This window comes from Carcharhinus amblyrhynchos, unplaced genomic scaffold, assembly GCF_965287045.1.
Source record: "Carcharhinus amblyrhynchos unplaced genomic scaffold, sCarAmb.v2.hapA scaffold_42, whole genome shotgun sequence".
Lineage (NCBI taxonomy): Eukaryota > Metazoa > Chordata > Chondrichthyes > Carcharhiniformes > Carcharhinidae > Carcharhinus > Carcharhinus amblyrhynchos.
This window is the reverse complement of record NW_027649783.1, coordinates 66,906-197,963: the sequence shown is the minus strand read 5'-3', so window position 1 is coordinate 197,963 and position 131,058 is coordinate 66,906. Positions and strand designations below refer to the sequence as shown.

At 44.9% G+C, this 131,058-nt stretch overlaps 39 non-coding genes across 39 annotated transcripts; 20 read left to right on the top strand and 19 right to left on the bottom strand.

Moving 5' to 3' along the window:
* Positions 1-2,905: 2,905 nt before the first annotated feature.
* Positions 2,906-2,991, bottom strand: trnap-ugg (transfer RNA proline (anticodon UGG)). Its single transcript is given in 2 exon segments — positions 2,906-2,941; positions 2,956-2,991. It is a non-coding gene; the product is annotated as a tRNA-Pro (tRNA).
* A 3,158-nt stretch (positions 2,992-6,149) lies between these two features.
* trnaw-cca (transfer RNA tryptophan (anticodon CCA)) lies at positions 6,150-6,221 on the bottom strand. The gene has a single exon. It is a non-coding gene; the product is annotated as a tRNA-Trp (tRNA).
* Positions 6,222-15,145: 8,924 nt separating this feature from the next.
* trnar-ucu (transfer RNA arginine (anticodon UCU)) lies at positions 15,146-15,236 on the top strand. The gene is given in 2 exon segments: positions 15,146-15,182; positions 15,201-15,236. It is a non-coding gene; the product is annotated as a tRNA-Arg (tRNA).
* Positions 15,237-16,423: 1,187 nt separating this feature from the next.
* Positions 16,424-16,505, bottom strand: trnas-uga (transfer RNA serine (anticodon UGA)). Its single transcript has one exon. It is a non-coding gene; the product is annotated as a tRNA-Ser (tRNA).
* A 599-nt stretch (positions 16,506-17,104) lies between these two features.
* On the bottom strand, positions 17,105-17,176 carry trnaw-cca (transfer RNA tryptophan (anticodon CCA)). Its single transcript has one exon. It is a non-coding gene; the product is annotated as a tRNA-Trp (tRNA).
* Positions 17,177-17,521: 345 nt separating this feature from the next.
* trnas-gcu (transfer RNA serine (anticodon GCU)) lies at positions 17,522-17,603 on the top strand. Its single transcript has one exon. It is a non-coding gene; the product is annotated as a tRNA-Ser (tRNA).
* A 986-nt stretch (positions 17,604-18,589) lies between these two features.
* On the top strand, positions 18,590-18,678 carry trnar-ucu (transfer RNA arginine (anticodon UCU)). Its single transcript is given in 2 exon segments — positions 18,590-18,626; positions 18,643-18,678. It is a non-coding gene; the product is annotated as a tRNA-Arg (tRNA).
* A 2,738-nt stretch (positions 18,679-21,416) lies between these two features.
* On the top strand, positions 21,417-21,498 carry trnas-cga (transfer RNA serine (anticodon CGA)). Its single transcript has one exon. It is a non-coding gene; the product is annotated as a tRNA-Ser (tRNA).
* Positions 21,499-27,098: 5,600 nt separating this feature from the next.
* On the top strand, positions 27,099-27,172 carry trnaw-cca (transfer RNA tryptophan (anticodon CCA)). Its single transcript has one exon. It is a non-coding gene; the product is annotated as a tRNA-Trp (tRNA).
* A 2,753-nt stretch (positions 27,173-29,925) lies between these two features.
* Positions 29,926-30,010, top strand: trnap-ugg (transfer RNA proline (anticodon UGG)). Its single transcript is given in 2 exon segments — positions 29,926-29,961; positions 29,975-30,010. It is a non-coding gene; the product is annotated as a tRNA-Pro (tRNA).
* Positions 30,011-31,189: 1,179 nt separating this feature from the next.
* trnas-cga (transfer RNA serine (anticodon CGA)) lies at positions 31,190-31,271 on the top strand. Its single transcript has one exon. It is a non-coding gene; the product is annotated as a tRNA-Ser (tRNA).
* Positions 31,272-39,206: 7,935 nt separating this feature from the next.
* trnar-ucg (transfer RNA arginine (anticodon UCG)) lies at positions 39,207-39,298 on the top strand. Its single transcript is given in 2 exon segments — positions 39,207-39,243; positions 39,263-39,298. It is a non-coding gene; the product is annotated as a tRNA-Arg (tRNA).
* Positions 39,299-43,522: 4,224 nt separating this feature from the next.
* Positions 43,523-43,594, top strand: trnag-ucc (transfer RNA glycine (anticodon UCC)). Its single transcript has one exon. It is a non-coding gene; the product is annotated as a tRNA-Gly (tRNA).
* A 3,589-nt stretch (positions 43,595-47,183) lies between these two features.
* On the top strand, positions 47,184-47,255 carry trnag-ccc (transfer RNA glycine (anticodon CCC)). The gene has a single exon. It is a non-coding gene; the product is annotated as a tRNA-Gly (tRNA).
* A 5,016-nt stretch (positions 47,256-52,271) lies between these two features.
* On the top strand, positions 52,272-52,363 carry trnar-ucg (transfer RNA arginine (anticodon UCG)). The gene is given in 2 exon segments: positions 52,272-52,308; positions 52,328-52,363. It is a non-coding gene; the product is annotated as a tRNA-Arg (tRNA).
* Positions 52,364-52,921: 558 nt separating this feature from the next.
* trnap-ugg (transfer RNA proline (anticodon UGG)) lies at positions 52,922-53,006 on the bottom strand. Its single transcript is given in 2 exon segments — positions 52,922-52,957; positions 52,971-53,006. It is a non-coding gene; the product is annotated as a tRNA-Pro (tRNA).
* Positions 53,007-55,727: 2,721 nt separating this feature from the next.
* trnad-guc (transfer RNA aspartic acid (anticodon GUC)) lies at positions 55,728-55,799 on the bottom strand. The gene has a single exon. It is a non-coding gene; the product is annotated as a tRNA-Asp (tRNA).
* Positions 55,800-61,895: 6,096 nt separating this feature from the next.
* trnad-guc (transfer RNA aspartic acid (anticodon GUC)) lies at positions 61,896-61,967 on the top strand. The gene has a single exon. It is a non-coding gene; the product is annotated as a tRNA-Asp (tRNA).
* A 2,454-nt stretch (positions 61,968-64,421) lies between these two features.
* Positions 64,422-64,495, bottom strand: trnai-aau (transfer RNA isoleucine (anticodon AAU)). Its single transcript has one exon. It is a non-coding gene; the product is annotated as a tRNA-Ile (tRNA).
* A 2,770-nt stretch (positions 64,496-67,265) lies between these two features.
* Positions 67,266-67,355, top strand: trnap-cgg (transfer RNA proline (anticodon CGG)). The gene is given in 2 exon segments: positions 67,266-67,301; positions 67,320-67,355. It is a non-coding gene; the product is annotated as a tRNA-Pro (tRNA).
* A 3,267-nt stretch (positions 67,356-70,622) lies between these two features.
* Positions 70,623-70,705, top strand: trnal-uaa (transfer RNA leucine (anticodon UAA)). Its single transcript has one exon. It is a non-coding gene; the product is annotated as a tRNA-Leu (tRNA).
* A 2,297-nt stretch (positions 70,706-73,002) lies between these two features.
* trnat-agu (transfer RNA threonine (anticodon AGU)) lies at positions 73,003-73,076 on the top strand. Its single transcript has one exon. It is a non-coding gene; the product is annotated as a tRNA-Thr (tRNA).
* A 2,609-nt stretch (positions 73,077-75,685) lies between these two features.
* Positions 75,686-75,768, bottom strand: trnap-agg (transfer RNA proline (anticodon AGG)). Its single transcript has one exon. It is a non-coding gene; the product is annotated as a tRNA-Pro (tRNA).
* Positions 75,769-77,705: 1,937 nt separating this feature from the next.
* On the bottom strand, positions 77,706-77,777 carry trnag-ucc (transfer RNA glycine (anticodon UCC)). The gene has a single exon. It is a non-coding gene; the product is annotated as a tRNA-Gly (tRNA).
* Positions 77,778-78,135: 358 nt separating this feature from the next.
* Positions 78,136-78,219, bottom strand: trnar-ucg (transfer RNA arginine (anticodon UCG)). Its single transcript is given in 2 exon segments — positions 78,136-78,171; positions 78,183-78,219. It is a non-coding gene; the product is annotated as a tRNA-Arg (tRNA).
* Positions 78,220-81,149: 2,930 nt separating this feature from the next.
* On the top strand, positions 81,150-81,223 carry trnat-agu (transfer RNA threonine (anticodon AGU)). Its single transcript has one exon. It is a non-coding gene; the product is annotated as a tRNA-Thr (tRNA).
* Positions 81,224-81,990: 767 nt separating this feature from the next.
* Positions 81,991-82,064, bottom strand: trnat-agu (transfer RNA threonine (anticodon AGU)). The gene has a single exon. It is a non-coding gene; the product is annotated as a tRNA-Thr (tRNA).
* A 1,803-nt stretch (positions 82,065-83,867) lies between these two features.
* On the bottom strand, positions 83,868-83,939 carry trnam-cau (transfer RNA methionine (anticodon CAU)). Its single transcript has one exon. It is a non-coding gene; the product is annotated as a tRNA-Met (tRNA).
* Positions 83,940-89,705: 5,766 nt separating this feature from the next.
* On the bottom strand, positions 89,706-89,777 carry trnad-guc (transfer RNA aspartic acid (anticodon GUC)). The gene has a single exon. It is a non-coding gene; the product is annotated as a tRNA-Asp (tRNA).
* Positions 89,778-90,698: 921 nt separating this feature from the next.
* trnas-acu (transfer RNA serine (anticodon ACU)) lies at positions 90,699-90,780 on the top strand. The gene has a single exon. It is a non-coding gene; the product is annotated as a tRNA-Ser (tRNA).
* Positions 90,781-92,720: 1,940 nt separating this feature from the next.
* Positions 92,721-92,792, top strand: trnam-cau (transfer RNA methionine (anticodon CAU)). Its single transcript has one exon. It is a non-coding gene; the product is annotated as a tRNA-Met (tRNA).
* An 8,616-nt stretch (positions 92,793-101,408) lies between these two features.
* On the bottom strand, positions 101,409-101,490 carry trnas-aga (transfer RNA serine (anticodon AGA)). Its single transcript has one exon. It is a non-coding gene; the product is annotated as a tRNA-Ser (tRNA).
* Positions 101,491-101,818: 328 nt separating this feature from the next.
* Positions 101,819-101,890, bottom strand: trnag-ucc (transfer RNA glycine (anticodon UCC)). Its single transcript has one exon. It is a non-coding gene; the product is annotated as a tRNA-Gly (tRNA).
* Positions 101,891-103,172: 1,282 nt separating this feature from the next.
* On the bottom strand, positions 103,173-103,254 carry trnas-gcu (transfer RNA serine (anticodon GCU)). Its single transcript has one exon. It is a non-coding gene; the product is annotated as a tRNA-Ser (tRNA).
* Positions 103,255-103,994: 740 nt separating this feature from the next.
* On the bottom strand, positions 103,995-104,066 carry trnai-gau (transfer RNA isoleucine (anticodon GAU)). Its single transcript has one exon. It is a non-coding gene; the product is annotated as a tRNA-Ile (tRNA).
* A 2,758-nt stretch (positions 104,067-106,824) lies between these two features.
* Positions 106,825-106,913, bottom strand: trnar-ucu (transfer RNA arginine (anticodon UCU)). The gene is given in 2 exon segments: positions 106,825-106,860; positions 106,877-106,913. It is a non-coding gene; the product is annotated as a tRNA-Arg (tRNA).
* Positions 106,914-107,888: 975 nt separating this feature from the next.
* trnas-gcu (transfer RNA serine (anticodon GCU)) lies at positions 107,889-107,970 on the bottom strand. Its single transcript has one exon. It is a non-coding gene; the product is annotated as a tRNA-Ser (tRNA).
* Positions 107,971-108,315: 345 nt separating this feature from the next.
* Positions 108,316-108,387, top strand: trnaw-cca (transfer RNA tryptophan (anticodon CCA)). The gene has a single exon. It is a non-coding gene; the product is annotated as a tRNA-Trp (tRNA).
* A 601-nt stretch (positions 108,388-108,988) lies between these two features.
* Positions 108,989-109,070, top strand: trnas-uga (transfer RNA serine (anticodon UGA)). Its single transcript has one exon. It is a non-coding gene; the product is annotated as a tRNA-Ser (tRNA).
* Positions 109,071-131,058: the final 21,988 nt, after the last annotated feature.

The following is a 131,058-nucleotide window of genomic DNA, read 5'->3' as shown; positions in this document are numbered from 1 at the left end:
CATGCCATTGATGGTTGGTGGTTTTCGCGCAATGATGTACATGTGACCAGTGTATCAGCGCATCCTAAGATTGTGAGGGAAATTCCATCAGTAACGCTTCCCCGACATCCTCCAGATTGAAGTGAGGCAGCATTCATGCTGAAGACTGAGAGGAGCTTGAAAATGGGCAAAACCTGTCCCCCAATCTGCAGCATACTTTTTTACCAGGCAAAATGGCGGCAGAGAATACAGTAACGGGGAAGAAAGCTCTGTGGGCCGAGAATGGGCCTGTTCACTCACATGAAGATCCATAGCAGAAACCCACGGCCCTGAATGGATGTCACCCTCGAATCGAAGGGCAGACAACGATAACAACTGCTTGTTGCAAAGTAAATATCATTTAAAAATTAATATTGTTCAATTTTCCCATTCCCCCATATAATTTGAACAATTCTTGTTTGTTTGCCCCTCTCTGGTCTGTGATCTTCGCTCTATCTGAGTGTGCTGACATCTACCGGCCGCAACCCAGAACTTCAACAGAGGGAAGACATTCACATCAGGAATGCAGGAATCGGTCAATATGAAGAATTAATGCTGGGCTGTGATAAAATAGACCTCGTAATTTAATCACAAATTCCACTAGACAAATTACTCTAAAATCATCATTGAGTTGGCAGCATTTGCAATTTGCTATTGGCTAAAGCGTTGGCAGTTGGCAGTTGTCTTGTTGGTCTTGGGGTTTGATTCTCACTTGGGGTAGAATTATCGTGCTCGAGGTCCCGGGTTCATAATCCCGGACAAGCCCAGCCACCGTTTATTAAATCGGGAGCAGGTTTGAGCTCTCGAGAATTCCCTGCAGTGAATATATCACTGCAGAATACAAGAAGAAACGATCACTAGATTTAAATTTCAGTTGACCATCCAAGAATACGAGACGGGAAATTTGCGAAGAAACGGGAAAGAATTTTGGGCGGCAGGGAGGCACAAAGGTTAGCACTCCTACCCCACAGCGCCAGAGTCCCAGGTTAAGTTCCTGCCTCGGTTCACTCTGTGCGGTTTGCACATTCTCCCCATGTCTGCGTGGGTTTCCTCCCGTAACCCAAAGATGTGCGGGCTAGGTTGATTGGCCATGTTACGTTGACCCTCGTGTCAGGGGGATCATCAAGGTAAATGCGGGTTACAGCACCACGGCCTGGGTGGGAATGTGGTCGGTACAGACTTGATGGGCCAAATGGCCTTCTTCTGCACGGTAGGGATTCTATGATTGGAGACGATTAGCACAGCTGTATTTAATGGAAAGCTGGGGAAGTGTTGGAGGGTGAATGGATTTCAGAGACAAAAAGATAATGTTACATGAAATAGTTTGGGTGGGCGATCGTGTCGATCAGTTTATTAATTAGAAAAAAAAGACCCGATTTCATTTAGGTAAATTATTTATTGAATTGTCCCAGATCTACAAAGTGGCTCAGAGACTGGGAGACAAACAATCAATCCGCAATCACAGTGTGAACAAAAGACAGAGTGATCCAGAATGAATCATTCACTCATATACACCCATAGAGACTGACAGGTAGACAATGAATTCCACACTCAATTCCTGCATCACACACCAAGTGATACAGAATGGTTTTCACATCCATACACACAGAATAGTTACAGCACAGGAAAAGATCATCGGGCACTTTGTGTCTGGGAGTTGTCATCTCTATAGAAGCTCAGCTATCGCAGTCCACAGCTGAAAACACGGCAGCAAAATTTGCAGAAGACACAATATATGTCGCAAAGTAAATTGTGGAGAGGACGTAAGGAGCTTGGAGATAGTTATAGAAAGGTTTTGTGCATGGGTAGAAACCTGGCAACTGGAATATAATGCGAACTTATTCATTTTGGCAGGAAGAGAGCAAAACCAGATTATTACTCAATTCTAGAAGGGCTGCAAACTTCCCCAGATGCAAAGGGATCTCGTTGTGTTCGAGTCACAAATATTTAGTATGCAGGTACAACAAGTATTAAAAAAGGTTAATGGAATGTCTGCTTTGTTACAGACATTTGACCATGTAAGAAAATAATGTTATGTTTCAGTTGTTTAGGTCATTAGTGAAGTATCTCGAATATTGTCTGAACTTTCGGTATCCATATTTAATGAAGGATGTAAATGCGCTGTAATCGGTCCATAAGAGATTGTCAGTTTGATAACTTGAATAGTTGGACAGTGCAGAGGAGATTTACCAGATTGAGAAGAGGAAAGGTTCCACAGACTGGCTGGGAATCTCTGCACCGGAGATACTCCGAGTGGGAGGTACCTTGTTCAAAGCACATCAGATCTTGAATGGTCTTCACAAGTTGCGCGTGGAAATGATGTCTCTTCTTGTGAGTGAATGCAGAACAACGGACACTTGAAGAAAACTGAGCTTCCTCTTTTGGGGTCGGTGAATTCTGTTCTCTCGGAGCATTGGAACTCTGCCTCAGAAGGCGGTGGAGGCGGGGATATTGAACACTTTTATTCCGGAGGTGGATAGATTCCTATTTGGCAACAGAATCAAAGGTTATCGGGAACAGATGGAAATGTGGAAATCGAAACACAAACAGATCAGCCAATGGCGGGGCAGACTTGTGGGGCCGAATGGCCTTCTTCTGCCCTTATTTCCTCTGTTCGGGTGTCCTTCTCCTGATTGTAAATTTCCCCTCAACAGGACTGCTGAAACTCACCGACACTCACGGTTCACTCGGAACACCGGAATTAAACTAAAACATGGAAAAATTAAAATCTGACTGGGATTCCCAGTCCTGTCAGCCTGTATGGTTGTTTTCCGACTTCTGCAAAGATATTTTCTCTGCAATGAGTTCCCGGGAGGTAAACACTGCTTCGGCTTTCACTCATTGTCGCCACCTTCATTGCAAAGAAGTATCTTTCTGAAAAAATGCAGGGCTCGTCCGGGATTTGAACCCGGGACCTCTCGCATTCTTCATATTACGCCCAAAGCGAGAATCATACCCCTAGACCAACGAGCCACCCATAGCAATCTGCCCCCTGAACATTTCAAAGTATTCCAAAGTTAGGCAATTTTTTTTGACAACTCAGATTTATTGAACAATGTTCCATTTCACTGTCTGTTTTGATGAAATCATGATGTGGAGATGCCGGCGTTGGATTGGGGTAAACACAGTAAGAATTCTCACAACACCAGGTTAACGTGCAATCAGTTTATTTGATAGTAAACCCACAAGCTTTCGGGGTTTGCCCATTCATCACCCGACGAAGGGGCAAATCCCGAAAGCATGTGAGTTTACGATCAAATAAATTGATTGGACTCTTACCTGGTGTTGTAAGACTTCTTACTCAGTCAAAGAAGACAGAGGATCACAGTGGAAGGATTTGTTTCTGAATAGAGGGCTGTGGCAAGTGGTGTCCCTCAGGGATCAGTGCTGGGACCTTTGCTATTTGTAACATATAAATTATTTGGAGGAAAATGTGACTGATTTGATTAGTAAGTTGTCAGACAACACAAACGATGGTGGATTTGTGGGTAGTGATGAGGGCCATCAGAGGATACAGCAGAATATAGATCAGTTGGAGACTTGGGCAGAGAGATGGCCGATGGAATTTAATCCGGACAAATGTGGGTTAATTCATTTTGGAAGGTCTAATACAGATAGGAAATATACAGTAAATGACAGAACCCATAAGAGTATTGATAGCCAAAGGGATCTGAGTGGACAGGTCCACAGATCTTTGAAATTGGCAATGCTGGTGCAGAAGGTAGTCAAGGAGGCATATAGCATTCTTGCATTCATCGGCTGAGACATTGAGTTTAAAAATTGGCAAGTCATGTTGCTGCTTTATAGAACCTTACTGAGGCTGCACTTGGAATTTAGTGTTCAGTTCCGACCGCCAAACTACCAGAAGAATCTGGAGGCTTTGGAGAGGGTGCAGAAAAGATTTACTAGGATGTTGCCTGCTAAGGATGGCATTAGCTATGAGGAGAGGTTCGAGAAACTTGGTTTGTCCTCACTAGAACGAAGGAGGTTGAGGGCCGACTTACTAGAAGTCCACAAGATTACGAGAGACATGGACAGAGTGGATAGTCAGGAGCTTTTTGTTCTCCCTGGGTGAAAGAATCAGTCTCTAGGAGGCAAAGGTTTAAGGTGTGAGGGACAAGGTTTAAACGAGATGTATGAGGCAAAGGGCGGTGGGTGCCTGGAGCTCTTTGCCACGGATGTAGTGGAAATGGATACGGTAGTGACTTCTTAGAGGTGTATTGACAAATTCATGAATAAGATGGAAATAGAGGGATCTGGTCCCCGGAATGGAAGGAGGGTTTAGATAAGTCGGGTAGCATGATCGATGCAGGCTTGGAAGGCCGAACGGCCTGCTTAATGTGCTGTAATTTTCTTTGTTCTTTGTTCACCCAGAGAACATCCACGTAAACATGGGGAAACATGGAGACTCCACACAGACAGTGACCCAAGCTGGGAATCAAGCCCGGGTGCCTGGTGCTGTGAGGCAGCAGCAGCTTCCTATCCACCCTGTCCGTTTCTTATACACCTCAATCAGGTCTCCTCTCAGCCTTCACTGCTCGAAGTAAAAAAGTAAAACGAGGGGGCATGGCTTTAAATTAAGGTGGGGTAGCTACAGGACGGATGTCAGGGGTAGGTTCTTTACCCAGCGGGTGGTGAGGGATTGGAATGCCCTGCCTGCTGCAGTTGTAAATGCGTCTAGTTTGGGGGCGTTTAAGAGATCTCTGGATAGGTTTATGGACGAAAAGGGATTGGTATAGGCTAGTGGGTCATTGTTTTTGTAACTGGTCGGCGCAACATCGTGGGCCGAAGGGCCTGTTCTGCGCTGTAATGTTCTATGTTCTATGTTCTATGTAATCCAATCTCTCTTCATAGCTCAAATTCTCCATCCCAGTCTACGATCTGGTCCCTGGTAAATGGACACTGCACCCTCCCCAGTGCAATCAAATCCTTACTGTAGTGATTTGACCGGAAATGCACACTGTCCTCCAGCGGTGGCCTCACCAAAATGTTGTCCAGCTCGAACTGAACCTTCCTGCTCTTACAATCATGCATTAATATTCCATTCCTCACGCTGCATGAATCTCCACAACTCACAAACTCAAAGGGATTTCCAATATTGGAAAACAGTGGAGCTTTCCTTTGTATTTTCAGGGATTTGGAATCAGTGGATCATCCAAAAATAGAACTGAAAAATATGAAATCGCAGCATTTATTGACATTGTGCTAATGTCAGGGTAATATTCAACGTGTTGACTACGTGGCGTCGCCACGTCAAAGGTGAGCCAAAATGCTGTTGAATTGAACGAACGTTGATCTCAGGTCACGAAAAGTGTCGGTACAAATGTAAAGATTTCCATTTTCGAAAGTTTCAATTCTTGACAGCCTTTTATTTTTGCCGTTTTCAGTTAAAGAACGGCACAAGTACAATTTTACATAATAAAATTGCGTCAAGCTCCCCGTCGGGGAATTGAATCCCGCTCTCCCGCGTGACAGGCGAGGATACTAACCACTATACTAACGAGGAACTGCCCCTGTAGCTAATGAAACGCATTGTACACTTGCCAGTTACACTTCCGGAACGACAACTCGGTTCTGACGAGATCAGTTATTTTCCCCAATACGGAGAACCATTTAATGCAGCAAATGGCGGCTTTAACTAATTAATTAAGACTTTTGGATTAGCAGGAAAGAGAATGAGATGGATGCATGAAGCAAAAACACAAATCAGGTGGAGACAGAACGGTGCGTTTGCCGTTCATATCAAACCGCATGTTCTTTTTAATTTTGGAGGAAAGACGGGGTGTGTTGAAGTCTGAACATGCTGGACAATCTCAGCTGGTCTCTCTCCACACGATGTCCGACCTGCTGAGTTTTTCCAGTATTTTGATTTGTTGTTTCAGATTCCAGCATCGGCAGTATTTTGCTTTTATCTTGTCTCGAAATGTGTTTCTTTTTCCAAACGGCTGGAAGTTTCAAAGTGCTTTACAGCTGAGATACATTTCTTTCATTATATTGTCTTTTTATTGCCCGAGGTACAGGCGCAGATTGAGCAAATACATAAAGTACTGTATCTCTCATCGTTTTGAAATTCGTCATTTCAGGAACAATAAACTTTATCCAGATCCAAGGACGGATGAATAATTGTTCCTTGAGCCTGACGTGATTTGAACACACAACCTTCTGATCTGGAGTCAAACGCGCTACCGTTGCGCCACAAGCTCACACACCTTACTATCCTTTTACATCTGTTATGTTTGGTGAATTCAAAACTCAAACAGGGAATTGTCTCCCTCTTTACTTTCTCGGGATTTAAATAGAATGGAAGGGTAACAACGAAGCAAAATTAACGAGAAAGTAGAAACACAACATTATCCTACAGGAGAAATGTGTTCTTTGTTCAAGAGGTGATTAGAAAGGGCATTTTTGTATGACGAGGTGGCAGAATGGTGAAGGCAATGGACTGCTACTTCATTGCATTCTACACGTGTGGGTTTGCATCCCATCCTCGTCGGAAATACGTCTTTACTGCCCCTGAATCTTTGGAATTCTCTGCCCGTTGAAGTGGTGGAGGCTGCCTCGCTAAATATTTTTAAGACGCGGGTTGATAGGTTTTTGATAAGCGAGGGGATTAAGGGTTATGGGGAGAGGGCGGGAATGTGGAACTGAGCCATGACAGATCAGCCATGATCTTATTGAATGGCGGGGCAGGCTCGAGGGGCTAGATGGACTACTCCTGCTCCTATTTCTTATGTTCTTATGTTCTTTATTGGGGGTAAACTCAGTGTGTGGGGATGCGGCCTGGGTCGGATTGCTGTTGGTGTAGTCTCGATGGGCCGAATGCCCTTCTTCTGCACCGTGGGGATTGTTTGGTTTTCGGGGCGGCAGTTTCACTTCTCTGAAAGCATTGATCCACCAGTTCCTTATCTAAAAAGCCGACTCCAATGAGTTACTGACCACAATCTTTAAATATCTCACCAGATAACGATGAAAACTCCAACATGTCATTCTTTGCGCCGCAGCTGCAGCATTTATTCCCCATTCCCATAGAACATTGCAGCACAGAAACAGGCCTTTTGGCCTTCCCTGGCTGTGCCGAACCATTTTTCTACCTGGTCCCACTTACCTTACCATTGTTCGCTGGAGCAGAGGAGTGAAGGAGCAGGGAGAGAGAGATAAGAATTTACCTGTTAAAAACCTGTTTAAATTTAAGTTTAAAGCACTTTGTTCCTTGTAGAACTGTTTAAATCATTTAAAAGCATTTTTGCGGGCTTTTTGTATTTACCTCTTGAAGAATTCTGAGGGAGTGGTTAAAAGGGAGTTGTGGGGGAGCAAGCTTTAAATCAGCACCAGGTTTAAAAAGAGGCCTGGTGTAGACAGCGGGCAGCGTCGGAGCGGGCAGCGGAGTGAGGGGGAAGCAGAGTGAGCTATTAGGACTTAGGAGCAAAGGGCTGGGGAGAAAGAGGGCCAGGTAAGTTAGTGTTGAAATTTTCAATACTACTACAGTGAGTAATGGAGGGGCATGTGATGTGTGGTTTCTGTATGATGTGGGAGCTGGTGGACCCCAGGGTCCTTCCCAGTGACCATGTCTGCAGTAAGTGCAGGTTGCTGGAGGAGCTCCAGCTCAAGGTGGATGAGCTGGCCTCTGAGCTACAGACACTGAGGCTCATCAGGGGGAGAGAGGGTGCCATTGTCAATGGGGTGCAAGTGACATCCACCCCCCCCCCCCCCCAGACTGGCTAATCCTAAGGGTCAGGAACAAGAGGAGGGTGGGGAGAGGAGGAAGGAGGTTGGGGAGAGGAGGAAGGAGGGTGGGGAGAGGAGGAAGGAGGGTGGGGAGAGGAGGAAGGAGGGTGGGGAGAGGAGGAAGGAGGGTGGGGAGAGGAAGCCTCAGCCTCTCAACCTGCATAACAGGATTGAGGCTTTTGCTTCCAGTCTGGACGAGGACGAGGGAGGTGAGGTTGGTGAGCAAACTGCACACGGTACAGTGATGCAGCAGGACATAGGCAAAGAGAAGGTGAAAAGGAACGTAGTAGTAATTGGGGATAGTGGGGTGAAGGGTATTGACACTGTCCTTTGTCACAATGACAAAGTGCACAGAAGGGTGTGTTGTCTGCCTGGTGCTCGGGTCCGGGATGTCGCATCTGGGCTGCAGAGGAACCTGGAGTGGGAGGGTGAGAATCCGGTCGTTGTGGTTCATGTGGGTGCCAACGATGTAGGCAAAATGCGAACTGAGGATCTGGGGAGGGAGTATGAGAAACTGGAATGGAATTAAAGAGTAGAACCGACAAGGTGGTCATCTCTGGGCTACTGCCTGAACCGAGTGCAGATGGGCGTAGGGTTGATAGGATTAAGGAAGTGAATGGGTGGCTCAGGGATTGGTGTGGGAGGAATGGGTTTGAATTTATGGGGCATTGGCATCAGTATTGGGGTAGGTGGGACCTGTTTGGGCAGGATGGGGTGGGTCTGAACCGTGCTGGGACCAGAGTGCTGGCGAATAGAGTAAAGAGGACTGTAGACAGGGCTTTAAACTAATTGGGGGGGGGGGGGGGGGGGGGGGGGGGGGGAGGGTGCGAGGGTAGGTGACGTTATGGGGGCTAAAATTGAGGAGACGGTACAGGTAAGGGTAGAGGCCGAGGATGTCCCAATAATAGAGGGAGTAGGGGGCGTGAGTATGGTTGGTGGCATTACAGCAAATAGGGTCCAGGTGAAGGCTGGGATGAAGGCACTTTACCTGAATGCTCGAAGCATTCAGGTAGTGGTTAAAAGGGATTTGTGGGGGAGCAAGCTTTAAATCAGCACCAGGTTTAAAAAGAGGCCTGGTGTAGACAGCGGGCAGTGTCGGAGCGGGCAGCGGAGTGAGGGGGAAGCAGAGTGAGCTATTAGGGCTTAGGAGCAAAGGGCTGGGGAGAAAGAGGGCCAGGTAAGTTAGTGTTGAAAAGGACGTGAATAACTTGCCGGGTGTTAGAGATGGAAAGGTGGTAGGACTGGAGGGTCTTAATGACGTAACTGTTACTAGAGAGGAGGTGCTCGACAGACTGGAGGGACTGATTGTGGATAAGTCCAGTAAAAAGTCTGACAACACCAGGTTTTAGTCCAACCGATTTATTTGATAATACTCACAAGCTTTCGAGGTTTCCCTCTTCGTCAGGTGAATGGAGAGTTCTGGCCTCAGACAGAGCATATAAAGCACAGACAGTTTAGAGATTACTGATTAGAATGCGAATCCTTACACCTAACCTGCTGTTCAAGACCTGAAGTGGCTGACAATGTGAGTGGAAGGAGCACTGATCACCGGTTACAGAGATGTGTATTGTCTCCAGACAGTACAGTAAGTGAGGTTTTGCAAACCCAGGCAAGTCACAGGGGTTACAGATAGTGCAACATGAACCCAAGATCCCTGTTGAGACCGTCCTCATGTGTGCGGAACTTGGCTATCAGTCTCTGCTCAGCGACTCTGCGCTGTCGTGTGTCGTGAAGGCCACCTTGGAGAATGCTTACCCAAAGGTCAGAGGCTGAACGCCCGTGACCACTGGACCGGATGGAATGCATCCGAGGGTTCTGAAAGAAATGGCGGAGGTGATAGTGGATGCCTTGGTGGTTATTTTCCAGACGTCGCTGGATTCCGGGGAAGTGCCGGAAGATTGGAAAGCGGCTAATGTTACGCTGTTGTTTAAGAAGGGTAAACACAGTAAAAAGTCTGACAACACCAGGTTTTAGTCCAACCTATTTATTTGATAATATACTCACAAGCTTTCGGGGTTAGTCCCTTCGTCAGGTGAATGGAGAGTTCTGGCCTCAGACAGAGCATATAAAGCACAGGCAGTTTAGAGATTACTGATTAGAATGCGAATCCTTACACCTAACCTGCTGTTCAAGACCTGAAGTGGCTGATAATGTTAAGAAGGGTGCCAGGCAAAAGGCAGGGAATTATAGGCCTGTTAGTTTAACATCTGTTGTAGGTAAAATGTTAGAATCCATCATCAAGGAGGAAATAGCGAGGCAGCTTGAGAGGAATTGCTTGATAGAGCAGACGCAGCACGGTTTCGTTAAAGGGAAGTCGTGTCTGACAAATTTACTGGAGTTCTATGGGGAAGTGTCTAGGGCGGTGGATAGAGGAGAGCCGGTGGATGTGGTCTTTCTGGATTTTCAGAAGGCGTTTGACAAGGTACCTCACAAGAGGTTATTGCAGAAGGTCAGGGGACAGGGAGTTGGGGGTAGGGTGTTAGCGTGGATAGAGGATTGGTTGTCAAATAGGAGGCAGAGAGTGGGGGTCAATGGGTGCTATTCAGATTGGCGGATGGTGACTAGTGGAGTGCCTCAGGGGTCGGTGCTGGGGCCTCAGCTATTTACCATTTTTATACATGATCTGGAGAAGGGAACCGAGTGTAGGGTGTCGAAATTTGCTGATGACACCAAGATTGGAGGAAAGGCAAATTGTGCGGAGGGTGTGGAGAGTCTACTGAAGGATCTAGATAGGCTGGGCGAATGGGCCAGGAAATAGCAAATGGAATTTAATGTTGGCAAGTGCGAGGTGGTCCACTTTGGTAGGAATAATGGTAGGAAGGATTATCACTTACGTGGCGAAAAACTGCAGCAGGTGACGGTGCAGAGGGACCTCGGGGTCCTTGTGCATGAGTCGCAAAAACCCAGCCTGCAGGTGCAGCAGGTGGTCAGGAAGGTGAATGGGATGCTGGCCTTCATAGCGAGGGGGATTGAATATAAAAGTAGGGAGGTCTTGCTGCGGCTGTATAGGGCATTGGTGAGGCCGCAGCTGGAGTACTGTGTGCAGTTTTGGGTGCCGTACTTACGCAAGGATATTTTGACCTTGGAGGGAGTGCAGAGGAGGTTTACTAGGCTGATGCCGGAGTTGAGGGGGTTGAGCTATGAGGAGAGGCTGAATAAACTAGGCTTGTACTCGTTAGAGTTTAGAAGAATGAGGGGAGATCTCATTGAGACGTATAAGATGATGAATGGGATGGATAGGATAGAGGTGGAGAGGCTCTTCCCGCTCAGAAAGGATAATAGGACTAGGGGGCACAGCCTCAAGATAAAGGGGGGGCGGTTTAGAACGGAGTTGAGGAGGAACTTCTTCACTCAAAGGGTGGTGAATCTCTGGAATTCTCTGCCCGTTGAAGTGGTGGAGGCTGCCTCGCTAAATATTTTTAAGATGCGGGTTGATGGGTTTTTGATAAGAGAGGGGATTAAGGGTTATGGGGAGAGGGCGGGAATGTGGAACTGAGCCACGACAGATCAGCCATGATCTTATTGAATGGTGGGGCAGGCTCGAAGGGCTGGATGGCCTACTCCTGCTCCAATTTCTTATGTTCTTATGTTAACCAGTGGGAGAGATGGAGTCAGTGACTGGGAACAGAATTTGTGGTGGGAACATTGGTCTTCTAAATATTTAATTGGGGGAATTCTCTGCTGAACCCGTGTTAGAAGTTGGAGAAGGAGTTTAATAATTTAATGACAGGGGATTGGTTGTGAGAGGTGGGGTTGAGCTGGGTGTTATCAGCATACATGTGAAAACTAACACTGTGCTTTCAGATAATGTCACTGAGGGGTAAGGTGTAGATGAAAAATAGGAGGGAGCCAAAGATAGATCCCAGGGTGATTTGGGTGGGAACAGATCAGGACTGGGAAGAGAAACCATTGCAGGTGATATTCTGTATATGATCAGAAAGATAAGAATGGAACCAGGTGAGTGCAGTCTTACCCAGCTGAATGTCCACACCTTTGACATGGTTGACTGCACCATCCTGCTCCAATACCTTCCCACTGTCAGGTCAGTGTGCACAGCAGATGAAGATGTTAATGTACCTGACATCCGGGGAAAACTGATGATGAATAAAGGGCTGGGCCTCAGTAAATGAGTGTGGAGGAGGCTGGAATTCTCAATCATCTTCATCTCGAGCAGCAGCTCCTCCATCTCAATGTGTGTGGTGAGATCAGGCCATTCTGCTCAGTCAGGAACACCCAGACTGACTGTAAGAGAGAGAGAGGCTGTAATTAGAACCAAACCATAAGGGAGATCCACTTAGAGTAACCAAGGCCCACCCCCAAAAGACAGGAAGATCACAGCATCTAACCACGGCCTCTGCAAAGTGAGGTGCTGTAAAACCCGGTGTGACACTGAGCCCCACCCAAAGCACAGGAAGATCCCAGTTTCTGTGCTGATTTGGTCTGATTCCACCAGGTTTGCAGCATGAAGACTGGGGAACTGCAGCAATACATGTTTACACAGGAAGCTGCCATTGGAAAGACTAAGCTGCGGATTTATAGAATCCACAGGGCAGAAGGCGATCATTCGGCCCATCGAGTCTGCACCAACCACAATCCCACCCAAGCCCTATCTCCATAATCCCATGCATTTACCCTGGCTGGTGCCCCTGGAAACGACAAGGGGCAATTTAGCCTGGCCAATCCACCCAACCCGCACATCTTTGGGCTGTGGGACGATCCCGGAGGAAACCCACGGGGAGACCGTGCAAACTCCCCACAGTCAGTGACCCAAACCGGGAATCGAACCCGGCTCCCTGGCGCTGTGAGGCAGCGGTGAGAACCACTCTGCCACCGGGCCGCCCCATTTCCAGCCGGGCGGGACGGGATTCCCGCTCCCAAAACCCTTCCCCCATCCGGAGCCCCGCCGCGGGCTCAGGATCCGGGCCCGGGGACTGAAGCCACTGGCGGGACATTCGCTGCCGCTCCGCGCGGTGTCTGATTGGCCCAGGGGAAATCCCCGCCCACGGCCTGTGACCGGCAGCTGGGAAACCAATCGGGAATCGCCGCATCACCGTTATCCAATGGACGCTCGGCGCAGGTTGACTGATAGCTACTTGATCCAATCCGAGAGCTCCATAGTCTGAAGGGCGAGACCATTGAAAATGATGCTGCCAATTGTAACCAATCGCAGACCGCGTTGCTACACACGCCCTCTATGTGATTGACATCTTCTTTAGCCAATCGGAACGCACTGACCATTCGGAATGCGCCGCGTCTGCGCGACTCGCGCAGCGTCACTCCCAGCCCAGCGTCACTCCCAGCCCAGCGTCATTGCGTCATTCAATTCGATCCCGAGCTGAAACCAATGAGAAATCAAAGCGTTGGAGACGGGGGAATCCTTAAAGTGGAACCGCACAGATAATTATAATTGTACAATTATAATTCGTTGATGGCAGTTAAAGCGGACAAAGGACTGCCGAAAGTCACAGAATCCAAAATGTGAAACCCGCGGGATAGGAATTAGGAATTAAATTAAGCGGACAGGCGACAGAAGTGAACGAGAGGAAAGTAAACTGGAATCAGGGGAGATTAGAGAGGGAATTCCAGAGCTGACACCCAGAGAGCTGAAAGAACTATAATCACTGCTGGAGTGAACCAAATCAGAGATGCTCACGAAGGCAGAATCAGAGGAGCTCAGATATCTCAGAGAATTGTTAGGATGGAGATGACGAAAGGCAGGAAGAGCTGAGGACATGGAGGGATTTGGAAACATGTATGAGAATCTTAAAATTGAGACATTAATTAACCACGAGTCAGTGTTTGTCACTGAGCACAGGGTTGATGTATTAAGGGTATTTGGAGTGAGCTCTGATTTAATGATTCGAAATCAATTAGCAGCTTCCTGGACCCAGCAGCACAATAAATCGGATCAGAAGTGAACTGCATGCCCCCTCAAGCCTGCTGTTCCATTCAATGGCATCATGCTTTCGATTCCCAAACCACAGAATCGTTACAATGCAGTAACAGTCCATTCGGCCCATCAGGTTTGCACTGCATTATTGAAGCTGCACGCCATCTAATCCCACTCTCCCGCCTCATCACCCCAGAAACCCGGGTTTGGTCCTGGCCTTTTGCTGACTGCAGATTTTGCACATTCTCCCCCAGAGATTCCTCTAGTTGCTTTGGTTTGTTTCCATGGTTCAAAGATGTGAAGGTTAGATGGATTGGCCATGTTAAATGTTCCTTTAGTTTCCAAAGATGTGTACAATCGGCACTGAATCGGTTTAATATCGGTTCAATTCACTGAATCGGTGGCGACTAGAATAACAATGCAGATTATCAATTTGAATTATTCAAAATCATAGAATGGAGCATCCATTGTGAATGAAAGGAAACTTTAAACTGTGCAGCTGTGCTGTGCTTCAGGATCTGGTTTTACAGAAATCTCCATTCTTCAAAAATGTTGCCTCACCTGCTGAGCATTTCCAGCATTTTCTGTTTGTGTTTCAGGTTTGCAGCTTCCAGCTTTGTGTTGTGTTCTGTGCAAATGTTTTACAGGGAACAGGTTCTGATCAGCCCTGTGACAGATGGAGTACATAAGAACATAAGAAATAGGAGCAGGAGTAGGCCATCTAGCCCTTCGAGCCTGCCCCGCCATTCAATAAGATCATGGCTGATCTGTCGCTGCTCGGTTCCACTTTCCCGCCCTCTCCCCATAACCCTCAATCCCCTCTCTTATCAAAAACCCATCAACCCGCGTCTTAAAAATATTTAGCGAGGCAGCCTCCACCACTTCAACGGGCAGAGAATTCCAGAGATTCACCACCCTTTGAGTGAAGAAGTTCCTCCTCAACTCCGTTCTAAACCGCCCCCCTTTTATCTTGAGGCTGTGCCCCCTAGTCCTACTGTCTTTTTTGAGTGGGAAGAGTCTCCACCTCTATCCTATCCATCCCATTCATCATCTTATACGTCTCAATGAGATCTCCCCTCATTCTTCTAAACTCTAACGAGTACAAGCCCAGCTTATTCAGCCTCTCCTCATAGCTCAACCCCCTCAACTCCGGTATCAGCCTAGTAAACCTCCTCTGCACTCCCTCCGAGGCCAAAATATCTTTGCGCAGGTGCGGCTCCCAAAGAATGTGTCTCCCGGCTTATCAAGCCTTTGAGATTTGACTCCAAGCGATACAGGAGAATGAGGAAGAGAGAGAGGGAGGATCATTCTGTGATGGACACATTTCCTGGATAAAGGTGTGTATTTCCACAGCTCTCTCAACAGAAATAAGATGTCCCAACACGAGTTGCAATCAGTGAAGTTCTTCTTAACAGTTCTTGACGTTTAAACTATGAGATTGTTGAATTGACCAATAGTTTCTACATTGTCAAAAATCCATATATGGACAAGTAAAGGAAGGACCTCGCGCGTGGCTCTGTGGCGCAATGGAAAGCGCGTTGGTCTTCTAAATAATGGCAAATTAGCTATTCAAAGGTTGTGGGTTCGTGTCCCACCAGAGTCGGATTTTTGATCAGATTCGTAGCAAATAGTTTGCTGCTTCATTGATGTGATTCACCTTCGGCACTGACATTTCCTGCTCTGCCATCTCTCCATGCTGTTTCTGTTAACCCGGCTCCCAGGGAAACCACTGACTCGAGAATAAATCACAAACACCGGGTGCTTTCTTAAAGTTTGATACAACATTCACTGTTTGTGTTAGAAATAGTAACATCTTTCTCAATTCGATATTTCACTTCTTTTGGAAGATAAAAAAGGTTGAGGAACATGCAACAGCAATTTATAAATCAATAAATAAATATCTGTGCCCTGAAATGTAGGGGTGTTATCCTGACGTGTCTGCTGCGCTTGTCCTTCCAGGCTGTCGTAGTCATGGGTTTGGAAGCTGCTGGAAAAGTAGCCTTGCTGAGTTGCTGCATCGTGTAGATGATGCACACTGCTGTCATTGTGTGTCGGGAGGGGAGGGAGTGAATTTTTATGCGTGGGACGCGAATGAAGTGGGATGCTTTGTCCTGGATGGTGCTAACCTTCTGTCGCTCTGTGTGTGTCCTGATCGTCTCTTACTACTTTTCTGTGTGTTTTTCTCTGCCTATTACATTCGGGTTGATGTTAAGTGTTACTTTCCAGCCAGGGTGAGCTTCCCAACACGTGGGTTTGGTTTGAAATAAAAATACAATGAATAGTTTCTTCTCTCCCGCGCAACAGGGATAGGCAGGAAGTGGTAACGTTCGGGGCAGAGTGGCGCAGCAGAAGCTGGACCCATAACCCAGAGGTCGATTGATCAAAACCATCATCTGTTATCATGTTCTCATAGAAATCCTATAGTACAGAAAGAGGCCATTCGGCCCATCGAGTCTGCACCGACCACAATCCCACCCAGGCCCTACCCCCATATCCCTACATATTTTACCCACTAATCCCTCCAACCTACTCATCTCAGGACAATTTTTAGCACAGCCAATCAACCGAACCCGCGCATCTTTGGACTGTGGGAGGAAACCCACGCAGACATGAGGAGAATGTGCAAACTCCACACTGACAGTCACCCAAGCTGGGAATCAAGCCCAGGTCCCTGGAGCTGTGAAGCAGCAGTAATAACCACTGCGCTACCCCAAAATTAGCAGTTACAATTTTTGTTTAGTGGTTCCCCCACTAAACAAGTTACAATCTCTAAACAGTGCACATCAGACTCGCTGCGAGCAGGGCTCGAACCGACGCGGGGAAACCCCATTGGATTTCAAATCCAACGCCTTAACCACTCGGCCATCGCAGCTGCTTGGGGTGGTCTCACTAACATCAAATAGTAACATTCGGCTGCTGCCCAAAGGCAAGTCTGAGTTTTCTCGACAGTAAATTTGTTTCATCATCTTGATTTTCATTAACGGGGAACACAGCACATTTATCCCAGGTTCACAGTAAGTAATCTCACTAAAACAGGTTAAAGCCCAGCAGGTTTATTTGGCAGCATGAACTTTCGGAGAGTTCCCCTTTTATCAAATAAGTGTTTAGCTCAGTTGGCTGGGCAGTTTATTCAGCCAGAAGCTCGGGATTAACTCCTGTATCGGTTGAGATTGTTTTTAGCCTTGCTCCTCTCCTGAGGTATGAATTATCCTGTTAAATCACCACCAGTCAGCTCTCTCTCCTTTGATGACCCACAGAAACATCTGAGATTGTGGACCTTGCTTTAACTTTGCAAGAAATGAACACCTCACAATTCTGACATATTGTTTCAGATATAAAACTGCAAAAAATAATCTGAGCATGCGAACCGGAAGCATCCCTAAAATATCATTTCTACCATCGTTTTGAAATTTGTCATTTCGGGGACAATTAACTTTACCCAGATACAAAAGTCGACCCAGAAAAGTTTCATGAGCCTGACGTGATTTGAACACGCAACCTTCTGATCTGGAGTCAGACGCGCTACCGTTGCGCCACAGGCTCCCACTGCTTCCAGCTTTTTACATCCGGGTTACGTTCGGCCAATTCAAAACCAGACAGGGCCCAGGGAATGGAACTGTCTCCCTCTTTACTTTCTGTGGTTAGACATGGAATGGAAGAGTAACAGCGAACCGAGATTAAGGAGTAAACAGCAACACAACATTATCCTGCGGGAGAAACATGTTGTTTGTTACGGGTGTTAAAACACAAGAGCTGGTTTGGTGAGAAGTCAAAAGAGAAAACGCTGGAAAATCTCAGCGGGTCTGGCAGCATCCGCAAGGAGAGAAAAGAGCTGACATTTCGAGTCCAGATGACCCTTTGTCAAAGTTTGGTGCCCAATTATTCCATGACGCGGTGGCCGAGTGGTTAAGGCGATGGACTGCTAATCCATTGTGCTCTGCACGCGTGGGTTCAAATCCCATCCTCGTCGGTGATGTATTTACTCTGACCCTAAAACTGATGGCTTGTTTAAGTGTTTTAAGGTTCGCAGAACCGAAATAAAGTTTGGACACACAGGCTTGAGGGGTGAATGTTCCAGAACAATTCCACATTCCCAGAATTCTCATCCTCGGAGAAACTTGAATCAAGTTAGGTTACCAGCTTTGGACAGGAGTTCACCACCCGGCAAAAATATGGTGTCGGAATCTCCAAAGCAGACGCCAGTGGCAAGATTTTATCTTTCCAGAATCGGCAGGTCAGCCCTGAAAATTAGTGCTGTATTAGCGGGATTGGCCATGCTAAATAGCCCCTTAGTGTCAGGGGGATTAGCATGGTAAACATGTGGGGTCACGGGGATACAGCCTGGATGGGATTGTTGTCGGTGCAGGTTTGATGGGCCGAATGTCGTCCTTTTACACTGAGGGCCCTCTCTGAAGTTCCAGGCGGCAGTTTTATTTCTCTGAGAAGATTGACACACCAGTTCCTAATTTCTTCACATTTTATTCCAAAAGCGGCTCAGATGAGATTCGGACCCACAACCTTTGACCATCTCACAAGACAATGACTTGCTGTCTAACATGCCAGTACCAACTGCCACAAAAGGTCCACAGCAGACACCATTTCCCTGGCCCTGCACTGAATCCTGGAACACCTAGATAACAAGGACACCTAAGTCAGACTCCTATTTATTGACTAGAGCTCAGCCTTCAACACTACTATTCCCACAAAACTCCTCTCCAAACTCTGTGGCCTGGGCCTCGGCACCTCCCTCTGTGACTGGATCCTGAACATCTGAATTCACAGACTTACCTTGAATGGATTATCTTATGTTGATCTTTCTCTACGCCCTAGTTATGTCTGTTACACCATATTCTTAACAGTTCTTGATGTTTAAACTATGAGATTGTTCAACTTACGAATAGTTTCTACATTGTCAAAAATCCATAGATGGACAAGGAAAGTAAACTCCCAGCACGTGGCTCTGTGGCGCAACGGAAAGCGCGTTGGACTTCTAAATAATTATTTTAGCCATTCAAAGGTTGTGGGTTCGAATCCCACCAGAGTCGGATTTTGGATCAGATTCGTAGTAAACAGTTTGCTGCCTCATTGATGTGATTCACCTTCGGCACCGACATTTCCTGCTCTGCCATCTCTCCATGCTGTTTCTGTTAACCCGGCTCCCAGGGAAACCACTGACTCGAGAATAAATCACAAACCCCGGTTTAATACAACATTGACTGTTTGGGTTGGAAATAGTAACATCATTTTCAATTTGAGATTTCACTCCTTTTGGAAGATAAAAAGGTTAAAGAACACACACACAACAACAGCAATTTATAAATCAAGAAATAAATATCAATGCCCAGCAATGTAGGGGTGTTATTCTGATGTGTCTGCTGCGCTTGTCCTTCCAGGCTGTCGTAGTCATGGGTTTGGAAGGGGCTGGAAAGTAGCCTTGCTGAGTTGCTGCATCGTGTAGATGGTGCACACTGCTGTCATTGTGTGGAGGGAGTGATTTTTTATGTGTGGGAAGCGAATGAAGTGGGATGCTTTGTCCTGGATGGTGCTAACCTTCTGCAGTTCTGTTCAATCTATATTGATCCAGGCAAATTAACTCAGGAAACCAAGTGATCTGGTTTACTCCCACAGTCCAAAGATGAGCAAGTTGGGTGGATTGGCCATACAGGATTGTCCCTTGGTTCCCCAAGGTGTTTGTATAGGGAGATTACCGGGGTGGATGTGTGGCACCGCGGGGATAGGTCCAGTGTGCGATTCTCTGTTGGAGAGTCGTTACAAGCTCGATGGGCAGAATGGTTTCCTTCAGCACTGTTGGGGTTGCGTGACTCTAAGGCCATTTTGAACTGCTGAAGTATATGTGATGTAGGATCACACCTGTTAACCAGATTCTGTGGCAATTGGACAGTGAGCCACAGATGCAGCATCCAGGTGCTGTTGGTCAGATTCCGTGGCAAGACCCAATCATGTCTGTCCACCACCGCATCCACCCCCCCCCCGCTTCCCCCCAACCGCCCTCCAATTATTATAGTGATTGCAAATATCATTGTGTTTCTTTAGGGTCAATATACAAATTATTTGTTCTCAGAATCTCTAAATTCTCCAAAACCAACATGCTTAGCAAATCAAAAACATAAAGGAACTTGGGAGTCCTTGTTCAAGATTCTCTTAAGGTTAACGAGCAGATTCAGTCGGCAGTTAGGAAGGCAAATGCAATGTTAGCATTCATGTCGAGAGGGCTCGAATACAAGAGCGGGGATATACTTCTGAGGCTGGATAAGGGTCTGGTCAGACCCCACCTGTAGTTTGTTTGAAGTTTTTGGCCACATATCTAAGGAAGGATCTGCTGGCATTGAAAAGGATGCAGAGGAGGTTCACGAGAATGATCCCTGGAATAAAGAAACTGTCGTATGAGGAACGGTTGAGAACTCTGTGTCTGCACTAGTTGGAGTTTAGAAGCATGGGGAGGGGGGTGGGTTGGAGTGGGGGATCTTATTGAAACGTACAGGATACTGCGAGGCCTGGATAGATAGACACGGAGAGGATGTTTCCACTAGTAGGAGATATCAGAATTAGAGAGGGCACAACCTCAGGCTAAAGGGACGATACTTTCAAACAGGGATGAGGAGGAATTTTTTCAGCCAGAGAGTTGTTCATCTGTGGAACTGTTTGCCACTGAAGGCTGTGGAGGCCAGGTCACTGAGTGTCATTAAGACAGAGACAGATCAGTTTTTGATTAATAAAGAGATCAGGGTTAATGAGAAAAGGAGAATGGGGATGAGAAAACTATCAGCATGATTGAATGGCGGAGCAGTCTCAATGGACCGAGTGGGATAATTCTGATCCTGCGTCTTATGGTCTTATGGTGATTCACTCAACTTTTCCAAATCACTCTGTCGGATATGGTGTAAGGTGGCACTGAGAGAATGGGATGGAGAGAGAATGCGGTGACTGCAGTCTGACTCTGATTCTTCAAACCAGTTAGTGCCCCCTTGTAGAAAGTGAATGTGTCTGAGAACAGGAGAAAAGCAGGTCGTGAGACAGGGATTTATTTTCCATAAAAACTAAAACAAACTTCGAACCAGTCAGTGTCTGTCTGAGAACTGGAGGGGAGGGGAGGGGGTCTGCTCAAATAAAATTCACATCAATATTCTCATCATCCATGTGTGTCTGACGGAAAATCTAGTTTAAAGTGGAAACGTTGTTGAGATTTTTTTAAAGCCCTGGAAACTAATCAATGAATTCTCAGTCAGAAACAGTGGTAAAGAGGAAGCTGAACCTGTCCAGACAAGCCAAGTTCAGTTTACAAACTGCGTTATGGACACATCTCGTGTCTGATGAAATCAGCAACTCAGTTAGTTCCGTAATTATAACGAATGAAAATAACGACTCTTTCAACCAAGCGAGTGTTGGTGATATCGCGGTGGGCAGAACTGCCTTTCAAGCAGCTGGCTCGGGTTCAATTCCCGGCGTCGCAATGGGAATTTATTTAGAAACTTGTCCTCTTGTGTCTCCAAACAAATGGACATAAATTTCAAACGCAACATTTGATGGGAATGAAATAAAAATAAATCTTTTATTTTTTTCTCTAAATTTCGGAATCTATTTGCTTTTAATGAACATTTTTTCGAAACATAGAAACAAGCCTCTGAACTAATAAATGAGTTCTCATTCAGAGAGAAACATACAAAATAAAAGATGAACAAATTCAGCTCGCACACTGCTCTCTGCATCATTGTTATGTCTGATAAAGTTAGTAGAAATGTTACCGAGCTGGGGTAAATAAGTTGCTGCGATGGCCGAGTGGTTAAGGCGTTGGACTCGACATCTAATGGGGTTTCCCCGCCGAGGTTCGAATCCTGCTCGCAGCGAATCTGGTACAAAATGTTTAAAAGTCACGATTTGTCTTGAGGGGCAGCCGCTAAAATAAAATGTAACTTTCGGTGTTTCTCTTTTCAAGAAGTGGATTTGTGCTGTGGGCCGGGATGTACTCAGCTGGCGAACTGGGCTGAGTGTGCTGGAAATTCCATGAGAGAGATCATGACGAGAGAAGAAAGAGAAATAAAGCAGCATCAGGGGAACAAGGACAAAACGAGGTCTCATATCAGAGGAAGATTCTTATGTAATTACTCACAGAACATAAAGATCATATTTCACCAGAATACAGTGAATGAATGAGAACTTCAAAATGCTGTTTAGATGATATGAAATGGTGTTCATTCAAACACATTGCAAAAGCTGCTCATTACTGGGCGTAAGACATTCCTGGTTATAACAGCTTGAGAAAGGAGATTTCAGGTGGGAAAATAGGGAGGGATAATCGTTTTGGGAAACGAGATTTATTTGTAATCATAAGGAAGCAGGAAAAATTCCTGTTTAGAACCGCGTTAACATTCTTGTTGCTTTGAAGTAGGAGTGGGGACGGGATCCAGTTGTTGTGATCCATATTGTGATAAACAACCTTATCTCTGTGAAATCGATTCTAAACATGAAACGTTCACTGATTTCTCAAGATTATTTAGGGTCCTTTTTGAGTAACGGTGGAAGACCGGGTAAAAGGACCTGTTTGGGGTTCATCAGCAACGAGGAAATACATTAAAGAACAGGTCCTCAGGGGTTACAATCTCTGGATTATTACCCGAGCCACATACAAATTGGCATTGGGGTGATTGACATAATGTAAAGTTCACTAGACTGAAGTCTGGAGCTGGGAGTGAAGTTACGAGGAGTGATTAGAAAAATGAGGGCCTTTTTCTCTGGGGTTTAATTACATTTTTCAGGATGTGATGGTGGGGGTAAAGAGAGCCGAATGATTCCTGCTGGTGGAGGCTGGGGGAACCCTGAGACCTGGTTTCGGGGGAGGATGGGTAGAGAGAAAGAGGGACAGAGTTTAACTCCCAGGAGAGAAGCTGAGTAACAATTGAGGCCCCTCCTAGTTTTGGAATCTTGCCCTCACCCAAAAGGGAATCAGTGAATTGTTAACCCGGGATCGATATCTTCTTGTTAACAGTGGTTATTAAGGGTGACGGGGTAAAGGGGTGAAGGTGGAGATTGGAAACAAAGCCGCCTTCACCTTCCCGAATAACAGAGCAGGCTCGAGGGACTGAATGGACTCGTCCTACTCCCACCCCCTGTGAGCAGATATCTCAGAGCATTTTAGTGAGTGCAGAAGGTTACAGAGATAGGGAGGGTTGTAGTGGCTGGTGGTGGTAGGAGAGGGAAAAATAGTTGTAATTGCTGGAGGAGGTTACAGGGAGAGGGAGGGGTGTAGGAGCCGGATGTAATTATAGAGATAGGGAGGGTTGTAGTGAGTGGAGGGCTTTACAGAGATAGGGAGGTCCGTAGATGCTGGAGGAGGCTACATAGATAGGGAGGGGCATAGGAACCGGGGGTGGTTACAGATACAGGGTGGGATGTTGGGGACTGAAGGAAATTACCGTAATAGGAAGGGTGTAGGAGCTGGAGGAGGTTCCCCAGATAGGGAGGGTGAAGAATGTGGAGGAGGTTACACAGATCGTGAGAGCTGTCGGCAGCTGGAGGAACTAAAAAAAGTGAATTGCTCTCACCCGGTGTGGCACTGAGCCCCACACACACAGCACAGGATGATTCCAATTTCTGTGCTGATTGGCCTGACTCCAGAGAGTTTGCAACACCACCATTGCTGAGACTGGGGAACTGCTGCTTGACAGGAAGGTGGCCATTCGGCCCATTGAGTGTGCACTGATCCTCTGATTTACCCACACAACCTCACATATTTACCCTGTTAATCCTCCTAATCTAAACATACTGGGGGACATTCGGGGAAATTTAGCATGGTAAGTCCATTTCCCCTATCAATGGAGTGTGGGGGGAACCAGAGCACCCGGAGGAAAGCCAAGTGGGCACAGAGAAAATGTGGAAAATACACACAGTCACTGAAGGCCAGAATTGAACCCGGCCCTTTTACTTTTCATTGCCTCTCTATAATCTTCCGACCAGAATGAAACACTTCACAATTCTCAGCTTTGAATTTCAGCTGTAACTTGTCCATTCATTCCGTCAACTTGTCTCTGTCCTTTTTGCAGATTTACACTATCCTCCTCAGAGTTCACAATGCTTCCAACTTTCACATCATCCACAAATTCTGAAATTGTGCCCTGCACACCATGACCTCGGTCACTAATATATTCTGGTGCATGTTCACAGTATCTACAGCTTGTGTGCAGATCAATGTGATTTACTGCAGTTTGAGGGTGAAAACAGAAAAGCGGAGCCAATGCAAATGTTTGCATATTCCATGGAAATGTTGCAGAATTGTTATCAAGTAGTTTTGTTATCATCGTTATCTTCCACATTGTTGTTTAACTCCAGCACGAGTGTGAGGGAGCTTCAGTCTGGCCACACAATTCCACTGCAAAACACCAAGAATGCAATGGACGGAAAAGACACGCTCAAAAGCAGCAAAAGAGACTGTTTGTAAATGAGTGACGACAGACAAAGGTTCCGAGAAACCGGCAGGACCCGGAATTGATCATTCACATGTTAAATTAGTTTCCTGTTGTAAATATATTCTTGTAAGCATATTTCCTGCTGTACAGCTGTCCTGCTTTGAACTATTGCTCAAAGATGTTCACTGTTGTTGTGTAAAGTGTTTCACTGTTTGTAAATATATTTCCTGCTGTGCTTTATGATATACAGCATGGAAACAGGCCCTTCGGCCCAAAGTGTTCATGCTGCCCATTGTCTTTTTCCCTCGGAGTTATTTCCAATTATCCGTGTTTTGCCAATATCTCTCCAGACCAATCTTACCCAGGGAACTGTCTCAAATGTTGCTGAGTGTTTTTTTTTCTTTCTGCTGTTGTGAAATATGCTGCCTTGTTGTTGTGTTTCCGGCTGTGTAAATATTTTTTCTTCTTTTCTGTTCACATATCGCCTTCCCTTGCAAACGTGTTCCCTGTTGTGTAAAAAAGATTCTCCGTGAGGACTTTTCTTGTCTGTAAATTGTTGCATGTTGTGTTAAGATGTTCCCTCTTCTTGTGTAAGGCTCTGGTTGCAGAAAAAGCCATTTACTCCAGATCGAGGTTTTTCGGGGAAAAAGGAAGCCAAATAACAGTTGGTGTACTCCACGGAAAAGTCACGACTGCTTCACAGTTACCATTAAGGTGTTTTATTATCACTGTGAACAGGAATAGCAGAGGATGGTTTCGATGCATCGACTTCTGGGTTATGGGCCCAGCACGCTTCCGCTGCGCCACTCTGCTACGACGAATGTGCCACTCTGCTGCCCATCAATGTCGTCAGACAAATGGTCACTCCTCTGTCGTTGAATAGGAACACCAGTGTGAGGAGGCATCACTGCATCACACCGAGAATACAATAGACAGAGAAAAAGACACAATAGCAGCATGAGAGACTGCTTGGACACATGGAACGACGGACAGAGTGTTGGGAAACCGGCAAGACACGGAACTGGAAAATCCATCACTATTTTAAAAGGAATTTTCTGTTGCATTACATGTTTGTAAATATATTTCCTGCTGTGTAACTGTGCTCTCTGTTGTTGAGAAATGTTTTCTGCTGTTGTGTAAAATGCCTCCCTGATGCTGTGAATGTGTTTCCGGCTGTGTAAATATGATCCATCTTGTATCAATATTTTTATAATATTCTGTTAATAAATGCCCTGCTCTGTAAACGTGTTCCCTGTTGTGTCAAAATATTCTCCGTGAAGATGTTTTCTGTTCAGCTAATGACTCGTGGTGTGCCACAGGGGTCAGTGCTGGGTCCATTGTTATTTGTCATCTAGATCAATGATCTGGATGATAATGAGGTAAATTGGATCAATAAATTTCCTGATGATACAAAGATTGGAGGAGCAGTGGACAATGAGGAACATTTTCAAAGCTTGCAGAGGGATTTTGACCAGCCAGAAAAATGGGCTGAAAAATGGCAGATGGAGTTTAATGCAGACAGGTGTGAGGTACTGCACTTTGGAAGGGCAAACCAAGGTAGAACGTACAAGGTTAATGGCAGGACACTGAAGAGTGTAAATAGAACAGAAGGACCTGGGAATACAGATACATAATTCCCTAAAAGTGGCGTCACAGGTCGATAGCGTCGTAAAGAGTACTTTTGAACATTGGCCTTTATAAATCAAAGTATTGAGTCCAAGAGTTGGAATGTTATGGTGAAGTTGTACAAGGCATTGCTGAGGCCGAATTTAGAGAATTGTGTGCAGTTTTAGAAAATAGAACAGCGCAGTACAGGCCCTTCGGCTTTCGATGTTGCGCCAACCAGTGGAACCAATCTAATGACCCTCTAACCTAAACTATTCCAATGTTATCCATATGCCTATCCACTGACCATCTGAACGCCCTTTTGGTCACCTAATTACAGGAAGGATATTAATAAGGTTGAGAGAGTGCAGAGAAGGTTTACAAGGTTGTTGCCGGGACTTGAGAAACAGAATACAGAGAAAGGTTGAATAGGTTCGGACTTGATTCCCTGGAAGGGAGAAAAATGAGGGGAGATTTGATAGAGGTGTATAAAATTATGATGGGTATAGATAGAGTGAATGCAAGCACACTTTTCCAACTGAGGCTCGGGGAGAAACAAAAATAGAGGACATGGGTTAAGGGTGAAGGAGGAAAAGTTGAAAGGAAATAATAGGTGGGGCTTCTTCACACAGAGAGTGGTGGGAGTGTGGAATGAGCTGCCGGATGAAGTGGTAAATGCGGGCTCATTTTTAACATTGAAGAAAAGCTTGGACAGGTACATGGATGAGAGGGGTGCGGAAGGATATGGTTCAGGTACAGGTAAGTGGGACTCGGTAGAAAAATGGTTCGGCACAGCCAGGGAAGGCCAAAAGGCCTGTTTCTGTGCTGCAATGTTCTATGGGAATGGGGAATGAATGCTGTAGCTGCGGCGCAAAGAATGACATGTTGGACTTTTCATCGTTGTCTGGTGAGATATTCAAAGATTGTGGTCAGGAACTCATCAGAGTCGGCTTTTTAGGTCAGGAACTGGTGTATCGATGCTTTTAGAGAAGTGAAACGGCCGCCGCGAAATTCATAGAATCCCCACAGTGCAGAAGAAGAACATTCGGCCCATCGAGCCTGCACTAACAGCAGTCCGACCCAGGCCGCATCCCCAGAACCTCATGTATTGAGTCCACCCTCAATAACGAGGCAGAAAAGACGCATTCCCGACGAGGATAGGATTCGAACCCACATGTCCAAAGCAGAATGGACTAACAGCCCATCGCCTTAACCACTCGGCCACCTCGTCATACAATGGCGGCCTTTCTAATCACCTCTTGAACAAAGAACACATTTCTCCAGCAGGATAATGTTGTGTTTCTACGTCCTCGTTAATTTTGTTTCGCTGTGACTCTTCCATTCGATTTAAATCCCGAGAAGGTAAAGAAGGAGACAATTCCCTGTTTGAGTTTTGAATTCACCAAACATGACACAGACGTAAAAACGAGCCAGCAGGGTGAGCTTGTGGCGCAACGGTAGCGCGTCTGACTCCAGCTCAGAAGGATGCGTGTTCAAATCACGTCCGGCTCAAAGAACAGTTGCCCCTCGGCGTTTGGATTTTGTATCTGGATAAAGTTGATTGTTCCCGAAACAACAAATCTCCAAACATTGATAGATGCAATATTTTAACATCCTGTATGTATTTGCTCAATCTACGCCTGTACCTCGGGCAAGTAAAAGACAATACAATGAAAGAAATGCATCTCAGCTGTAAAGCACTTTGAAACTTCCAGCCGTTTGAAAAAAAAACACATTGCGAGACAAGCTAAAAGCAAAATACTGCCGATGCCGGAATCTGGAACAACAAATGAAAATGCTGGAAAAACTCAGCAGGTCTGACATCATCTGTGGAGAGAGACCAGCTGAGATTGTCCAGAATGTTCAGACTTCAAGACACCCCGTCTTTCCTCCAAAATTAAAAAGAACATGCGGTTTGATATGAACGGCAAATGCACCTTTCTGTCTCCACCTGATTTGTGTTCTTTCTTCATGCATCCATCTCATTCTCTTTCCTGCTAATCCAAAAGTCTTAATGAGTCAGTTAAAGCCGCTGTTTGCTGCATTAAATGGTTCTCCGTATTGGGGAAAATAACTGATCTCGTCAGAACTGAGTTGTCGCTCCGGAAGTGTAAGTGGCAAGTGTACAATGCGTATTGTCGCTTCAAGTGCCCGTTCCTCGTTAGTATAGTGGTTAGTATCCCCGCCTGTCACGCGGGAGACACGGGTTTAATTCCCCGACGGGGAGTTCGTCGTATTCTTATTACTTCAAATTAAACTTGTGTTGTTCTCGAACTTTCAAAACAGAAACAAAGACTATCAAGGAATGAAACTTTCAAAAATGCAAATCTTTACATTTGTACCGACACTTTTCGTGACCTGAGATCAACGTTCGTTCAATTCATCAGCATTTTGGCTCACCTTTGATGTGGCGATGCCACGTAGTCAACACGTCGGATATTACCCTGATATTAGCACAATGTCAATAAATGCTGTGATTTCATATTTTTCAGTTCTATTTTTGGATGATCCACTGACTCCCAGATCCCCGAAAATACAAAGGAAAGCTCCACTGTTTTTCAATATTGGAAATCCCTTTGAGTCTGTGAGTTGTGAAGATTCATGCAGCGTGAGGAATGGAATATTAATGCATGATTGTAAGATCAGGAAGGTTCAGATTCGGATTGGACAAAAGTTTGGTGAAGCCACCGCTGGAGGACAGTGTGCAGTTCCAGTCAAATTACTACAGTAAGGATATGATTCCACTGGAGAGGGTGCAGTGTCCATTTACCAGTGACCAGATCGTAGACTGGGATGGAGAATTTGAGCTATGAAGCGACATTGGATTGGATCAGGTTGTTTTATTTAGAGCAGTGAAGGCTGAGAGGAGACCTGATTGAGGTGTAGGAGAAATGGACAGGGTGGATAGGAAGCTGCTGCTGCCTCACAGCACCAGGGACCCGGGTTTGATTTCCGGCTTGGGTCACTGTCTGTATGGAGTGTCCATGTTTCCCCCCATTTGCATGGATTTTCTCTGGGTGAACAAACAAAATTACAGCACAGAAACAGGCCCTTCGGCCCTCCAAGCCTGCATCGACCATGCTGCCCGACTGAACGAACATCCCGCCCACCGTTCCGGGCAACATATCCCTCTATTTCCATCTTATTCATGTATTTGTCAAGACGCCTCTGAGAAGTCAATGCCGTATCCCCGGCAAAGAGTTCCAGGCACCCACCACTCTCTGCCTCATACATCTCTTTTAAACCTTGCCCCTCACACCTTAAACCTTTGCCTCCGAGAAAAGACTCTTTCATCCAGGGAAAAAAAGCTTCTGACTATCCATTCTGTCCGTGCCTCTTGTAATCTTGTGGATGTCAGCAAGTCGCCCCTCAAACTCCGTCGTTCCAGTGAGAACAAATCAATTCCTCCAACTTCTCCTCATAGCTAATGCTCTCCTTACCAGGCAACATCCTGGTAAATCTTTCCTGTACCCTCTCCAAAGCCTCCACATCCTTCTGGTAGTTTGGCGGTCAGAATTGAACACTAAATTCCAAGTACAGCCGATGTAAGGTTTTATAAAACTGCAACATCACTTGCCAATTTTTAAACTCAATGCCCCAGCCGATAAAGGCAAGTACGCCGTGTGCCTTCTTAACTACCTTCTCCACCTGCATTGCCACTTTCAGTGACCTGTGTACTTGTCCACTCAGATCCCTTTGGCTATCAATACTCTTATGGGTTCTGTCACTTACTGTATATTTCCTATCTGTATTAGACCTTCCAAAATGAATTAACCCACATTTGTCCGGATTAAATTCCATCGGCCATCTCTCTGCCCAAGTCGCCAACTCATCGATATTCTGCTGTATCCCCTGATGGCCCTCATCGTTATCCGCAAATCCACCATCGTTTGTGTTGTCTGCTAACTTACTAATCAAATCAGTTACATTTTCCTCCAAGTAATTTATATATTACAAACAGCAAAGGTCCCAGCACTGATCCCTGAGGAACACCGCTTGCCACAGCCCTCTATTCATCACCCATCAAAGGGGCAAACACCGAAAGCCTGTGGGTGCTACTGTCAAATAAACTGGCTGTACTTTAACCTGGTGTTGTGAGACTTCTTACTGTGTTTACCCCAATCCAACGCCGGCATCTCCACATCATGACTTCATCAAAACAGACAGTGAAATGGAACATTGTTCAATAAATCGCTGATGAGTTGTCAAAAAAGTTGCCTAACTTTGAGATACTTTGAAAGGTTCAGGGGCGAGCGTATAGCAGGTGGCTCGTTGGTCTAGGGGTATGATTCTCGCTTTGGGCGTAGCGTTGAAATGCGAGAGGTCCCGGGTTCAAATCCCGGACGAGCCCTGCATCTTTTTTACTAAAGAAAATTCTTTGCAATGAAGGTGGCGACAATGAGTGAAAGCCGAAGCAGTGTTTACCTCCCGAGAACTCCCGAGACAGATAGGTTCTTGATTAATAAGGGGATCGGGGTGAATGAGAAAAGGCAGGAGAATGGGGATGAGAAAACTATCAGCATGATTGAATGACGGAGCAGTCTCGATGGACCGAGTGGGATAATTCTGATCCTGCGTCTTATGGTCTTATGGTGATTCACTCAACTTTTCCAAATCACTCTGTCGGATATGGTGTAAGGTGGCACTGAGAGAATGGGATGGAGAGAGAATGCGGTGACTACAGTCTGAGTCTGATTCTTCAAACCAGTTAGTGCCCCCTTGTAGAAAGTGAATGTGTCTGAGAACAGGAGAAAAGCAGGTCGTGAGACAGGGATTTATTTTCCATAAAAAGTAAAACAAACTTCGAACCAGTCAGTGTCTGTCTGAGAACTGGAGGGGAGGGGAGGGGGTCTGCTCAAATAAAATTCACATCAATATTCTCATCATCCATGTGTATCTGACGGAAAATCTAGTTTAAAATTGCTGTCCGTGGAAACTATGTTCATTTTTAAAAAATAACGCCCTCAAAACTAATCAATGAATTCTCAGTCAGAAACAGTGGTAAAGAGGAAGCTGAACCTGTCCAGACAAGCCAAGTTCAGTTTACAAACTGCGTTATGGACACATCTCGTGTCTGATGAAATCAGCAACTAAGTTAGTTCCGGAATTATAACGAATGAAAATAACGACCCTTTAAACCAAGCGAGTGTTGGTGATATCGCGGTGGGCAGAACTGCCTTTCAAGCAGCTGGCACGGGTTCAATTCCCGGCGTCGCAATGGGAATTTATTTAGAAACTTATCCTCTTGTGTCTCGAAACAAATGGACATAAAGTTCAAACGCAACATTTGATGGGAATGAAATAAAAATAAATGTTTCATATTTTTCCCTAAATTTCGGAATCTATTTGCTTTTAATGAACATTTTTTTCGAAACATAGAAACAAGCCTCTGAACTAATAAATGAGTTCTCATTCAGAGAGAAAGGTACAAAATAAAAGATGAACAAAATCAGCTCACACACTGCTCTCTGCATCATTCCTGTGTCTCATAAAGTTAGTGGAAATGTTACTGAGCTTTGGCTCATAAACAGCTGCGATGGCCGATTGGTTAAGGCGTTGGATTCGAAATCCAATGGGGTTTCCCCACGCAGGTTCGAACCCTGCTCGCAGCGATTCTGATATAAAATGTTTAAAAGTGACAATTTGTTTAGTGGAGCAACCGCGTAAAAAAAACTTCGGGTGTCCCTCTTTTCAAGAAGTGGATTTGTGCTGTGGGCCGGGATGTACTCAGCTGGCGAACTGGGCCGAGTGTGCTGGAAATTCCATGAGAAAGATCATGACGGGAAAAGAGAGAGAAATAAAGCAGCATCAGGGCAACAAGGACAAAACGGCGTCTCATATCAGAGGAAGATTCTTATATAATTACTCACAGAAGAGAAAGATCATATTTCACCAGAATACAGTGAATGAATGAGAACTTCAAAATGCTGCTTAGATGGTATGAAATTGTGTTCATTCAAACACATTGCAACAGCTGCTCATTACTGGGCGTAAGACATTCCTGGTTATTACAGCTTGAGAAAGGAGGTTTCAGGTGGGAAAACAGGGAGGGATAATCGTTTTGGAAAACTAGGAAAGGAGGTTTATATGTAATCATAAGAAATCAGTGAAAATTTCCAGTTTAGAATCGTGTTAACAATCTTGTTGCTACATTTCACTTCTTCCTGAAATCACACACAATTTTTGGCTTCAACTACTTCCTGTGGCAGTGAATTCCACACATTCTGGAGGACGTTTAGTTCTGGAGTCCCCCATCATCGGGAACATTCTTTCTGAATCTACGTTGTCTAATCCTGTCAGAATTTTATCAGTTTCCATGAGATCCCCTCTCACTCTTCTAAACTCCAATGAACACATTTCTAGTCGAGTGGCCGTTCTAGGAGATTCTATAATTAGGGGATTGATAACATCCTTTGTATCGAGAGTTCCACACAGTATGCTGCCTGCTCGATGCCATGGTGAGGGACATCTCTGATTGGCTTGAAAGGATATTGAAGTAGGAGTGGGGGCGGGATCCAGTTGCTGTGATCCATATTGTGATAAACAACCTTATCTCTGTGAAATGGATTCTAAACATGAAATGTTCACTGATTTCTCATGATTATTTAGAGTCCTTTTTGAGTAACGGTGGAAGACGGTGTAAAAGGACCTGTTTGGGGTTCATCAGCAACGAGGAAATATATTAAAGAACAGGCCCTCAGGGGTTACAATCTCTGGATTATTACCCGCCACATACAAATTGGCATTGGGGGGATTGACATAATATAAAGTTCACTAGACTGAAGTCTGGAGCTGGGAGTGAAGTTACGAGGAGTGATTAGAAAAATGAGGGCCTTTTTCTCTGGGGTTTAATTACATTTTTCAGGATGTGATGGTGGGGGTAAAGAGAGCCGAATGATTCCTGCTGGCGGAGGCTGGGTGAACCCTGAGACCTGGTTTCGGGGGAGGATGGGTAGAGAGAAAGAGGGACAGAGTTTAACTCCCAGGAGAGAAGCTGAGTAACACTTGAGGCCACTCCAAGTTTTGGAATCTTGCCCTCACCCAAAAGGGAATCAGTGAATTGTTAACCCGGGATCGATATCTTCTTGTTAACAGTGGTTATTAAGGGTGACGGGGTAAAGGGGTGAAGGTGGAGATTGGAAACAAAGCCGCCTTCACCTTCCCGAATAACAGAGCAGGCTCGAGGGACTGAATGGACTCGTCCTACTCCCACCCCCTGTGAGCAGATATCTCAGAGCATTTTAGTGAGTGCAGAAGGTTACAGAGATAGGGAGGGTTGTAGTGGCTGGTGGTGGTAGGAGAGGGAAAATAGTTGTAATTGCTGGAGGAGGTTACAGGGAGAGGGAGGGGTGTAGGAGCTGGAGGTAATTATAGAGATAAGTAGGGTTGTAGTGAGTGGAAGGCTTTACAGAGATAGGGAGGTCCGTAGATGCTGGAGGGGGCTACTGACCTATATCTGGGTGGACAGGTTTCAATCTCAAAATTTGCCAAAGGTGCAAAACTTGAAAATATTCTGAACTTTAATAAGAAGGATATTGATAATCTTCAAGAAGATGTAGACAGGCGGGTGGAATGGACAGACACGTGACAGATACAACTTAATTAACGTAAGGAAGTGTGAAGTGAGACATTTTGGTCCGAAGATCAAGGAAGACGATATAAAATAAAGCGTACACCTTTACCCTTCCTAATCCCCATTGCACCTTTACTACGCTGAGATGCCACAGTCTCTTCACCCATCTCAGAACTCATGAATATCCAACCTGAAGTCTGCATTTCACCGTCTACGTGTACAGTGATCATTAAACATTTGGCACTCCAACTTTCGTTGGCATCTTCTGAAACGATTCCCTGCTCCGTCTGACAACTCAGTCAATGTCGAATCTTCACCTAGTGCCCTGCCCAAGGTAGGATTATCCTGTCCAGTCCCCATAGTGTTTCACCTTGCTCAGTTGTATTGCCCAGATTGCATCGTTCCAACTTTTCGATTCTCCATGAATAAAAAATGAATAATGGGACTCACCGTTGCAGAGTGGCGCAGCGGAAGCGTGCTGGGCCCATAACCCAGAAGTCGACAGCTCGAAACCATTCTCTGCTATTTCTCTTTTTGCAACAGCAAAAATAATTCCATGGCGGCTCCTTCAAAATGATTTGACATTTCCGTCCAGGGTGCAGTCACTTTCTTCCGCTTCTCGTTACTAGTTAACATTTGAATGAGTAACAGATCGCTGAAATGTCATTTACTCACAGACACAAGCTGTAAATGTTGCAAAGATACACAAGCCGAGGTTTTTTTTCCCTTGGAGCATAACTATAAGGTTCATGGTGGGAGATACGGGAGGGATGTCCGAGGTAGATTCTTCACTCAGAGAGTGGTTGGGGTGTGGAATACACTGCTGCTGTGATAGTGGAGTCGGACACTTTAGGAACTTTCAAGCGGTTATTGGATAGGCACATGGAGCACACCAGAATGATAGGGAGTGGGATCGCTTGATCTTGGGTTTGAACATAACTCGGCACAACATTGAGGGCCGAAGGGCCTGTACTGTTCTATGTTCTATGTTCAAGAATCATCCCTTGAATAAACACTGCCACCTTTCAATGTTTAGCGGGTGAGTTTCATGAAGAGCAGATTGTGATTCCCGCCTTTCTGCTTCTGTACAAATTTAGTCAAAGGAAAATTACACAAATATATCTTCAATTCTCCTTGTCTTTCACAAAGAACTGAGCGTGTGTTGGATACAGTTTCAACAGTAGCTTTAAAAAGATAGAGAATGGATTTACAAATTTAAAATCCAAGGGTGACATCAATGCCTGAAGTGAATTCAGGCATTGATGTCACCCTTGGCATCAATGCCTCAATTTGAATTGTTCAAAATCATAGAATGGAGCATCCATTGTGGATGAAAGGAAACTTTAAACTGTGCCGCTGTGCTGTGCTTCAGGAGCTGGTTTTACACAAATCTCCGTTAATGAGATTTTACCTCTCCTGTTGAGCATTTCTGGAATTTTTTTTTGTCAGATTTCCAGCTTCCAGCTTTGTGTTGTGTTCTGTGCAGGTGTTTAACTGGAACAGGGAACAGGTTCTGATCAGCCCCGTGACATATAGAGTAGAATGTATCTCCCAACTATCAGGCCTGCGAGATGAGACTTCAAGCTGTACAGGAGAGTGAGGAAGAGAGATAAGGGAGCATCATTCTGTGAGGGACAGATTTCCTGTATAGAGGAGGAACAGGTCTATATTTCCACCACTGTTTCAACAGACATCAGATGTCCCAACATGACTTGCGATCAATGAAATCCCTCTTAACCTTTTAACTATGAGATTATTGAACTTATCAATAGTTTCCACATTGTCAAAAATCCATGTAAGGACAAGTAAAGTAAAATTTCAGCATGTGTCTCTGTGTCGCGTTGGACTTCCAAATGATGGTAATTCAGTCACTTAAAGGTTGTGAGTTTGAGTCCCACCACAATCGGATCATGGATCAGGTTAGTAACAAACCAGTTGCTGCTTCATTGATGTGATTCAACTTCGGCACCGACATTTCCTGCTCTGCCATCTCTCCATGCTGTTTCTGTTAACCCGGCTCCCAGGGAAACCACTGACTCGAGAATAAATCACAAACCTTTCTTAAAGTTTGACACAACGTTCGCTGGTTGGGTGAGAAATAGTAACATCTTTTTCAATTAGATATTTCATTTATTTTGGAAGATAAATAAGATTAAGGAACGCAAACACGCAACAACAACTTATAAATAACTACAATCAATAAATAAATATCAGTGTCCTGCAACCTGGCAGTATCTCCTTTTTCACAAATACCACCAGATCTGGAACGTATTTCCAGCATTCCGCTGAACTCCCCCACCACAGTCGGAGGCTTTGTGGCTTAGTTGGTTAAAGCACCTGCTTAGTAAGTAGGATTAATCCTGAATTCAAATCCCAGCGGAACCTTGGTTCTATTTCAATGTTATTTTGATGTTTCTGCTGCGCTTGTCCTTCTTGATCCCAATGGTCGTGGGTTTGGAAAGTGCTGACAAAGGAGCTTTACTGAGTTGCTGTAGTGCATCGTGTGGATGGTGCACACTGCTGTCATTGTGTGTCGGTAGTGGAGGGAGTGAGGTTCTTATACATGGGAAGCGAATGAAGAGGGATGGTCTGTCCTGGATGGTGCCAAACTTCTGTCGTTCTGTTCAAGTTGAATTCACCCAGACAAATGATCTTAGGAAACAGGGTGATTCCGATTTCCTCCCACATTCCAAAGATGAGCAGGTTGAATGGATTTGGCCATGTTAGATTGTCCCTTCATCGCCAAGGTATTTGTATCAGTAGATTAGCGGAGTGGGTGTGTGGCACTGCGGGGATAGATCCTAAGTGCAATTCTCTGTCGGAGGGTCGGTACAGACTCGATGGGCAGAATGGTCTCCTTCAGCACTGGAGGGTTTGTGTGTTTCTCAGGCCATTTGACTGTGTTCGGAATTCCCTGGGAAAATAATGAAAACCTGTGTTGGGAGAACATTGAGTATATTTAGATTTTTTTTACTGCAAGATGATGAAAATACCTGGATCATCTCAAACAAATAGTCGAGATATTTGTGGGGAGTCTCGAAATTTGTCCATCGTTGGAGATTATCCACTGTGAAGGGAAAGACAAAACTGAACTTTGACTGGCACAACTGCAAACATCAGTGGAAAAGAACCAAGGCTCCGCTGGGATTTGAACCGAGGCACACCTGCTTACTACGCAGGCGCTTTAACCAACTAAGCCACACAGCCTGTCTCACCTGCGGGTGGGTTCAGTGGAATGCTGGAAATACGTTCCAGATCTGGTGGTAATTGTGAAAAACCGAGAAACTGCCAGAATTGGAAGGTACCTGTGAACTATCCGACTAAATATTGAACGGTTTAACGTGAGCTGGGTCCACTTACTGTTTTCAGACACACATTTGGTGTAAAATTAGAGATGTGCTTCACACACACAGTTTTCTGCCCTGAAGGCAGCTGTGCTCCTTCTGCGCACGAATTGATTTAAAAAAGAAAATACTTTATTCATACGGGGTATGTGTGTCACTAGCCCGGGAAGCATTTATTGTCCAAATTAATTTTCTTTGAGTAATTGGCGATGAATTCATTCTGGAGACACTGCAGTCCATGTGGTGTATGTACACATAGGCTGCTGTTAGGGAGGGAGTTCCGGGATTGTGAGCCAGCCATGGGAACGGTGATATGTTTCCATGTCCGGATGATGTGTGTCTCAGAGTAGAACTAACCGGTGGTCATTGTCCCTCTGCATCTGCTGTCCTTGTGCTGAGAGATTTCCTGGGTTTGGAAGGTGCCTTGCGAAGGAAAAAAAAAGTGTCTGAAGTGGGATTTGAGCCCAGGCCCCTAAAGAAAATTGCGACCTGAACACAGCACCTTAAGCAGATCGGTTATCCTGACCACATCCGCCAAGGTTCAAAATCTGTGCACAAATCGAATTGAATTCCATCTTTGCAGCATTTGCGTTTCAAACTCGATACGTTTTTTTCCTCCACTTTTTGAACCCCAGCCAGAGGCCTGTGGTGAGGGCTTGGAATGCCCTGCCTGCTGCAGTTGTGGATGCGCCTAGTTTGGGGGCGTTTAAGAGATGTGTGGATAGGTTTATGGATGGAAAGGGTTTGGTTTAGGTTAGAGGGTCATTGTTTTTTAACTGGTCGGCGCAACATCGTGGGCCGAAGGGCCTGTTCTGCGCTGTAATGTTCTATGTTCTATGTGAGTCCCATCCTCCCCCAAGCCGCCGGGGGGGTGAGGAGCTTCTCATTGCTGCATTGCTCTGTTTGCTCAAATCAACAAAGACCCAATTTCCGCCCTTCCTGTTCCTTACAGGAAGGTGTTGAGAGTGTCAGATCTGAGCAATGTGAAGTATCCAATTGGAGAGTTACATCCTGCCGACAGGAATATCTCTCCACAGCTGCTTCCGGAGCTGCTGAATATTTCCAGCATTTCCTCTTTCTGATTTTGTGTCTTCATTACAAGAGTTCATTTACTGACAACCCAAAACTTGTCTCTCTGGCCCAGCTCCAGACACAGCTTTTCTGTGATCTTCAAACGGACAAGTTCACTCTTCACTTTCCTACACACATGCTTTAAAATCGGCTGGTCTCACACTCAGCACCCTGCGGCATCGCCTTCAAACCTCACCCCACCCTTCAACCGCCCACCAGGGTCTCAGAGGTGCAAGTACTTCTTAGGAATTGACAAAAGCAAGAAGATTACAGTGTTTGTGAGGGCATATAAAAGGTTAATCCATACTCACAAAGAGACTGTGAGAACCTCTCTCCCTTTCTATTTGATCAAAAGAAGATACAGATTGTCTGCAGTCAGTCATTATCCAACAATATTCCCCCTTCCTATACAGTTACTGAGTCGGGGTGGAGGGATAGACACCGATAGAGTGAGTGAGGGCGGTGATAATTTATCAGATAATATATCAGTTACAGAAATCCTTGTAAATTCCGGCTTTATCCAGAAAGATTCTCTTGGAGAAACAGAAGCTGCAGTCTCAGCTCTCACTGATATTGTAGTAGAGACATATTATTAATCCCACACTCAGGAACAGTGCTGCATTTGGACAGAAGAGATGGGGAGAGGCAACAGAAACTGAATGGTCCAGTTCTAAACAGTGTGCAGGCTCAGAGGGAGCTGAGGTTCAGAGAGATCTTTAAAGGAGAGAGGCGATTTTAAGAGAGTCGTCAGTAAGGCGGATTGGATGCTTGGCTTCAGAACTGGAGATACTGAGGATAAAAACTGGGAAGTTCTGCTCAATCTTTATAAAGCTCTGATTATCTGCGGCTGTTTTAGGATTGTACCCAGACCCAGTAATCACACTTTAGAAAGTGTGGGACAGTTCTGACGTGGGTGAAGATGAGATTTACTGCTTTGGATCGGTCGATGATGGATTTTAGCTCAAAGGTTTGACTGGATAATTCGGATTTTAACTCTTTACAGCTAACGGGATTGAGTGGTGATGTAAGAGACGTGTAAAATAAAATAACATATTGAACCAAGGTACACAGGGGGAAGTTGCTGCATTAGCTGCTGGCAGAAGGATTCAGGGACAGGCATTGAAGATTGAAGACAGGATGTGTAGGAGGCAGAGGATCCCCACAGTGCGGAATGAGGCCGCACCGACCATTCTGCACCAACTCTCCGATAGAGAATCCCTCTCTGTAACCCCACCTAATTACCCTACTAATCCCCCTCACAATAAGGGGGAATTTAGCCTGGCCAATCCGCCTAATCTGCACTTCGTTAGAGGTGGGAGGAAACCGGAACACCCGAAGTAAACACACACACACGGGGGACCGTGCAAACTCCACACAGACAGGCAGCCAAGAATGTTGGAAATGAACTTCAGTTTTCTGCCGGTTACAAACACTGGGGATTCCCCTTCAGTTTGTGGCATCTGGGAATCAGAGAAACATCCAAAAAGAGAACTGAGAATAAATATAACCTCGGTAGGTATTCACATGGTACTGACATTCGGACGGCGTATTCATGTGTCGACCGCGTGGCCTAATGGATAAGGCGTCTGACTTCGGTTACTGTAATAGTGAAGGTATCAGAAGATTGCAGGTTCGAGTCCTGTCGCGGTCGTTTTATGCAGAAATCTGGTCGAAGTTCCCAAAAGAAAAGAGATGTTCTTCTTCAGCTGAAAGCTCTGCATTTTCTTGCAAACATTGCAGGGCTCTTTCTCAGAATGTATTTCCTTGTTGTTTTGTTCATTCAATTTTTGAATCTCATTATTTTATCCTCCGCCCCAGAAATCAATCTTATCTTTGAGATCTTAATAAATTGTTGATGCTCCCGAATGGAGCAACAGGCTTTGATGCAATCTGTTCAATAGAATTCTGTGGAGGGAATTCTAATCTCCTCAGGAAGGGGTTTAATAATGAGCTGAATGAACTGTTTCTGTTTTCAGGGATGAAAGGTGATGTCACTGGGCTGGTAATCCGGAGACCCGCACTAGTATTTGGGAACACGGAGTAAATCCCTCTGCGGCAGCTGGTGGAATTTCAATTCATTGATGAAGTAAATCTGGAATTGAAAGCTCGTCTCAGTAATGGTGGCCTTGGAACTACTGTCAATTGGAGTAAAATATGATCTGGTTCATCGGTGCACATTAGATGAAGCCGTTTGCCCTCCTTACCTGGTCTGGCTGACATCTGACTCCAGACCCAGAGCAATGAGGGTGACTCTTAACTGCCCTCTGAAATGGCCGAACAAGGCACTTTCATTTGAAGGGCAATTAGAGGAGGGCAACAAATGCTGGTCCTGCAGGCGACACCCACAGCCCATAAAAAAAGAAGAACCATTAAGGAGAAAGAGAATGCTCTGCCGGTAACAAATGCTGACATTCGGTACCGTGTTTTATCGTTTGACCGCCTGGCCTCATGTCTAAGGCGTCCGGCTACTCTAATAGTCGTGGAAATAGTATCAGAAGATTTTCAGGTCCGAGTCCGATTGTTTTTCTGCAGAAATCTGGTCGAAGTTCCAGAAAAACGAGATGGCCTAGTGACGGATTTTGAATCTCGATCCTTTTCTCCAAAAACATCAAGGCTGAGGGTGGCCTGATGTTGGGCTTTAAATTAATGAAAGATTTTGTAAAAATCATTTCGATAAAATGGACCAAAGAGCAGATAGGAATGTATCTCACTCTCTCATACATGCCATTGATAGTTGATGGTTTTAGCACAATGATGTACATGTGACCAGTGTATCAGCGAATCCTCAGAGTGTGAGAGACATCCCATCAGTAATGTTTCCCCAACACCCTCCAGATTGAAGGGAGGCAGCATTCATGCTGATGACTGGGAGAGTTTGTTACAAATCGTTGAAGATGGGCAAAACCTGTCCCCCAATCGGCAGTAGGCTTTTATGAGGCAGAATGGAGGCAGAGAAGACAGTAACAGGGAAGAAAGCTCTGTGGGCTGAGAATGGGACTGTTCACTCACATGAAGACCCATAGCAGAAACTCATGGCCCTGAATGGATGTCATCCTCGAATCGAGGGACCGACAACAAAAAACAAAGAACAACACAGCACAGGAAACAGGCCCTTCGGCCCTACAAGCCCGCGCCGCCCATTTTAACACTCAGTGAGTGCCTCATTCCAATCCTTCTTCTACCTCCGAGTTTTATCGACATCTCCTGGACTCCACAATAAAGGGGTGCAGATTTAGGGAATTATATGTGCGCCAGATTAAGGGAGATTCAATTTACATAAGAACATAAGAAATAGGAGCAGGAGTAGGCCATCTAGCCCTTTGAGCCTGCCCCGCCATTCAATAAGATCATGGCTGATCTGTCGTGGCTCAGTTCCACATTCCCGCTCTCTCCCCATAACCCTTAATCCCCTCTCTTATCAAAAACCTTATCAACCCGCGTCTTAAAAATATTTAGCGAGGCAGCCTCCACCACTTCAACGGGCAGAGAATTCCAGAGATTCACCACCCTTTGAGTGAAGAAGTTCTTCCTCAACTCCGTTCTAAACCGTCCCCCCTTTATCTTGAGGCTGTGCCCCCTAGTCCTACTGTCCTTTCTGAGCGGGAAGAGTCTCTCCACCTCTATCCTATCCATCCCATTCATCATCTTATATGTCTCAATGAGATCTCCCCTCATTCTTCTAAACTCTAACGAGTACAAGCCTAGTTTATTCAGCCTCTCCTCATAGCTCAACCCCCTCAACTCCGGCATCAGCCTAGTAAACCTCCTCTGCACTCCCTCCAAGGCCAAAATATCCTTGCGTCAGTACGGCACCCAAAACTGCACACAGTACTCCAGCTGCGGCCTCACCAATGCCCTATACAGCCGCAGCAAGACCTCTCTAATTTTATATTCAATCCCCCTCGCTATGAAGGCCAGCATCCCATTCGCCTTCCTGATCACCTGCTGCACCTGCAGGCTGGGTTTTTGCGACTCATGCACAAGGACCCCGAGGTCCCTCTGCACCGTCGCCTGCTGCAGTTTTTCACCAAGTAAGTAATAATCCTTCCGACCATTATTCCTATCAAAGGGGCGATTTATTAACACCAATCAGCCGAAAAGCACGTTTTTGGGGTGTGGGAGGAAACCGGAACACCCAGAGAAAACCCACGCAAGCACGGGGATAATGTGCAAACTCCCACAGACATTGACCCAAGCCGCCCTGATAACTGTCCCTGGCCGAACTGGCACCCCGTGGGTGATGAGCTCAGCTGGTTAGGGCATGGCATTCATCACACCAAGATCGCGGGTTCGATCCCTGTATGGGCTAGTTTGTTTTTTTATCCCCCTCAAACTGGTATATTTTGGACAGCACGGTAGCACTGCTGCTTCACATCTCCAGGGACATTGGTTCGATTCCCGGCTTAGGTCAATATCTGTGTGGCGTTTGCACATTCTCCTCGTATCTGCGTGGGTTTCCTCCGGGTACTCCAGTTTCCTCTCATAGTCCAAAGATGTGCGGGTTAGGTTGATTGGCCCTGAAGACGTTCTCATAAAGTTCGAGGCGGCAGTTTCACTTCTCTGAGAGCATTGATACACCAGTTCATAGTTTCTTCAAACTTTACTCAAAAACCCGACTTCGATGAGATTCTGACCCACAAAGTTTGAATATCTCACCAGACAATCTCCTCTTCCATGTTCTTCCATCGGGAAAAAGATACAACAGTCTGGGGCCACCGACTCAAGAATAGTTTCTGTCCTGCTGCCATCAGACCTCTGAATAAACCTTCCTTGCATTAAGTTGATTTTTCTCTCTACCCGAGCTATGATTGTGACACTACATTCTGCAATCTCTCCTTTCCTTCTCTATGAACGGTATGCTTTGTCTCTATAGCGCACAAGAAAAAAACTACCTTTCACTGTATACTAATAACATATGTGACAATAATAAATCTAATCAAATGAAATAAGACAATGATGAGAACTCCTACATGCCATTCTTTGTGCCACAGATCCCCAGCTGCAGCGCTCGCACTGCAACAAAGAGTGTTCAGACTAGAAATTTTGGTGAAATAATAGGTCAATTCCAAATCGTTTCAGTTCAACATTTAAGCAAACGAACAAATAAAAATGACACATCGCGATAGGGAAAGAGTATCGTGGGGGGAAATACACGAATTAAAGTGTATCAGACGTGACAGCCGTCAAACTGAACAGAACCAGATATCCATTATGCAAATACTCCCAGTGCCTCAAGAGAAGCCCTTTCCCCAACTAAGTGTTTGTATAGTTTTATTTGTTTCCCCGGCACTGACAGGTAACAGTAAATCACAACCTCACCAACCAGTGACAGCCAGTTAAATAACCATCCCACACTCGCTGATAATGGAGTTTCTGACAGTGACAGTTTCTGACCATCCTCCGATTGGACCTGGAGGGAACCAGGTTCACTGTCAGAGCTGGACTTTCTTACAGAGTGGGTGACAGAGCCAGGTGAGCGATGGTGATGGAGTGGTGACTGTGAGAGCATTTGACCAAGGGTCAGTTCCTGACTATCACTGTTCTGATTTATTTAATTAGTTATCGCAGGTCATAAGAGTAGGGGGACACTCTTAAAATGAAATTCACTAAAAAATCCTCCCAATCACGATCTTTCTAATGGAAAATTCAGCTTCAATTTGCTTTGGGTGGAAACTTTGTGAAATGAAAGAACAGGCCTCAGAATTGATCAGTGAGTTCCCAGTAAGGAACAATTGTAAAAAGGTGGCTTCAACCAGACAGGCCAAGTTCAGTTTCCAAACTGCGCTCCGGGCTCTCCTGGTGCCTGATAAAATCAGCAGCTGAGGAAGCTCCGTAATTAAAACTAACACAAATATCAGAGTCGTGTGCAGCGTGAGCGGTGGTGGTATAGTGGTGAGCATAGCTGCCTTCCAAGCAGTTGACCCGGGTTTGATTCCCGGCCATCGCATTGATAATTTATTTAGAATCTTATCCGCGGCCTCTTGGACTTTAAACAGAGTGAACAAACACAGGGTGAACACAATATTCGACAATAATGGAGGTTTTTATTTTCATTTTCTCTTCCGACGTAATTAGATTTCAATGGAAAAATATTTAAATAGAAAAACAAGTCTCCGACCTAATAAATGAATTCAGAGACAGAGATACAAAATATAAGTTGAGGAACAAATTTCAGCTCACACTCTGTGCTCTGCACAATCCTGGTTCCTGATGAAGTTAATATCTGCACATTACTGAGGTGGTTACATTATTCTGGTAAATAAGCAGCTGCGACGGCTGAGTGGTTGAGGCGCTGGATTTGAAATCCAATGGGGTTTCCCCGCGCAGATTCCAACACGCTCATAGCGCTTATGGTTGGAAATCTTTGCTTCAGGCAGCCATCCCGGGGAGTTTTTGCTATGAAGTATTTGGATCTCCATCATGCATTCAGCTGCATGGTTCTGGGCCAAGTGCAGGCAGCTGAGTTTCGAAAGGACACCTGGGTATCCTCGGGTTGGTATGGACAAGATGGGCCGAATGGCTTCCTTCGGTGCTGTCACTTTGGTTCTTTCGATGGTTCCATCAGCAAAATCATAACGTGAGCAGAAGGAAAAAATCAGCATCGGGATCACAAGGACAAAACAAGGTCTGATGTCAGAGGAAGATTCTTATGTGATGACACACAGAGCATAAGAAATATATTTCATCAGAATACATTGAATGAATGAGAATTTCAAAATGCTGCTTAGATGAGATGTCATCGTGTTCATTCAAACACATTGCTACAAGCTGGTCATTACTGGGCGTTAGGTGTTCCTGGCAATAACGGATTGGGAATGAAAGGAACAGGTTCACATCTGCACATTGTCAGGTCAAACTGTGTCTCAGATTGACAGCTCCCAAGAGAGGTTTTCCTCTCCTCTCGCTCTGTGCTCTGGAATCTCGGGGATTAGTTGGAGTTTCCCAGCTCAGTAACTGTTAAAGCCTCTGAGGCTGGAGATTCTGTAAAAAGTCTGACAACACCAGGTTTTAGTCCAACCTATTTATTTGATAATATACTCACAAGCTTTCGGGGTTAGCCCCTTCGTCAGGTGTCTTTCACCTGACGAAGGGGCTTTTACTGTGTTTACGCCAGTCCAACGCCGGCATACCCACATCATGGCCGGAGATTCTCACAGTGTCTGTTCCCAGATCGTTCACAATAGAGAGTGTGAGTGTGAGTGAGTGAGGATCAGTCTTTCAATTCGACGTCTGACAGCTGCACAGTGAACCCATATTCACTCGCTGCAAATTAACAGATACAGTGAAAGAAACACAGAAACAGAACATAGGAGCAGTGATCCTTCCAGCCTGCTCCGCCATTCATTCTGATCGTGGCTGATCCTCCAACTCAATATCCTGGTCCCACCTTTTACCTCCATATCCTTTGATTCACTTTGTCTCAAGTGCTATTTCTAACTCCTTCTTCAAAACATTCAATGTTTTGGCCTCAACTACTTTCTGTGGCCGGGAATTTCACATCCTGCCCACTCTCTGAGTGAAGAAACTTCTCCTCATGTCTGTCCCAAACTGTCTATCCTGTAACCTCAGACTGTGACCCTGGATCTGGACACTCCCAAACATCCTTCTTTCATCTACCCGGCCTAATCCTGTTAGAATTTTCTAGCTTTCTAAGGAGGACCTCATTCTCCTGAACTCCAGCGAATATAAAAGTAACCAACTCAATCTCTCCTCATACCTCAGTCCTGCCATCACAAGGATCAGTCTGGTAAACCGCTGCTTTCGCTCTCAAACAAGAACATCCTTCCTCAGATAAGAAGACAAAACTGCAGCTGTGGCCTCACCAAGACCCTGCATAATTGCATCAAGACATCCCTGCTCCTGTACTCGAAGCCTCTCGCTATGAAGGCCACCATGCCATTTGCATTTTTTACTGCCTGCTACAGCGGCATGTTTCCCTTCAGTGACTGGTGCATGAGGACACTCTGTTCTGGTTGCACATTCTCTTCTCCTAATTTATGACCATTCAGAACATAATCTGTCTTCCCGTGTTTGCGAACAAATTGGATCACTTCACATTTATTCAAAATATACTGCATCTGCCAATCATTGAGCCATTCGCTCAACTTGGCCAAATCAGGCTGCAGGATATGGTGTAAGGTGACTCTGAGATAAAGGGATGGAGAGAGAAACGAGGTGACTGCAGTCTGACTCTGACTCTCCAAACCAGTTATTGCGGCCTTGTTGAAAGTGAATGTGCCTGAGAACAGGAGAAAAGCAGATCATGGGCCAGGGATTTATTTTCTGTAAAAAGTAAAATAAACTCTTCATCAGTCAGTGTCTGGCTGAGAACTGGCGGGGGGTGGGGGAGAGGGGGAAGAGGGGAGGGGGCGGGGAGGGAGACTGCATAATTAAAATTCACATAAATATTTTCATCATTCATCTGTGTCTAATGGAAAATCTAGTTTAAAATTGTTGCCAGTGGAAAATTTGTCAAAATGAAAAAAAGGGCCTCAAAACTAGTGAATGAATTCTCAGTCAGAAACAATAGTTAAAAAAACAAAGAACAAAGAACAACACGGCACAGGAAACAGGCCCTTCGGCCCATCGAGCCCGCGTCGCCATTTTAACATTGTGTTTTTCCTCTTCCACCCTTGACCAATGTCTCTGCTTATGGCACCTCCATTGGAAACCAGACTGAGGGGAGAATGCTTTCGGGACAATTTGTTACACCAATCAGCCTAATAGCAAATCTTTGGGATGTGGGAGGAAACCGGAGCACCGGGAGAAAACCCACGCAAGCACGGGGAGAATGCGCAAACTCCCACAGATACGGGCCCAAATCCATGTATCTGAACAGCAAACAGTGATAGTCACTGAGCTGCAGTGTTGCGCAGCGTCTGGTCCAGTTTAAGCGTACACAAACGACGCGGAGTACTAGGCTATTCTCGAAACATCCAAGAGCAGCCCACGCACGACCCACCACGTGTATGCCCCTCGTTAGACAACAAGGTGGACCGACACACTTATGCAGTAAAAGAGAAAAACATCAACACATGTAACAGTTGATTTCCAGGAACGTCACGAGGCTCTGATCCTTATTTAAAACAGCCTCCTATATCCCTCATCCCTATTTCGCTCATGTGTCTGTCTAAGTACACCTTAAACAACTCCAGCGTGCCTGTCTCCACCACCTGACTTGGCAGTGCATTCCATACCCTCACAACCCTCTGTGTGAAAAACCTCCCTCTATCATCCAAATTATACTTCTCCCCCCTCACGCTAAGCCCGTGCCCCCTGGTGATATTTGTCTCCAATCTAGGAAAAAGCCTGCCACTGTTTACTCCATCTATACCTTTCAGAATCTTATACACCTCTATTAGACCCACCCTCAATCTCCGTCTTTCTAAGGTGGCTTCAAACAGTCCAGGGAAACGAGACAAGCCAAGTTCAGTTTCCAAACTGTCTGATGGACACACTTCGTGTCTGATGAAATCAGCAACGCAGGTAGTTCCGTAATTATAACTGATTAAAATAACCGTAATGGGCCAACGTGAGCGATGGTGGTATAGTGGTGAGTATAGCTGCTTCCCAAGCAGTTGACCCGCGTTCGATTCCCGGCCATCGCATTGATTGCTTACTTATGATTTTATCCACTTCCTCCTGTGTTTTCAACCGAGTGGACAAAAATAGGGAGCGAATACAACATTTGACGATAATGAAATACAATAGAGATTTCTCTTTTTCTTTTTCTTTTTATTCGGGCCTAATTTGTTTGTAATGAAAAATTACCGAGATACAAAAACAAGTCTCTGACCTAGTCAGTGAGTTGTCCGTCAGAGACAAAGATACGAAAGTAGAGGAACAAATTTCAGCTCACACACTGTGCTTTGTACAATAACGGTGCCTGATGCAGTTAGTATGAACGCTACTGAGGTGGTTATATTAGCTGGGTAAATTGCAGAGTTGTGATGGCCGAGTGGTTAAGGCGTTGGGTTAAAAATCCGCTGGGGTTTCCCTGCTCAGGTTCGTGTCCTGCTCGCAGCGATTATCATTGGAAGTGTTTGCTTCCGGCCGCCACAGAGCCGGATCTTTACCGGTATTTTAGTGCCAAGTATGTGGATCACCATCATGCTTTCAGCTCCATGGCTCCGGGCCGAGTGCAGGAAGGTGAGCTTGAAGAGGACACCTGGGTGCCCTCGGGCTGACATGGACAAGATAAGCCGAATGATTCAGTGCTGTTCCCTTTCTCTGGTTCCATGAGGGAAATCAGAATGTGAGCAGACTGAAAAACAACAGCATCAGGAGCACAAGGACAAAACAAGGTCTCATTTCAGAGGAAGATTCTTATGGAATGACACACAGAACATAAGAAATAAATTTCATCAGAATACACTGAATGATCATTTCAAAATGCTGCTTGGATGATATGACATCGTGTTCATTCAAACACATTGCTGCAAGCTGGTCATTATTGGGCGTTAGGAACTCCTGGTTATAGCAGATTAGGAATGGAAGGAGCAGCTTCACATCTGCACATTGACAGGTCAAACTGTGTCTCAGATTGACAGCTCCCAGGACAGGTTTTCCTCTCCTCTCGCTCTGTGCTGTGGATTCTCGGGGATTAGTTGGAGTTTCCCAGCTCAGTAACTGTGAAAGCCTCTGAGGCCGGCGATGCTCACAGTGTCTGCTCCCCAGATTCAGGGGGCTGCAGCCAATCAGAGCTGTGCCTGGGTTAACCCAGGGCTGGTTCAAATGGTGATATTGTTCACAAGCTGAATTCTATTTGATCAGATGTAGATACAGATTGTGTGCACTCAGTCACTAAACAACAAGATCCCACCTTCATATAGAGTGGATGAGAGGGGATGGAGGGATAGAGTGAGTTGGAGCAGTGAAACACAGACCGCCAGACAATGCCTCAGTGACAGAAATCCTTGTAAATTCCGGCTTTATCCAGAGAGATTCTCTTGGAGAAACAGAAGCTGCAGTCTCAGTTCTCAGAAAAACATCAGGTAAGGCGATAAAGGAGCAGCGCTCCGAAAGCTACTGGTTTTGCTAACAAATATATCTGTTGGACTTTAACCTGGTGTTGTGAGACTTCTTATCACGAGGGCAGAATCAGTGGAGTTCAGATATCTCAGAGGATTGTTGGGTTGGAGATGACGAAAGGCAGGAAGAGCTGAGGACATGGAGGGATTTGGAAACACGGATAAGAATATTAAAACTGAGACATTGCTTAACCACAAGTCAGTGTTTGTCACTGAGCACAGGGTTGCTGCATTTATATATTTGGAGTAAATTCTAATTTAATGATGAGAAATCAATTAGCAGCTTCCTGGACACAGCAGCACAATAAATCGGATCAGAAGTGGATCACATGGTCCCTCAAGCCTGCTGCTCCATTCAATGGGATTATATTATAGATTCCCAAACCACAGAAACTTTACAACGCAGTAACAACTCATTTGGTGTTATTGAAACAACATTCTATCTAATCCCACTCCCCCGCCTCACAGACCCGAGACCTGACTTTGGTTCTGACCTTTGCTGATTTTGCACATTCTCCCCCGTGGGTTTCCTCTGGGTTGTCTGGTTTGCTCCCTGGTTGAAAGATGTACAGGTGAGGTGGATTGGCCATGTTAAATGATGCTTTAGTTTCCAAAGATATGTACATTAGGCACTGAATCGCTGCAGTTTTGATACTTATCTTGGATATTTTCCCCTGGTTCTTGATGAACTCTTGACTGGAATATGAAAACCTCTATCATTGAACCCCAACAGTGCAGAATGTGGCCATTCGGCCCATTGCGTGTGCACTGATTCTCTGACCTATCCACTCAACCTCACATATTTACCCTGTTAATCCGCCTCATCTAAACATACTGGGAGACATTCGGGGAAATTTAGCATGGTAAGTCCATTTCCCCTATCAATGGAGTGTGGGGGCAACCAGAGCACCCGGAGGAAAGCCAAGTGGGCACAGAGAAAATGTGGAAAATACACACAGTCACTGAAGGCCAGAATTGAACCCGGCCCTTTTACTTTTCATTGTCTCTCTATAATCTTCCTACCAGAATGAATCACTTCACAATTCTCAGCTTTGAATTTCATCTGTAACTTGTCCACTCATTCCGTTAACTTGTCTGTGTCCTTTTTACAGTTTTACACTATCCTCCTCAGAGTTCACAATGCTCCCAACTTTCACATCATCCACAAATTCTGAAATTGTGCCCTGCACACCATGACCTCGGTCACTAATATATCCTGGTGCATGTTCACAGTATCTACAGCTTGTGTGTAGATCAATGTGATTGACTGCAGTTTGAGGGTGAAAACAGAAAAGCGGAGCCAATGCAAATACTTGCATATTCCACGGAACTGTTGCAGAATTGTTGTTAAGTGGTTTTGTTATCATCGTTAACAGAAAATAGCAGAGAATGGTTTCGATGCATCAACCTCTGAATGATCAGTCCAGCACACTTCCACTGCGTCACTTTGCTCTGGTAAATCCAGCTCCCCCTGCTGCCTATCAATGTAGCCATTCAGATATTCACTTCCACATTGTTGTTTAACTCCAGCACGAGTGTGAGGGAGCTTCAGTCTGGCCACACAATTCCACTGCAGAACACCAAGAATGCAATGGACGGAAAAGACACGCACAAAAGCAGCAAAAGAGACTGTTTGTAAATGAGTGACGACAGACAAAGGTTCCGGGAAACCGGCAGGACCCGGAATTGATCACTCACATGTTAAATTAGTTTCCTGTTGCAAATATATTCTTGTAAGCATATTTCCTGCTGTACATCTGTCCTGCTTTGAACTATTGCTCAAAGATGGCGAGGTAGCCTCCGCCACTTCAGTGGGCAGTGAATTCCAGAGATTCACTACCCTTTGAGTGAAGAAGTTCCTCCTCAAATCTGATCTAAACTGCCCCCCACCCCTTAGCTTGAGGCTGGGCCCTCTAGTCTTGCTATCCTTTCTGAGCGGGAAGAATCTCTCTATCTCTATCCTATCTATCACCTTCATTATCTTATATGTCTCTATAAGATCCCCCCGTCATCCTTCTAAACTCCGACGAGTACAGACCCAGTCTATCCAGTCTCTCTTCATAGGCTAACCTCCTCATCTCAGGTCTCAGCCTAGTGAACCTCCTCTGCACTGCTCTGTTGTGTCAAAATATTCTCCGTGAAGATGTTTTCCGTTTTGCTAATGTTAATTATCTGATCTCATGATGTTCCATGTTGGGTTAAAATGTTGTCTGTTGTGTTAAGATCTTCTCTGTTCTTGTATAAAACTCTGGTTAGACTGCAAGTGGATAACGATCGCCCAATTTCGACTGCCTTTTACCCTCTGTTCGGGAATGTGACTGAGTGATTCATATTGTATCCAACACATGCATGTGAGTGAGATTTGTTCTGTGTCTCTCCGTCTCCGGTTGGAGTTGCGAGTTTTTATTTGTTTTATTCATTTCGAGAGGTGGGTACCACTGACTAGGCCAACGTTCATTGCCAATCCCTAACCGGCCTTAAGTAGGTGGTGGTTTGCTGCTTTCTTAAACTGCTGCAGTCCCTGAGGTGAGGGAACAACCACGGTGCTGTCAGCCTAACAGTGGAGAAACAGAAGCTGCAGTCTCAACTCTCACTGATTCTGGAGCAGAGACAAATTAATAATCCCACACTCAGGAACAGTGCTGCATTTTGACAGAAGAGATGGGGAAAGGCAATAGAAACTGAATGGTCCAGTTCTGAGCAGTGTGCAGGCTCAGGGGGACCTGAGGGTCAGATAGATCTTTGAAGGAGAGAGACGATTTTAAGAGAGTTGTCAGGCAGGCGGATTGGATGTTTGGCTTCATAACTGGAGATACTGAGTATAAAAACTGGGAAGTTCTGCTCAATCTTTATGAAGCTCTGATTAACTGTAGCTGTTTTAGGATTGCCCCCAGACCCGGTAACCAGATTTTACAAAGTGTGTGAGAGTCCTTATGAAGGGGGAAAGGGGATTTACTGTTTTGGATCCAGCGGTGAGGGATTTTAGCTCCAAGGTATGGCTGGATAACTCGGAGTTTCTCTCTGTGCAGCAAAAGGGATTGAGTGGCGCTGGAAGAGAGGTGTAAAAGAGGAGAACATATTGAACTAAGGTTCACAGGGGGAAGTTCCTGCATTAGCTGCTAGCAGAAGGATTCGGGGACAGGCATTGAAGATTGAAGACAGGAAGTACAGGAGGCAAAGCATCCCGACAGTGCGGAAGGAGGCCATTCGGCCCAGATATTCTGCACCGTCTCTCCGACGGTGAATCCCTCCCTGTCACCCCACGTAATTACTCTGCTTATCCGCCTAACAATAAGGGTCAATTTAGCCTGGCCAATCCACCTAATTTGCTCGTCGTTGGAGATGGGAGGAAACCGGAGCATCCGAAGGAAACCCACGCAGACACGGGGAGATCGTGCAATCTCCACACAGACAGGCACCAAAAGAATGTTAGAAGTGGACGTTAGATTTCTGCTGTTGACAAACTCTGGGGATTCCACTTAATTTTTTTGGCATCTGGGAATCAGAGAAGTAACTAAAAACAAAACTGAAAATAAATATGATCACGGCAGTTATTCACATGGCGCTAACATTTGGGGATGACTTGCATCTGTTGACCGCGTGGCCTAATGGATAAGGCGTCTGACTTCGGTAATTCTGGTGATGATGGTATCAGAAGATTACAGGTTCGAGTCCTGTCGCGGTCGTTTTACGCAGAAATCTGGTAAAACTTCCGGCAAACTGAGATTTCCTTCTTCAGCTGAAAGCTCTGCATTTTCTTGCAAACATTGCAGGGCGCTTTCTCAGAATGTATTTCCTTGTTGTTTTGGCCATTACATTTTCTCACCTCATTATTTTAGCCTCCTCCGAAGAAATCTATCTTTTTTGCGTGATCTTAATAAATTATTGATGCCCCCGAATGGAGCAACAGGCTTTGTAGCAAATAGTTTAATAAAATTCTGTGGAGGAAGAGGTTTAATAACGAGCTGAGTGAAGTGTTTCTGATTACAGGGATGAAAGGTGATGTCACTGGGCTGGTAATCCAGAGGCCCGCGCTAATCTTTGGGGACACCGGAATTAAAGGAAAACATGGAAAAATTAAAATCTGACTGGGATTCCCAGTCCTGTCAGACTGTATGGTTGCTTTCCGAGTTCTGCAGAGATATTTTCTCTGCAATGAGTTCCCGGGAGGTAAACACTGCTTCGTCTTTCATTCGTTGTCGCCACCTTCATTGCAAAGAATTATCTTTAGAAAAAAAATTTCAGGGCTCGTCCGGGATTTGAACCCGGGACCTCTCGCATTCTAATACTGTGCCCAAAGCGAGAATCATACCCCTAGACCAACGAGCCACCCACGACAACCTATCCCCTGAACTTTTCAAAGTGTCCCAAAGTTAGGCAATTTTTTTTGACCACTGAGAGATTTATTGAACAATGTTCCATTTCACTGTCTGTTTTGATGAAGTCATGATGTAGAGATGCCGGCGTTGGTTTGGGGTAAACACAGTAAGAAGTCTCAAAACACCAGGTTAATGTCCAATCGGTTTATTTGATCGTAAACCCACAAGCTTTCTGGGTTTGCCCATTCATAAGAACATAAGAACATACGAAATCGGAGCAGGAGTAGGCCACCTAGCCCCTTGAGCCTGCCCCGCCATTCAATAAGATCATGGCTGACCTGTCGTGTCTCAGTTCCACATTCCCGCCCTCTCCACATAACCCTTAATCCCCTTGCCTATCAAAAACCTATCCACCCGCGTCTTAAATATATCTAGCGAGGCAGCCTCCACCACTTCAACGGGCAGAGAATTCCAGAGATTCACCACCCTTTGAGTGAAGAAGTTCCTCTTCAACTCCGTTCTAAACCGCCCCACTTTATCTTGAGGCTGTGGCCTTTAGTCTTACTGTCCTTTCTGAGCGGGAAGAGCCTCTCCACCTCTATCCTATCCATCCCATTCATCATCTTATATGTCTCAATGAGATCTCTCCTCATTCTTCTAAACTCTAACGAGTACAAGCCTAGTTTATTCAGCCTCTCCTCATAGCTCAACCCCCTCAACTCCGGCATCAGCCGAGTAAACCTCCTCTGCACTCCCTCCAAGGCCAAAATATCCTTGCGTCATCACCCGACAAAGGGGCAAACCCCGGAAGCATGTGAGTTTACGATCAAATAAATTGATTGGACTCTTACCTGGTGTTGTGAGACTTCTTACCCAGTCAAAGAAGGCAGAGGATCACACTGGAAGGATTTGTTTCTGAATAGAGGGCTGTGGCAAGTGGTTCCTCAGGGATCAGTGCTGGGACCTTTGCTGTTTGTAACATATAAATTATTTGGCGGAAAATGTAACTGATTTGATTAGTAAGTTTGCAGACAACACAAACGATGGTGGATTTGTGGGTAGTAATGAGGGCCATCAGAGGATACAGCAGAATATAGATCAGTTGGAGACTTGGGCAGAGAGATGGCCGATGGAATTTAATCCGGACAAATGTGGGTTAATTCATTTTGGAAGGTCTAATACAGATAGGGAATATACAGTAAATGACAGAACCCATAAGAGTATTGATAGCCAAAGGGATCTGAGTGGACAGGTCCACAGGTCTTTGAAATTGGCAATGCTGGTGGAGAAGGTAGTCAAGGAGGCACATAGCATTCTTGCATTCATCGGCTGAGACATTGAGTTTAAAAATTGGCAAGTCATGTTGCTGCTTTATAGAACCTTACTGAGGCTGCACTTGGAATTTAGTGTTCAGTTCCGACCGCCAAACTACCAGAAGAATGTGGAGGCTTTGGAGAGGGTGCAGAAAAGATTTACTAGGATGTTGCCTGCTAAGGATGGCATTAGCTATGAGGAGAGTTTCGAGAAACTTGGTTTGTCCTCACGAGAACGAAAGAGTTTGAGGGGCGACTTGCGAGAAGTCCACAAGATTACGAGAGGCATGGACACAGTGGATAGTCAGAAGCTTTTTTTTCCCCCTGGGTGAAAGAATCAGTCTCTAGGAGGCAAAGGTTTAAGGTGTGAGGGACAAAGTTTAAAAGAGATGTATGAGGGAAGGAGTGGTGGGTGCCTGGAACTCTTTGCCACGGATGTAGTGGAAATGGATACGGTAGTGACTTCTCAGAGGTGTATTGACAAATTCATGAATAAGATGGAAATAGAGGGATCTGGTCCCCGGAATGGAAGGAGGGTTTAGATAAGTCGGGTAGCATGATCGATGCAGGCTTGGAAGGCCGAAGGGCCTGTTTCTGTGCTGTAATTTTCTTTGATCTTTGCTCACCCAGAGAAAATCTACGCAAACACGGGGAAACATGGAGACTCCACACAGACACTGAGTCAAACCGGGAATCAAACCCGGGTCCCTGGTGCTGTGAGTCAGCAGCAGCTTCCTATCCACCCTGTCCGTTTCTTATACACCTCAATCAGGTCTCCTCTCAGCCTTCACTGCTCTAAGTAAAATAATCTGATCCAATCCAATCTCTCTTCATAGCTCAAATTCTCCATCCCAGTCTACGATCTGGTCCCTGGTAAATGGACACTGCACCCTCCCCAGTGCAATCAAATCCTTACTGTAGTGATTTGACCGGAACTGCACACTGTCCTCCAGCGGTGGCCTCACCAAAATGTTGTCCAGCTCGAAGTGAACCTTCCTGCTCTTACAATCATGCATTAATATTCCATTCCTCACGCTGCATGAATCTTCACAACTCACAGACTCAAAGGGATTTCCAATATTGGAAAACATTGGAGGTTTCCTTTGTATTTTCAGGGATTTGGAATCAGTGGATCATCCAAAAATAGAACTGAAAAATATGAAATCACAGCATTTATTGACATTGTGCTAATGTCAGGGTAATATTCAACGTGTTGACGACGTGGCGTCGCCACATCAAAGGTGAGCCAAAATGCTGATGAATTGAACGAACGTTGATCTCGGGTCACGAAAAGTGTTGGTACAAATGTAAAGATTTCCATTTTCGAAAGTTTCAATTCTTGACAGTCTTTTATTTTTGCCGTTTTCAAAATTAGAGAACAACACAAATACAATTTTACATAATAAAATTGCGGTGAACTCCCCGTCGGGGAATTGAACCCCAGTCTCCCGCGTGACAGGCGGGGATACTAACCACTATATTAACGAGGAACTGACCCTGTTATTGGCGAAACGCATTGTACACTTGCCATTTACACTTCCGGAACGACAACTCAGTTCTGACAAGATCAGTTATTTTCCCCAATACGGAGAACCATTTAATGCAGCAAACAGCGGCTTCAACGAATTAATTAAGATTTTTGGATTAGCAGGAAAGAGAATGAGATGGATGCATGAAGTAAAAAAACACAAATCAGGTGGAGACAGAAAGGTGCGTTTGCCGTTCATATCAAACCGCATGTTCTTTTTAATTTTGGAGGAAAGACGGGGTGTCTTGAAGTCTGAACATTCTGGACAATCTCAGCTGGTCCCTCTCCACAGATGATGTCAGGCCTGCTGAGTTTTTCCAGCATTTTCATTTGTTGTTTCAGATTCCAGCATTGGCAGTATTTTGCTTTTATCTTGTCTCGAAATGTGTTTTTTTTTCCCAAACGGCTGGAAGTTTCAAAGTGCTTTACAGCTGAGATACATTTCTTTCATTATATTGTCTTTTTATTGCCCGAGGTACAGGCGCAGATTGAGCAAATACATAAAGTACTGTATCTCTCATCGTTTTGAAATTCGTCATTTCAGGAACAATAAACTTTATCCAGATCCAAAATCCGAGGACGGATGAATAATTGTTCCTTGAATCTGACGTGATTTGAACACACAACCGTCTGATCTGGAGTCAGACGCGCTACCGTTGCACCACAAGCTCACAGACCTTACGGGCCTTTTATATCTGTGTTGTGTTTGGTGAATTCAAAAACCAAACAGGGAATTGTCTCCCTCTTTATTTTCTCGGGATTTAAATAGATTGGAAGGGTAACAACGAAGCAAAATTAACGAGAAAGTAGAAACACAACATTATCCTACAGGAGAAATGTGTTCTTTGTTCAAGAGGTGATTAGAAAGGGCATTTTTGTATGACGAGGTGGCCCAGTGGTGAAGGCGATGGATTGCTACTTCATTGCGTTCTACACATTTGGGTTTGCATCCCATCCTCGTCGGAAATACGTCTTCACTGCCCCTTTATTGGGGGTAAACTCAGTGTGTGGGGATGCGGCCTGGGTCGGATTGCTGTTGGTGTAGACTCGATGGGCCGAATGCCCTTCTTCTGCACTGTGGGGATTGTTTGACTTTCGGGGCGGCAGTTTCACTTCTCTGAAAGCATTGATCCACCAGTTCCTTCTCTAAAAAGCCGACTCCAATGAGTTCCTGACCACAATCTTTGAATATCTCACCAGATAACGATGGAAAGTCCAACATGTCATTCTTTGCGCCGCAGCTGCAGCATTTATTCCCCATTCCCATAGAACATTACAGCACAGAAACAGGCCTTTTGGCCTTCCCTGGCTGTGCCGAACCATTTTTCTACCTAGTCCCACTTACCTGCACCTGAACCATATCCTTCCGCACCCCTCTCATCCATGTACCTGTCCAAGCTTTTCTTCAATGTTAAAAATGAACCCGCATTTACCACTTCATCCGGCAGCTCATTCCACACTCCCACCGCTCTCTGTGTGAAGAAGCCCTCCCCGCCCACCCCAATATTCCCTTTAACCTTTCCCCTTCACCCTTAACCCATGTCCTCTACTTTTTTTTCCTCCCCTCGCCTCCGTTGAAAAAGTCTATTTGCATTCACTCTATCTATACCCATTATAATTTTGCACGCCTCTATCAAATCTCCCCCCATTCTTCTAAGATCCAGGGAATAAAGTCCTAACCTATTCAACCTTTCTCTGTAACTCAGTTTCTCAAATCCCGGCAACATCCTTGTAAACCTTCTCTGCACTCTTTCAACCTTATTAATATCCTTCTTGTAATTAGGTGACCAAAACTGCATGCAGTACTCTAAATTCGGCCTCACCAATGTCTTATACAGCCTCACCATAACATTCCAACTCTTATACTCAATACTTTGATTTATAAAGGCCAATTTTCAAAAGCACTCTTTACGACCCTATCTACCTGTGACGCCACTTTTAGGGAATTCTGTATCTGTATTCCCAGATCCTTCTGTTCTACTGCACTCTTCAGTGTCCTACCGTTAACTTTGTATGTTCTAGCTTGGTTTGTCCTTCCAAAGTGCAACACCTCACACTTGTCTGCATTAAACTCCATCTGCCATTTTTCTGCCCATTTTTCTAGCTGACTCAAATCCCTCTGTAAGCTTTGAAAACCTTCCTCACTGTCCACTACTCCTCCAATCTTTATATCGTCAGCAAATTTACTGAACCAATTTACCACATTATCATCCAGATCATTGATGAGCTTTTGGGGTTTGCCCCTTCGTCAGGTGAATGGAGAGTTCTGGCCTCAGACAGAGCATATAACAGCACAGACAGTTTACAGATTACTGATTAGAATGCGAACGTTTACACCTAACCTGCAATTCAAGTCTTAAAGATGCCAAAAAATGTGAGTGGAAAGAGCATTATGCATAGGTTAAAGAGATGTGTATTGTCTCCAGACAGTACAGTAATTAAGGGTTTGCAAACCCAGACAAGTCACGGGGGGTTACAGATAGGGCGACATGAACCCAAGATCCCGGTTGAGACCCTTCCACATGTGCGCGGAACTTGGCTATCAGTCTCTGCTCAGCGACTCTGCGCTGTCGTGTGTCGTGAAGGCCGCCTTGGAGAACGCTTACCCGAAGGTCAGAGGTCGAATGCCCGTGCTATAAGGCAGCAGCAGCTTCCGGTCCACCCTGTCCATTCCTTATATGCCTCAATCAGGTCTCCTCTCAGCCTTCACTGCTCTGAATAAAACAGTCTGATCCAATCCAGTCTCTATTCACAGCTCAAATTCTCCATCCCAGACAACGATCTGGTTACTGGTAAATGGACCATGTTCTGCAGTAATATATTCTCTGCAATGATTTCTCGGGAACTCGAATCTGCTCCTGATTTTAATCATTTTCGGAATCTACTTTGGAAAAAAATAAAAATAAACCCTGGGCTCGCCCGGGATCTCTCGCATTTTAATGCCGCGACCCTAAGCGAGAATCATACCCCTAGACCAACGAGCCAACCGCCAAAGCTCACGAAATGAAAATATTTTTTCAATATCTCCCACAGATTATGAACCATCTTTTCGTAACAACATTGTAAGATCAGGAACGTTCCCGAACAATGTTCCATTTCACTGTCTGTTCTGGTGAAGATCAGAAGCAGTGATATCAGTTTTCACCACTCGCCAAGTCGACCTGTGGTTGTAACTCGCCAGTCGCGCCGGTAATCTCATTCTGACAGCCGGATTTGATTTGATTTGATTTATTTTTGTCACATGAAATAGTATACAGTGAAAGGTATGGTTTCTTGCAGACAAGGCATACCGCACATAGAGAAGGAAGGGAAAAAGTGCTGGATGTAATACCACCTCATCTTTCTACAAATAAGGGGACCAAAACTGGACACAATATTCCAGTTGTGACTTCATCCACACAATTGAAACAATATTTCTCTACTTTCTTACTCCAGTTCTTTTGCAGTATATGCTTACATTCAAATTGCCTTTTAAATTATACATTTTACCCGCATACTGACTTTCTGTGATTCTGGACAGAGACAGCCAGATCCCTCTGCCCAGACAGATTTTGAAACTGCTTTCCAGAAGGATAATAATTTGCCTTTCGCATTTATCCACATTGAACTCCATCTGCCGAAAGCTATCCAATTCTCTGAGTATATCTAGATCCATCTGGAATATTTTTACATCCTCTTCACCGCCTGCTTTCCCACAAATTGTGTATTATTCACAAATTTTGTCGTGTTACACTCTGTCCCTGCTTGCAGATCATTGATATAGATTGGAAAGAGTTGAGATCCGAGGACTGGCCCCTGTGGCACCCCGCTTGTTACAGTTCGCCAGCCTAAGAAGGATCCATTTTTCCCCCATCTATCCCGACCCTCTGCTCCCTGTCAGTCAGCCAATCCTCAATCCAATCCAGTTCTCTCCGCTGATTCCCAGACACCAGAACATTTCATGGGAAAACTCTAGCTGCTGTTACCTACAAAAAAAAACTACGGTCCAGTTCCTACATTCCTGACTCAGTAACACCTCCAGAAACAGCCCCAAAAAGAATGAACTGAAATGATACAGTTTAATGAGGAAAATCAGGCCTGTATAGCAGCGACACGGCATGTGCTTGTGGCGCGACGATAGCGGGACTTACTCCCATATTATGAAAGTTTCCTGTTCAAATCACGTCAAGCGTCTGGAGCCTTTGTGCAGTTGATTTTATTTCTGGATAATATTCCCGAAATGATCAATTTCAAACCATTAATTAAATGATATTTTAGGAATACTCCCGGTTTACAGGCCAAGCTTTTATTTCTTTACACAGTTTTATATCGGAGCAATGTGTCAGGGATGTGATGTGTCCATTGCTTATAAAATAAAAGCCAAGCCCACAATCCCAGATAAATTTCCGTGTCATCAAAGAGGAGAACTGACTGGCGGTGATTTAACGGAGGATTCACACCTCAGGCCAGGAGCAAGGCTGAGAATGCGGCCTTCATAAATAACCTCGATATTACATAGAAACATAGAAGATAGGAGCGGGAGGAGGCCATTTGGCCCTTCGATCCTCCTCTGCTATTCATCACGATCATGGCTGATCGACCAATCAGCAGTCTAATCCTGCTTTCTCCCCATATCCTTTGACCCCATTCGTCACAAGTGCTAAATCTAACCGCTTCTTGAATACATTCAATGTTTTGGCATCAACTACTTCCTGTGCGAATGAACTCCACAGGCTCTTTGGGTGAAGAAATGTCTCCTCATCTCCGTCCTAAGACGGGAATGAAACCCGTGCTGAATAAGATGCCCGACCAACTGAGAGAAACCTGTCGCCCAAGGTGACACAAATCAACAAGAGGGTGCACATTTACTGCCAAAGAAACCAGGATAACCCCTGGGGCAGCAGCCAAGTGCCCCACTTGGATGTGAATGCGAATATCATAGCAAAGGGTGGCTTTAATCCATTATCTTCTGGGTTATGGGCCCAGCACGCTTCTGCTGCGCCACTCTGCTCTGCACACACTTGCTTTCTGCCTTTTATCAAGAACACAAGGGTAGGGAAACTCGGCCGTTGTCAGAACTGTCTCTGAGTTTGGAATTCTGTCTGTATTTGTCCAGCTCTGGGATTGTAGGATGGGACTCAGGTCCAGAACTCTGGCTGCGGTTGAAAAATGGATAGAGACACGTTTTAAATATAATGAGGATGGAGATGGAATTCAAATCGATCTGCGCAGGGCGGGTGTTCGTTGAGTGAGTGGATCAGAATGGCCGGAAAGTTTAAGACGCTGTTTTCAGGCATCACATTTCTCTGAAATCCCAATCCTGACGGTGATTTTTCCGTATCGAGGCACCATCCAAACCCGCGAAATCTTTCAGCTGGAAGCACAAGGGCAGCAGATGCAGAGAAACAAGGACCACCTGCAAGTTCCACTCCGAGAGACACACACCATCCTGACTTGGAAATATATTGCCGTTTCTGTGGCTGTCTCACAATCCTGGAACACCCTCCCTAACAGCACAGTGTGTGTACATACACCATACGGACTGCAGTGGCTCAAGAAAGAACTTACCACCAAATTAATACTAGATAAGGAATGCTGGCCGAGTCCGCGACAGCAACATCCCGTGAGAATAACATTTTGAAAAATCATCTGTGTCGGAGTCGGGGAACATCTGACTTCAGATTAAAAAACTATGTATGTCAATCAAATCCTGAAGGCGGATACTTTCTACCAGATGTGTGTCTGACACCATCTGTGGAGAGAGACCAGCTGAGATTGTCCAGCATGTTCAGTCTTCAAGACACCGACTTTCCTCCAAAATTAAATAGAACATGCGGTTTGATATGAACGGCAAACGCACCTTTCTGTCTCCACCTGATTTGTGTTTTTTCCTTCATGCATCCATCTCATTCTCTTTCCTGCTAATCCAAAAGTCTTAATGAGTTAGTTAAAGCCGCTGTTTGCGGCATTAAATGGTTCTCCGTATTGGGGAAAATAACTGATCTCATCAGAACTAAGTTGTCGTTCCGGAAGTGTAAGTAACCAGTGTATAATGCGTTTCGGCGGGCAAAAGTGAAAATCCTCGTTAGTATAGTGGTTAGTATCCCCGCCTGTCACGCGGGAGTCCGGGGTTCAATTCCCCGACGGGGAGATTATCGCTCTTTTATGTTGTTCTCTAACTTTGAAAACAGAAACAAAGACTGTCAAGAAATGAAACTTTCAAAAATGCAAATCTTTACATTTGTACCGACACTTTTCGTGACCTGAGATCGACGTTCGTTCAATTCATCAGCATTTTGGCTCACCTTTGACGTGGCGACGCCACGTAGTCAACACGTCGAATATTACCCTGATATTAGCACAATGCCAATAGATGCTGTGATTTCATATTTTTCAGTTCTAATTTTAGATGATCCACTGATTTCCAGATCCCTGAAAATACAAAGGAAACCTCCAATGTTGTTTTCAATATTGGAAATCCCTTTGAGTCTGTGAGTTGTGAAGATTCATGCAGCGTGAGGAATGGAATATTAATGCATGATTGTAAGAGCAGGAAGGTTCATTTCCAGTTGGAAAAAAATTTTGGTGAAGCCACCGCTGGAGGACAGTGTGCACTTCCGGTCAAATCACTACAGTAAGGATATGATTCCACTGGAGAGGGCGCAGTGTCCATTTACCAGGGACCAGATCGTTGCCTGGGATGGAGAATTTGAGCTATGAAGAGAGTCCATGCAGACACCATTCACTGTCCTATTCTCATCAACCATCTTCGTCACTTCCTTGAAACACTCGATCATGTTCGTGAGACAAGAGCTCCCCTTTACAAAACCATGTTGTTTCTCACTAATATGTCCACTCATTTCCAAGTGCGAAATACCCTGTCTCGACGAATTCTCTCCAATAATTCCCCGACCATTGATGGAAGGCTCACCGGCCTGTAATTACCTGGATTTTTGGTGTTATCCTTCTTCAACAGAGGAATAATATAGGCGATTCTCCAATCATCTGGGACCTCCACTGTAGCCAGTCAGAATGCAATGATTTCTCTCAGGCTCCAACAATTTCCTCCCTTGTCTCTCTCAGTATTTGGGGTATATCCCATCAGAACTATCTTACCGACCTTAATATTTCTCAAGGGCACCAATACCTTCTCCGTTTTGATTTCAACATGACTCAAACCACCTGCACATCCTTCCCCAGACTCATCATCATACACGACATTTTCAGTCAACACTGACGCAAAGTTCTCATTTAATACTTCACCCATTTACTCTAGCTCCATGCATAGATTCTCTTCGTTGTCCTTGAGTGGGCCGACCCTCTCCCTGGCTACCCTCTTGCTCGTTATGTATGTACAATCAGCCCTGGGATTTTCCTTAATCCTGCTGGCCAGTGTATTTTTCGTGGCCACTTTTAGTCTATTGTTTCATTATGTTTTCATCTTCCTCATCAGGTTAAGGAGCGACACTCCAAAAGCTCATCTTACCAAATAAATCTGTTGGACTTTAACCTGGTGTCCTGCTGCTACTTAATGTGCCCACCCCAGTCCAACGTCGGCAACTCCGCGTCTGTCTGTGAGAGAATGGAATTAATACTGTATCTGTCATCCATGATGTGCAGACAGATTTGTTCCTCTATCTCTTTCTCACCACACTTCCCTTTTTCCTTCTCTATCACTTCTGATCACATTGTATTGAATAGTAATTGCCTGGTGTTCTATGTGACTGATGGAGTCACTCTGTCCGTGGTACTGTTGGGGACTCAATGTGTATTTGCCAGTTAGTGGGAGCTGAGAGTGACTGCGGGGTTCATTCCCTCCCTGCGATGCTCTGTCATTTTGGGATTAATGTTGTAACTGTCCTTCTCGGTCACTATATGAGGGACTGGGTTTACTTTTACCTATCAGTCTCTGCAACTGCCTGTGGGATTCATCCTCTAATTGTCAGTCTCTGGCTGTGTAAATCAATGTGTACTCTTTAAATATCAGAGAAGAGAGAAAATTACAGCACAGGAGCAGCCCTTCAGCCCTCTAAGCCTCCGCCGACCATGCTGCCCATGTGAACTAAAACCTCCTTTCAGTCTGTGGCACTGAGCCTGCTTTCTGCTCAATGGGCCGAGTGTTGGCAAGTGGAATTAGTTGGGCAGGCCAGGGCATTTCATGCATCACTGTAGATTCGATGGGCCAAAGGGCCTCTTCTACACTATCCTATTCTCTGATACATGGCCTTACAACCCAAGCTTGGAAAATTATGTATTCATAGATAATGTATTTTGGGTGGATGTCAGTATAAACTGCAGAAATTTGGTTCATGTCTCAAAACTCACAGTTTGTTTTCCCCGCATAAAATTGTTGATATTTCAAACATTCGAATTTGTTGTGAATGCTGAAAATGTAGTGACTTTTAGAACACTTCATAGAATCATAGAAAACCTACAGTGCATAAAAAGGCCATTTGGCCCATCGAGTCCGCACTGACCACAATTCCACCCAAGCCCTACCCCCATATCCCTACGTATTTGCCCCTAATCAAAAAATCTCAGGACATTCAGAGGCAATGGACTACCGTGCCGCCCAATATACTTCAGTTTAAGGGAAAAGGCAAACTGGCCCGTACGGGGATCGAACCCGCGACTTTGGCGTTATTAGCACCACGCTCTAACCAACTGAGCTAACCGGCCACAGCCAAACTGACCTCCACGGATGGTTAACGGGGCAGCACGGTAGCATAATGGTCAGCACTGCTGCTGCACAGCTCCAGGGACCTGGCTTCAATTAGAGAAGTTTGCACATTCTCCACGTGTCTGCGTGGGTTTCCTTCGGATGCTCCAGTTTCCTCCCACAGACCAAAGATGTGTGGGTTAGGTTGATTGGCTGTGCTAAAATTTCCCCTTAGTGTCCTGAGATGCGAAGGTTCGAGGAATTAGCGTGTAAAAAATGTAGGAATCACGGGGTAGGGCCTGGATAGGATTGTGGTCCGTGCAGACTCGATGGGCTGAAGGGCCTCTTTCTGCACTGTAGGGTTAAAGAAAAACACTTGTCAGAAACATAGTGTGATTTCTATATGTGTGTTGCCTGATGTTGTTGTTGCTGCTCTTGTTTTTTTTTACTGTGACTGTGTTTTCACTGTCTGGCAATGAAGACAAATAAATAAATGTCTCATGATCGATTTGAATGGTAGAACAGAGTCAAAGTGCCATGTGCAATGTCTGTTCTTAATTGCTGCGTTCTGGTGACTGGAAGAGACGGATCGATGGATACTGAGGGGAATAAGGGTGGAAATTGCAGTGGCAATGGAGGCAATTTCTAACCCAGCTCGTTATATGGGTGGTGCCAAATGAGTGGAGAATTGCAAAGGGTAAAGACACCTCTTCAGAAATGGCTGTAAGAATGAGTCCAATCAGTTTCATATCAGTTTAATTGTTGGGCCGAAGGGCCTGTTTCCTGTGCTGTGTTCTTCTTTGTTGTTCAATATGTAATATTCTCCAAATAATAACCGGAGAGGTAAAAAAAAACACCCACCTGTGCTGATGCACAATAATTAAGGAAAGCCCCTCAGTAATCCCATAGTTAATGAACTTGATCGAGATTTTCATGAGGGTAATGGAAAAGGCGAGGATTCAAATCCCAGTCCTGGTCATGCTTGGGGGAGGCAGTGGCAGTGGACAAGTAATCCAGAGATCCTGGGTAATACTCTGGGAAGCTGGGTTCAAAACCCAAAAGGGCAGATGGTGAAATTTTAATTCAAGACAAACCCTGAATTAATTGTCCATTTTTATAAAACCTCATGCAGTTTACTAATGTCCTTCAGGGAACAAAATCTGCAGGAGGAGTGTATTTGAATCAGCAAGTCCAGAGGTAACAAAAACATGGATGAGGGTTTCAGGAGCAGTTGAGATCAGGTATTATCAACAATGTGTGAAGTTACACAGCTGGAAACAGGTGGCCTTGGTGCAGGAACAGATGTGTGGTCACAATCTCATTTCCAGGTGGAATGGTGTGCCAAGGTTACATGAGTTTGTTTCGGCCTCGACAGTGACCAGGGAGAGTGATGGAGTCATTGACTGGGAATGGAATTTGTGGTGGGACCTTTGGCCTTCCAGATGTTTAACGGGGAATTATCTGCTTATCGAGTACAAGCTGCTGGATAAGCAATCTAATAATTTAATAAGAGAGATTGGTTCTGAGAGCTGATGGTGAGCTGGAACTGGGTATTATCAGCTTACGTGTGAAAACTAACACTGATCTTCAGATTATGACACCGAGAGGTGAGGACTAGAAATAGAAGGGAGCCAAGGATAAATCCTTCAAAGATTCGGGAACTAACAACACAGGAGGGAGAAGAGTGACCATTGCGGGTGATATTGTGCCACTGACCAGAAAGGTAAGAATGGAACGAGGCGAGTGCAGTCTTCCCCAGCTGGACAACCATAGAGTATAGAACATTACAGCGCAGTACAGGCCCTTCGGCCCTCGATGTTGTGCCGACCGGTGGAACCAATCTAATGACCCTCCAACCTAAACTATTCCAATATTATCCATATGCCTATCCAACTGACCATTTGAACGCCCTTAAAGTTGGCGAGTCCACAACTGCTGCAGGCAGGGCATTCCACGCCCTTACTACCCTCTGAGCAAAGAACCTACCTCTGACATCTGTCCTATAATTATCACCCCTTAATTTAAAGCTATGTCCCCTTGTGTTAGCCATCACCATCCGAGGAAAAAGGCTCTCACTGTCCACCCTATCCAATCCTCTGATCATCTTGTATGCCTCAATCAGGTCACCTCTTAACCTTCTTCTCTCTAACGAAAACAACCTCAAGTCCCTCAGCCTTTCCGCATAAGACCTTCCCACCATACCAGGCAACATCCTGGTAAACTTCCTCTGCACCTTTTCCAATGCTTCCACGTCTTTCTTATAATGCGGCAACCAGAACTGTACGCAATACTCCTCGTGCGGCCGCGCCAGAGTTTTGTACAGTTGCAACATGACCTCACGGCTCCGAAATTCAATCCCTCTACCAATAAAAGCTAACACACCGTACGCCTTCTTAACAACCTTATCAACCTGGGTGCCAACTTTCAGGGATCTATGCACATGTACACCGAGATCTCTCTACTTGTCGACACTTCCATTAGCCCTTTATTCTGTACTCCTGTTACTCTTACCAACGTGAATCACCTCACACTTTTCCGCATTGGTCTTCTACACTTTGCTCAATCTGTTCTTCACAACAATCCTTGAACTGATGTGATGGGAATTTCTTCCGCTTAGAGAAGCTACAATCCCAACATTGAACATCCTGTTGAATATTCAGGGTCTAAGACAACGAGGATCGCATTTCCCCCTGAATCTGCTGTGTTTTCCTTCAATGTTCCTTTCAAATGACAGTCTGAAAGGATAGCTAGTTAATAGAAGTTTATTCGCTGACAAATTAGCGCACCCACGGCTCGTTGGTCTAGTGGTATGATTCTCGCTTCGGGGGTTGCACTGTATGGAGTTGCGAGAGGTCCCGGGTTCAAATCCCGGACGAGCCCTCACTTCTTGCCAGTTTTGGTTCCAAATGTTGGTTGTTTATTTGGAAAAAAAAACACGTTGCGTTTTAGATGGCGGGATTTACATGTCTCCAGATCAGGTTTGAAATCCAGCAACACATCCCGACAATTTTCTCAATGCTGCAAATCAAAAGTTTTCAAGAATGTTCACCCACGGAACCAGACTGGAAACTTATCCCAATGAATCAGTCAGGGCTGTCCATTGCTTGTCGCGTCAGGGATTCTTGCATCGTGTGTTCAGTTGTATTTTGTTCAGAAAGAAATTGAGGTCTGACAATGCTGTGGGGGGGCGGGGGCGGGGGGGGGAGGGTGGTGGTGGAGGAGGTGCGGGGGCGGTTGGGGGGGGGGGGTGGGCGGGAGGGGGAGGGGGGTCACAGTTTGGTTTTGAATTGATTATATTTTCACTATGTCTCGGGCGTTCCACTGAGCAGGAAGTGAATCTTTGTGAAACTGTTCGGTATTCCACTCCAGAGGTAATTAACTCAATGAAGAGGAGGTTTGGAGAGGCTGCCCGTGTTTGATTCCACGCTAGGACTGGGTGCCATGCATCTAAGGATACTGAAAGACATGATCAGTGTAATTGCGAAGAGACTGGAAATAACTTTCCAACTTCCGAGTTATTAAGGTAACAATGTTTCTTGAACTGTTTTGAGTATTTTGAAATTGTAACCGAGAGTGTTGGTAAAGGTAATACTGTTCATGCGGTTTACACAAACTTCCAAAAGCACGGACATTTTTAATAAGGCAGATGAAAGTAAATGCATCAAAATGTGAATTGATTCGTTTTGAAGGAAGAACCCAGGTTCAAAACATAAACTATATGGTACAGTTCTAAAGAGGCAAATATGTACATATATCTTCCAAGTTGACAGGGATGATCCTAGAGGTTTACAGCATGAAAAAATGCCCTTCAGCCCAACTTATCCTTTTTTAACCACTAAGCTAGTCCCGATTTCCCGCGTTTGGCCCATATCCCTCGACAGCCATCTTTCTCACGTAACTGTCCAAACGCTTTGAAAAAATAAAGTCATACTCACTTCTACTACTACCTCTGGCAGCTTGTTCCAGACAATCACCATCCGCAGAAAATGAAAATGTCCCTCTGCACCCTTTTGTATCTCTCCCCTCTCAGCTTAAACGTATGCCCTCCAGTTTTAGACTCCCCTACAATTTCGAGAAAATATGGACTATCTCGCTGATCAATGACCGTTATTATTTTGTAGACCTCAGGAAGATCACCCCCAACCCCAGAGACAAAAGTCCTAGCCTATCCAGTCTCTTCTTGTGAATCAAACCATCAAGTCTTGGTAGCATTCTAGTCAATCTTTTCTGCACTCTTTCTAGTTTAATAATATCCTTTCTCTAATAGGGTGACCAGAACTGTACGCAGGATGGTGAGGAGAGTGATCATAATAAATCAGACAGTGCCCTGTGTGTTTTTTTTTTGTCAATGGGGTACTGAGTACAAAAGAACAGAAGCTATGTTAAGCCTGCATTTAAATTGGGTTCGGTTTCAAATGGATATTGGTTCCATTTTCTGCACAGCAATTTATAAGAATATTATAAAAGATTTCAGAAGGTGGCAGAAATGTTTCACCAGAATGGTTCAATTGATGAAGAATTTTATTTATTGAGAATGGTTTGACACACTGCGACTGATCGACTTGGAGAAGAGAAGGTTCTGAGGAGATTTGACAAAAATATGCAAATCCTCATGGTCTGGTCAGATGATTGGTAGAAGTTTGTTCTCATTGTTGGTAGGATCGAGAAGCAGAGGGCAGATATTACAAAGAACAACACAGCACGGGAAACATGTCCTTCGACCCAACGAGCCCGCACCGCCATTTTAACATTATGAGTCTCCTCTCCACCCATGACCCTTGTATTGGAGGTAATCGCCAAAAGAAGCAACAGCAGCATAAAGGAAATGCTGCCTCAGAGAGGGGTCACGGCAGGTTCACTTGAATTCGATTATTATTCCAAAACTAAAGTGTGCAGGTTAATCCGCAATTATAAATTTTTTGTATTCATTTATGGGCGTCACTGGCTGGCCAGCATTTATTGCCCAATCATAGTGGCCCGAGTGCAGTTGAGAGTCAACCACATTGCTGTTGCTCTGGAGTCACACGGAGGCCAAACCGGAAAGGACGTCAAATTTCGTTGCACAAAGGGCTTTGGTGAACCAGATGGTTATGCCGGTAATTGACAATGGATGAAAGCATAAATAGGATCTTCATTCCACATATTTTGTATTGAATTCAAACCCCACCAGCTGCCGTGTTGGGACTCGAACAAGAGTCCCCAGAGACCCGGACTTTGAGGGCAGCTCAGAATCAAACACATTGCTGTTGATCCGGAATAACATCCAGACCAGACTGGGTAAGAATTCCGTCCGCAAAATAAATCAGTTAATCAGCTGTTTCTTTTTTCTCCGACAATCGACTCAAGATCATTAATTCCAGGCATTTTTATTGATCCCGAATTTCAGCATCTGCCGTGTGATGGATGTGTGAGGATGCATGTGAGTGTGTGTGTAAGAGAGAGATGAAGTCATTTTCGGTCTGTTTGTGATTGTGGATTAATCCCTTCTATTCCCTCACAAGCATAGTGAGCCCCTTGCTCCTCCGAACTCTAATTGAAAAAAATACTTGTACCCCTGTGACCCTGGGAGTGGGTGGGGGGGGGGGTGCGCAGTAATGGGTGGGTGATGTTTGAAGTCAATGCCTCAGGATGCTGAGTGTGAAACAGTCGATTTTAAAGAATGCGTGTCGGAAACTGAAGAGTGAACTTGTTTGTGAGAAGATCACAGAAAAGCTGTGTCTGGAGCTGCGCACTGGAGACAAGTTTTGGGTTGTCAGTAAATGAACTCCTGTAATGAAGGAACAAAATCAGAAACAGGAAATCCTGCAAATATTCAGCAGCTCCGAAAGCAGCTGTGGAGAGATATTCCTGTGGCCAGGATGTAACTCTCCAACTGGATACTTCACGTTGCTCAGATCTGACACTCTCAACACCTCCCTGTAAGGAACAGGAAGGGCGGGAATTGGGTCTTTGTTGATTTGAGCAAACAGAGCAATGCAGCAATGAGAAGCTCCTCACCCCCCGGCGGCTTGGGGGAGGATGGGACTGAGAGACAGGACTCCAGGTTGGGTTCAAAAATGGGGGAAAAAGCACATCGAGTTTTTATTGGAATGACAATGAAGATGGAATTCAAATCGACTTGTGCGGATTCATAACCTGCCTCAGGTCGTCAGGATGGCCGAGTGGTTTAAGGCGCTGTGCTTAAGTCGCAATCATCTCTGGAGGCGTGGGTTCTAGTCCCACTGCTGACATTTTTACCCTCCCTGTTCCAGACACAATCCACACCCGCGAAATATTTCCCCCGGAATTACAATGGTTGCAGGGGCTCAGGAACAGCGACCTCCGGCAAGTTCCATTCCGAGACACATCCCATCCTGTCTCTGAAATATATCACCGTTTCTGCGGCTGGCTGACAATCCGGGAACTCCAACCCGAAAAGCAATGTATCAGTACAGACACCACATGGACCGCAGTGGCTCAGGAATGAATTCCCTGAAAAAATATCTCGAAAATAATTAATTTTGGGCAACAAATGCTTTCCGGGCCAGCGACCCACAGGAATTCTTTCTCGGGTGCATCTGTCTGTATTCAGACTGTGTTTTGCATTATCTGCCGTTCAATAATTATTGGGATCTTTCTGATTCTATCAGTTAAACTGTGCCTGTACAAGTCAACTTCCGGAACTAAAACATAGTTTCAAAATTCATCCTGTATCTGACAATCTTTGGAAATGCAACTGACTTTCTATATCCCCTCATTTGAAATCTCCGATTAATTTCTTCATTCATTCCTGAGATGTGGGTGTCGCTGGCTGGGCCCGCAATTATTGTCCATCCTAAATTGCCCTTGAACTGAGCGGATGACAGGTCACGTCAGGGGGCAGCTTAGAGTCACCAAAGTTGCTGTGTGTCGGGGGTCACACTTAGATCCAGACCAGGGAAAAAATCATTCCTTAAAGGATATTAGTGAACGAGCTGTGTTATTTTAAGACACTCGATTCATGGTCATTAGACTTTTAATTCCAGATATCTTTTTTTATTGATGAGACATTTCACAATTTGCCGTGGCGGTGGTGTGTGTGTGTGTGTGTGTGTGTGTGTGTGTGTGTGTGTGTGTGTGTGTGTGTGTGTGTGTGTGTGTGTGTGTGTGTGTGTGTGTGTGTGAGAGAGAGAGAGAGAGAGAGAGATAGAGGGAGAGAGAGATTCTCACAGTCTCTTTGTGAGTGTGGATTAACCTTTTATATGCCCTCACAAACACAGTAATCCCCTTGCCTTTGTCAATTCCTAAGAAGTACTTGTACCTCTGAGACCCTGGTGGGCGGTTGAAGGGTGGGGTGAGGTTTGAAGGCGATGCCGCAGGGTGCTGAGTGTGAGACCAGCCGATTTTAAAGCATGTGTGTAGGAAAGTGAAGAGTGAACTTGTCCGTTTGAAGATCACAGAAAAGCTGTGTCTGGAGCTGGGCCCGAGAGACAAGTTTTGGGTTGTCAGTAAATGAACTCCTGTAATGAAGACACAAAATCAGAAAGAGGAAATGCTGGAAATATTCAGCAGCTCCGAAAGCAGCTGTGGAGAGATATTCCTGTGGCCAGGATGTAACTCTCCAATTGGATACTTCACATTGCTCAGATCTGACACTCTCAACACCTTCCTGTAAGGAACAGGTAGGGCGGGAATTGGGTCTTTGTTGATTTGAGCAAACAGAGCAATGCAGCAATGAGAAGCTCCTCACCCCCCCGGCGGCTTGGGGAAGGATGGGACTCAGATACAGGCCTCTGGCTGGGGTTCAAAAATGGGGAAAAACGCATCGAGTTTGAAATGTAAATGCCACAAAAATGGAATTCAATTCGATTTCTGCACAGATTTTGCACTTTGGGTCAAGTAGTCAGGATCACTGATCTGTCGAAGGTGCTCTGTTTCGGTCACAGTCTTCTCTCGAGCCCTCAGTTCAAATCCCAATTCTGATGCTGATTTTTTTTCTCCTTCGCGAGGAACCATCCAAACCCAAGGAATCTCTCAGCACAAGGGCAGCAGATGCAGAGGAACAATGACCACCTGTAAGTTCCACTCCGAGACACACATCATCCGGACTTGGAAACATATCACCGTTCCCATGGCGGGCTCACAATCCCGGAACTCCCTCCCTAACAGCAGCCTATGTGTACATACATCACATGGACTGCAGTGTCTCCAGAATGAATTCATCGCCAATTACCCAAAGACAATTAATTTGGACAATAAATGCTTCCCGGGCCAATAACACACATACCCCGTATGAATAAAGTATTTTCTTTTTTAAATCACTTCGTCCGACAGAAGGAACACAGCTGCCTTCAGAGCAGAAAACTGTGTGTGTGAATCACATCTCTATTTTTACACCAAATGTGTGTCTGAAAACAGTAAGTGGACCCAGCTCACGTTAAACCGTTCAATATTTAGTCGGATAGTTCACAGGTACCTTCCAATTCTGGCAGTATCTCCTTTTTCACAAATACCACCAGATCTGGAACGTATTTCCAGCGTTTCGCTGAGGCCACCCACAGCAGTGACAGGCTCTGTGGCTTAGTTGGTTAAAGCGCCTGCCTAGTAAGCAGGAGATCCTGGGTTCAATTCCCAGCGGAGCCTTGGTTCTTTTCCACTGGTGTTTGCAATTGTGCCCGTCGCAAGATCCAGTTTTGCCTTTCCCTTCACAGTGGATAATCTCCAATGATGGAAACATTTCGAGACTCCCCACAAATATCTCGACTACTTGTTGAGATGATCCAGGTATTTTCATCATCTTGCAGTTAAAGAAAAAACATTTGTAATAAACTCAATGCTGTAATTTCATCAAACACAGATTTCCATTATTTTCTCAGGGAATTCCGAACACAGTCAAATGGCTTAAATCGTTCCATGTGTCCAAGCAATCTCTCACGCTGCTACTGTGTGTTTTTCTCTGTCTATTGTAATCTCGGTGTGATGCAGTGATACCTCCTCACACTGGTGTTCCGATTAAACGATACAGGAGTGAAAATCTACCTGACTACATTCATTGGGAGCAAGTCGAGCCTTCGCTGTAGCAGACTGGTGCAGCAGAAGCGTGCTGGGCCTATAACCCAGAGATCGATGGATCGAAAGCGTTCTCTGCTACTCCTGTTCACAGTGACGATAGAACAACTACACGGTAGCTATGAAGCAGTTGTGACTTTTACCTGGAGTACATAAACTGTTATTTGGCTTCCCCTTTCCCCCAAAAACTGTTCTAGGACCCTTGCTGTTTGTCATTTTCATAAATGACCTGGATGAGGAAGTGAAGGGATGGGTTAGTAAGTTCGCCGACGATGCGAAGGTTAGTGGTGTTGTGGACAGTCTGGAGGGATGTCAGAAGTTGCAGCGGGACATAGATAGGGTGCAGGACTGGGCGGAGAAGTGGCAGATGGACTTCAACACGGATAAATATGTAGTGGTCCATTTTGGCAAGACCAATGGGATGCAGGAGTACAATATCAAGGGTAGGAGTCTTGGCTGAGTTGAAGAGCAGAAGGATCTTGGGGTCCGGGTCCACAGGACTCTTAAATCGGCCTGGCAGGTGGAGGATGTGGTCAAGAAGGCGTATGGTGCACTGGCCTTCATCAATCGAGGGATTGAGTTTAGGACTCGGGAGGTAATGCTGCAACTTTATAAGACCCTTGTCAGACCCCACTTGGAGTACTGTGCGCAGTTCTGGTCGCCTCACTACAGAAAGGATGTGGAAGCTATAGAGAGGGTGCAGAGGAGATTTACAAGGATGTTGCCTGGATTGGGAGGCATGCCTTATGAAGTTCGGTTGAGGGAGCAAGGTCTCTTCTCCCTGGAGAGACGAAGGTTGAGAGGCGACCTGATAGACGTTTATAAAATGCTGAGAGGAATAGATAGGGTGGATTCTCGTGGGCTATTTCCCAGGGCTGAAATGGTCGCTACGAGCGGACACAGGTTTAAGGTGCTGGGAAGCAAATACAGAGGAGATGCAGGGGGAAAGTTTTTCACTCAGAGGGTGGAGAGTGAGTGGAATCGGCTGCCGGCGGCGGTGGTAGAGGCGAACTCGCTGGGGTCTTTTAAATGACTTCTGGATGAGTATACGGGATCTAATGTGTTTGGAAGTTACAGAAAGTTCTATGGCTTGGTAGATGTAGATGTGATTTGCGCAACTTGTGGGCCGAAGGGCCTGTTTGTGCTGCAGTGTTCTATGTTCTATATATAAAACCTCGATCTGTACTAAATGGATTTTGTATGCAACCGGAGTATTACACCAGAAGAGGGAACATCTTAACACAACATGCAACAATTTACAGACAAAAAAAAATCCTCACGGAGAATCTCTTTTACACAACAGGGAACAAGTTTGGAACAGAAAGGGGCATAGTAATAGAACAGATCTGTGTCTCACTGCTCTAACTCACTCTATCCCTCCATCCCCTCTCATCAACTCTATATGAAGGCGGGATCTTGTTGTTTAGTGACTGAGTGCACACAATCTGTATCTACATCTGATCAAATAGAATTCAGCTGGTGAACAATATCACCATTTCAACCAGCTCTGGGTTAACCCAGGCACAGCTCTGATTGGCTGCAGCCCCCTGAATCTGGGGAACAGACACTGTGAGCATCGCCGGCCTCAGAGGCTTTCACAGTTACTGAGCTGGGAAACTCCAACTAATCCCCGAGAATCCACAGCACAGAGCGAGAGGAGAGGAAAACCTGTCCTGGGAGCTGTCAATCTGAGACACAGTTTGACCTGTCAATGTGCAGATGTGAAGCTGCTCCTTCCATTCCCAATCTGCTATAACCAGGAGTTCCTAACGCCCAATAATGACCAGCTTGCAGCAATGTGTTTGAATGAACACGATGTCATATCATCCAAGCAGCATTTTGAAATGATCATTCAGTGCATTCTGATGAAATTTATTTCTTATGTTCTGTGTGTCATTCCATAAGAATCTTTCTCTGAAATGAGACCTTGTTTTGTCCTTGCGCTCCTGATGCTGTTGTTTTTCAATCTGCTCACATTATGATGTCCCTCATGGAACAACACTGAATCATTCGGCTTATCTTGTCCATGCCAGCCCGAGGGCACCCAGGTGTCCTCTTCAAGCTCACCTTCCTGCACTCGGCCCGGAGCCATGGAGCTGAAAGCATGATGGTGATCCACATACTTGGCACCAAAACGTGCTCCGGCCCTGGGGCTGCCGGAAGCAAACACTTTCAGTGATAATCGCTACGAGCAGGACTCGAACCGGCGCGGGGAAACCCCATGGGATTTCCTAATCCAACACCTTAACCACTCGGCCATCGCAGCTCCATGACATTGCTGCCTAATAATCACCTCAGTAGCGTTCATACTAACTTCATCAGGCACCGTTATTGTACAAAGCTCAGTGTGTGAGCTGAAATTTGTTCCTCTACTTTTGTATCTTTGTCTCTGACGGAGAACTCACTGACTAGGTCAGAGACTTGTTTTTGTATCTCAGTAATTTTTCATTACAAACAAATTAGTTCCGAATAAAAAGAAAAAGAGAAATCTCTATTGTATTTCATTATCATAAAATGTTACGCTCGCCCTGGTTTTGTCCACTCGGTTGAAAACACAGGAGGAAGTGGATAAAGTTCGCAGCAAATTGCTACTGCGATGGCCGGGAATCAAACGCGGAGTTAGCTGCTTGGAAGGCAGCTATGCTCACCACTATACAACCATCGCTCACTACGCTTAAGCAGCCCTTATTTTAAGAACAAAGAACAAAAACAGCCCCGGAAACAGGCCCTTCGGCCCAACGAGCCCGCGCCGCCATTTTAATACTACCAGTTCCCCCCCTCCACCCATGACCCCTATCTATTGTTTTTATAACCATCCACATTGAGGGAAACTAATTTAGGGACAATTTATTACTTCCAATCAGCCTAACAGCACATTTTCGGGTGTGGGAGGAAACCGGAGCACCCGGAGAAAACCCACGCAAGCACGGGGAGAATGCGCCAACTCCCGCAGACACCGGCCCAAATCCATGTGTCTGCACAGCAATCAGTGATAGTCACTGAGCTGTCGTCTTGCCCAGTATCTGGTCCAGTTTAAGCACACACTAACGACATGAAGCACTGGGCCAATCTCGAACATTCAAGATCAGCTCAAGTACAACCCATCGCGTGTATGCCCCTCGTTGGACACAAGGCGGACCGACTTAAACCTGTGAATGAAAAGAGAAAAAACATTATTTTCAGACCATATCCTTTTACATTACCAGGGACGTCCCAATGCTAATGAACCTTATTTAAAACAATCTCCTACACCCTCCCATTTCCAACCCACTGCTGTGCCTGTCTCAGTTACTCTTAAACAACTCCAGCGTGCCTGCCTCCACTACCTTACTTGGCAGAGCATTCCATATCCCCACTACCCTCTGTGTGAAAAACCTCCCTCTAATATCCGTGGAATCAGTTATAATTACGGAACTACCTCCGTTGCTGATTTCATCAGACACCAGGTCTGTCCATGGGACTGTTTGCAAACTGAACTTGGCTTGTCTCGTTTTTCTGGACAGTTTAAGGCCACCTTTTTACTATTCTTTCTAACTGAGAATTCATTGATTTGTTTTTGCTCATGGAACACGTTATGATTTTGCTCATGGAACCATCGAAAGAACCAAAGTGACAGCACCGAAGGAAGCCGTTCGGCCCATCTTGTCCATACCAACCCGAGGATACCCAGGTGTCCTTTCCAAACTCAGCTGCCTGCACCTGGCCCAGAACCATGCAGCTGAATGCATGATGGAGATCCAAATACTTCATAGCAAAAACTCCCTAGGATGGCTGCCTGAAGCAAACATTCCCAACCATAAGCGCTATGAGCAGTGTTGGAATCTGCGTGGGGAAACCCCATTGGATTTCAAATCCAGCGCCTCAACCACTCAGCCATCGCAGCTGCTTATTTACCAGAATAATGTAACCACCTCAGTAATGTGCAGATATTAACTTCATCAGGAACCAGGATTGTGCAGAGCACAGAGTGTGAGCTGAAATTTGTTCCTCAACTTATATTTTGTATCTCTGTCTCTGAATTCATTTATTAGGTCGGAGACTTGTTTTTTTTTATTAAATATTTTTCCATTGAAATCTAATTACGTCGGAAGAGAAAATGGGGAAAAAAACCTCTATTACTGTCGAATATTGTGTTCACCCTGTGTTTGTTCACTCCGTTTAAAGTCCAAGAGGCCGCGGATAAGATTCTAAATTAATTATCTATGCGATGGCTGGGAATCGAACCCGGGTCAACTGCTTGGAAGGCAGCTATGCTCACCACTATACCACCATCGCTCACGCTGCACATGGCCTTGATATTTGTGTTAGTTTTAATTACGGAGCTTCCTCAGTTGCTGATTTTATCAGGCACCAGGAAAGCCCAGAGCGCAGTTTGGACAGAATTCTATTGAATAGATTGTATCAAAGCCTGTTGCTCCATTCGGGAGCATCAACAATTTATTAAGATCTCAAAGATAAGATTGATTTCTGGGGCGGAGGATAAAATAATGAGATTAGAAAATTGAATGAACAAAACAACAAGGAAATACATTCTGAGAAAGAGCCCTGCAATGTTTGCAAGAAAACGCAGAGCTTTCAACTGAAGAAGGACATTTCGTTTTTTTGGGAACTTCAACCAGATTTCTGCATAAAACGACCGCGACAGGACTCGAACCTGCAATCTTCTGATACCTTCACTATCCGAAGTCAGACGCCTTATCCATTAGGCCACGCGGTCGACACGTGAGTACACCGTCCGAATGTCAGTACCATGTGAATACCTACCGAGGTTATATTTATTCTCAGTTCTATTTTTGGATGTTTTACTGATTCCCAGATGCCACAAACTGAAGGGGAATCCCCAGTGTTTGTAACCGGCAGAAAACTGAAGATCATTTCCAACATTCTTGGCTGCCTGTCTGTGTGGAGTTTGCACGGTCCCCCCGTGTGTGTGTGTGTTTACTTCGGGTGTTCCGGTTTCCTCCCACCTCTAACGAAGTGCAGATTCGGCGGATTGGCCAGGCTAAATTCCCCCTTATTGTCAGGGGGATTAGTAGGGGAATTAGGTGGGGTTACAGAGAGGGATTCTCTGTCGGAGAGTTGGTGCAGAATGGTCGGTGCGGCCTCATTCCGCACTGTGGGGTCCTCTGCCTCCTACACATCCTGTCTTCAATCTTCAATGCCTGTCCCTGAATCCTTCTGCCAGCAGCTAATGCAGCAACCTCCCCCTGTGTACCTTGGTTCAATATGTTATTTTATTTTACACGTCTCTTACATCACCACTCAATCCCGTTAGCTGCACAGAGATAAAATCCGAATTATCCAGTCAAACCTTTGAGCTAAAATCCATCATCGACCGATCCAAAGCAGTAAATCTCATCTTCACCTTCGTCAGGACTCTCCCACACTTTCTAAAGTGTGATTACTGGGTCTGGGTACAATCCTAAAACAGCCGCAGATAATCAGAGCTTTATAAAGATTGAGCAGAACTTTCCAGTTTTTATACTCAGTATCTCCGGTTCTGAAGCCAAGCATCCAATCCGCCTTACTGACAACTCTCTTAAAATCGCCTCTCTCCTTTAAAGATCTCTCTGACCCTCAGCTCCCTCTGAGCCTGCACACTGCTCAGAACTGGACCATTCAGTTTCTATTCCTTTTCCCCATATCTCCTGTCCAAATGCAGCACTGTTCCTGAGTGTGGGATTAACAATATGTTTCTACTATAATATCAGTGAGAGCTGAGACTGCAGCTTCTGTTTCTCCAAGAGAATCTTTCTGGATAAAGCCGGAATTTACAAGGATTTCTGTAACTGATATATTATCTCATAAATTATCACCGCCCTCACTCACTCTATCGGTGTCTATCCCTCCACCCCCACTCAGTAACTGTATAGGAAGGGGGAATATTGTTGGATAATGACTGACTGCAGACAATCTGTATCTTCTGTTGATCAAATAGAGAGGGAGAGAGATTCTCACAGTCTCTTTGTGAGTGTGGATTAACCTTTTATATAGAACATAGAACATAGAACACTACAGCACAAACAGGCCCTTCGGCCCACAAGTTGCGCCGACCACATCACCTACCAACCTACAGACCTATCTATAACCCTCAATCTCATTAAACCCCATATACTCATCCAGAAGTCTTTTAAAAGACCCCAGCGAGTTCGCCTCCACCACCACTGACGGCAGCCGATTCCATTCACTCACCACCCTCTGAGTGAAAAACTTACCCCTAACATCACTTCTGAACCTCCCTCCCCGCACCTTAAATCTGTGTCCTCTCGTAGCGACCATTTCAAACCGGGGAAATAGCCTCTGAGAGTCCACCCTATCTATTCCTCTCAACATTTTGTAATATGCCCTCACAAACACAGTAATCCCCTTGCCTTTGTCAATTCCTAAGAAGTACTTGCACCTCTGAGACCCTGGTGGGCGGTGGAAGGGTGGGGTGAGGTTTGAAGGCGATGCCGCAGGGTGCTGAGTGTGAGACCAGCCGATTTTAAAGCATATGTGTAGGAAAGTGAAGAGTGAACTTGTCCGTTTGAAGATCACAGAAAAGCTGTGTCTGGGAGCTGGGCCCGAGAGACAAGTTTTGGGTTGTCAGTAAATGAACTCCTGTAATGAAGAAACAAAATCAGAAAGAGGAAATGCTGGAAATATTCAGCAGCTCCGGAAGCAGCTGTGGAGAGATATTCCTGTCGCCAGGATGTAACTCTCCAATTGGATACTTCACATTGCTCAGATCTGACACTCTCAACACCTTCCTGTAAGGAACAGGTAGGGCGGGAATTGGGTCTTTGTTGAGTTGAGCAAACAGAGCAATGCAGCAATGAGAAGCTCCTCACCCCCCGGCGGCTTGGGGAAGGATGGGACTCAGATACAGGCCTCTGGCTGGGGTTCAAAAGTTGGGGGAAAAAAACGTATCGAGTTTGAAATGTAAATGCTACAAAGATGGAATTCAATTCGATTTGTGCACAGATTTTGAACCTTGGTGGATGTAGTCAGGATAACCCATCTGTTTAAGATGCTGTGTTCAGGTCGCAATCTTTTTTCGGGGCCTGGGCTCAAATCCCACTTCAGGCACTTGTTTTTCCTTCGCGAGGCACCATCCAAACCCAGGAAATCTCTCAGCACAAGGGCAGCAGATGCAGAGGGACAATGACCACCTGTAATTTCCACTCCGAGACACACATCATCCTGACTTGGAAACATATCACCGTTCCCATGGCTGGCTCACAATCCCGGAACTCCCTCCCTAACAGCAGCCTATGTGTACATACACCACATGGACTGCAGTGTCTCCAGAATGAATTCATCGCCAATTACTCAAAGACAATTAATTTGGACAATAAATGCTTCCCGGGCCAGTGACACACATACCCCGTATGAATAAAGTATTTTCTTTTTTAAATCACTTCGTGCGACAGAAGGAGCACAGCTGCCTTCAGAGCAGAAAACTGTGTGTGTGAATCACATCTCTAATTTTACACCAAATGTGTGTCTGAAAACAGTAAGTGGACCCAGCTCACGTTAAACCGTTCAATATTTAGTCGGATAGTTCACAGGTACCTTCCAATTCTGGCAGTATCTCCTTTTTCACAAATACCACCAGATCTGGAACATATTTCCAGCATTCCGCTGATCCTACCGACAGCAGTGCCAGGCTCTGTGGCTTAGTTGGTTAAAACGCCTGCCTAGTAAGCAGGAGATCCTGGGTTCAAATCCCAGCGGAGCCTTGGTTCTTTTTTCCCAATGATATTTGCAATTGTGCCAGTCACAAAATCCATTTTGCTTGTCAGTTTTGCCTTTCCCTTCACAGTGGATAATCTCCAACGTTGTTAAAATTTCGAGGCTCCCCACAAATATCTCGACTATTTGTTGAGATGATCCAGGTATTTTCATCATCTTGCAGTAAAAAAAATCATCTAAATATACTCAATGTTCTACCAACACAGATTTCCATTATTTTCTCAGGGAATTCCGAACACAGTCAAATGGCCTGAGAAACACACAATCCCGACAGTGCTGAAGGAGACCATTCTGCCCTTCGAGCCTGTACCGACCGTCCACCGACCCTCCGACAGAGAATTGCACATAGGATCTATCCCCGCAGTGCCACACACCCACTCCGCGCATCTACTGATACAAATACCTTGGGGACGAAGGGACAATCTAACATGGCCAAATCCATTCAACCTGTTCATCTTTGGAATGTGGGAGGAAATCGAATCACCTTGTTTCCTGAGATCATTTGTCTGGGTGAATTCAACTTGAACAGAACGACAGAAATTTGGCACCATCCAGGACAGAGCATCCCGCTTCATTAGCTTCCCATGTATAAAAACTCACTCCCTCCACTACCGACACACAATGTGCACCATCCACACGATGCACTGCAGCAACTTAATGAAGCTTCTTTGGCAGCACCTTCCAAACCCACGCCCATTGGGACCCAGAAGAACAAGCGCAGCAGAAACATCAGAATAACATTGAAAAAGAGTCAAGACTCCGCTGGGATTTGAACCCAGGATCTCCTACTTACTAGGGAGGCGCTTTAACCAACTAAGCCACAGAGCCTGTTGCTGCTGTGGGTGCGTTCAGCGGAATGCTGGAAATACGTTCCAGATCTGGTGGTATTTGTGAAAAAGGAGACACTGCCAGGTTGTAGGACACTGGTATTTATTCATTGATTGTAGTTATTTATAAGTTGTTGTTGCGTGTCTGCGTTCCTTAATCTTATTTATCTTCCAAAAGAAATGAAATATCTAATTGAAAAAGATGTTACAATTTCTCACCCAACCAGCGAACGTTGTGTCAAACTTTAAGAAAGGTTTGTGATTTATTCTCGAGTCAGTGGTTTCCCTGGGAGCCGGGTTAACAGAAACAGCATGGAGAGATGGCAGAGCAGGAAATGTCGGTGCCGAAGGTGAATCACATCAATGAAGCAGCAACTGGTTTGTTACTAACCTGATCCATAATCCGATTGTGGTGGGACTCAAACTCAGAACCTTTAAGTGACTGAATTACCATCATTTGGAAGACCAACGCGACACAGAGACACAGGCTGAAATTTTACTTTACTTGTCCTTAGATGGATTTTTGACGATGTGGAAACTATTGATAAATTCAATAATCTCAGAGTTAAAAGGTTAAGGACTGTTAAGAAGGACTTCATTGATCGCAATTCACCTTGGGACATCTGATGTCTGTTAAAACAGTTGTGGAAATATAGACCTGTTCCTCCTCTATACAGGAAATCTGTCCCTCACAGAACGATGCTCCCTCTCTCTCTTCCTCACTCCCCTGTACAGCTTGAAGTTTCATCTCGCAGGCCTGATAGTTGGGAGATACATTCTACTCTATCTGTCACGGGGCTGATCAGAACCTGTTCCCTGTTCCAGTTAAACACCTGCACAGAACACAACGCAAAGCTGGAAGCTGGAAATCTGACAAAAAAAAACAAAAAATGCTGGAAATGCTCAGCAGGTGAGACAGCATCTCATTAACGGAGATTTGTGTAAAACCAGCTCCTGAAGCACAGCACAGCGGCACAGTTTAAAGTTTCCTTTCATCCACAATGGATGCTCCATTCTATGATTTTGAACAATTCAAATTGAGAATGTGCATTGTTATTCTAGTCGCCACAGCCTGAAAACCACTTCAGGCATTGATGTCACCCTTGGATTTTAAATTTGTAAATCCATTTTCTATCTTTTTAAAGCTACTGTTGAAACTGTATCCAACACACGCCCAGTTCTTTGTGAAAGACAAGGAGAATTGAAGATATATTTGGATAATTTTCCTTTGACTAAATTTGTACAGAAGCAGAAAGGCGGGAATCACACTCAGCTCTTCATGAAACTCACCCGCTAAACATTGAAAGGTGGCAGTGTTTATTCAAGGGATAATTCTTGAACATAGAACACAGAACAGTACAGGTCCTTCGGCCCTCAATGTTGTGCCGAGTTATGTTCAAACCCAAGATCAAGCTATCCCACTCCCTATCATTCTGGAGTGCTCCATGTGCCTATCAATAACCGCTTGAAAGTTCCTAAAGTGTCCGACTCCACTATCACAGCAGCAGTGTATTCCACACCGCAACCACTCTCTGAGTGAAGAATCTACCTCGGACATCCCTCCTATATCTCCCACCATGAACCTTATAGTTATGCTCCAAGGGCAAAACTTAGACTTGTGTATCTTTGCAACATTTACAGCTTGTGTCTGTCTGTGAGTAAATGACATTTCAGCGATCTGTTACTCATTCAAATGCTAATTAGTAACGAGAAGAGGAAGAAAGTTACTGCATCCTGGACGGAAATGTCAAATCATTTTGAAGCAGCCGTTGTGGAAATCTTTTTGCTGTTGCTAAAAGCGAAATAGCAGAGAATGGTTTCGATCCATCGACCTCTGGGTTATGGGCCCAGTACGCTTCCGCTGCGCCACTCTGCTACGTAAAGTCGAGTTATGCATTTATTATTAATGGAGAATCGAAAATCTGGAACAGTATGCAATCTGGGCAATACAACTGAGCAAGGTGAAACACTATGGGGACCGGGCAGGATAATCCTACCTTGGGCAGGGCACTAAGTGAAGATACGACATTGACTGAGTTGTCAGACGGAGCAGGGAATCGTTTCAGAAGATGCCAAGGAAAGTTGGAGTGCCAAATGTTTAATGATCACTGTACAAGTAGACGGTGAAATGCAGACTTCAGGTTGGATATTCATGAGTTCTGAGATGGGTGAAGAGACTGTGGCATCTCAGCGTCGTAAAGGTGCAATGGGGATTAGGAAGGGTAAAGGTGTACGCATTATTTTATATCGTCTCTCCTTGATCTTCGGACCAAAATGTCTCACTTCACACTTCCTTACGTTAATTAAGTTGTACCTGTCACGTGTCTGTCCATTCCACCAGCCTGTCTACATCTTCTTGAAGATTATCAATATCCTTCTTATTAAAGTTCAGAATATTTTCAAGTTTTCCACCTTTGGCAAAGTTTGAGATTGAAACCTGTCCACCCAGATATAGGTCAGTAGCCTCCTCCAGCATCTACGGACCTCCCTATCTCTGTAAAGCCTTCCACTCACTACAACCCTACTTATCTCTATAATTACCTCCAGCTCCTACACCCCTCCCTCTCCCTGTAACCTCCTCCAGCAATTACAACTATTTTCCCTCTCCTACCACCACCAGCCACTACAACCCTCCCTATCTCTGTAACCTTCTGCACTCACTAAAATGCTCTGGGATATCTGCTCACAGGGGTTGGGACTAGGACGAGTCCATTCAGTCCCTCGAGCCTGCTCTGTTATTCGGGAAGGTGAAGGCGGCTTTGTTTCCAATCTCCACCTTCGCCCCTTTACCCCGTCACCCTTGATAACCACTGTTAACAAGAAGATATCGATCCCGGGTTAACAATTCACTAATTCCCTTTTGGGTGAGGACAAGATTCCAAAACTTGGAGTGGCCTCAAGTGTTACTCAGCTTCTCTCCTGGGAGTTAAACTCTGTCCCTTTTTCTCTCTACCCATCCTCCCCCGAAACCAGGTCCCAGGGTTCCCCCAGCCTCCACCAGCAGAAATCATTCGGCTCTCTTTACCCCCACCATCACATCCTGAAAAATGTAATTAAACCCCAGAGAAAAAGGCCCTCATTTTTCTAATCACTCCTCGTAACTTCACTCCCAGCTCCAGACTTCAGTCTAGTGAACTTTACATTATGTCAATCACCCCAGTGCCAATTTGTATGTGGCTCGGGTAATAATCCAGAGATTGTAACTCCTGAGGGCCTGTTCTTTAATATATTTCCTCGTTGCTGATGAACCCCAAACAGGTCCTTTTACACGGTCTTCCACCGTTACTCAAAAAGGACTCTAAATAATCATGAGAAATCAGTGAACATTTCATGTTTAGAATCCATTTCACAGAGATAAGGTTGTTTATCACAATATGGATCACAACAACTGGATCCCGCCCCCACTCCTACTTCAATATCCTTTCAAGCCAATCAGAGATGTCCCTCACCATGGCACTGAACAGGCAACATACTGTGTGGGACTCTCGATACAAAGGATGTTATCAATCCCCTAATTATAGAATCCCCTAGAACGGCCACTCGACGAGAAATGTGTCCATTGGAGTTTAGAAGAGTGAGAGGGGATCCCATGGAAACTGATAAAATTCTGACAGGATTAGACAAAGTAGATTCAGAAAGAATGTTCCCGATGATGGGGAACTCCAGAACTAAACGTCCTCCAAAATGTCTGGAATTCACTGCCACAGGAAGTAGTTGAAGCCAAAAATTGTGTGTGATTTCAGGAAGAAATGAAATGTAGCAACAAGATTGTTAACACGATTCTAAACAGGAAATTTTCACTGATTTCTTATGATTACATATAAACCTCCATTCCTAGTTTTCCAAAACGATTATCCCTCCCTGTTTTCCCACCTGAAACCTCCTTTCTCAAGCTGTTATAACCAGGGATGTCTTACGCCCAGTAATGAGCAGCTTTAGCAATGTGTTTCAATGAACACAATTTCATACCATCTAAGCAGCATTTTGAAGTTCTCATTCATTCACTGTATTCTGGTGAAATATGATCTTTCTGTTCTGTGAGTAATTACATAAGAATCTTCCTCTGATATGAGACGCCGTTTTGTCCTTGTTGCCCTGATGCTGCTTTATTTCTCTCTCTTTTCATGTCATGATCTTTCTCATGGAATTTCCAGCACACTCGGCCCAGTTCGCCAGCTGAGTACATCCCGGCCCGCAGAACAACTCCACTTCTTGAAAAGAGGGACACCGGAAGTTTTTTTTTACGCGGTTGCTCCACGAAACAAATTGCAACTTTTAAACATTTTATATCAGAATCGCTGCGAGTCCAACGCCTTAACCACTCGGCCATCGCAGCTGCTTATGAGCCGGAGCTCAGTAACATTTCCACTAACTTTATGAGACACAGCAATGATGCAGAGAGCAGTATGTGAGCTGATTTTGTTCATCTTTTATTTTGTACCTTTCTCTCTGAATGAGAACTCATTTATTACTTCAGAGACTTGTTTCTATGTTTCGAAAAAAATGTTCATTAAAAGCAAATAGATTCCGAAATTTAGGGAAAAATATAAAACATTTATTTTTATTTCATTCCCATCAAATGTTGCGTTTGAACTTTATGTCCATTTGTTTCGAGACACATGAGGATAAATTTCTAAACAAATTCCCATTGCGACGCCGGGAATTGAACCCGTGCCAGCTGCTTGAAAGGCAGTTCTGCCCACCGCGATATCACCAACACTCGCTTGGTTTAAAGAGTCGTTATTTTCATTCGTTATAATTACGGAACTAACTTTGTTGCTGATTTCATCAGACACGAGATGTGTCCATAACACAGTCTGTAAACTGAACTTGGCTTGTCTGGACAGGTTCAGTTTCCCCTTTACCACTGTTTCTGACTGAGAATTCATTGATTAGTTTTGAGGACGTTATTTTTAAAAAATGAACGAAGTTTCCACGGACAGCAATTTTAAACGAGATTTTACGTCAGACACACATGGATGATGATAATATTGATGTGAATTTTATTTGAGCAGACCCCCTCCCCTCCCCTCCAGTTCTCAGACAGACACTGACTGGTTCGAAGTTTGTTTTACTTTTTATGGAAAATAAATCCCTGTCTCACGACCTGCTTTTCTCCTGTTCTCAGACACATTCACTTTCTACAAGGGGGCACTAACTGGTTTGAAGAATCAGAGTCAGACTGCAGTCACCGCATTCTCTCTCCATCCCATTATCTCAGTGCCACCTTACACCATATCCGACAGAGTGATTTGGAAAAGTTGAGTGAATCACCATAAGACCACGAGACGCAGGATCAGAATTATCCCACTCGGTCCATTGAGTCTGCTCCGCCATTCAATCATGCTGATAGTTTTCTCATCCCCATTCTCCTGCCTTTTCTCATTCACCCCGATCCCCTTATTAATCAAGAACCTATCTGTCTCGGGAGTTCTCGGGAGGTAAACACTGATTCGGCTTTCACTCATTGTCGCCACCTTCATTGCAAAGAATTTTCTTTAGAAAAAAAGATGCAGGGCTCGTCCGCGATTTGAACCCGGGACCTCTCGCATTTTAACGCTACGCCCAAAGCGAGAATCATACCCCTAGACCAACGAGCCACCCGCTGTAAGCGAACTCCTGAACCTTTCAAAGTATCTCAAAGTTAGGCAACTTTTTTGACAACTCATCAGCGATTTATTGAACAATGTTCCATTTCACTGTCTGTTTCGATGAAGTCATGATGTGGAGATGCCGGCGTTGGATTGGGGTAAACACAGTAAGAAGTCTCACAACACCAGGTTAAAGTACAGCCAGTTTATTTGACAGTAGCACCCACAGGCTTTCGGGGTTTTCCCCTTTGACGGGTGATGAATAGAGGGCTGTGGCAAGCGGTGTTCCTCAGGGATCAGTGCTGGGACCTTTGCTGTTTGTAATATATAAATTACTTGGAGGAAAATGTAACTGAATTGATCAGTAAGTTTGCAGATAACACAAACGATGGTGGATTTGCGGATAGCGATGAGGGCCATCAGGGGATACAGCAGAATATCGATGAGTTGGCGACTTGGGCAGAGAGATGGCCGATGGAATTTAATCCGGACAAATGTGGGTTAATTCATTTTGGAAAGTCTAATACAGATAGGAAACATACAGTAAATGACAGAACCCACAAGCGTATTGATAGCCAAAGGGATCTGAGTGGACAAGTACACAGGTCACTGAAAGTGGCAATGCAGGTGGAGAAGGTAGTTAAGAAGGCACACGGCGTACTTGCCTTTATCGGCTGGGGCACTGAGTTTAAAAATTGGCAAGTGATGTTGCAGTTTTATAAAACCTTACATCGGCTGCACTTGGAATTTAGTGTTCAATTCTGACCGCCAAACTACCAGAAGGATGTGGAAGTTTTGGAGAGGGTACAGGAAAGATTTACCAGGATGTTGCCTGGTAAGGAGAGCATTAGCTATGAGGAGAAGTTGGAGGAACTTGATTTGTTCTCACTGGAACGACGGAGTTTGAGGGGCGACTTGCTGACATCCACAAGATTACAAGAGGCACGGACAGAATGGATAGTCAGAAGCTTTTTTTTTCCCTGGGTGAAAGAGACTTTTTCTCGGAGGCAAAAGTTTAAGGTGTGAGGGGCAAGGTTTAAAAGAGATGTATGAGGCAGAGAGTGGTGGGTGCCTGGAACTCTTTGTCGGGGATACGGCATTGACTTCTCAGAGGCGTCTGACAAATACATGAATAAGATGGAAATAGAGGGATATGTTGCCCGGAACGGTGGGCGGGATGTTCGTTCAGTCGGGCAGCATGGTCGATGCAGGCTTGGAGGGCCGAAGGGCCTGTTTCTGTGCTGTAATTTTCTTTGTTCACCCAGAGAAAATCCATGCAAATGGGGGGAAACATGGACACTCCACACAGACAGTGACCCAAGCCGGGAATCAAACCCGGGTCCCTGGTCCTGTGAGGCAGCAGCAGCTTCCTATCCACCCTGTCCATTTCTTCTACACCTCAATCAGGTCTCCTCTCAGCCTTCACTGCTCGAAATAAAACAACCTGATCCAATCCAATCTCGCTTCATAGCTCAAATTCTCCATCCCAGTCTACGATCTGGTCCCTGGGAAATGGACACTAAACCCTCTCCGGTGGAATCATATCCTTACTGTAGTGATTTGACTGGAACTGCACACTGTCCTCCAGCGGTGCCTTCACCAAACTTTTGTCCAATCCGAATCTGAACCTTCCTGCTCTTACAATCATGCATTAATATTCCATTCCTCACGCTACATGAATCTTCACAACTCACAGACTCAAAGGGATTTCCAATATTGAAAAACGGTGGAGCTTTCCTTTGTATTTTCGGGGATCTGGGAGTCAGTGGATCATCCAAAAATAGAACTGAAAAATATGAAATCACAGCATTTATTGACAATGTGCTAATATCAGGGTAATATTCGACGTGTTGACTACGTGGCATCGCCACATCAAAGGTGAGCCAAAATGCTGATGAATTGAACGAACGTTGATCTCAGGTCAGGAAAAGTGTCGGTACAAATGTAAAGATTTGCATTTTTGAAAGTTTCATTCCTTGATAGTCTTTGTTTCTGTTTTGAAAGTTCGAGAACAACACAAGTTTAATTTGAAGTAATAAGAATACGACGTACTCCCCGTCGGGGAATTGAACCCCGGTCTCCCGCGTGACAGGCGGGGATACTAACCACTATACTAACGAGGAAAGGGCACTTGAAGCGACAATACGCATTGTACACTTGCCACTTACACTTCCGGAGCGACAACTCAGTTCTGACGAGATCAGTTATTTTCCCCAATACGGAGAACCATTTAATGCAGCAAACAGCGGCTTTAACTAACTCATTAAGACTTTTGGATTAGCAGGAAAGAGAATGAGATGGATGCATGAAGAAAAAAACACATATCAGGTGGAGACAGAAAGGTGCGTTTGCCGTTCATATCAAACCGCATGTTCTTTTTAATTTTGGAGGAAAGACTGTCTTGAAGTCTGAACATTCTGGACTATCTCAGCTGGTCTCTCTCCACAGATGATGTCAGGCCTGCTGAGTTTTTCCAGCATTTTCATTTGTTGTTCCAGATTCCGGCATCGGCAGTATTTTGCTTATAGCTTGTCTCGCAATGTGTTTTTTTTCAAACGGCTGGAAGTTTCAAAGTGCTTTAAAACTGAGATGCATTTGTTTCATTATATTGTCTTTTACTTGCCCGAGGTACAGGCGTAGATTGAGCAAATACATAAAGGATGTTAAAATATTGCATCTATCAATGTTTGGAGATTTGTTGTTTCGGGAACAATCAACTTTCTCCAGATACAAAATCCAAACACCGAGGGGGCAACTGTTCTTTGAGCCTGACGTGATTTGAACACGCATCCTTTTGATCTGGAGTCAGACGCGCTACCGTTGCGCCACAAGATCACACTGCTTGCTTATTTTTACGTCTGTGTTATGTTTGGTGAATTCAAAACTCAAACAGGGAATTGTCTCCCTCTTTACCTTCTCGGGATTTAAATCGAATGGAAGAGTCACAGCGAAACAAAATTAACGAGGAAGTAGAAACACAACATTATCCTACAGGAGAAATGTGTTCTTTGTTCAAGAGGTGATTAGAAAGGCCGCCATTGTGTGACGAGGTGGCCGAGTGGTTAAGGTGATGGATTACTAATCCATTGTTCTCTGAACGTGTGGGTTCGAATCCCATCCTCGTCGGGAATGCGTCTTTTCTGCCTCGTTATTGAGGGTGGACTCAATACATGAGGTTCTGGGGATGCGGCCTGGGTCGGACTGCTGTTAGTGCAGGCTCGATGGGCCGAATGTTCTTCTTCTGTACTGTGGGGATTCTATGAATTTCGCGGCGGCCGTTTCACTTCTCTAAAAGCATCGATACACCAGTTCCTGACCTAAAAAGCCGACTCTGATGAGTTCCTGACCACAATCTTTGAATATCTCACCAAACAACGATGAGAAGTCCAACATGTCATTCTTTGCGCCGCAGCTACAGCATTTATTCCCTATCCTATAGAACATTACAGCACAGAAACAGGCCTTTTGGCCTTCCCTGGCTGTGCCGAACCATTTTTCTACCGAGTCCCACTTACCTGTACCTGAACCATATCCTTCTGCACTCCTCTCATCCATGTACCTGTCCAAGCTTTTCTTCAATGTTAAAAATGAGCCCGCATTTACCACTTCATCCGGCAGCTCATTCCACACTCCCACCACTCTCTGTGTGAAGAAGCCCCACCTATTATTTCCTTTTAACTTTTCCTCCTTCACCCTTAACCCATGTCCTCTATTTTTGTTTCTCCCCGAGCCTCAGTTGGAAAAGTGTGCTTGCATTCACTCCATCTATACCCATCATAATTTTATACACCTCTATCAAATCTCCCCTCATTTTTCTCCCTTCCAGGGAATCAAGTCCGAACTTATTCAACCTTTCTCTGTATTCTGTTTCTCAAGTCCCGGCAACATCCTTGTAAACCTTCTCTGCACTCTCTCAACCTTATTAATATCCTTCCTGTAATTAGGTGACCAAAAGGGCGTTCAAATGGTCAGTGGATAGGCATATGGATAACATTGGAATAGTTTAGGTTAGAGGGTCATTAGATTGGTTCCACTGGTTGGAGCAACATCGAAAGCCGAAGGGCCTGTACTGCGCTGTTGTATTTTCTAAAACTGCACACAATTCTCTAAATTCGGCCTCAGCAATGCCTTGTACAACTTCACCATAACATTCCAACTCTTGGACTCAATACTTTGATTTATAAAGGCCAATGTTCAAAAGTACTCTTTACGACGCTATCGACCTGTGACGCCACTTTTAGGGAATTATGTATCTGTATTCCCAGGTCCTTCTGTTCTATTTACACTCTTCAGTGTCCTGCCATTAACCTTGTACGTTCTACCTTGGTTTGTCCTTCCAAAGTGCAGTACCTCACACCTGTCTGCATTAAACTCCATCTGCCATTTTTCAGCCCATTTTTCTGGCTGGTCAAAATCCCTCTGCAAGCTTTGAAAATGCTCCTCATTGTCCACTGCTCCTCCAATCTTTGTATCATCAGGAAATTTATTGATCCAATTTACCTCATTATCATCCAGATCATTGATCTAGATGACAAATAACAATGGACCCAGCACTGACCCCTGTGGCACACCACGAGTCATTAGCTGAACAGAAAACATCTTCACGGGGAATATTTTGACACAACAGGGAACACGTTTACAGGGCAGGGCATTTATTAACAGAATATTATAAAAATATTGATACAAGATGGATCATATTTACACAGCCGGAAACACATTCACAGCATCAGGGAGGCATTTTACACAACAGCAGAAAATATTTCTCAACAACAGAGAGCACAGTTACACAGCAGGAAATATATTTACAAACATGTAATGCAACAGAAAATTCCTTTTAAAATAGTGATGGATTCTCCAGTTCCGTGTCTTGCCGGTTTCCCAACACTCTGTCCGTCGTTCCATGTGTCCAAGCAGTCTCTCATGCTGCTATTGTGTGTTTTTCTCTGTCTATTGTATTCTCGGTGTGATGCAGTGATGCCTCCTCACACTGGTGTTCCTATTCAACGATAGAGGAGTGACCATTTGTCTGACGACATTGATGGGCAGCAGAGTGGAACTTTCGTCGTAGCAGAGTGGCGCAGCGGAAGCGTGCTGGGCCCATAACCCAGAGGTCGATGGATCGAAACCATCCTCTGCTATTCCTGTTCACAGTGATAATAAAACACCTTAATGGTAACTGGGAAGCAGTCGGGACTTTTCCGTGGAGAACACAAACTGTTATTTGGCTTCCTTTTTCCCCGAAAAACCTCGATCTGGAGTAAATGGCTTTTTCTGCAACCAGAGCCTGACACAAGAAGAGGGAACATCTTAACACAACATGCAACAATTTACAGACAAGAAAAGTCCTCACGGAGAATCTTTTTTACACAACAGGGAACACGTTTGCAAGGGAAGGCGATATGTGAACAGAAAAGAAGAAAAAATATTTCCAGAGCCAGAAACACAACAACAGGGCAGCATATTTCACAACAGCAGAAAGAAAAAAAAACACTCACCAACATTTGAGACAGTTCCCTGGGTAAGATTGGTCTGGAGAGATATTGGCAAAACACGGATAATTGGAAATAACTCCGAGGGAAAAAGACAATGGGCAGCATGAACACTTTGGGCCGAAGGGCCTGTTTCCATGCTGTAACCCTCTATATCATAGAGCACAGCAGGAAATATATTTACAAACAGTGAAACACTTTACACAACAACAGTGAACATCTTTGAGCAATAGTTCAAAGCAGGACAGCTGTACAGCAGGAAATATGCTTACAAGAATATATTTACAACAGAAAACTAATTTAACATGTGAATGATCAATTCCGGGTCCTGCCGGTTTCCCGGAACCTTTGTCTGTCGTCACTCATTTACAAACAGTCTCTTTTGCTGCTTTTGTGCGTGTCTTTCTCTGTCCATTGCATTCTTGGTGTTTTGCAGTGGAATTGTGTGGCCAGACTGAAGCTCCCTCACACTCGTGCTGGAGTTAAACAACAATGTGGAAGATAACGATGATAACAAAGCTACTTGACAACAATTCTGCAACATTTCCGTGGAATATGCAAACATTTGCATTGGCTCCGCTTTTCTGTTTTCACCCTCAAACTGCAGTAAATCACATTGATCTGCACACAAGCTGCAGATACTGTGAACATGCACCAGGATATATTAGTGACCGAGGTCATGGTGTGCAGGGCACAATTTCAGAATTTGTGGATGATGTGAAAGTTGGGAGCATTGTGAACTCTGAGGAGGATAGTGTAAAACTGCAAAAAGGACAGAGACAAGTTGACGGAATGAGTGGGCAAGTTACAGCTGAAATTCAAAGCTGAGAATTGTGAAGTGATTCATTCAGGTAGGAAGATTATAGAGAGGCAATGAAAAGTAAAAGGGCCGGGTTCAATTCTGGCCTTCAGTGACTGTGTGTATTTTCCACATTTTCTCTGTGCCCACTTGGCTTTCCTCCGGGTGCTCTGGTTGCCTCCACACTCCATTGATAGGGGAAATGGACTTACCATGATAAATTTCCCCGAATGTCCCCCAGTATGTTTAAATTAGGAGGATTAACAGGGTAAATATGTGAGGTTGTGTGGGTAAATCAGAGGATCAGTGCACACTCAATGGGCCGAATGGCCACCTTCCTGTCAAGCAGCAGTACCCCAGTCTCAGCAATGGTGGTGTTGCAAACTCTCTGGAGTCAGGCCAATCAGCACAGAAATTGGAATCATCCTGTGCTGTGTGTGTGGGGCTCAGTGCCACACCGGGTTAGAGCAATTCACTTTTTTTAGTTCCTCCAGCTGCCGACAGCTCTCACGATCTGTGTAACCTCCTCCACATTCTTCACCCTCCCTATCTGGGGAACCTCCTCCAGCTCCTACACCCTTCCTATTACGGTAATTTCCTTCAGTCCCCAACATCCCACCCTGTATCTGTAACCACCCCCGGTTCCTATGCCCCTCCCTATCTATGTAGCCTCCTCCAGCATCTACGGATCTCCCTATCTCTGTAAAGCCTTCCAGTCACTACAACCCTCCCTATCTCTATAATTACGTCCGGCTCCTACACCCCTCCCTCTCCCTGTAACCTCCTCCAGCAATTACAACTATTTTTCCCCCTGCTACCACCACCAGCCACTACAACCCTCCCTATCTCTGTAACCTTCTGCACTCACTAAAATGCTCTGAGATATCTGCTCACAGGGCGTGGGAGTAGGACGAGTCCATTCAGTCCCTCGAGCCTGCCCTGTTATTCGGGAAGGTGAAGGCGGCTTTGTTTCCAATCTCCACCTTCACCCCTTTACCCCGTCACCCTTAATAACCACTGTTAACAAGAAGATATCGATCCCGGGTTAACAATTCACTGATTCCCTTTTGGGTGAGGGCAAGATTCCAAAACTTGGAGTGGCCTCAAGTGTTACTCAGCTTCTCTCCTGGGAGTTAAACTCTGTCCCTCTTTCTCTCTACCCATCCTCCCCCGAAACCAGGTCCCAGGGTTCCCCCAGCCTCCGCCAGCAGAAATCATTCGGCTCTCTTTACCCCCACCATCACATCCTGAAAAATGTAATTAAATCCCAGAGAAAAAGGCCCTCATTTTTCTAATCACTCCTCGTAACTTCACTCCCAGCTCCAGACTTCAGTCTAGTGAACTTTACATTATGTCAATCACCCCAATGCCAATTTGTATGTGGCTCGGGTAATAATCCAGAGATTGTAACCCCTGAGGATCTTTTGTTTTTATTTATTTCTTCGTTCCCGATAATCCCCAAACAGATCCTTTCTCCTGGACTTGCCAACGTGAGTAAAAGAGGATTCTAGATAATCATGAGAAATCAGTGAACATTTCATGTTTAGAATCGTTTTCACAGAGATAAGGTTGTTTATCACAATATGGATCACAACAACTGGATCCCGTCCCCACTCCTACTTCAATATCCTTTCAAGCCAATCAGAGATGTCCCTCACCATGGCACCGAGCAGGCAACATACTGTGTGGGACTCTCGATACAAAGGATGTTATCAATCCCCTAATTATAGAATCTCCTAGAACGGCCACTCGACTAGAAATGTGCTCATTGGAGTTTAGAAGAGTGAGAGGGGATCTCATGGAAACTGATAAAATTCTGTCAGGATTAGACAAGGTAGATTCAGAAAGAATGTTCCCGATGATGGGGGACTCCAGAACTTAGCGTCCTCCAGAATGTGTGGAATTCACTGCCACAGGAAGTAGTTGAAGCCAAAAATTGTGTGTGATTTCAGGAAGAAATGAAATATAGCAACAAGATTGTTAACACGATTCTAATCAGGAAATTTTCACTGATTTCTTATGATTCTATATAATCCTTGTTTCCTAGTTTTCCAAAACGATTGTCCCTCCCTACTATCCCACCTGAAATCTCCTTTCTCAAGCTGTTACAACCAGGAATGTCTTACGCCCAGTAATGAGCAGCTTTTGCAATGTGTTTGAATGAACACAATTTCATATCATCGAAGCAGCATTTTGAAGTTCTCATTCATTCACTGTATTCTGGTGAAATATGATCTTTATGTTCTGTGAGTAATTACATAAGAATCTTCCTCTGATATGAGACCTCGTTTTGTCCTTGTTCCCCTGATGCTGCTTTATTTCTCTTTCTTCTCTCGTCATGATCTTTCTCATGGAATTTCCAGCACACTCGGCCCAGTTCGCCAGCTGAGTACATCCCGGCCCACAGCACAAAGCCACTTCTTGAAAAGAGGAACACCGAAAGTTACATTTTTTTTTAGCGGCTGCCCCTCTAAACAAATTGTAACTTTTAAACTTTTTATACCAGACTCGCTGCGAGCAGGGTCTGAATCTGTGGGGGGAAACCCCATTGGATTTCGAGTCGAACGCCTTAACCACTCGGCCATCACAGCTACTTATTAACTCCCGCTCAGAAACATTTCTACTAACTTTATCAGACACAGCAATGACGCAGAGAGCAGTGTGTGAGCTGAATTTGTTCATCTTTTATTTTGTATCTTTCTCTCTGAATGAGAACTCATTTATTAGTTCAGAGACTTGTTTCTGTGTTTCGAAAAAATGTTCATTAAAAGCAAATAGATTCCGAATTTTAGGGGAAATATATAAAACATTTATTTTCATTTCATTACCATCAAATGTTGCGTTTGAACTTTATGTCCATTTGTTTCGAGACACAAGAGGATAAGTTTCTCAATAAATTCCCATTGCGACGCCGGGAATTGAACCCGTGCCAGCTGCTTGAAAGGCAGTTCTGCCCACCGCGATATCACCAACACTCGTTTGGTTTAAAGAGTCGTTATTTTCATTCGTTATAATTACGGAACTAACTCAGTTGCTGATTTCACCAGACACGAGATGTGTCCATAACGCAGTTTGTAAACTGAACTTGGCTTGTCTGGACAGGTTCAGCTTCCTCTTTACCACTGTTTCTGACTGAGAAATCATTGATTAGTTTTGAGAACTTTTCGAAAAAATATGAACAAAGTTTCCACGGACAGCAATTTTAAACTAGATTTTCCGTCAGACACACATGGATGATGATAATATTGATGTGAATTTTATTTGAGCAGACCCCCTCCCCTCCCCTCCAGTTCTCAGACAGACACTGACTGATTCGAAGTTTGTTTGACTTTTTATAGAAAATAAATCCCTGTCTCACGACCTGCTTTTCTCCTGTTCTCAGACACATTCACTTTCTACAAGGGGGCACTAACTGGTTTGAAGAATCAGAGTCAGACTGCAGTCACCGCATTCTCTCTCCATCCCATTCTCTCAGTGCCACCTTACACCATATCCGACAGAGTGATTTGGAAAAGTTGAGTGAATCACCATAAGACCATAAGACGCAGGATCAGAATTATCCCACTCGGTCCATTGAGACTGCTCCGCCATTCAATCATGCTGATAGTTTTCTCATCCCCATTCTCCTTTTCTCATTAACCCTGATCTCTTTATTAATCAAGAACTGATCTGTCTCTGTCTTAATGACACTCAGTGACCTGGCCTCCACAGCCTTCAGTGGCAAACAGTTCCACAGGTGAACAACTCTCTGGCTGAAAAAATTCCTCCTCATCCCTGTTTGAAAGTATCGTCCCTTTAGCCTGAGGTTTTGCCCTCTCTGGTTCTGGTATCTCCTACTAGTGGAAACATCCTCTCCGTGTCTACTCTATCCAGGCCTCGCAGTATCCTGTACGTTTCAGTAAGATCCCCAACTCCAACCCACCCCCCTCCCCATGCTTCTAAACTCCAACTAGTGCAGACACAGAGTCCTTAACCGTTCCTCATACGACAGTTTCTTTATTCCAGGGATCATTCTCGTGAACCTCCTCTGCATCCTTTTCAATGCCAGCAGATCCTTCCTTAGATATGTGGCCAAAAACTTCAAACAAACTGCAGGTGGGGTCTGACCAGACCCTTATCCAGCCTCAGAAGTACATCCCCGCTCTTGTATTCGAGCCCTCTCGACATGAATGCTAACATTGTATTTGCCTTCCTAACTGCCGGCTGAATCCGTTCGTTAACCTTAAGAGAATCTTGAACAAGGACTCCCAAGTTCCTTTATGTTTTTGATTTGCTAAGCATGTTGGTTTTGGAGAATTTAGAGATTCTGAGAACAAATACTTTGTATATTGACCCTAAAGAAACACAATGATATTTTCAATCACTATAATAATTGGAGGGCGGTTGGGGGAAGGGTGGGGGGGGGTTCGGTGGTGGACAGACATGATTGGGTCTTGCCACGGAATCTGACCAACGGCCCCTGGATGCAGCATCTGTGGCTCACTGTCCAATTGCCACAGAATCTGGTTAACAGGTGAGATCCTACATCACATATACTTCAGCAGTTCAAAAAGGCAGCTCACCACAACCTTCCCAAGGGTATTTAGGGATGGGTAATAAATGCTGACCCAGACAGCGACACCCACATTCCATGAATGAATTGAAAGACAATCTGCGGGGAGCGGCCCTCAGAGTGTTTAACAGTTACTGAGGTGAAAAACTCTAACTAACCCCCTGGAATCCGGAGCAAAGGCCGGAAGGAGGAGAAATTCCGTCCTCGGACCTTCCATTTGGTGAAAGTTTTGTCCTGTGAATGTGTAGATGTGAATATTGTGGAAGAGAGAGTGTATGAAAGGAGCGGGCGGGTCAGACTAATCCAACTGTGTTTGTGTGTCTGTTCTGATCATGAGATCTCCGAGTCTCTCTTGTATAAAATGAAACGATTTTTCAATCAAAGAACACACCCAATTCCCCTGCTGAGTCCCAAAGTTAGATTTCAAGATAACGGTTTCTTTAAATACAAGATTTCAGTCGGAAAGTCTGTCAGCGATCGCGTGCCTCCACATCTTACCTCAAATCCTCAATATCTGTCCCTGAATCCAGCCACGAGCAATTAAGGCAAAACAAAATATAAAACAATGAAGCATATTTTTATCAAATAGGGTGGCAAAGCGGCACAGTGGTTAGCACTGGTGCCCGTGTTTGATTCGGGCCTTGGGTGTGTGGAGTTTGCCCGTTCTCCTTGTGCCTACATGTGTTTCCTCTGGGTGCTCCAGTTTCCTCCCACATTCCAATCGCATGCTGGTTAGGTGCACTGGCCATGTTAAATTGTCCCTCAGTGTCCCAGGATGTATACGTTCTGGGGATTAGCCGGGTAAAATTGTACCAAAGATGTTCTTTCAGAAAGTTATTGCAGACTCGATGGGCCAAATGGCTTCCTTTTCCAATGCAGAGAGTCTATGCAGAAAAATCGCCTCCACTTATGAAGCCAAGGATCCAATCCGCTTTCCGAACGACATGTTCAAAATGTCATCTCACTCTCAAAGATCTCTCTGAACCTCAGGCCCCCCTGAGCTTGCACACTGTTTAGAACTGGACCATTTTTTTTTCTTGCCTCTCCCCATCTCTTCTGTCAAAATGCAGCATTGTTTCTGAGTGTGGGATTAATAATGTGTCTCTGCTACAATATGAGTCGGAGTACTGTGAATATGTCCAAATTCACAGATGACACTAAGATGGATGGAAGAGCAAAGTGTGCAGAGGATGCTGAAAGTCTGCAAAGAGATATAGATAATCTAAGTGAGTGGGCAAGGGTCTGGCAGATTGAGTACGATGTTGGTAAATCTGATATCATCCATTTTGGTAGGAATAACAGCAAAATGGACTATTATTTAAATAGGAAAACATTGCAGCATGCTGCTCTGCAAAGGGACCTGGGTGTCCTTGTGCAGGAATCTCAAGGAGTTGGTTTGCAGGTGCTGTGGGGTAACGTGTACTTGAGAAAGGATATACTTGCACGGGAGGGAGTGCAGAGGAGACTCACTATGTTGATTCCATAGATGAGAGTGTTGGCGTATGAGCAGAAACTGAATAGACTGGAGGTATACTCATTGGAGTTCAGAAGAATGAGGGGAAATCTTATCAAACCATATAAAATTATGAAGGGAATAGATAAGATAGAAGCAGGGAAGTTGTTTCCATTGGCGGGTGAAACTAGAACTGGGCGGGTGGGGCCGGTGGAGGAGGGGGGAGTTGGTGCAGGGTAGCCTCAAAATAAGGGGAAGCGGATTTAGGACTGAGCTGAAGAGGAACTTTTTGACACAAAGGGTTGTGAATCTGAGGAATTCTGTATCCAGTGAAGCAGTTGAGGTTACCTCACTAAATGTTTTTAAGGCAAGAATAGATAAATTTTTGAACAAAAACGGAATTAAAGGTGAGCGGGTGGGTAAATGGAACTGAGACCACAAAAAGATCAGCCATGATGGTTTTGAAGGGGGACCCTATTCCTGCTCCTAGTTCTTATGTTCTTATGCGAACTGAGACTGCAGCTTCTGTTTCTCCAAGAGAATCTCTCTGGATAAAGCCGGAATTTACAAGGATTTCTGTCACTGAGGCATTGTCTGGCGGTCTGTGTCTCACTGCTCCAACTCACTCTATCCCTCCATACCCTCTCATCAACTCTATATGAAGGTGGGATCTTGTTGTTTAGTGACTGAGTGCACACAATCTGTATCTACACCTGACCAAATAGAATTCAGTTTGTGAACAATATCACCATTTCAACCAGCTCTGGGTTAACCCAGGCACAGCTCTGATTGGCTGCAGCCCCCTGAATCTGGGGAACAGACACTGTGAGCATCGCCGGCCTCAGAGGCTTTCACAGTTACTGAGCTGGGAAACTCCAACTCATCCCCGAGAATCCACAGCACAGAGCGAGAGGAGAGGAAAACCTGTCCTGGGAGCTGCCAATCTGAGACACAGTTTGACCTGTCAATGTGCAGATGTGAAGCTGCTCCTTCCATTCCCAATCTGCTATAACCAGGAGTTCCTAACGCCCAATAATGACCAGCTTGCAGCAATGTGTTTGAATGAACACGATGTCATATCATCCAAGCAGCATTTTGAAATGATCATTCAGTGCATTCCGATGAAATGTATTTCTTATGTTCTGTCTGTCATTCCATAAGAATCTTTCTCTGAAATGAGACCTTGTTTTGTCCTTGCGCTCCTGATGCTGTTGTTTTTCAATCTGCTCACATTATGATTTCCCTCATGGAACCAGAGAAAGGGAACAGCACTGAATCATTCGGCTTATCTTGTCCATGCCAGCCCGAGGGCACCCAGGTGTCCTCTTCAAGCTCACCTTCCTGCACTCGGCCCGGAGCCATGGAGCTAAAAGCATGATGGTGATCCACATACTTGGCGCGAAAATACCAGAAGGAGTTCCGGCTCTGGGGCTGCCGGAAGCAAACACTTTCAGTGATAATCGCTGTGAGCAGGACTCGAACCTGCGTGGGGAAACCCCATTAGATTTCTAATCCAACGCCTTAACCACTCGGCCATCGCAGCTCCACGGGTTGCTCCGCTAACATAATCACCTCAGTAGCGTTGATACTAACTTCATCAGACACCGTTATTGTACAAAGCACAGTGTGTGAGCTGAAAATTGTTCCTCTACTTTTGTATCTTTGTCTCTGACGGAGAACTCACTTACTGGGTCAGAGACTTGTTTTTGTATCTCAGTAATTTTTCATTAGAAACAAATTAGTTCCGAATAAAAAGAAAAAGACAAATCTCTATTGTATTTCATTATCGTAAAATGTTGCGCACGCCCTGGTTTTGTCCACTCGGTTGAAAACACAGGAGTGAGTGGATAAAGTTGTAAGTAAAATATCAATGCGATGGCCGGGAATCGAACCCGGGTCAATTGCTGGGAAGGCAGCTATGCTCACCACTATACCACCATCGCTCACAACGCTTAAGCAGCCCTTATTTTAAGAACAAAGAAGAAAAACAGCCCCGGGAACAGGCCCTTCGGCCCAACGAGCCCGCGCCGCCATTTTAATACTACCAGTTCCCCCTCCACCCATGACCCCTATCTATTGTTTTTATGGCCATCTACATTGCGGGAAACTAACTTAGGGAGAATTTATTACTGCCAATCAGCCTAACAGCACATCTTTGGGGTGTGGGAGGAAACCGGAGCACCCGGAGAAAACCCACGCAAGGACGGGGAGAATGTGCAAACTCCCACAGACACTGGCCCAAATCCATGTATCTGCACAGCAATCAGTGATAGTCACTAAGCAGTCGTCTTGCCCAGTATCTGGTCCAGTTTAGGCACACACTAACGACATGAAGCACTAGGCCAATCTCGAACAACCAAGAGCAGCCCCAGTACGACCCATCGCGTGTATGCCCCTCGTTGGACACAAGGCGGACCGACTTAAACCTGTGAATGAAAAGAGAAAAAACATTATTATCTTCCCATATCCTTTTCCATTACCAGGGTCGTCCCAATGCTAATGAACCTTATTTAAAACAATTTCCTATATCCTCCCATCTCCAACCCACTCATGTGCCTGTCTCAGTTACTCTGAAACAACTCCAGCGCGTCTGCCTCTGTTTTTTGTTCACTCCGTTTAAAGTCCAAGAGGCCGCGATCAGGTTCTAAATAAATTATCAATGCAATAGCCGGGAATCGAACCCAAGTCAACAGTTTAGAAGGCAGGTACACTCACCACAATACCACCATCGCCCGCTCTGAGTAAATAATCGTTATTTGCATTGGTTGTAATTACGGAACTTCCGTCGGTCCTGCACCGACAACAATCCCACCCAGCCTGTATCCTCATAACCCCACATATTTACCGTGCTAATCCCCCTGACACTGAGGGACTATTTAGCATGGCCAATCCCGCTAATACGGCGCTAATTTTCATGGTTGAGCTGCCGATTCTAGAAAGACAAAATCTGCCATTCGGGCCGCAAATGAAGCTGGAGTCTGCTTTGGATCTTCTGAAACCACATGTTTACCTGGTGGCAAACTCCTGTCCAAAACTGGGGTCCTGACTTGAATCGATCGTCAGCTCCAGTTTCTCATGGGATTAGAAATATGGGAGTGTGGAATTGTTCTGGAACATTCACCCCTCAAGCCTGTGTGTCCAAACTTCATCTTGGTTCCATGAAGCTCAAAACACTGAGCGAATCATCAGCTCGCCGGCAATAAGGGGACAGAACAAATTCACCACCGACGAGGGTGGGATTCGAACCCACGCGTGCAGAGCACAATGGATTAGCAGTCCACCGCCTTAACCACTCGGCCACCTCATCATACAGCGTCTGCTCCCCAAACCACCTCTTCTGTTTTAACATCCGTAACAAAGAACACATTTCTCCCGCAGGATAACGTTGCCTTTCTGCTTTCTCTTGATTCGTTGTTATGTTTCCATTTGATGTAAATCCAGAGAAAATAAAGAGAGAGACAGTTCACCTCTCTGCTCGCGGTTTGGTTTTGAATTCACCCAACATGACCCTGATGTAAAACAGAGCAAGTGCTGTGAGTTTGTGGAGCAACAGGAGAGAGTCTGACCTCCCAGTAGAGGGCTGTGTGTCCGAATCACGGAGCTTTTCTGTGTCGGTCTTTGGATTTTGGTTGTTTGCGATTGTTCCTGAAATGACAAATTCCAAATCTGGGATACAATTGAAATTTTAGGGATGATCCGATTCGCATGCTGAGTTATTTTTAATAAACTTCTCTATTTGAACAATGTGTGAGGGATATGATTTGTCCAGTGTCGGAAAAATTCGAGCAAGGTTCACAGTCCCAGTTGTTTCTGGGAGCCATCAATGGGGAGAGCTGACTGGCTGTGATTTAACCAGAGGATTCACACCTCAGGAGAGGAGCAAGACTGAGAAGGCGGAGCCTTCATGATCAATCTCAACTGAACCGGGAATTGATCCCGCGCTGTTGGCTGAATAAACTGTCCAACCAATGGCGACAAATGTTCTGGGCTACTCATTAATGAAAACTAAGACCATCACTGTTTCTATTTGATGGAGTGAGTAGGTGATAGCAGAGGATGGTTTCGATCCATCGACCTCTGGGTTATCGGCCCAGCACGCTTCCGCTGCGCCACTCTGCTCCCAAAGTCAGCCCCTCCCTGCTTATTACTGCTGCCCGCGAGCCAGGAATCTATTCACTTTTTGTTACAAACAAAACCCTGGGAAGCTCACCCTGGCTGGATAATAACACTTAACATCACCCCGAATGTAACAGACAGAGAAAAACACACAGAAAAGCAGTAAAAAACTATTAGGAGACATTCACAATGAGAGACAGAAAATATTCGAGCAAACCGGCAAGACACTGAGATGGAGAAACTGATTGAGTATGAAAAGGGATTTTCTGTTACACAAAGATAGGCCCTGTTTTGAAATGTATGTTGTGTTGTGTAACTGTGCTCTCTGCTGTGTAACTGTTCTCTCTATTTGGAACTGTGACTCTCCCGTTGACAGATCTTCACTGTGGTTCTAACAAATTCTCCCCTGTTGTGTAAATGCGTTCCCGGTTTGTAAATATCAACCGTCTTGAGCAGAAGATTTTTCTTCTTTTGTGTGAAATGTTCTCTGTTGTTCTGTGAAGGTGTTTTCTGTGGGAAAAAATCGACGGAAATTTCAAGGCCGCCATTTCTGAGGCTTGCTTTCAATTCCAGCATTGTTTGGGCCGAATGGCCTCCTCCTGTTTCTGTTTTCTATCCATGTGCCTTTGTGTTAAATCAGTGAATTTGAATTTCACCAGCTGCCGTGGTGGGATTTACTCCGTGTCCCCAAAGATTAGCGCGGGCCTCTGGATTACCAGCCCAGTGACATCACCTTTCATCCCTGTAAACAAAAACAGTTCATTCAGCTCAGCATTAACCCTCTTCCTGAGGAGATTAGAATTCCTGTCACAGAATTTCAATTAGCCGATTGATGCAAAGCATTTTGTCCTCGTTTGGAACATTAACAATTCATCCAGATCAAACATACATTGTGGAACAGTTCTGACCGAAAAAAATGAGATAAGTGAGAATTAAGTGAACAAAGTTACAAGGAAAGTAATTCTGAGAAAGCTGTTTGGAAGAAATAATGGATTTCAGTTAACCGGCGAGGGAATTGGACTTTTAATTCCAAATGTCTTTATTGATGTCAAATTTCGCCATCTGCCTTGGTGGTGGTGGTGGTGGTGGTGTGTGTGTGTGTGTGTGTGTGTGTGAGAGAGAGAGAGAAAGACTCTCACATGATCAATCTGTTTGACTGATCATGAATTAGTCCTTTATGTTCCCTCATAAACACTGTGATACCTTGTCTTTGTGAATTCCTCAGATACACTTGTACCACTGAGACTCTGGTGTGGGGGTGGAGGGTGGGGTGAGGTTTGAAGGCGATGCCGCAGGGTGCTCAGTGTGAAAACAGACGGTTTTAAAGCCGGGAAGTGAAAAGTGAACTTGTCTGTGTGAAGATCACAGAAAAGCCTTCTCTGGTGCTGCGTCCAAGAGACAAGATTTGGGTTGTCGGTAAATGAACTCCTGTAATGAAAGCACAAAATCAGAAAGAGGAAATGCTGGAAATATTCAGCAGCTCCGAAAGCAGCTGTGGAGAAATATCCCTATCGCCAGGATGTAACCCTTCAGTTGCAGAGTTCACATTGCTCAGACCTCCCAATCCTCGCACCTTCGGGCAAGGAACAGGTGGAGCGGGAATTGGGTCTGTGTTGACTTGCGCAAACAGAGCAATGCATAAATCCTAGTAAACAGGAAATCCCGGTTTCAAATCCCAGCGAGAACTTTGAGGCCTTTCAAGTGATCAGTGTAATTGTACAAGTCACAATATCCCATCTTTGCTAATCAATATTGTCTTTCCCTTTGCAGTGGGTGATCTACAGAAATAAAACATATTTCGAGACTTCCCACGAATATCTTTACTATTTATTTACACGATCCGGGTATTTTCATCATTTGCAGAAGAAGAATAATCTGCAATAAATCTAATGCTGTGACTTCATAAGTACAGATTTCCATTTCTTTTCTCAGGGAATTTCTAACATAGTCGAATGACCTGAGAGTCATACAATCCCAACAGTGCTGAAGGAGACCATTCTGCCCATCGAGTCTGTACCGACTCGCCAACAGAGAATCGCACACTGGACCTATCCCCGCGGCGCCACACATCCACCCCGGTAATCTCCCTATACAAACACCTTGGGGACCAAGGGGCAATCCAGCATGGCCAATCCACCCAACCTGCTCATCTTTGGACTGTGGGAGTAAACCAGATCACTTGGTTTCCTGAGATAACTTGCCTGGATCAATATAGATTGAACAGAACTACAGAAGGTTAGCACCATCCAGGACAAAACATCCCACTTCATTCGCTTCCCAAGCATTAAAAATTCACTCCCTCCACTCCCGACACACAATGACAGCAGTGTGCACCATCTACACGGTGCAGCAACTCAGCAAGGCTCCTTTTCCAGCACCTTCCAAACCCATGACTACGACAGCCTGGAAGGACAAGCGCAGCAGACACATCAGAATAACACCCCTACATTGCAGGGCACTGATATTTATTTATTGATTTATAAATTGCTGTTGTGTGTGTGTGTGTTTCTTTAACCATTTTTATCTTCCAAAAGAAATGAAATATCTTCTTCAAAAACGATGTTACTATTTCTAACCCAACTAGCAAACGTTGTGTCAAACTTTAAGAAAGGTTTGTGATTTATTCTCGAGTCAGTGGTTTCCCTGGGAGCCGGGTTAACAGAAACAGCATGGAGAGATGGCAGAGCAGGAAATGTCGGTGCTGAAGGTGAATCACATCAATGAAGCAGCAACTGGCTTGCTACGAATCTGATCAAAAGTCCGACTCTGGTGGGACTCGAACCCACAACCTTTGAATAGCTAATTTATTTGTTTAGAAGTCCAACGCGCTTTCCATTGCGCCACAGAGTCACGTACTGGGAGTTTTCTTTCCTTGTCCACATATGGATTTTTGACAATGTAGAAACTATTCGTAAGTTCAACAATCTCATAGCTTAAACATCAAGAACTGTTAAGAATATGGTGTAACAGACATAACTAGGGTGTAGAGAAAGATCAACTTCATGCGAGTTAAGTCCATTCAAGGTGAATTCAGATGTTCAGGATCCAGTCACAGAGGGAGGTGCCGAGGCCCAGGCCACAGAGTTTGGGTAGGAGTTTTGTGGGAATAATAGTGTTGAAGGCTGAGCTGTAGTCAATAAATAGGAGTCTGACATAGGTGTCCTTGTTATCTAGGTGTTCCAGGATTCAGTGCAGGGCCAGAAAATGGTGTCTGCTGTGGGCCTTTTGTGGCAGTTGGTACTGGCCTGTTAGACAGCTAGCCATTGTCTTGTGAGATGTTCAAAGGTTGTGGGTCCGAATCTCATCAGAGTCCACTTTTGGTTAAAGTTTGAAGAAATTAGGGACTGGTGTGTCAATCTTCCCAGAGAAATAAAACTGCCGCCTAGAACTTCATAGAATGCCTACAGTGTAAAAGGACGACATTCGGCCCACCAAGCCTGTACTGACAACAATCCCACCCAGGCTGTATCCCGGTGACCCCACATGTTTACCATGCTAATCCCCCTGACACTAAGGGGCTATTTAGCATGGCCAAACCAGCTAATACAGCACTAATTTTCATGGCTGATCTGCCGATTCTGGAAAGACAAAATCTTGCCACAGGCGTCTGCTTTGGAGCTTCTGAAACAACATTTTTGCAGGGTGGTGAACTCGTGTCTAAAGCTGGTAATCTGACTTGAATCGAGTTTCTCCGAGGATGAGATTTGTGGGAATGTGGAATTGTTCTGGAACATTCACCCCTCAAGCCTGTGTCCCCAAAATTCATCTTGATTCTGTGAACCTCAAAACAAGCAGTAAGTTTGGGGGTCAGAGTAAATGCATCATCGACGAGGATGGGATTCGAACCCACGCGTGCAGAGCACAATGGATTAGCAGTCCATCGCCTTAACCACTCGGCCACCTCGTCACACAATGATGTGGCACCAAACTTTGACACAGGATCATCCGGACTCGAAATGTCAGCTCCTTTCTCTCCTTGCGGATGCTGCCAGACCCGCTGAGATTTTCCAGCGTTTTCTCTGTTGATTTCTCACCAAACCAGCTCTTGTGTTTTAACACCCGTAACAAGGAACATATTTCTCCCGCAGGATAATGTTGTGTTGCTGTTTACTCCTTAATCTCGGTTCGCTGTTACTCTTCCATTCCATGTCTAACCACAGAAAGTAAAGAGGGAGACAGTTCCATTCCCTGGGCCCTGTCTGGTTTTGAATTGGTCGAACATAACCCGGATGTAAAAGCTGGTAACCCGTGTGAGCTTGTGGCGCAACGGTAGTGCGTCTGACTCCAGATCAGACGGTTGCGTGTTCAAATCACGTCAGGCTTATGAAGCTTTTCTGGGTCGGATTTTGTATCTGGGTAAAGTTCATTGTTCCCGAAATGACAGATTTTAAAAACGATGGTAGAAATGATATTTTAGGGATGCTTCCGGTTCGCATGCTCAAATTATTTTTTGCAGTTTTATATCTGAAACAATGTGTCAGAATTGTGAGGTGTTCATTTCTTGCAAAGTTAAAGCAAGGTCCAGACTCTCAGATGTTTCTGTGGGTCATCAAAGGAGAGAGAGCTGACTGGTGGTGATTTAACAGGTTAATTCATACCTCAGGAGAGGAGCAAGGCTAAAAACAATCTCAGACGATACAGGAATTAATCCCGAGCTTCTGGCTGAATAAAATGCCCAGCCAACTGAGCTAAACACTTATTTGATAAAAGGGGAACTCTCCGAAAGTTCATGCTGCCAAACAAACCTGCTGGGCTTTAACCTGGTGCTGTGAGATTACTTACTGTGAACCTAGGATAAATGTGCTGTGTTCCCCGTTGATGAAAAATCAAGATGATGAAGCAAATTTACAGTCGAGAAAACTCAGAATTGCCTTTGGGCAGCAGCCGAATGTTACTATTTGATGTTAGTGAGAAGATCCCAAGCAGTTCCGATGGCCGAGAGGTTAAGGCGTTGGACTTGAAATCCAATGGTGTTTCCCCGCGCAGGTTCGAGCCCCGCTCGCAGCGAATACGTTATCTAGTGTTTAGAAGTTGCAATTTATTTAGTAGGCTAACCACTAACAAAAAATTGTAAATGTTAGTTTTGGGGTAGTTCAGTGGTTATCATTACTGCTTCACAGCTCCAGGGACCTGGGTTAGATTCCCGGCTTGGGTCACTGTCTGCGTGGGGTGTGCACATTCTCCTCGTGTCTGCATGGGTTTCCTCTCATAGGCCAAAGATGTGCGGGTTAGGTTGATTGGCTGTGCTAAAAATTATCTTCAATGTACTGAGATGAGTAGGTTCGAGGGATTAGTGGGTGAAATATGTAGGGATATGGGGATTGGGCCTGGGTGGGATTGTGGTCGGTGCAGACTCGATGGGCCGAATGGCCTCTTTCTGTACAACAGGATTTCTATGAGAACATGATAACAGATGATGGTTTTGATCCATCGACCTCTGGGTTATGGGTCCAGCTTCTGCTGCGCCACTCTGCCCCGAACGTTACCACTTCCTGCCTATCCCTCCTGCGCGGGAGAGAAGAAACTATTCATTGTATTTTTATTTCAGACAAGACCCATATGTTGGGAAGCTCACCCTGGCTGGATAAAAACACAACATCAGCCCGAATGTAACAGGCAGAGAAAGATACACAGAAAAGCAGTAAGAGATGATCAGGACACACACAGAGCGATAGACAGAGAAGGTACCGAACAAACCAGCAAGATACTGAGATGGAAAAACTGATTATGTTTGAAAAAGGATTTTCTGTTACACAAAGGTAGGCCCTGTTTTAAAATGTATTTCATGTAACTGTGCTCTCTGCTGTGTAACTGTGCTCTCTGCTGTGGAACTATGACTCTGCCGTTGACAGATCTGTGCTGTGGTTGTGTCAAATTCATCCTTTTAAATCCCAAGGGATACAGACCCAGAGGTATCAACCGTTCCTCATAGGGCAAGCTCTTTATTCCAGGGATCATTCTTGTGAATCTCCTCTGGACCCTTTCCAAAGTCAGCACATCCTTCCTTAGATATGGGGCCCAAAAATGCTCACAATATTCCAAATGGGGTCTGACCAGATTCCCGGTTGTGTAAATATGATCCATCTTGAGGAGAAGATTTCTCTGTTCTGTAAAGGTGCTCCTTGAGTGAAATATTATTCTTCAGTGAAGACGTTTTCTGTGGGAAAACAATCAACGGCAATGTTAGGGTTGCCATTTCCGAGACTTGCTTTCAATTCCAGACTTATTTCAGCCGAATTCCCTACTCCTGTTTCTGTTTCTGATCAATGATTCTGTGTTTCAAATCAGTGAATTTAAATTTCACCAGCTGCCGTGGTGGGTCTTACTCTGTGTCTCCAAAGATTAGTGTGGGCCTTTGGATTACCAGCCCAATGACATCACCTTTCATCCCTGTAAACAAAAACAGTTCATTCAGCTCAGCATTAAACCTCTTCCTGAGGAGATTAGAATTCCCTCCACAGAATTTCAATCACCCGATCGATACAAAACATTTTTTTCTCTAGTTAGGAACATCAGCATTTTATTCAAATCAAACAGATGTGGGGGAATTGTTTGGAGCTCAAATTATTTTAGAATTGAATTGACAAAATAACAAGGACATACATTCTGAGAAAGCGCCCTGCAATGTTTGGAAGAAAAGGTGGGCTTAATATGATTGGGAGATCTGTTCCCAGGAAGTTCCACCAGAAATGACCGCAACAGGACTCAAACCTGCAATTTTCTGATATCATGACTGCAAACAATAAACTCTTTATCCATTAGGCCACGTGGTTAGCTCATAACTTATTCACCTGATGTTAGCAACATGTGAATAAATACTGTGACAATATTATTTTCGTTCTATCTCTACATGATCCACTGATTCCTAGATCCCTGAAAATACAAGGGAAAGTTCCAGCTGCCATACACAGTACTTTTTGACGTTAAAAGAGCCTTTCACTCTGTGAGTTGTGAAGATTCATGAAGCGTGAGGGGTGGAGTATTAATGTATGATTATAAGAACAGCAAGAGAATGTTGGAGCTGTACAAAACTTTGGTCAGGCCACAGTTGGTGCACCGAGTGCACTGCTCAAATCACAATAGGAAGGATATGATTGTACTGGAGAGGGTGTAGAGGCCATTCACCAGGATGTTGACTGGGATGGAGAATTTGAACTATGAAGAGAGACGATACAGGCTCGGGTTGTTTTCTCTACAGCAGAGAAGGCTGAGGGGAGATCTGATTGAGGTGTATAAGATTATGGACAGGATGGCCAGGAAGCAGCTGTTCCTCTTAGTTTCAGGGTTGATGGAAGCAGAATTTTAAGGTGAGGGGCAGGGAGTTTAGAGGGGATTTGAGAGAAATATTTTTTCATCCAAAGCATGGTCAGATTGCAATGCCTGGGAAGGTAATAGAGGCGGGAAAACTCACTAATTTTACCAAATATGTGGATGAACACTTGAACTGTGCTGACTTTCAAAGCTATGAGACAAGTGCTGGAAGGTAGGATTAGTGTAGATTTAACGTAGGTTTGTTGGTGCAGATTTGATGGGTCAAAGCGCCTCTTCTGTACTGTATGACTCTCGCTCTTTTCCTCACGGACAACAACCTCACCCCATGGTGGCACAGTGGTTAGCAATGCTGCCTCACAGCGCCAGCGATTCAACCAGCTTTGATTCTCGGCTTGTGTCACTGTCTGTGTGATGTCTGCACATTCTCCCCGTGTCTTCGTGGGTGTTCTCCAGGTGCTCCATTTTCCTCCCACAGTCCGAAAAATGCGCTGGTGAGGTGCACTGACCGTATTAAATTCTCCCTCAGTGCATCTAAATAGGTGCTGGAGTGTGGCGACTAGGGAATTTTCGCAGTAACTTCATTGCAGTGTTAATATAAGCCTACTTGCGATGCTAATAAATAAACCTAAAACACTCCACAAATACATGCATTCAGTGATCCTCACCAGTGAACCAACACAAACCCAGTTCAGTAACTGCAGCCAAACAAGGTTGTGTCATTGCACCAATTCTCTTTTTCATTTTCCTCACTGCAATACTGCACCTGTTCAACCTGCACCATCCTGATCAGGAAGACAAAGTCCCTCTTCTGTCATTGAGCTCTAGGCTGCAGGGAAAGCTTGTGTGGGTGTTAACTCAGAAACTTAGCCCCAGCTCGCTGAGCATTCCTTCTGAGAAGCAGATGAGACTTTAGTCTGCAACAGGCAGAAAACTAAAGATCATTTCCATCATTCCTGATTCGGAAACATCCCCAGAAACAGCTCCACAAAAAACTAACTGAAGGGTTACAGATTAATAGGGAAAATCAAACCCCTCCCAGTTTCACACAGAGCACTGACCATCGGAACATACACATCCTCACCCACATTGTCTGATCATTGAGTTACAGGTATCTCCTCCTGCCTCTCTATATTGACAGAACTTAAAAAAAACTGCTGAAATTGTCAGCTCGAGTTTCTCATAGGATTAGAAAAACGGGATTTTCGGATGGTGCTGGGCTATCACCCCTCAAACCTGTCAAATACTGTGTTCAAATTTCATGTATGACTGTGTGGCCAAATTTCCCTCGATTTTCAAGTCTCTGTCTCTGTTAGTTAGTGCGGCCGCACTTGGAGTACTGTGTGCAGTTCTGGTCCCCACATTACAGGAAGGATGTGGAGGCTTTGGAGAGGGTGCAGAGGAGGTTTACCAGGATGTTGCCTGGTATGCAGGGGAGGTCCTATGAGGAGAGACTGAGGGATTTGGGGTTGTTTTCACTGGAAAGAAGGCGGCTAAGAGGGGATCTTATAGAAACATATAAGATGATTAGAGGTTTAGATAGGGTGGATGGTGATAGCCTGTTTCCTCGGATGGAGAAATCTAGCACGAGGGGGCATGGCTTTAAATTAAGGGGGGGTAGTTATAGGACGGATGTCAGGGGTAGGTTCTTTACCCAGAGGGTGGTGAGGGACTGGAATGCCCTGCCTGCTGCAGTTGTAAATGCGCCTAGTTTGGGGGCGTTTAAGAGATTGGTGGATAGGTTTATGGACGAAAAAGGAGTGGTTTAGATTAGTGGGTCAATGTTTTTTTTTAAAAATAAGACTGGTCGGCGCAACATTGTGGGCCGAAGGGCCTGTTCCGCGCTGTAATGTTCTATGTTCTATGTTCTATGTTCTATGTTACTGTGTGAGAGAGTCAGAGACATTCTGAACTTGTCAGCCTTGAGTGAGGATACATTGTCAGTGGAGCTATAGATGAGTGCTGGATTATTCTGTATCTGTCATTTTCTGGTACATTATATCTGAGATATACTTTATCCAAATCTTTCATTTCCTCCAGTCTGGTCAGTGGGGAATCTCACTCTGAACCATTAATGTTCACATAGCCGCTCGTTCCATGTGTCCAGCTGGAAAGCTGTCTGAAGGAACGTGCAATCTGACAGAGTGCCTGTGATAAACCGCCCCTGTCTGATCTAAAGCTGAACCAGGAGTTGTTCATTACAGCTGTGATAAACGTGTTGGTCTTGACATTCAGTGGTGTAGATTCCCATCATTCTTGTTTCGAGCTGTGTCTCACAAACAGAGTGGAAAGTTGATTGAGCAGCGACCCGCTGATGTATAGATCCAATTTGCAATCTGCCTGAGGACTGAGCAGACTGACTCTGGCCAACATCTTGGAAAATTTGATTTTTTTTTAGCTCAATGTTTGTTCTGAGAAGGTGATGAGTTTATAAATGTGGAATTGTTCTGATGGGAAAGTGGGGAGTGACTGGAGTCACCTTTTTACAAGGAAGTTTGGGGCGGCAGCTTCACTTCTCTGAGAACATTGACAAACCTGTTCCTGATTTCTCCAAACTTTCATCTAAAAGAAGACTCTGTTGGGATTGGAATCCACAACCTGTGAATATAGTTAGTGACTATATACTTCCAACACGCCGTTTGCTGCACCAGCTCAGTCCCAATCCCACTTCCCATACTGGAATTTCGAACATTGTTGAACAAACACTCCAACAGTTTAGCAATTGGACAGTGCCTACATTTCAAAACACTTTATTGTCAGTAAAATGTTTTGGGACGTCCTGTGGTTGTGAAAAGAGCTACAGAAATTCCAGTGGAACTCCGAAAGGACACAGACAGATTGGTGGAATGAGAGGACCGGTGGCAAATGAAGAATGAAGTGATTCAATTTGGTGGGAACAACACAAAAACAACAAAGATGTAAATGGAATTCAAAACGGTTTATGTGGAGAGTGTGTACATCATACCAGGTGTGTTAGGAAGGCGGAACAGTCTAAGGTGCATTTGAGGTCTCAATTTGCTCCAGAGGCATGGGATTCAAATCCCACTCCTGACATTTTTTTTCCTTCGCCACCATCCAAACCCACACAATCTCCCACCTGTAAACACAAGAGCAGCAGATGCAGAGGAAACAATCAGTTCTGGTATCAGTGTCCTCTGGAGGCACGGGTTTGGATCCCACTACTGACATTTTTTTTTTCTTTCCTCACCATCCAAACCCACAAAATCTCTCACCTGTAAACACAAGAGCAGCAGATGCAGAGGAAACAACAACAACCTGGAACTTCTACTCGGAGTCACACACCATCCTGATTTGGAAATATATTGCCATCTCTGTGGCTGGCTCGCAATCCTGAAACTCTTTCCCGAATAGCACCGTGTGTGTGCATACACTGCATCTACACTGCATGGACTGCAGGGGCTCAAGAATCCTTATTCTTAGTAATATTCCAAATGAATTTCCTTTACATTGAACGATTGTGTCTTCCAGTCTATTGACGATGTGTAGAAACATGTTGTGATGTGGAGATGCCGGCGTTGGACTGGTGTAAACACAGTAAGAAGTCTCACACCAGGTTAAAGCCCAACAGGTTTGAACAGATAGTTAAAAAAAAACCTGTTGGACTTTAACCTGGTGTTGTGAGACTTCTTACTGTAGAAACATGTTGGACATGGTGTTGAAGTGTTTCACATCAGTCCATTCATAACAACCCCTAGAATCTACTGACAGAAACTACATTTCCAACATTTCACATCTGGCTGTGCAGCCAGGACCTGTGTGAAAGATAACATTTTCTTCAGATTTTTAATGGATGTTAAAAGCTTGTTGGGTAAAGCACTTCTGTGATGAGGTGCCCGAGTGTTTGAGGTGATGGACTGCTGATCTGCACATGTTGGTTCAAATCGCATCCTTGTTGGTGACACATTTCTTTATTGAGGGTGAACCAATTATGTGTTTTGGAATTCAGGAATGAATTTTAGAGTCAGCTTTTAGGGAGTGAATAGTCCAGCACTATTCCATATTCTCACATTCCTAACCCCAGAAGAAACTTGAGCTGACAATCGATTCAATTCAGGGCAGCAGTTTTGGGCAGGAGTTTGCCACCATGAGAACATGTGGTTTCAGAAGCTCGAAAGCAGACGCCAGCTCCATTTGCCGCACTAGTGTCAGATTTTGTCTTTGCAGAATCAGCAGTTTAGCCATGAAATGAAGTGCAGATGATCTCATAAAACCAGAAAACTTGGGAACAGATGACCGTTCAGCCCATCGAATCTTCTCTCTCATTCAGTGAGATCATAATTGAACTGATTTGATCAAAATAGCTCAGCTTTGAACATAATTACTGACCCAGAATCTACAGCTTCCTGCGGTAAAAATTCCTCAGGTTCACTAATGGCTGAGAGAATAAATTACTCATTGTCTCCTTTTTAACTGGGCCTTAATGTGAGACTATGCCCTCTGGTCCAAGACTCTTCCACATGGAGAAATAAAATCTCTGCATTTACCCTGTCAAATACCCTGAGAATCTGATATCCTATCCTCTGGCCTTCCCTCTCTTGTCCCCCCTACAGCCTGAATACACAGGCTGACACAGTCTGCCTCGCCTAAATCCTCACTCTGCTGCAGGTTGTTGGTGACCTGGACACCTAGAAACTTGAAGCTGTTAACCATTTCCACTTCATCACGGTTGATGGAGAAAGGGGCACGTCCTCCTCTATTCTTGCTGAAGTAGATGACTATCGCCTTCGTTATACTAGCTAATTCACATATTGGAATTCAATCCGAATACCATTAATAATTCTGTGCTCACTGACAAACACTGACTCGTGTTTAAGCAATGCCTGAATTCTTACCCGTGTTTCCAAGCCCCTCAATGGCCTCAGCTCTTCTGTCCTGTATTCAGTTCCAGCCCAACAACCCACTGAGATATCTGAACTCCTCTAGTTCCGGTATCCAGACTATCCCTGATTCAACTCACTCCTTCTTCAGGTGAGTCAGCTGAGAAGGAGCGACACACCAAAAACTTGTGCTACCAAATAAATCTGTTGGACTTTAATCTGGTGTTGTGAGGCTTCTTACGGTGCTTATTCCAATCCAACGCCGGCATTTCCACATCATCGATTCACTCCACCAGGGATGGCCATGCCTTCAGTTCTCAGAGACTCAGCTTCAGAATCTCCTTTCTAAACCTCACTGCCTCAATCTTGCTTTCCTCCCCTTGCATTTCTATCGCGTTTCCTCCATTTATATCCTCCTTCCGTTCCGCCGAGTTCTACTTCTCTCACGCCCTGACTTTCACCAATTCTGTTGTTGCTTTAACTACCATAAGTAAATTAGGGTTGTTCAATGGTAATTCTAATAGCGGTTCCGCTTTAAGGATTATTTCCCCGCCTCCAGCTCTCTGATTTCCCATTGGTTTCAACCCCGGATTGAATTATGTGACGCAATGACGCTGGGCTGGGCGTGACGCTGCGCGAGTCGAACAAGAGCGCCGCATTCTGATTGGTGTGTGCGTCACAGCGGCGTTTTTCGATTGGCTCAGGTTGATGTCAATCATAACGTGGGCGGGTGCTGAGCGAAGCATGTCGCTTTGCTATTGGTCAGAATTAAAGCGTCATTTCCATTGTTCGTGCACATTTCAAACTGAGCTCACTGATTGGATGATTGCGCTTTCAATCAATTAGCGCAATGCGTCTATTGGATAACCGATATGTCTCAACTTCTGATTGGTTTCTTTGGCTGTCGGTCACTGATCGGTGCCTGTGATTGGTCAGAGGGCGGGGATTTCCCCTGGTCCCATCAGACACAGGGTGTGGGTAAATGTCCCGCCGGAGGCTGCAGTCCCCGGGCCCGGATCCTGGGCCAGCGGGAATCCCGCCCGGACCGGCTGTCAATCCGCAGGTTTATAATGGCAGCTTCCCGTGTAAACATGTCACGCTGCAATTCCCTAGTCCCGGCGCTGCAAACCCCAGGGAATCAGACCAATCAGCACAGGGACTGGGATCTTCCTGTGTTCTGTGCGTGGGGCTCAGTGTCACATCGGGTTAGAGTCACTCACTCTGCATAGGGCCTGGGAGAGATACTGAGATCTTCCTGTGCTGTGTGTGGGCTCAGTGCCATACTGGGTTAAAGCACCTCACTCTGCATAGGGCCAGGGAGAGATACTGGGATCTTCCTGTGCTGTGTGTGGGGCTCAGTGCCATACTGGGTTAAAGCACCTCACTCAGCATGGGGGCCAGGGAGAGATACTGGGATCTTCCTGTGCTGTATGTGTGGGGCTCAGTGCCATACTGGGTTAAAGCACCTCACTCAGCATGGGGGCCAGGGAGAGATACTGGGATCTTCCTGTGCTGTATGTGTGGGGCTCAGTGCCACACCATGTTAGAGCTCCTCACTCTGCATCGGCCAGGGAGAGACACTGGGTCCTTCCTGTGCTGTGTGTATAGGGCTCAGTGCCCCACACCAGGTTAGGACACCTCACTCTGCATAGGTCAGGGAGAGATACTGGGATCTTCCTGTGCCCTGTTTCTGGGGCCAGGGTTTGGTTACTCTGAGTGAATCTCACTCATTGTTTGGTTCCAATTACAGCCTCTCTCTTACAGTCAGTCTGGGTGTTCCTGACTGAGCAGAATGGCCTGATCTCACCATCCACATTGAGATGGAGGAGCTGCCACCCCAGAACTCCAGCCGTCTCGACAGTCATTTACTGAGGCCTAGCACTTCATTCATCATTAGTTTTCCCAGGTTGTCAGGTACATTAACATCTTCCTCTGCTGTGCACACTGACCTGACAGTGGGAAGGTATTGGATCAGGATGGTGCAGTCAACCGTGTCAATAGTGTGGACAGGTGGAGAAGGATGAGGAGGGATTGTTCAGCTGGGTAAGACTGCACTCACCTGGTTCCATTCTTATCTTTCTGGTCACAATATCACCCGCAATGGTTTCTCTTCCCAGTTCTGTGCTCTTACCTCCCGAATCCCCCAATCCTTGGCCCCCTCGACCTGGCGTGTTGACTCTGTTCCACCATTCAGTTTGACTCATTTATTTATTTATCTTTATCGCATCCAGTCACAGTATTAAAAACAAGAACCACAACACCATCAGGCAATACACAGAAAGAAATCACACCGTGTTTCTGACAAGTTTTCCAAAAGTCACTGCGTTTTCAGCATTCACCACAAAATCGGGAAAAGCTTTTGAAATATCAACAATTCTATGTGGGATAAACAAACTGACCATTGAGACCTGAATCAGATTTCTGTAGTTTATCATGACACAAAATACAGTAACTGTGAGTGAAGAACTTCTAAAGCCTGGGGAGTAAGGTCATGTATCACAGAATATTACAGTGCAGAAGAGGCCCTTCATGTCTGCATCTATACATGAAATGCCCTGACCTGGGCACCTAATCCTACTATCAATAAGGAACGATGCAGAACTTTGGAGAGTTTGGATTGGCCCAGGCGAGACTCCAAGTTTGGAGTAATGATGTTTCTTTATTAAACTCTTTCTTTGATTTATAAGTTGGGGTAAGTTTTGTTTTATTTTAATTAGCTGCATTTTGAAGAGTTCCTTCTGAAGAAGCATGTGCTGTTTGTGCACATTCGTCAGTCTATGTGGGTTTGTGACGGTTTGCTGACCATGTCAGAGGTACCACAGATGTGTGTCAGATTGATTAGTGTCATTCAGGATCAGGTACTGTCAGTGAGTTCAGTAACAGTCTGTCTCTGTCAGTGTCTGGTAATGGACATGTGCTCGAGAATGATTCTGAATCTGTCAGCTATTCTGACAGTGTGGGATTCATTACCTAACCTCGGGCTCTGTGACTGTTTAACAATCTGAGTTCCTTCCACGTTGAAATTTCACACAGAAACAGACCATTAATGCTGTGGGTTTTAATGGAATTATTGAGAATTTGGCCTTTTTAATCACTTTCTATTTGAACACAATTGGGAAGGTCCATGTATCTTTTCATCTCACAATCCTCACCAAATGAAAGAAAGTGTTATTCAAATTTTATTCATCAAATTGATGCTTTCGTCTTTCACTCTGGTTGTAAGAACTTTATAGCTGAATGTTGAGCTTAGTTTTCACTGTTAGAATCTGCCATAAATTGTATGAGGCATTAGGTCGGCTATGTGATCTGTATCTCAGTCTGTCCTCATCAAATTTATATGTATTTTTATTTTAATAATCACAGTTGGTGTCTCAGGTTATACTATCATTCAGTTGTATCTGGTATTTAATTTCATTGCAGCTAATGCTGCAATATTGTAGGACTGACACACTGACAATCTGATAGTGGGTGAGAATTTGGACTGGGATTTGTGTATCTATTTGTCAGTGGTTTGAGTTGGGTGTGACATGGAAACAATGTCCATCTCTCCAGCTCTGACTGATTGTGGGATTGAAATGTATCCCTGGGAGCATATCCAGTCCATGCTGGCTCTCCATGTAACAATCCAGTCAGTCCCATTCCACTGCTCTATCCCCATAGCTCTATCAGTTTCTTTCTTTTAAATGCCAATCCCAATTCATCTTTGAAATGATTCATTGTCTCTGCTTCCACCCTCAGAGGCAGCAACTTCCAGGTTGTTATTCGCTGCATGAAAAGTTCTCCCACACATCCTCTCTCTGTCTCTTCCCAAAACCTTCACCCTGTGTCCCCTAGTCCGTGTACTATCAGTGAATGGGATCAGTTTTCTTTGTCTACCTGATCCACACCTGCCATAATCCTGTCCACCTCGATCAGATCTCCCCCTCAATCTGCTTTGCTCCAAAAAGATCAACCCCAGCTTCGCCAACACAACTTTGTGGCTTAAACCCCCTCATTGCTGAAACCATTCTGGTCAATCTCCTCTGCACCCACTGAATGATCCTCACACGTTTCCTCAAGTGTGCTGAGCAGAACTGGACTCAATACTCCAGCTGTGATCCAATCAGAGCTTTCTAAATGCTCAGTGTAACTTGTATGATTCTGTTCTCAATGCCCCTGTGTCCTCATGGGGAGGGTCACTCGTGTGGATGGGGAGGGTCTGCACTAACCTGGCAGGGGGATGGGAATCAGTGTATCGATGTGGAATGGAGGGATATCGAGAGGAAGAAGTAGGGCTGTATAAGATGGGAGTAGGTGAAAAAGGAATTTGAAAGGAACACAAGGACAAGTTTAGAATGCATGTATGTTCACCCTATCTGTTGTAAGTTGAAGTCCCATTGAAGTTATTCCTCTTCCCGTTCAGAAGCGCTACTTTCAATTGTATTACAATCTTCCAACCCTATCATAATTTTATAAACTTCTATCAGGTCTCCCCTCAGCCTCCAGGGAGAACAATCCCATTTTATTCAATCTCTCCTCAGAGTTAATACCTTCCATCCCAGGCAACATCCTGGCAAACATTTCTGCACTCTTTCCAAAGCTTCCACATTCCTTCTGGTAACGTGGTGACCAGAATTGAACACAGTATTCCAAATGTGGCCAAACCAACATTTTATGTAACTAACATAATTGGAGGGAGTGCAGAGGAGGTTTACTAGGCTGATGCCGGAGTTGAGGGGGTTGAGCTATGAGGGGAGGCTGAATAAATTAGGCTTGTACTCGTTAGAGTTTAGAAGAATGAGGGGAGATCTCATTGAGACGTATAAGATGATGAATGGGATGGATAGGATAGAGGTGGAGAGACTCTTCCCGCTCAGAAAGGATAGTAGGACTAGGGGGCACAGCCTCAAGATAAAGGGGGGGCGGTTTAGAACGGAGTTGAGGAGGAACTTCTTCACTCAAAGGGTGGTGAATCTCTGGAATTCTCTGCCCGTTGAAGTGGTGGAGGCTACCTCGCTAAATATTTTTAAGACGAGGGTTGATGGGTTTTTGATAAGAGAGGGGATTAAGGGTTATGGGGAGAGGGCGGGAAAGTGGAACTGAGCCACGACAGATCAGCCATGATCTTATTGAATGGCGGGGCAGGCTCGAAGGGCTAGTTGGCCTACTCCTGCTCCTATTTCTTATGTTCTTATGTTCTTATAATTGGCAAACTTTTATACCTGATGCCCCATCCAATGAAGGCAAGCATGTCATATGCTTTCCTCAGCACCTTTTCCACCTGTGCTGCCACATTTAAGGATCTGTGGATCCTCACGCCCAGGTCTCTCTGTGTGTCTATGCTCCTGATGGTTCTGCCATTTATTTTATATCTCCCATCTGAACTGAATCTACCAAAATGAATCACCTCGCATTTGTCCGGATTAAATTCCATCTGCCATTTCTCTGTCCAATTTTCCAGCTAGCTATATCCTGCTGTATTCTCTGAACATCACCATCATTATCCCCAACTCACCTGATGGAGCAGCAGCACACTGAAAGCTTGTGCTAACAAATAAACCATTTGGACTTTAACCTGGTGTTGTAAGACTTCTCACTGTGCCCACTCCAGTCCAACGCCAACATCTCCACATCATGGGAAAATGTGAGGTTTTCCAGTTTAGTAGGAAGAATAGAAAAGTATAAAATATTTAAATAGAGATGGCAGAGTGTTGCCGTGCAGATGGATTTGGCTGTCCTTGTACACAAATCATAATAATGTGCAGGTTCAGCAAGTATTAGGAAGGCAAATGGAATATTGACCTTTATTCCAAGGTGATTGGAGTAAAAAGTAGGAAAGTCTTGTTACAATTACAGGACATTGGTGAGACAACATTTTGAGTACTGTGTAAACTTCTCATCTTCTTACTATAGGAGGGATATCCTTGCATCGGTTCAGTGAGGATTCACTGGGCTGATTCCTGAGATGAAGGAGTTATCTTAAGAGGAAAATTTAAACAAGTTTGACCAATTCTCATTGGAGAAGAATGAGAGATGATTGTATTAAAACATACAAGATTCTGAGTGGCTTGACAGGATAGATGTGAGGGGGATATTGCAATGTGTTGGGGAAACTAAAACTAGAGGCACAGTTTAAAGATAAAACATAGCTAAAATTAAGATGAACATTATTAGGAATTACTTCTTTTAATGGATCTTTACTTTTTGGCATTGAATAGACTCAATCCTGAGTTACACGGAGTTTTGATCTACAAGAGAATCAAGACTTATGGGGACAGACACTGGAATTGAGGCCACAATCAGATCAGCCATGATTTTACAGAATGGCAGAGCAGGCCTGATGGGCTGAATGGCCTTCTCCTTGCTCCTTTTTCTTATCTTCTGATATTACTCTTTTTCTGTCAATCTCTGTTACAGTATTTCAGTGTGGAATTAAGTCAGTCTGATACTGCAGATGAATGTGCCCATGTCACTCTGCCCAACACTTACTGTCTGTGAGAGTGTAATGTCTCTATAACTGTACAAGACACAGTTAATGACCTTTGATCAGGAGTGGTTGGACCCTATTGCTCTCAAATGTTGAGGTTAGGGTTAAACCCACCACTTTCCCCTGCTTCTGCACAGCAAAGTCACTTTTTTAACAAGAACATACTTTCACAGAAACTGAGGGACTGAGTTCCACACCAACATTTTGCCAGATTCAAGCAGCTGTTCATTTGGCTACTTCAAGCCTCGATTTTCTGAGCAACAGCTGCAATATTTCACTGGTGGACACTGGAAATCTGAAACAAGATGAGAATTCTGCAGATATACAACAAGTCAGGTCAACATCTGTGGAGAAAGAAACAGAGTTCACGTTTCATCTCTCTGACAATCAGCCTGCAATAAAACAATTGTTGATACCTGCTAATGGCGGGCCGCAGTTCCCACATGGGGAGGTAACGGTGTACTGGTATTATCGCTGGACTAGTGATCCAGAGATCCATTGTAATGCAATGGGACCTGAATATCACTACAGCAGAGAGTGACATAAATAATAAAAATATTATTATATGTTGTCGGAAAATATTCCAATAAAAATCTGGAATTAAAGGTCTAATGAAGGCCATGTTGTTAAAAAAACAACATTTGGTTCACTGATAACCCTTTAGGGAAGTGTATCTGCCCACATGACCTGTTCTGATCTACATGTGACTCCAGACCCACACTATGTTTTTGACTCTTAAATCCCCTCTATATTGGCCTAACAAGCCACTCAGTTCAAGGGTAATTAGTGCAATAAATGTTGGCCAAGCCAGTGACAAACACATATCACATGAATGAAAACAATTCTCCGCGCCCCAGAAAGTGCTCTATCCAACACACTGCCTTGCCCAGGCACTGAGAGTGGGCATGATCCCCAGGGGCAGCCGCGGGGCAATCGGTGCTGGAACTTTCCCCACTGCCACTTGTCTCCCATTCCACCAAGCTGCCTGTGTCCTTTGGGAGTTTCCCACTTTCCTCCTCACAGTTGCCAATGCCTCCAGGTTTGGGGGCGTGTGGAAATGTTGAGCTTGTGTCCTGTACACCAAGGTGTGTGTCATTAATATATATCAGGAAGATCAGGGCTCCTAACACCGAGCCCTGGGGAAGTCCACTGGAAACCTTCCTCCAGTCTGAAACACACCCATTACCCACTCCTCTCTGTTTCCTCTCACTCACACTGTTCCATATGGGGCGGTGAGGATGGCCTCGCTGCACCATCCGCTTCATGGTGCCGCTCCCCCGGCTCCCTCCCCGCTCACAGCCGTGCGGACCAATCTGAATGAATGAATGAATGAGATAGACCGTATTCACTCGCGCGCGGAATCCTGGGTTCTTCAGGCCTCCATTACACTGAATAAAACAGAACATAAAATATATTTAAACTCTGAACGAGAGTTCCTCTCCGTTCAGTGCAATACTTCCTCTTATCTAAAGCACAGCCTCAAACTTTATTCCTATCCTTATTTGCCCAATGATATTTTTACTTTTACTTTTCATTCTAATTGGCTTCGATTACATAGAACATAGAACATTACAGCGCAGAACAGGCCCTTCGGCCCACGATGTTGCGCCGACCAGTTAAAAAACAATGACCCACTAACCTAAACCAGTCCCTTTTCGTCCATAAACCTATCCACGGATCTCTTAAACGCCCCTAAACTAGGCGCATTTACAACTGCAGCAGGCAGGGCATTCCAATCCCTCACCACCCTCTGGGTAAAGAACCTACCCCTGACATCCGTCCTATAACTAGCCCCCCTTAATTTAAAGCCATGCCCCCTTGTGCTAGCTTTCTCCATCCGAGGAAAAAGGTTATCACTGTCCACCCTATCTAAACCTCTAATCATCTTATATGTTTCAATAAGATCCCCTCTTAGCCGCCTTCTTTCCAGCGAAAACAACCCCAAATCCCTCAGTCTCTCCTCATAGGACCTCCCCTCCATACCAGGCAACATCCTGGTAAACCTCCTCTGCACCCTCTCCAAAGCCTCCACATCCTTCCTGTAATGTGGGGACCAGAACTGCACACAGTACTCCAAGTGCGGCCGCACCAAAGTTGTGTACAGTTGCAACATGACGCTGCGACTCCTAAATTCAATCCCCCTACCAATAAACGCCAAGACACCATATGCCTTCTTAACAACCCTATCTACTTGATTCCCAACTTTCAGGGATCTATGTACACATACACCTAGATCCCTCTGTTCATTCACACTATTCAAAGTCCTCCCGAAAGCCCTATACTCAACACATCTGTTATTCCTACCAAAGTGAATTACCTCACACTTCTCCGCATTAAACTCCATCCGCCACCTCTTGGCCCAGCTCTGCAACCTGTCCAAGTCTTCCTGCAAACTATGACACCCTTCCTCACAATCTACCACACCTCCTACTTTGGTGTCATCAGCAAATTTACTAATCCACCCAAGTATACCCTCATCCAGATCATTAATAAAAATTACAAACAGCAGTGGCCCCAAAACAGATCCCTGAGGCACACCACTCGTAACCGAACTCCATGACGAATATTTACCATCAACCACCACCCTCTGTCTCCTATCTGCTAGCCAATTCCTGATCCAATTTCCTAGATTACCCTCAATCCCATACATCTGCATTTTCTGCAGAAGCCTACCATGGTGAACCGTATCAAACACCTTACTAAAATCCATATATACCACGTCAACTGCCTTACCCCCATCCACCTCTTTGGTCACTTTTTCAAAAAACTCAATAAGGTTAGTAAGGCACGACCTACCCGCTACAAAACCATGCTGACTATCTCCAATCAATTCATTACTCTCCAAATAACTATAAATCCTATCCCTAATAATTTTTTCTAAAACCTTGCCCACAACAGAAGTGAGACTCACCGGTCTATAATTCCCGGGGAACTCTCTGTTACCCTTCTTAAACAATGGGACAACATTCTCTATCCTCCAATCTTCCGGTACTATACCAGAGACCAACGACGACCTGAAGATCAGAGCCAGACGCTCTGCAATCACTTCTCTTGCCTCCCAGAGAATCCTAGGGTAAATCCCATCCGGACCAGGGGACTTATCTATCTTCAATCCCTCAAGAATATCCAGCACATCCTCCTTATCAACTGTAATACTGTCTATTCTACTCCCCTGCAACCCAGTGTTCTCCTCAGCTATATTCTTGTCCCCCTGCGTGAACACCGAAGAGAAATATTGGTTCAATGCCTCTCCAATCTCTTCCGGTTCCACACATAACTTCCCTCTGCTGTCTATAACTGGCCCTAATCTTGCCCTAACCAACCTTCTGTTCTTGACATACCTATAGAATGCCTTAGGATTCTCCTTAATCCTATCAGCCAAAGTCTTCTCATGTCCTCTTTTAGCCCTTCTTAACTCACTCTTCAACTCCCTCCTAGCCAATCTAAAGTTTTCAAGTGCACTACCCGAGCCCTCAACTCTCATCCGAACATAAGCCTCCTTTTTCTTTTTAACCAACGAATCAACTTTTTTAGTGCACCACGGTTCCCTAACCCTACCAATTCCTCCTTGCCTGACAGGGACATACCTATCACAGACTCGCAGTTGCTGCTCCTTGAAAAAACTCCACATTTCGGACGTTCCCAGTCCCTGTAATCTCTTAGTCCAACCTATGCTTCCTAATTCTCTCCTAATGGCCTCATAATTACCCTTCCCCCAGCTAAAACTACTGGCCTGAGGTTCATGCCTATCCCTTTCCATCACTAAGGTGAACGTAACTGAATTGTGGTCACTATCACCAAAATGCACCCCAACTTCCAAGTCTAGCACCTGGTCTGGCTCATTTCCCAGCACCAAATCCAATATAGCCTCACCTCTAATTGGCTTATCTACATACTGACTCAAAAAACCCTCCTGCACACTTTGTACAAAAACTGACCCCTCTAACGAGCTAGAGCTATAGCAATTCCAATCAATATTAGTAAAGTTAAAGTCCCCCATAACAATTACCCTATTACTTTCACTCCTAACCAGGATTGTCTCCGCAATCCTTTCCTCAACCTCTCTAGAACTTTTAGGAGGTCTATAAAAGACTCCCAACAGGGTGACCTCTCCTCTCCTATTTCTAACCTCAGCCCATACTACCTCAACAGACAAGTCCTCATCAAACTTCCTTTCTGACACTGTGCTACCAGCTTCTACCCCCTTCTACCTCCTTCTCTACTCCGACTAAAGCATTTGAACCCCAATTACAGGCATCATATTCAGGATTACAGCAAATTGCTGCCTGATGTAACGACAAATATGTTTCCTAATGGTCTTCTTTCTTTTTTTATACCATTCGCAATGAACCTCTGCAATTGGTTCACAGAGAAATTTTATTCCCATTTACTCTATTGAAACCGATCATGATTTTAATCCGCTCTCTCAAAACTCCTCTCAACCTGAGTACCGACTTCAAATAGTATGAATGCAGGAAGTATGAATTTAATTTCGAAGTTCTGCAATTACATAACAAGTGAGCTGCTGCTAAGAACATAAGAAATAGGAGCAGGAGTAGGCCATCTAGCCCCTCGAGCCTGCCCCGCCATTCAATAAGATCATGACTGATCTGTCGTGGCTCAGTTCCACATTCCCGCCCTCTCCCCATAACCCTTAATCCCCTCGCTTATCAAAAACCCATCAACCCGCGTCTTAAAAATATTTAGCGAGGCAGCCTCCACCACTTCAACGGGCAGAGAATTCCAGAGATTCACCACCCTTTGAGTGAAGAAGTTCCTCCTCAACTCCATTCTAAACCGCCCCCCTTTTATCTTGAGGCTGTGCCCCCAAGTCCTACTGTCTTTTTTGAGCGGGAAGAGTCTTTCCACCTCTATCCTATCCATCCCATTCATCATCTTATACGTCTCAATGAGATCTCCCCTCATTCTTCTAAACTCTAACGAGTACAAGCCCAGTTTATTCAGCCTCTCCTCATAGCTAAACCCCCTCAACTCCGGTATCAGACTAGTAAACCTCCTCTGCACTCCCTCCAAGGCCAAAATATCTTTGCGCAGGTGCGGCGCCCAAAACTGCACACAGTACTCCAGCTGCGGCCTCACCAATGCCATATACAGCTGCAGCAAGACCTCCCTACTTTTATATTCAATCCCCCTCGCGATGAAGGCCAGCATCCCATTCGCCTTCCTGACCACCTGCTGCACCTGCAAGCTGGGTTTTTGCGACTCATGCACAAGGACCCCGAGGTCCCTCTGCACCGTCGCCTGCTGCAGTTTTTCGCCCCGTAAGTAATAGTCCTTCCTACCATTCTTCCTACCAAAATGTACCACCTCACACTTGCCAACATTAAATTCCATTTGCCATTTCCTGGCCCATTCGCCCAGCCTATCTAGATCCTTCTGTAGACTCTCCACACCCTCCGCACAATTTGCCATTCCCCCAATCTTGGTGTCATCAGCAAATTTCGACACCCTACACTCGGTTCCCTCCTCCAGATCATCTATATAAATGGTAAAAAGCTGAGGCCCCAGCACCGACCCCTGGGGCACTCCACTAGTCACCATCCGCCAATCCGAATAGCACCCGTTGACCCCCACTCTCTGCCTCCTATTTGACAACCAATCCTCTATCCACGCTAACACCCTACCCCCAACTCCATGTCCCTCGACCTTCTGCAATAACCTCTTGTGAGGTACTTTGTCAAACGCCTTCTGAAAATCTAGAAAGACCACATCCACCGGCTCTCCTCTATCCACCGCCCTAGACACATCCTCATAGAACTCCAGTAAATTTGTCAGACACGACTTCCCTTTAATGAAACCGTGCTGCGTCTGCTCTATCAAGCAATTCCCTTCAAGATGCCTCGCAATTTCCTCCTTAATGACAGATTCTAACATTTTACCTACCACAGACGTTAAACTAACCGGCCTATAATTCCCCGCCTTTTGCCTGGCACCCTTCTTAAACAACGGCGTAACATTAGCCGTTTTCCAATCATCCGGCACTTCCCCGGAATCCAGCGACATCTGGAAAATAACCACCAAGGCATCCACTATCACCTCCGCCATTTCTTTCAGAACCCTCGGATGAGAGAAGCCGAGTTCATGGCAAATATTTCAGATCAACATATTTTGATTAGAATGGTGGAAATTATAAATGTAATACATTATAGGCAAATAGAGAGGAAATCGGCTCATGTGAAAAACGTACGAAATGGAATATCCGTGACCATTTGGTCCAGACATGCATTAAATAATAAGATTTAGTCACACAGTTGAAAGGGACAATTACCAGACATATAAAGGTTGAAAAATCTGAATGGAGGAAAGGAGCTCTGAACACCAGGAAAGACCTCGGGCTGAATGATCCGTGTGAGAGTAAGGTGCAGAATGACAATGACAGGTGACTGGAAATTCTTATCAGAAATCAATCATCATTTTTGGACTGAATGGAAATGTTCCAAGTGTGGGATATGGGAGCGATACACTTGAGAACCCTGCCAGCCACAGAGCGGTGAGAGAATTGGTTGAGGAAAGGGAAGAAACATCATCATTTCTCGAATGGAATGTTGCATTATCTCTCCTCACAGTTCGGTGTCTAAATGCAGGAGAAATAGCCTTTTCAACGTTATTTTTTTTTTCAAAGTTTCACTTCTAACGATGTGCTCTACATTGGTCGATTAACTGACTGCTTTGTAGAACACCTCCCATCAGTCCATAAACATGACTCAGGTCCAATCCTGAAATAGAATTCTAAATCTAAGTAAAGTAAAGCAGGAAGGTATGAGAGGTGAGTCTGCTAAATTAAGTTATGGATTAATCGATTCATTAAATGGCATGACGGTGGATAAGCAATGGCTGATATTTAAGGCATAGTTGTATACAATTAAAGAGTTATACATTCATTTCTAGCAAGTAAATATAACTGGAAAAGTGGCCCAATCATGGCTAACAAAATAAACTAAATAACCCAAAGAAGAATGTAAGAACATAAGGAGGTAGAAGGGGGGGTGGAGTAGCATTATTGGTCAAGGACTATATCTCAGTGTCAGAGAGGAAGTTTAATGAGGACTTGTCTGTTGAGGTAGTATGGGCAGAAATTAGAAATAGGAGAGGAGAGGTCACCCTGTTGGGAGTCTTTTATAGACCTCCAAAAAGTTCTAGAGAGGTTGAGGAAAGGATTGCAAAGACGATCCTGGTTAGGAGTGAAAGTAATAGGGTAATTGTTATGGGGGACTTTAACTTTACTAACATTGATTGGAATTGCTATAGCTCTAGCTCGTTAGAGGGGTCAGTTTTTGTTCAAAGTGTGCAGGAAGGTTTTTTGACTCAATATGTAGATAGGCCAACTAGAGGTGAGGCTATATTGGACTTGGTGCTGGGAAATGAGCCAGACCAGGTGCTAGACTTGGAAGTTGGTGTGCATTTTGGTGATAGTGACCACAATTCGGTTACGTTCACCTTAGTGATGGAAAGGGGTAGGCATGAACCTCGGGTCAGTAGTTTTAGCTGGGGGAAGGGTAATTATGAGGCCATTAGGAGAGAATTAGGAAGCATTGGTTGGACTAGGAGATTACAGGGACTCGGAACGTCTGAAATGTGGAGTTTTTTCAAGGAGCAGCTACTGCGGGTCTGTGATAGGTATGTCCCTGTCAGGCAAGGAGGAATTGGTAGGGCTAGGGAACCGTGGTGCACAAAAAAAGTTGATTTGTTGGTTAGGAAGAAGAAGGAGACTTATGTTCGGATGAGGCTTGAGGGCTCGGGTAGTGCAGTAGAAAGCTTTAGATTGGCTAGGAGGGAGTTGAAGAGGGAGTTAAGAAGGGCTAGAAGAGGGCATGAGATGACTTTGGCTGATAGGATTAAGGAGAATCCTAAGGCGTTCTATAGGTATGTCAAGAACAGAAGGTTGGTTAGGGCAAGATTAGGGCCAGTTACAGACAGTAGGGGGAAGTTGTGTGTGGAACCGGAAGAGATTGGAGAGGCATTGAACCATTATTTCTCTTTGGTGTTCACGCAGGACGATATGAATGTAGCTGAGGAGGTCACTGGGGTGAAGGGGTGTAAAATAGAAAGTATTGCAGTTGATACAGAGGATGTGTTGGATATTCTAGAAGGGTTGAAAATAGATAAGTCCCCTGGTCCAGACGGGATTTACCCTAGGATTCTATGGGAGGCAAGAGAGGTGATTGCAGAGCCACTGGCTCTGATCTTCAGGTCGTCGTTGGTCTCTGGTATAGTACCGGAAGATTGGAGGACAGCGAATGTTGTCCCATTGTTTAAGAAGGGGAACAGACACTTCCCTGGGAATTATAGACCAGTGAGTCTTACTTCTGTAGTGGGCAAGGTTTTAGAAAGAATTATTAGGGATAGGATTTATAGTTATTTGGAGAGTAATGAATTGATTAGAGATAGTCAGCATGGTTTT